A 120,862-nucleotide genomic window follows, 5' to 3' on the forward strand; every position below is an offset into this window, starting at 1 on the left:
CTGGCTCAGTGGGTAGAGCATGGGACACCTGATCTCAGGGTCGTGAGTTTGAGCCCCATGTTGGGGGTAGAGTTTACTTAAGAAATAATAATAATGATATAAAAAGTGTTCATCCTCAAGATCATCTGGACACACCCCCCCGCGCGTGTGTGCGCGCGCACACACACACACACACTTGATGTGGCCACACTTCAGAAAACACTGCAGGTTGGGTGTGGGAGTCAGAGAGCCCTGGGGTTCAAGCCCTGCCATTGGCTGGGTGACCTGAAACTCCCTCTGCTACTCTTCCTGGAACCTCCCAGCCTCTGGACTGAGAATTAAAAGCATGTACAGCTTGGCAAGTAACCCATTCTCAGGAAATGCAGTTCTTTCTCTTCATGAGACAGCAGCAATGTGGTCAGAGCATTTGTGATGTGTGTAGGGGTGAGAGAACCTCAGAGCTAGGAGAGGCAGGGTCTTGTGTACCCCATCCTGGAGACTCTGGGAAGGAGTTCAGCTCGGTAACCACGCAGACCGTTTCCAGTGGGAGAGAACAGAGTCCCATCCTCATCTGCCCATGTGTGGAGAGCTGCCCAGCCTCCCCACGTCACCTGATGCCCAGGGTTTCCACACTTTTGCCCATCACCACAGGGCAAAGGGCTGTCTTTGAAGAGGACAGAATAAGAGAGGAGGACCAAGGCGGTGGGGAGGCAGGCTTTCTATACTCAGGCCCACCCATGTGGGAGGCTGAAGCCCTGCTCCCAGTCCTGCTTTAAGTCCAGCTCACTGGAGCATATACCTACAGATAGGCATTTGTGAGCCACGCCACAGGTGCCCCAAGGAGTCACAGGGTTTATGAGAAAAGGACTGGACTGAAGAAGAGCTGGAGGATGGGGGTAAAGGACTCTTGTTTCATTAGGTAAATCACTTCCCCTCTCTGGGCCTCTTTCTCCATCTAGTAAATGGAACAATGAATCATTCGCTCAACAAATATTGAGTACAAACCATGTGCTGGACACAGCAGGGAATAAGACAGAAAAGGTCTCTGCTCTCAGGAATTTACATTCTAGATAGGAGACAAACAATAAACAAACAAGTGAAAAGAAAATTTCCTAAATGCTGTAATGAAAATAAAGCAAGGCAATAAGATAAAAAATTGGAGTAAATGAGAGCCAAGTATCTTTCCAGGCCACTGTTCTACTTCCAAGGGTAATTTGCTAGAGCTTTGTACCTAAGAGATCGCAGCCCCCTTATCTTGAGAAGGCCTTTGACTCTCACTCCAGGGCTGCTATTGATGATATTCTAAACTAGAAGAATGGTCCCCGAGTCCTTATCCTAGCCTCTAGTCACTGAAATTCTGAAGTATTTAGAGGGAAGTGTATTAAAGACTGCAACTTAGTTTGAAGTCATCAAAAATAAGGTGGATAAGTAAGATGAATAGAGGGATGGAGAGATGTGTGATAAAGTAATATAGTAAAATACTAATGGCAGAATCTAGGTGGTGGGTATACAGGTGTTCACTGTAAAATTCTTTCAACTTAGCTGTATGTCTGAAAGTTTTCGTGATAAAATGTTAGGGGGAAATCAGGGTTTAACTTTACAAAAAAGTACACTGCCTTTAATTTTCAGACAACTCTCTTGTTGGACCACTCTGCTGATTTCTGAGATAGAAGGCTGATGGGCTGTGCCTGTGATTCCAAAAACTGGCCACATTGCCAGTTCTATACACTCTTCCAGAGCCTCGCCTCTCCCCTACCAAGAGATGGAGTCGATCTCCACTTGAAATGGGGTGGGACTGCCCTAACCAACAGAATGTGGCAGGTATTGAGTGGCCCTGTGCGACTTCCAAAGCTAGATTGGGGAAGGCAGTACAGTTCTGCGCAGCTCTCTTGGGATGCTGCCCTTGGAACCTGGCCGCCATGTTGTGAGCTCTGCTGGGTTGTAGGTGCCCTGGCCAACAACCCCAGCTAAGGTTCCAGTCAACAACCAGCTTCAGCTGCCAGACTTGTGAGTTGCCAATCCTTCCGATGATTTCAGCCCCCAGCTATCAAGTCATCCCCCCACCTTTGAGTCTTCTAGCTGATGTCCCAATTATTGTGGAGCAGACACAAGCCACCATTTTATCCTGTCCAGATTCTTGACCCACGTAGTAAGAGGTGAGCATAATAAATGGCTGTTTTACAATGTGATGTATATCCCCTTGGAAGCTATTCAAAGTTACAAATCAGGTGGAGGAAGAAGAAAAAGAAACAGCTTACCAGGCCCTGAGTCTCCCACTCTTTTCAGGCACTCATTTCAAGTCAACTGTAAAGGCATTAAGAGGGGAAAACCAGAAGCTCCAGGAAGGCCTGCCCTCCCTCTGGGCTTTGGTTTCCTCCTTTGTCCTCCTTCTAGACGAAGGGCGCAAAAAGAGGAAAAGGAAATGCCCTCAGTGTTGGGTGGGGGCACGGGCCATGAAGTTCACGTAACCGGAGTGTACGCTGAAGGCCAGAGATGGACATCTGCAGGGCCAAGAAAGCACTGCTGCTGATGGGGATGGAGCCTCTGTTCGGGGTCAGGTAGAGCCAGGGGTGGCTCGTTTGTAGTTCTTCCTTGGCAGAATTGAGATGTTCCATCCTCCTTTTCTCTTCAGCCCCGAGACCACGTAGGAGTTGCTCACCACTGTTAGGTGGGCGTGGTTTGTGAAGGCTCTTTCTCTAACCCTCTAACACGCCGGCCACACTCTCATCGGCCCTCCAACCCTTACTGTAGTGCGAATGGGGGCCTTGCCTCAGGCTCCTCCACTCAGAGGGCCCGATTTCAGTCATCCCTCTTCTGTCACAATAGCTGAGGAGAAGCTCTGAGACCCCCACAAGCGCCATCGGGTTTCAAATCCCAGTTTTGCCATATACGCCCTGTTACCACACCTCCTCAGTCCTCAATCTCCTCTTCTGTAACATGGGGCGATGTTACCGATCTCACAGGGCTGTCTTGTGGAATAAACGAAATAGCAATGGTGAAGTGTTTAGCATGGTTCTTGTGTGTATGTGTATAACGCTTTTCAGATTGGCTCTTGATGGGCTGCTGCTGGAGTTCTGCACAGCTCCCCGTAATCTTCCTAGGGGCTGGGAGCTTAGTTACAGGACTTTCTGCGGTAACTGTGGAGAGGGGCAGGTCTCTTGTAAATATCGCTGAGGAGCTCCCCCTCCAGCCCCAACACAATCAAACACACAGAGTTTTGCTGAAGTGTCTGGATGGTTCTGCCTCCAGCATGCTTTCGCTTAGGCTAGACTGCATGAGACAAGTGCTCTAAAATGTCCCAACTTTATTTACAATCAGACCCCCGGCTCCCACCCCACCCCAGCTCCTAGGTTTAGCTCAGCTCTAAAGAAGCTGGATAAGCAGTGACGCTTCTGCCAAGCCTAGAGCGCAGGGTGACGTACAGGGTGAGCCCTTCACTTCTTCTGGGCTTGTGCCCTAGCCCGCTGAATCTTGTCGGCCGTGGCCGCGTCTGCCGTTCCAGTGCAGTGGGACAACACAAGAGTCAGCTCTGCTTCGTTCCGGTGCTCAATGGCCACATCTGCGGCCTGAGCCACATCCCTGTGGTTTGAGGAGGAGGGGAGAAGGTGTCAGGCTGCCCAAGGGCACAGACCGTGCCCCTCATCAGCACCCTGGCTCAGCCACCCAGCACCCACAGGGCTCTCAGCCGACGCACCCAACGAGAAGCAAGGCCTTGACCTTCTGCTCAGGACCCACGCGGGAGGCATACTTCTTGGCCTCATATTTGTTGTGTTGTTTCATGCAGATCTCGACAAAGGGCTTAGGAGAAGTTGGGGAGAAGGAGAAGATAAGGCAGCGCCTTCCTGTCCTCTCTCTTATGAGCAAAAGCCCCACGGACGCATGGTCCCTGTGTATTTCATACGCCCTTCAGTGTGCATAATCTCGCCCCACCCCCGCCCTGACACACATACAACAGTTGTGATCTCTGCAGCCTCAGGGCAGGAACCACCTATACCACAGATCTGTTAGAGCCTTGTCCATGCTGCCACTCCACCATCTGAGGCTACCCTCTCGCAACAGGAGTCCCTTGCCTTCTCAGGGCCTGCGTTTTCTCTCACGGCTGCCCTTATCCCACCTATCCGACACACCACTGAACCACCTGCCACAGAAAACAATCCCCCTTGGTCTCGTCCACTGCCTCCCGAACATGCCCCCCTCAGTGCCCTTCCACGCCCTACTTCCATGAGACTTTCCCTTCGGCACACGGTGCCCGCAGTGGGCCTCCTTGAGGAGAGCAGCTCATTCCTTCTCTGGCCAACATCTGTGGGCTAACTCGGGCCCACTTGCCCACAGACCTAGCCCACGAGTGTGTTAACTATGTGGGAGGGCTGAATAGATGCAGGAATGGGCCATCTGCCTGTCTCTGGGCCTGATCCCCTCCCCAGGACTACACCCCTGGGCGTGGGGTCCACGCAGGGCCCCTGCCTCACCAGGTAGCCAATGGGCGATTTCTTGCTCTTAGAAAACTTCTCTAGCTCCTCCCAGTCTTCCAGATCCGCCAGGGCGGTCAGCTTCAGCCACCAGAGCCTGCAGGGAAGCTGGGCTCGCAGGTGTTGCGGGGCCGGAGGGCGGTCCCAGGACCTACCCGCGGCCCAAGCCTCACCTACCTCTTGTCCGGAATGCGGAAGTCACGTGCCAGCTGCTCTGCGCGCTTGCTGTGGCCGCCGAGGACGAGGGTGGTGACCGTGTCGTGCAGAGACAGGTCCACGAAGTGGCCCCCCAGCTCATCTTCCAGGCGCCGCTGCAGCCGCAGGAGCCGCATTTGATCCTCCGTGGCCTGGGGCAGAGATGAGGCCAGATGGGGTCGGACGGGGCCAAGGGACAAGGAGGCAAGACCGGAGCAGAGGAGGTCCTCAGAAAAGAGTAAGGCAAACCTTGGCTGCGAACTCATTCTTGGCCTTGTAGAAGGCGTCAGCTGCCATCTGCAGAGCCGCGACTCGCCCCTCGATACGCTACAGGGGCAAGCAGGGAAGCCTGAGCTCACAGCACCAAGGACATCAGCCTTCCCTACTCGGGCTACACTTCTCTCCCCGGTCCCTGCGCCCAGGGTCGCCAGGGCCAGCTTTAGCCGCTGGGGGCACCACCCCAGTGTCCCTAGTGGGGAGGCGGGCTCCCCCGGGACCGACCACCATCCTGGCTTCATATCTTCTCAGACTCTCCCGAAACAGTGAGGACCAGTTGGGGTGTGTACCAGATAGGAGGCCCAGATGCCTGGAGAAGGAGCCCCACCAGCAGCCCAGCCCACAGGCCCCACCCACTCTGTGGACCTCAGACCTCCTCTGCAGCATAGCTGGCTCGGATGTGGAAGCTGCCCAGCTCCTGGTGGTTGTCATCCTGATTGTAAAGGTCCTTCAGTGTCTCTAGCTCCTGATGCTTACAGAACTGGGGCCATGGACAGGCAGTCAGTCAGCAAGGCCAGCTCAGGGGCTCAGGAGATTCCAGCCCCACCCCTGCCCAGGGCACACACCTGTCGGTACAAACTCAGGGCCATGGGCTGGTTCCGAAGAGTCATGAAAAAGTCTCCTCGGTTTAGCTCATTCTTCAGGTGCAGCAACACCGTGAACACTAAGGAACGATAAGGTGGTGTGGGGACTTTGGCCCGGCCCCGTGCTTAGCCCAGGGGTCCCAGCCTTGCCCTCTCTCAAACCCTGCTCACCCAGATCAGTGTCTCCACTCTCGATGGCCTTGCTCAGTGCCAGTTTGCTTCTCTTCATCTTTAGGAGAAGGGGTACCTGCTCCCCAGAGCGTGGCTCATACTCCAGCAGCTGTGGGGTGGGGAGAAAGGCACAGAGAGAAGGAGCTGGACTGGGGGCCTCAAATACCAGTGTCAGAGCATCTGGGGAGGGCTGGGCACCCACACCTTGATGGCCAGCTCCGTGCGGCCACAGCCATAGGCCCGTGCAGCAATGTCGGAGTAAGAGACGCCTGGTGTGTCTCCCAGCTTCTGGTTAATGGCCCGAGCAACATCCTCGTCGGACACATCCTTCTGTTGCACCTGCAGATAGAGGGTGGTTGTCACACACACCTGGATCTCACCCTTCACCCCCCTGCCCACACTGGCCCTGGATCAGGACTTCCCCCTTCAGCTCTACACTTCGTATTTCCCACAGCCCATGGGGGCCTGGAATCCTCTAAATGACTTTGAAGCTCACCCTACGTCCTCACCTTGTAGCAGGCCCAGTGGGCCAGGATCCTGCTGACGCCCTGCACTTCAGGAAGGCGCAGGTACTCACAGATCTGGATCGCCAGGGGGTAAAGCCTCCTCAACACCAGCCTGGCAGGCAAGGGGATAAAACATATGGGGGTGAGGTGGGACAGAAAGAGAGGGCAGAGTGGCCCCAGCCTGTAACTCGGGCCTCCCAGCTCCCAAAGAAATGGGTGAGCAGTGACCACAAGAAGCCAGCAGGGGCCGTACCACCTGCCCACAAAGAGCCCTCCTCCCACAACCCTGGGGCTTACTGTACCTGTCCAGCAGCACCTGGATGGTGAGCTGCTTGTATCTGCATTTTACCTGGTTAAGGATCCAGCTGGGGTATGAGCCCTATTTGCCAAGGACTTGCAGGCAGCGTCTTCAGCCCCATCCCCTTCCCCCACCGCCACTGACCGTAAACATCCTCGCAGCTCGTTTGAGGATACTGGCTATAAGTGAGGGGGATCCCAATGTGGTAGTCCCGAATGGCATTCAGCACACGCAGGTCCTGACACATGCGCACGAAGCTGTCAGGTGGAAATCTGTCGAGGAAACACTTTCCAAAGGAGGCCGCCTGAGAAGAGCCAGAGGGCAACAGAGGAGATCTTACCGGTCGCCCCACCCCTCCTTCTAGGGCACCCGCCCCGCCCAGCACCCACCACCCAGCCCCTCTGGCCAGACCAACCCTGAGCAGACTCTTCTGCATGTCTGGCCGATGCTCATGTCCCGCAGCCTCGATGCACTGCTGCACGGCCTGGGTCAGCTGCCCCAGCTCCTGGATCTCCCGTAGGTACTCATCTGCCTTCTGGCTCTCTTTCTAGGGGGTGGGGGAGGGTGCCAGGGATGGGGTGATATGATAGAGAACACCCCCATGTCTGGTCCCCCCACCCCTCTGGGTTGTGGTTCAAATGGGCTGGTATGGAGGGGCTGCAGAGGCCAAAGCCCAAAATCCCTTAGCCCACAGTCTACCCAAGGTACCCATACATCCCCTGCCATATCCGCCACAATTGCTGGCAAGGAGCTTTGATGGTAGCCCGGACTGGTGCCTGGGCTGGGCATAGTAGGGGTTCCCTGCACCTCCCCATCACCACAGGGAGGACACCATGTCACTTCAGTCTACCTGAGCTGGCTCTCCCCAGCCCAGTGTCCTGCCTGGATTCCTCTCTTGACAAGTGGCACCTGGCTGAGTCTACCTTGCCCAGCCAGGGGCATGGGGCTGAGCCAATTAGGAAGGGGAAGGAGAAGAACATCCTGGGATCCAGGAAGAAGCCTAGGGCTTTACCTCGTACTCTTTCTGGGCCTCCAACAACAGTGCTCCAGGGGCCATCGAGGCAATTTTGAAGATCTCCTCGCTGGCCACTAGGAGAAAGTGTTGGTGAGTGTTGGGAGGGCAGGGAATCCTCAGCACTGCCTCAATGCCCTGATCCTGCCCTGGGTCCCATGGTATCCTGTGAGGGCCTCACCTGGAACCTCATGCAGGAACTCGTGGGTGCTACAAGAGAAGATGCGGACCCCATCCAGCTCAGGCACCAGGTAGGAATCTTCATCCAGCACAAACCCGAGCTTGGTCAAGGTTCCCAAGAATACCCAGAAATGGGGCGGGGCAGGTGACCCTCCCTCTCCTCCTTTCCCCTCCCACTCCCCTGCAGGCAGCCCTCCAAGGATACTGGATGCTCTCAGGTGCGTCACCCACCACCATTAGCCGCCTCTCCCAGGCCACCACGACAGCCCTCTCTTTGCTCCGAGGACGGCTGCACCTGTGGGCAACATCACACAATCTGGGACACATACAGGACCCTGGGCCCACAGACACGTCTCCTACCTTCCCACATCACTGCTTACAGCCGGCGTTGGGACAGCCCTGAACATGTGTGCTACCCCTTATCCCGTTCCTCTGACCAACATCTGCTCCCCTCTCCCCCTGTGCTGTCAGCTCCCAGGGGCATCTGGGGCCCACAAGGGGACAGGGGTTTCCCTCAAGTATGCACTGGCAGAGATGATAAAATGCAAGCTCCACCTGGCTTGGCCATTAGACAAGATGAATGAAGGTGTCCCAGGAAACAAGGCTGTGCCCACCCCCAACATAAGACCCCCATCCTCACCAGACCATCTGCTTGGGGGGGGCCCGGATGTTGCAGTTGAACTCACACAGCTTCTCCTGAAAGGGTGCAGGGAACATCATGGCCCTGTCCCGGTAGTCACCAGTCTGGTTAAAAAGCCCTTCCCCTACTGCTAACAGATCTTTCCTGGACAAGGTAGGGTGCCCCCACGTTGTCCCAGGATCACACCTTGAGTGATGCCGTCCCCATCCAGATGTAGCCTGTGTCTGTGAAGAGTGCCAGATGGCGGTAGGTGAAGGAGACTGCCATCTGCAGGAAACTGCTCACTCCGGGGGCCAGGCCAGGGGGCGTCTGGGACAGGCCAGGGAGGACACCAGATGTTTTCTCGGAGCTTCCCCCACTGCCTCCCTCACTCCCTTCCTTCCATTTCACTCCCACTCAGGGCCCTCACCACTGCCGAGCAGGCTGCATGGTCAAGGAGGTAAAGATCAGGCCCCACGGCCAGAAGAATGTGTGCAACTCGGTCCTGGCACAGTGTGGTCCAACACGAGGGTGCACTCTGCAGACCTGCGGCCGGGGAAGGGGACAACTTCAGGACAACCAGAGCCCACAGCTTCTGCCTCTCTTGCCGGACCCCCCCACCCCCCGGGTCTGGAGGCACATCTGTTGGCGCTTGAATGTCTGTCTCAGGGATACCAGGGCTCACCCGGCACCTCCGGCATCCGGCGAAGTTTGAGATCACCCACATTGGCGCTGAGCGTAAAGCGGTGGGCCCCAGTGAGGATGGCCACCCCCGAACCAAACTCAGTATGGAAGATCCGGGCGTCTAGGACCCGGTTCTGGAGCACCTCCTGGGGAGAGGGGCCATGAGTTGAGGGAGCCAGAGTCCCAGACTCCATCCCTTTCCCCAGTCCCCTGCAGTCCCTACATTGCCCATGCTGAAGTGTCTCCGGAAGTCGCCATGAAGCCCATAGACCAGCACTACACCATCTTCCTGCACGCAGAGCAGCTCCTCCTCAGCTGACCAGCCTAGGGACACCACGGGCCCACTCTTCCACTGCAGAAGAGACGGAGGTTCCTGAGGCTGTCCTTGGGACACAGACCCAGCCTAGCCCCCAGGGGGGGATCAGGGTGCTCACCAGTAGACTGGCCAGAGGCAGGCCAGAGGCAGAGTAGATCTCAAGCACTGGCCGTATGCTGGCCGCCTTCTCCTTCCGCCACGGGTTCCTCAACAGTGCTGTAGTTGAAGAAGAGATTTTCTGTCCAGTTCCCCAGGCCCACCCCATATGAAGCAAGCTTCAGAACCAAAATTTAAAGCATCTTAGCAGGGGGTGAGAAATGGGGGGGGAAGAGGGGTGGCCACGTTAGCAAGAACCACCTGACAGCAAGGACTCCAGGCATCATGCACCTTGAGTTCACCCCATTGTCCCAGAATATGCAGTGGCAGAGGGGTGACATACCAATGGGGCCCCCATAGGGCGCAGCGGCTACCAGGCAGTCCCTGAGTTCCTCCTTCAGGTCCCAGTCCATGCTGTACAGCTCATACTTCCTGCCCACACAGAGGCAAGCAGAAATTAGCCTCCTCATGACCCTGCGTCCAGATGGATTGAGCCCAGAGGAACCCCTAAAGCCTCCATTTGTCCTTCACAGGGCAGGCAAGGCCCCCCACAGGTGGGGGAGGGCGATGACTAGAAACAGCTCGGGCAACTGACCACATGCATGCTTAGGGACAGCAGGTGATGGAGCAGAGGCTGTTGGCAGGGCAGGACGTGGTTCGTTGGGCAAGTGTCCGAGGATGGCAGGAGCTCCTGGCACAAGAGACAGGCTACTTGGTCAATATCCAGGGCATAAACTAAGGTAGGACTAGGGTGCGGTGGCTGGCTTGGGCCTCCATTAGCAGGAAATCAGACCCTCTAAGGGGGGTCTCTCAGGGCAGGCAACCTTTCTTCTATTTCTGGTTTTGTTTTTTTTTTTTAAAGATTTTATTTATTTATTTGAGAGAGAGAGAATGAGAGAGAGCACATGAGAGGGGGGAGGGTCAGAGGGAGAAGCAGACTCCCTGCCGAGCAGGGAGCCCGATGCGGGACTCGATCCAGGGACTCCAGGATCATGACCTGAGCCGAAGGCAGTCGCCCAACCAACTGAGCCACCCAGGCACCCCTATTTCTGGTTTTTAACACCAAAGCAGGTTGTCCAGCCAGGGGTCCCCCTCAACGCTTGCCGATAATGATCTCCATTTTAGAGGCACTTAGTTAGCAGTACTTGAAAGAAATCCCAGAGGAGTTCTTCAGTGACTCCAGAGCTGGGGGGACAGAGTCCTGGGATAGAGATGTCAATCTCTGAATGCTCAGCTTATGGGAGTAACAGAAATCACAAGCTGGCACGAGATGACTGCAATCTGAGATGGGCGTGGGTCGCCAAGAGTGTGTGTGGCATGAAGATGGAGTAGGAGGCCTGAGGCATGCCATCATTTGAAGGCTGGAGGTGGGGACAAGGGGACGGAAAAGGAGTGGGCCTTATCCCAGGAAGCCAAGAGAAAGCAGTGTTTAAGGGGAGTGTTTCCTCCAGTATCATTTCCGGAGCCTTCCTGATAAGAATCAGAAAGATGCCTACCATTATCTTCTATTTGACATTCTTCTTGGGGTTCTAGCAAAATAATTTAAGAAAAAAAATAAAAAGAGGTTTATATTTCGGAGAAGGAGTGAGTTTGCTGCTATTCACAAATAATGTGATTGTCTACTTAGAAAATCCAAAGCAGGCTATGGAATAATGAACAAAAGAGCTCAGGAGAGTGATCAACAAAAACCTACATATTTTCTATACTGATAAATTTTATATATCATAGCAAGAATCAATTAGAATATGACTTTAAAAGACCCTAATCATGATGGCAATAAAAGAAGAGATAATAAAATAAAATAATAGAAACAAGATAATAATAATAAATATATTATATATATATAAACAAATAATAAAAAATAAAAACAAGAATGAACCTAACAGAAGTTTTTACAAAATACAACCATGGGGTGGGCGGAAAGAGAAGTGACCCAGGAAACAGACTCTTAACTATAGAGAACAAACTGAGGGTGATGGGAGGGGAGAGGGTGAGGGGTGGGGCTGGGGTGGGGGGGTTGGTTAAATAGGTGATGGGAATTAAGAAGGGCACTGCTGAGATGGGCACCAGGTGTTTTCTGTAGTGACCAATCACTAAATTCTACACCTGAAACTAACATTACACTGTATGATAATGAACTGGAATTTAAATAAAAACTTGAAAGAGGGGGGCGCCTGGGTGGCTCAGTTGGTTAAGCGACTGTCTTCGGCTCAGGTCATGATCCTGGAGTCCCTGGATTGAGTCCCGCATCGGGCTCCCTGCTCGGCAGGGAGTCTGCTTCGTCCTCTGACCCTCCCCCCTCTCATGTGCTCTCTCTTTCTCTCATTCTCTCTATTTCAAATAAATAAATAAAATCTTTTTTTTTTAAAGATTTTATTTATTTGACAGAGAGAGATACAGCGAGAGAGGGAACATAAGCAGGGGGAGTGGGAGAGGGAAAAGCAGGCTTCCAGCAGAGCAGGGAGCCCAATGTGGGGCTCGATCCCAGGACCCTGGGATCATGACCTGAGCTGAAGGCAGATGCTTAACAACTGAGCCACCCAGGCGCCCCAATAAATAAAATCTTTAAAAAAAAAAAAAACTTGAAAGAGGGACATCTAGGTGGCTCAGGTCATGATCTTAGGGTCCTGGGATTGAGTCCCTCATCGGGCTCCCTGCTCAGCTGGGAGTCTGCTTCTCCTTCTATCCCTCCCCCTGCTTGTATTTGTGCTCGTTCTCTCTCTCTCTCAAAAATAAATAAAATCTTTAAAAAAAAAAAGAAAAAAAAAGTTAAAAAAAAATCAAATCAAATCAGTTTACTCAAAGATATAGAAAACCTGGAGGAACATGCCAAACTGATCTATGAATGCATGAGAACTCCAATAGAAACCACTCCCAGGGGCACCTGGGTGGCTCAGTTGTTAAGGGTCTGCCTTCGGCACAGGTCATGATCCCAGGGTCCTGGGATCGAGCCCCACATCAGGCTCCCTGCTCCGCGGGAAGCCTGCTTCTCCCTCTCCCACTCCCCCTGCTTGTGTTCCCTCTCTCACTGTCTTTCTCTCTCTGTCAAATAAATAAATAAATAAAATTAAAAAAAAAAAAACACAAAAAAACCCCACTCCCATCTTTGGGGGTGGGGGAAGCACAAACTGATTCTTTTTTTAAAAAAAAAATAGGCTCCACACCCGGCACGGGCCCAATGCAGGGCTTGAAATCATGACCCTGAGATGGAGAACTGAGCTGAGATCAAGAGTCAGATGCTTAACTGACTGAGCTATCCAGGCATCCCAGCACATACGGATTCTAAATCTCACTTGCAGAAAAAAAAAAAAATCATTTTAAACAGAAAATGCTGAAAAATATTTTAAAATATTTTGAAAATAAGAGAACAGATATATGTCAGATATCAAATACACAATATAAAACTAAAGTTAATTAAAACTGTTGTTCTGGCACAGGAATAAGCAAATAGATTGATGGAAGAAGAGGCCAGAAAAAGAACTGGGAATTGAGCATGTAATAAAGATGGCATTTCAGATTGCTGCAAATGGATACTTGAAATGAGACAATGGGCCATATGGGAAGAATTGCAATAAACACTATTTCATTACTTAATCTCTACAATAAAATATTTTCCAGATGGAATTCAAGATTTAAATGTTAAAAAAAAAAAAATCAAGCCAGGGCACATGGGTGGCTCGGTTGTTAAGCATCTGCCTTCGGCTGGGGTGCCTGGGTGGCTCAGTTGGTTAAGCGACTGCCTTCGGCTCAGGTCATGATCCTGGAGTCCTGGGATCGAGTCCCGCATCGGGCTCCCTGCTCGGCAGGGAGTCTGCTTCTCCCTCTGACCCTCCCCCCCTCTCATGTGCTCGCTCTCTCTAGCTCATTCTCTCTCTCAAATAAATAAATAAAATCTTTAAAAAAAAAAAAAAAGCATCTGCCTTCGGCTCAGGTCATGATCCCAGGGTCCTGGGATTGAGCCTCACATCGGGCTCCCTGCACAGTGGGAAGCCTGCTTCTCCCTCTCCTGCTCCCCCTGCTTGTGTTCCCTCTCTCGCTGTCTCTCTCTCTGTCAAATAAATAAATAAATAAAATCTTAAAAAAAAAAATCAAGCCATATAAGAACAAATCTTGGCTATTTTTACACTCTCAAAGAGAAACAATTTCTAAGCATGATATATAACCCAGAAGTCACAGAAAAAGAACGAGTCTAAATAAAAAGGGCTTCTAGGGGCGCCTGGGTGTGGGCTCAGTCGTTAAGCGTCTGCCTTCGGCTCAGGTCATGATCCCAGAATCCTGGGATCGAGCCCCACATCGGGCTGCCTGCTCAGTGGGAAGCCTGCTTCTCCTTCTCCCACTCCCCCTGCTTGTGTTCCCTCTCTCGCTGTGTCTGTCAAATAAATAAATAAAATCTTAAAAAAAAAAAAAAGGGCTTCTGTACACTTCTATATAAAAAGGAGTAAAAACAATATGTATGTTTTGTATTTGCTTCTATTTGAAAAACAAGAAATTCTGGAAAGATTTCTAAGAATCTAGTAACTGGTGACTGGTAGGTGAGGGGGTGGAATCAGTTGAATAAGGACAGGGACAGAATGAGACTTTGAGTTTTTAAATCACATTACGGGTTATTTATTAAAATGATTAACATTAAAAAACTTTTACACATTAAAAAAAATCCATGGAAAACAAACTAGGAAAACAAATAATGAAAAGGGAAAAATTATGACACATGTGAAAAGCAGGTACTTTTCTTAAAAATACAAAAGGCTCTAAGAAATTTTTTAAAGAAGATTTTATTTATTCATTTGAGAGAGAGAGCACACAAGCAGGGAGGAGGGGCTGAGGGAGAAGGAGAAGCAGACTCCCTGTTGAACAGGGAGCCCACCTCGGGGCTTGATCCCAGGACCCTGGCATCATGACTTGAGCTAAAGGCAGATGCTCAATGGACTGAGACACCCAGGTGCCCTGGCTCTAAGTAATTTTTAAAAATGAAAATAAAACCAAAAGAAAAATGGCCAAGGGCTATAATCATACTATCTTATGTGAAAATATTTAGAAACTAAACAAGAGTGACTGGGTGGCTCAGTTGGCGAAGGTGAAGCGCCTGCCTTCGGCTCAGGTCATGATCTCAGGGTCCTGGGATCAAGTCCCACATCAGGTTCCCTGCAGGCAGGGAGCCTGCTTCTTCCTCTGCCTGCTGCTCCCCCTGCTTGTGCGTGTGTGCTCTCTCTCTCTGACAGATAAATAAATAAAATCTTTAAAAAAATAAAAATATAAAAATGAATACGTGTCAAGTGACCTACATGAGAAGATATTTGTAACATTTCTAACAAAGGGTTAATATGGAGACCATGTAAAGAGCTCCTTTTTACACCAATGGAAACAACACAATGGAAAAATAGTCAAAGAATATGAAGACATACCTAATGACTATGTAAATATGAATTTAAATTATTTTTTATGTTTTGGCTATCTGACAAAAAAATAAGGGGATAAGAGCATCCAATATTGTTGAAGATGTGGAAAAATGAACACTTTCACACATATTAGGTGGGTGTATAAATTGGTTCAGCCCTTATGGAAGAAAATGAAGTGCTATCTATCCAACTTTTAAATGTGCAGACCCTCTGACTTAGCAACTTCCTTCTAAGAGTCTAACTTCTAAAACTACTTGCACGAGTACACAAAGGTATGAATTTATTGCAGCACTATTTAAAACAGTTCTCTCCCTTGGGCGCCTGGGTGGCTCAGTTGGTTAAGTGACTGCCTTCGGCTCAGGTCATGATCCTGGAGTCCCAGGATCGAGTCCCGCATCGGGCTCCCTGCTCGGCAGGGAGTCTGCTTCTCCCTCTGACCCTCCCCCCTCTCATGCTCTCTCTCTCTCATTCTCTCTCAAATAAATAAATAAAATCTTTAAAAAAAATTTTTTTAAATAAAAAAATAAAAATAAAATAATTCTCTCCCAAATCCTGGAAAAACCTCCTGGGGTTTTAACCATGGGGCTGGTTAAATAAACTATGGGATGCCCATTCTGGGGAATATTATGTGGCCACTGATAGGGTGAGTCCGTGTACTGACATGAAATGATCTCTAGATGTCCTGTTAAGTAAAAAAAAAAAAAAAAAAAAAAAAGCTGCAGCTCCATAGGAACTATATGAACCCATTTATTTTATACAAAAACTAAGCACATATTTTTGACAAGCATATTTACGTGTAACTACATGTGTGTGTGTAAAGACAGAAAAAAACCGCTCAGAGACATGAAGCTGCACTGAGCTAGAGACAGTGGTTACCTGTGCGGAGGGTGGTGAATGGAGGGATGATGGAGGACTGCTTATTTTTAGACTTTTGCATTATTTGAATTTTTGATAACACATACATATTTTTTGAGATTTTGTTACTAAAACTGTTGCATGAGAATCTGACGGGAAAATAGATGTTCACACGACCTAGTATGCCAGTTATCAATTTATTGCCACTCAGCTCCAAATTCACTCTCCAATACTGTGATAACAAACAGCATTTCTTTACGCCTTTCTCCTTCACCGTGAGTGTGATCTTAACCTTTCTCAGTAGAGGGCGCCTGGAGGGACCCTGCTGGAAGAAAGAGCTCTCTGAGTGCTCCCAGTCGGGGCAGAGCCGGCCAGCAGCCAGGGTATGAGGACATCTCTCAGTTATGCAGCAGCAACCTCAAAGGTTCGCCTGGAATGGTGATCACCTTCCCATGGCTCCCTGGAGAGACACCACACTCCTAGGCTCCTGCTCACACCAGGCTCTACCTCCTCGGCTGCCAAGATGCCCGTCCCCTCGCTCTCCTCCTTCCACGGACCACCCCCCTCTGCACACCTGTGCACCCAATTACTGCTTGTGGCTCAGCGTACAGACACCACGTGCTCCGGGCTGCACCAGCAGCCCCATTCCATCGCATGCCCACACACTTGGCCACCAACTGCAGCTCACCTGTGTCCCCCTACCTCTGAACCCCAGAGCATTGTTTCTTGCTTGCCCGGCAACTGGGGACCAGCTCTGGCCCAGGCAAACCAGCGAACTCTGCTTTCCAGTGACCTGCAATTTTATCTTCGCCATCAGGATCTGAACCCCAGCGTGGGGAGGGGCTTCCCTTCCAAGTGTGTCTTTCCTCGGGTGCTCTCCCTCAGCCCTAGGTTATCATACAAAATTTTCTTATATCTTACAGTTACTCTTTTATCACAGTTTCATAATTCTTTATGTTTATCAAACTTTCTCAGTTTAAGGCTCCTGATTGGGTCCAAACTGATATAAACTTGGGGCAGGGAGTGGTCCAGAAGACAGCCCCCTAAAGATGAGATTTGGGGATTGGTTTGGTTTTGTGCTTGGGCCTGAGTGCAGTACTGAGCTCCCGGTCATGGGAAACGAATGCTAGTCACCTACTTCAGGCAGCAGCATCACAATTAATCAAGCCTGCAGTTTGCTGTGATGAAATATCAAGTCAAACATGTACCTTAGGAGTGACTTCTGTGCCTGACCGTGGGCTAGATCATTTTGAGTGCACTTGAACATTTAAGAGAAAACGACAAGCTTGGATCCATTAACTTTCAGCTCAAGTCATGGCTCTGAGAAGCAGAAAGCTTCCATGATAGCCCTAAAAGAATCTCTTAGTTCTTACAGCCACAAAGCTGCTACTGCTAAAAACCGAACACAAAATTTAATTGCGTGGGCTGTTAAATTATAACAGTTGAATTCACCAACACACCATTTTTCAAGTGAAAGTTAACAGCATTGATCAGGACAAGAATTTGGATCCTGAAACTTAAAAACAGTCCAAGGAGACTAGCCTTCAGCTGCTTGAAAACCCTGTGATAACCTCACTTGGGGTAGATGTCTTGGGAGCCTCCCTCCCCAAGGCTGACCTGGTTAACACTACTGCTGAGTGGCTAATATGCCAACAGCAGAGACTAATATCTGGTCCCAATATGGCACCATTTCTGGAGGGACAAGCCTGCAAGTTGATTACATATGACTTTACAAGGGAGGATGTAGCCATCAGCATCCAAACCCACTGGTCAATCGCAACTTCGCTCATAGTGAGCAATCCGATGTAAGATCCTTCCAGATGTGATGCCGCATAAATACCACAGCATCACCTATGAAACGTTTCTGCCAAAAATGTTCACCCTGAAATCTATTCAAGCCTCTAGATCTAATATACAGTTTCAGGAAATACAGGCTATGATAGAGAATAAAGTTCAAAGGCACCACAGGGAAGCAATGGGACAAATCAAGAAAGTTATTCATCTCTTAAACAAGTCAATGTCATGAAAACAAAAGGTAAGGGCAGGAGTGGGGATAGTAATGTTCAAGTTTACAAAAGACTTAAGAGAGGTAAACAAACGAGGAATTCTAGTTTGGGTCTTGATTTGAACAAACTGGTTATAAAAAGACACTTTGAAGACAACTGGAGAAGTATTAAGGACTGGTTGTTAGACGATTTTAAATGTTAACTTTGTTAGGTGTAAAAGAGTATTGCAGATTTATAGGAAAGACTGCATTTTTATAGGAAAAAAATGTCATTTTTTAAAAGTAATACACATTGATGTTGTGTAATTTATTTTTTTTAAAGATTTTATTTTTAAATAATCTCCACACCCAACGTGGGGCTCTAACTTATAACCCTAAGATCAAGAGTTGCATGCTCTAGCAAATGAGCCAGTCAGGCACCCCTGCCATTTACTTTAAAATACAACAGAAAGGGGCGCCTGGGTGGCTCAGCTGAGCATCAGACTCTTGGTTTCAACTCAGGTCATGATCTCAGGGTCTTGGGATCAGCCCCGAGTCACGCTCAGTGCAGAGTCTGCTTGTCTCTCTCCCTCCCCTTCTGCCCCCTACCCCCCGCCAAGCAGCTCTCTCTCTCTCCCAAATAAAATCTTTTTTTTTTTTAAAGATTTTATTTATTTATTCATGAGAGATAGAGAGAGAGAGAGGCAGAGGCAGAGGGAGAAGCAGGCTCCCCGCGGAGCAGGGAGCCCGATGCGGGACTCGATCCCAGGACCCTGGGATCATGACCTGAGCTGAAGGCAGACGCTTAACCGACTGAGCCACCCAGGCGTCCCTAAAATCTTTTTTTTTTTAAGATTTTATTTATTTATTTGAGAGAGAAAGAATGAGAGATAGAGAGCATGAGAGGGAGGAGGATCAGAGGGAGAAGCAGACTCCCTGCTGAGCTGGGAGCCTGATGCGGGACTCGATCCTGGGACTCCAGGATCATGACCTGAGCTGAAGGCAGTCGCTTAACCAACTGGGCCACCCAGGCACCCCTCTTGTTTTTTTAAGATTTTATTTATTTATTTGACAGAGAGAGACACAGCGATGGAGGGAACACAAGCAGGGGGAGTGGGAGAGGGAGAAGCAGGTTCCCCGCTGAGCAGGGAGCCCGATGCGGGGTTCGATCCCAGGACCCTGGGGAACATGACCTGAGCTAAAGGCAGACGCTTAACAACTGAGCCACCCAGGCGCCCCCCCCAAATAAAATCTTTTAAAAAAATAAAATACACCAGGGGGCGCCTGGGTGGCTCAGTCGTTAAGCGTCTGCCTTCGGCTCAGGTCATGATCTCGGGGTCCTGGGATTGAGCCCCACATCGGGCTCCCTGCTCAGCAGGAAGCCTGCTTCTCCGTCTCCCACTCCCCCTGCTTGTGTTCCCTCTCTCGCTGTGTCTCTCTCTGTCAAATAGATAAGTAAAATCTTTAAAAAAAAAATAAATAAATAAAATAAAATACACCAGAAAAAGTATTTGATTGAAAAGATGTGTCTGGGAAAAAAAAAAAAAAAAAAAGATGTGTCTGGAGTTAGCTTTTAAATAGTCCCAAAAAAGTGTGTAAAAGAGGGAAAGGTAAAGATGAAAAGAAAATGACAGTGTTGATCTTTACTGCAGCTGGATGAGGAGTACATGGGTGTCCACTAAATTACTCTTACTATGTTTACATATATTTGAAATTTTTCTTTTTCTTTTTTTTTTTTTAAGATTTTGTTTATTTATTTGACAGAGAGAGCGCATAAGCAGGCAGAGCAGCAGGCTGAGGGAGGAGAAGCAGACTCTCGCTGAGCAGGGAGCCCAACACGGGGCTCGATCCCAGGACCCTAGGACCATGACCTGAGCTGAAGGCAGCCACTTAACAAACTGAGCCACCCAGGTGCCCCTGAACTTTTTCTTAATAAAATATTTTAACTTCCAAAGTGCTGAAGCAAAGATTGCAACACAACAATTTTTAAGCCCAAGTGATGATGATGTACTTTGTTGTACACCTGAAAATGTTCCTAGTAGAAGGCTGAATTCAATTCCCAAGAAAGAAGTGAGGACTCCTCTTTATCCAGTGTTCCAGGGAGTGAAGCTCAGATGAGGCCTGAGATCTGTCCACTGAAGTGACAGAATGTCACTAAGAACAAGGTGGTCAGACCAGAGTGACTGGTCAGTGGGAAGAGAGAAAACAGAAGCAAATGTAGATGGCGGTCTTTGGACCTTTGGCTGGAGTGGGTAGAGAAAAATGGGGTGAGAAGGAGGGACCTGCGGAATGGGGGAGTTTATTTTTTGTTAGGATGGGGAGATACAGATCAAATTTCTAGGACCCATCCCAGAGATAAGGGAGTATGTCTGGCTATGGAAGCTTCACCTAGCCACCATCTCAGGTGATCTTGATGCAAGGGGTCCTGGACAACAGGTGGAGAAACACTGTAGCTGAAGGAGGGTGTGGGTGGACGGCACATAGTTTCTGGGAGGACAGGGAGACAGGGGCACATCTCACCGGGTCAGGTTTGGTAGGGGAAAGTCTAGGCCTTCTATGCAGACTTCCAGTTCTCTCGATGACTTCCAGTTCTCTCAGAAATACAAGGTGAAGTCAACTGTTAGGGAGGAGAGGCCAGGGAGACTATGATTTTCAGTATTTCCGAATTATTTCAATTGTTTCTTTGTGTAATCTTTTCAGATTACACAATGCCTCGTGATGAGTGTAGGCTGACCCCCCATAAAAAGACTGAGGACCCAGTTGAGGCTGGTGGGCATCGATCTGCTGTAGTCCCAACCTGGCTGTGTGTGGCCTGCCTGGCAGCACTGAGCAGCAGCCTAGGCACAGGGAGAGACGGTGAGTGCTTGGTGCACTGGGAGGTGGCTCCGTGCCAGGCAGGTGCAACCAAAGGACAAAGGAACAAGGTTGTCAGGGGAAAGGCAAGAAACTGAAATGACTGACTGTGAGTGTACTCCAAACTGGACAGGGAGGGACACATTTATAGAAGTGGGCTCTGCATGCGGACAGAAAGAGAAGGTTTCTGTCCGCATGCAGACAGTGAGGTTGAAGGACAGGTGTATCAGGAGGTATCAGAGTATCAGTGAGGACAGGAGCTTATGGTCAGACAGGGGGCTGCCTGAATTGAGTGTTTCAGAGGTGAAGCAATTCTGGAAGAGCACAGGTGCAGGGTGGAGGGTGGCTGATGTAGAGAAAATCACTTGAGTAGAGCTCAGGGAACCGTGAAGACAGGTGGCCACGTAAGTCACTCTGGAAAGTGGCAAGAGCTGGGATACGCAGGACGCCGTCCAGTCAAACAGTCAGTGAGGGATGTGGTTCAGGAGGTTGGCAGCACAGACCTGGCTGGGAAGGAGGCAGAGCCCCTCCAAGGGGGATAGGAGTAAGGGTCAGGGAGTCAAGAGCAACAAAACACGGACTACCTCCCCAGGCCTTTGAGGTAAAGAAAGCTTCCCAGGGACAGCTGAGTGACTCAAGCTGTGCTCAAAGGGTGGCATGGGGTATGGAGACGCAGAGTGAAGGGCAGCAGGGAGGGCGGCCTCTCAGAAGAGCCTAGGGGTGTGGACTCTTGTAAGGACAGCCATACCTTCGATCAGGAAGGCCAGTCATATCTTTCTCTTCTACTTCCAGGTCCTGGAAGTGGAAATCTCAGCAGCAGTAAACAGACCCTGGATTCCAATACAAGGAAATCACTAAACCTAGCAGCTTCTCGTAGCCTCGATACCAGCCCCCTCCAGGAAACACTGAAGAAACCCCTGTGGCTGTGCAACTGGATTTCTGGAAAAGTACGCTCCACCACAGTGCGAGAAGAGCCCTTGTGTGAAAATAGGTGATCTCCAGCCTTTGCCTCCAGGACCCAGGCTGGACTACTGGGCCACTGGGGAGGGAGAGGCACATCAGGTCTAGCCTTGGGGAATAATCTATTCCAAAATCTTCAGGTCCAAGAAAGCCCATCATCACTCCTGAAATCCTATGACTCCAATTTGCCTCAAAAATAAATACTATTGGGGCACCTGGGTGGCTCAGTCATTAAACGTCTGCCTTCAGCTCAGGTTGTGGTCCCAGGATCCTGGAATCAAGCCCCACATCGGGCTCCCTGCTCAGCAGGAAGCCTCCTTCTCCCTCTCCCACTCCCCCTGCTTGTGTTCCTGCTCTCGCTGTCTCTTTCTCTCTGTGAAATAAATAAATAAAATCTTTTAAAAATAAATAAATAAATACTATCAGGGCGCCTGGCTGGCTCAGCTGGTGGAGCGTACAACTCTTGATCTTAGGGTTGTGAGTTTGAGCCCCACGTTGTAGACATTACTTAAAAATAAAGTCTTTAAAAAATAAAAATAAATACTACTAAAGAACTCCTGTACATTGTTGGTGGAATGTAAAATGGTGTAGCTGCCAAGGAAGAGTCTGATGGTTCTTCAAATAAATAAACACAGAATTACATGTTATCCAGCAATTCTATTCAGGGTATATATCCAAAAGAACTGAAAATAGTCTCAAAGGGACATTTGTACACCCAGGTTCATAGCAGCATTATTCATAATAGCCATGAGATAGAAGTAACCCAAGTATCCATTGATGGTATATTGCATAAATAAAATGTGTTATATACGTACAATATTATTCAGCCTTAAGAAGGAATGAAATTTTAACATAGGCTACAATATGGGTAAGTCTTGAGGACAGGACAGTATGCCAAGTGAAATAAACCAGTCGCAAAAAGGCAAATACTGTATGCTTCCACTCTCTACCATAGTCAAATTCATAGAAACAGAAAACAGAATGGTGGCTGGGGGAAGGGGAACATGGGGAGTTATTATTTAATGGTTATAGAATTTCAACTTTGCAAGATGAAAAAGTTCTGGAGATTTCACTGCACAACATGAATATACTTAACACTACTGGACTATCCTTTAGAAGGTTAAGGTAGTGAATTTTTTTTTTTTTTAAAGATTTTATTTATTTATTTGAGACAGAGAGAATGAGAGAGAGAGAGCACATGAGAGGGGGGAGGGTCAGAGGCAGAAGCAGGCTCCCTGCCGAGCAGGGAGCCCGATGCGGGACTCGATCCAGGGACTCCAGGATCATGACCTGAGCCGAAGGCAGTCGCTTAACCAACTGAGCCACCCAGGCGCCCCTAAGGTAGTGAATTTTATGTTATGTATATTTAACCACCATTTTTAAAGATTTATTTTTTATTTCTGGGGGGAGGGGCAGAGGGAGAGGGAGAGAGAGAATCTCAAGCAGACTCCCCGCTGAGCAGGGAGCCCGACACGGGGCTTGATCTCACAACCCTGAGATCATGACCTGAGGCGAAATCAAGAGTTGGATGCCCAACTGACTGAGCCACCCAGACGCCCCTAACCACAACTTTTTTAAAATGTTCAGATTTAGGGACACCTGGCTGGCTCAGTCAGTAGAACGTGTGACTCTTGCTTTTGGGGGTGTAAGTTTGAGCCCCATGTTGGGTGTAGAGATTATTTAAAAATAAAATCTTAAAAAAAATGTTTGTGTTTATATGTCCACCCCCAAAAAAAACCCCTACTAAAATAGTCAAATCTCTCTTCTAAGAACAGTTTCAGGAGTACATAATGTATCTTGTCTCCTTTCCCTTACCATAAGGGATGTTTCTACTAAAGTACCTGAAGCAATGTGTCCAAAACCAAGCTAACCCTTTCCCCACAAAACTCACTCTCCTTTCTCATCTTAAGCCAAAAATCCAGTCATTCTCAATTCCTTGCTCTACCTCTTTCCTACCCAGTGCAACCCATGACAATCTCCTTTGATTTTGTTCCCTAAAACTCTTCTGACGCATCCCCTTCTATTTCCAACATTATTGCCCCAGTGTTCCCCATCATCAACCTCTCCCTGGCCTATTGCTTGCTCCTTCCGAAAGGAACTTACTTATTTACACACACATACACACACACAAACACATACACTCCTGGCAATCCAGCCACACTGGCTCTCTTTGTTTAGATGATTGAGAGTGTCCTAGTCTTTCCAGCCTCAGGACCTTTGTATATGCTCTTTTTCATCACACTCCCTGCACCTACGTTTACTCATCTCCTGGATGAGACATTATTGTTTCCTTCATTAAGTCTTCTTTACTTCTAACCTCCCAGTCTATTATACTCTCTTAGGACCTTATAGCTCTCCTTTACAGTGATTATGATTAAACAAATACTGAGTCATTAATGGTTATCAACTGTCTCTCCTGCTGGCTATAAGCTCTATGAGAGCAGACAGGGTCCATGTCTCTTTATTGGTTGATACACATTCAGCCCTGCAAAGGGTTGGGCAAAATTAATAAACAGGATTAATCCAAGTTTGGTTTTCAAGATAAAAATGGCTTAAATTCTGGAGCCCTATAAGAACTAGTAACCATGCCCTCTCTTTCCCTTCCCAAATTCAGTGAGCTTTCCAGAACATTACTTCCAACACAAAAGAATCCTGTCCTGCAGACAGGACTCGAAATGCAATGCTTGTATCATTCATTTACTTATTGGAACATGTCCTGGCATAAAGCTATGCACAAATATGAGTAAAACCAAATAGCTGCATTTAAAATATTTCCACTCTGGCGAAGCTAGAATATGCTGTATTTTCCTGTTAAAACAACAACAACCAAAAACCCTATGCTTTAACACAGGTTCTAGAAGAACACTGGATTCAAAGCCTGGCTCCACCACTTACCAGCTGTGTAACCTGGCCACCTAACCTCTCTGTGCCTCAGTTTCCTTATTAGTAAGATGGGGCTAATAACGATACCTACCTCATGGGGTCATGAGACAAACAAGTTAATACATATAAAATACTTAACATAGTGTCTAGTACACAGAACGGCTCAACATCCATTATCGAAAATCATACATCCTCCACAGCAAGGCTTAGACCTCTATTCTTTCTGGCAGCACACCACAGGTAAGATGGCTAGCCAGATAGGTCATGTCTGTGGCATGCACTCAACACTTAGACTCATTTAAAACTTCCCTGGTGGGGGCGCCTGGGTGGCTCAGTCGGTTAAGCGACTGCCTTCGGCTCAGGTCATGATCCTGGAGTCCCGGATCGAGTCCCACATCGGGCTCCCTGCTCGGCGGGGAGTCTGCTTCTCCTCCCTCTGACCTCCTCCCTCTCCTGCTCTCTGTCTCTCGTTCTCTCTCTCTCAAATAAATAAAATCTTTAAAAAAAAAAAAACAACAAAACTTCCCTGGTGTATCAACAAAGCTAAGACTGCATGTGAGAAACAGGAGTTCTGTGGTAATGAGGTAATCGTCTTTAGCATTCTCTGGTTTAACAAACTTTTGTAGGCGACATGTATTTTCCAAAGTAATACAAGTTCATATTTTTAAAAGCGTACGATGTATGAAACACTAAGTTACATGGCTGCTTTGGTCAAATGGCATACCTTCTCCACAAAAACAGTTGAAATCGTTGTTACTTCCTACTGACCTTACTGCTTTTTAATTAAATTTCTGCATTTTTTTCATACTGCATATTTCATATGCATATTTATAAGAGGTAAGAATTATGAATAAACAACAAATGCAACAGATCTCTAAAAATCGCCACAAAAACATTTGTCCTTCTTGGAATGTTAAGAGCTGACATTCTGGGGCGCCTGGGTGGCTCAGATGGTTAAGCGCCTGCCTTCGGCTCAGGCCATGATCTCCAGGGTCCTGGGATCCAGCCCCAGGTCCAGGCTCCCTGCTCAGCGTGGAGTCTGCTTCTCACTATCCCTCTGCCTCTCCCTTTGCTTGTGCTCTCTCTCTCAAATGAATAAATTTAAAAAATCTTAAAAAAAAAAAGGAGCTGACATTCTGTGTATCAAAAATTACACTGAAAAGTTTTAACATGTGAATAACAATGGTATAGTTTCACTAACACAAAAGAGTACTTTGTACTGAAATACGACCCCAGTGCAGTATCTTCATAACCTTTAGTCGACACCAATAATGTATTTTTAAAATTGTATTGGGCAAGTACTACGTAACAGGCACTGTTCTAAAGATGTATTGGACATAGATAAACATAGTCTTGGCCCTCCAGGAACTTAGTTTAGCAGAAGAATCCTATGCAAATATTGCCCTACTGTGCTATTCATAACAGACCATAACACTGGGCCCATGAGGCCGAAAGGAAAGTCAGCTGATTCTACTGGAAATGGATCAGAGAAGATTTTAGAAAGAACCCTTGAACTAAGCCCTGAAAGATGAGCAAAAATTCTTCAGTGAGATAGAGGGCAATGGCAGTACCCACAGAAGGAACTGCAGGCTGGTTGCAAACATGGGAAGCCATGAAACATCGTGGTGTACTGGGGTCCCGTAATTCTGTGCAACTAGAATGCAAGACTTGGGTAGGAGGGGGGCAGACGGAGCTGGAGACTATAAATAGAGGCTGACTTACAGATGTTCCAATAGGAGTTTATATGTTACCCTACAAAGAAGCGACGCCACTGAAAAATCCTTATCAGGGTAATGATGTGATCGGTTTACACTTCACTTCAATCGTTTAGGACTCTACGACTCCCATGAGACGGTTATCCCTAGCTGAGGGTCCTCACTCGCGGGGCCCCTGGATTCGCCCCCTTCTCCCAGTTTGCTGTTACCCCACCCGCCGTGCGATCCCGCCTCCCGCGGAGCGCCCCTGTAGTCCGACTTTGGCAGCACTTCCCCGCAGGAGACTGGACACTCGCTGTCACCCGCAGGCCGTCCCCTCAACGTGGCATCTGAGCATCCTTTCGGAGGCTGACAGATCTGAGCTTCGGCTTTGGGCTCTGCCCCTACTCGTGTGACCGCGGTGTGATTGCCTCAGTTTCCTTCCTGGAGCTGGGGAAGGCCCGGCCCCCTGGCCATTAGGCGGCTGTGCGTTAAGTGGTAGACGCCGGGGGAGAGCCGGCGAGGGGCGGACCCCAGCGCCCACAGTGACGGGGGCGCGCGCCGCCGGCTCCGCCCGAAGACTCAAGGCGGCGGGCGAGCGGGGTAAGCCGGGCCGTGGGCGGGAGGGCGGGGCGGCTCACCGGTAAAAAGCAGAATCCCCGAGCGGGTTCCAATCCGCCGTGTAGCAGTCCATGGCTGGTGCAGGCGGCGGCTGGGCAGCGCCGAAGGGACACCCGCCTAGCACGGGCTCCGGGCCGGCACTTCCGCTTCCGCCCGTCCGGGTCACGTGGCGAGGATGCCGCCACGGCCATCACCACTGTGGGCAGCTGCCCTCGGCCGCCGCCGCGCCCCCGCCCACACCCGGGCCTCGTGCCCGCCCGGGTGGGCCCGGCCCGGGCCCCTGCCCCCCGCCGCGGCCGCCCCCGCCGCCTTCCTGTCTCCTCGGGCGCCGGGGGTCGCGCAGGGCGGGACATGGGTGACCGGAAGTGGAAGCTGTGAGCGTCGCCGCCCGGGGCTCCGAGGCCCGAGGCGCCGTCGGGGCCGCCGCGACGCACGCATGGAGAGCGCTGGGCTCCGGGCTGCGCACCGACGGCTAACCGGGACGCACGGGTTCCGCCGGGCGCGGGCTGTGCAGAACCGACTGGCCTCCCGGGGCGCGGGAACATGAGGCTAGGCCCGGAGCCCCCAGAGGGCGAGGCGCGCGGTGCGCGGGCCTGCCCCGGGCGTGGGTGAACGGTGCGGAGCCCCGGGACTCGGTAATTGGCGCTAGCGGGCGCGCGCATGCGCGGGGCGGCGGCGGGCACGTGGCGAGGCGCAGGGCGGCGCCGCGCGGGAAGCGCCTCGGTGACCTGGTGGCCCGCGGGCTGGCGACCCCCCGCCTCTGGTGCCAAGTGGGACCGAGGCAAGGCGCCACCATGGGTCCCACTGTGCCGCCGCCACCTCGCCTCCGTAGCCCTGAGCAGCCCGGGAGGGGCCGGCGCAGGTCTCATTTATCCCGGGGCGGGCCCTGGGGCCGACCTGTCCTGAGTCCCCGCCCGCGCACGGCTTAGTGGCCTCTCTCCGCAGCCCGTCATTGGCAGCGGCGGCATGGTCTTCTGTCTGGAGAACGAGGAGCCGCGCCTCCCCCTGCGAAGCGCCATGGTCCACTTCCAGGCCTCGGAAGTCCAGCAGCTGCTACACAACAAGTTCGTGGTCATCTTGGGGGACTCAAGTGAGTGCCCCTCTAGGTTCACACTACCCAGCCCCGCATCTTCAGTCTGTTTTCTATGACTGGACCCTTTGTCACCATCCCAAATCTCTTTTCTGACCCCTAGTCTCTTCCAGTCCAGTAGGTGTTCTGTTTTTTATTTCCCCATGCAATCTTCCACAGGTGTCTGACCGATGTAGTCTGTCACATTTTTTACCCCATCCTTGCTCAGCATTTTCCTCCCTGACAGTCTCCCATACTTTCCTTCATGGGAGCAGTGGATTGTGTTGTCTGTCTCCTGGGTGACTTGGCCGACTTACTTCTGCCAGGTGATTGGGCCACTGTGTACTAAGTTGGGGGTGGTGCACCGCCAGAGGCAGAGGTAGTACCAGGATTTTTTTAACCTCACCTTTTCTCCTGCCTCTGTAATGAGCTCCACAGAGGTGGTGTTGGGCAGCCCCAGCCTTGGGAAGATGGGAGGCCTGGACTTAGGAGGAGCTAGGGTGGGGTGAGGCTTGTTTAGCCTCAGGATCTCTGTCTCCCTGCAGTCCAGCGGGCTGTGTACAAGGACTTGGTGCTCTTGCTCCAGAGGGACTCACTGCTCACAGCCGCCCAGTTGAAAGCCAAGGTGAGGGAAGCTTGGTAGCCACGCCAGTGGTGGGTGGGCACAGACCCTGGCCTGGCAGGGTCTTCCTCCCTGGCATGGGTCTGACCAGCTGGGTGGGGGGGTGGGCAGGGGGAGCTGAGCTTTGAACAGGACCAGCTGGTGGCTGGGGGTCAGCTGGGCGAGCTACACAACGGGACGCAGTACCGGGAGGTCCGCCAGTTCTGCTCGGGTTCTGGCCACCACCTTGTGCGCTTCTACTTCCTCACCCGCGTTTACTCCGAGTACCTCGAGGGCGTCCTGGAGGAGCTGACATATGGGCCTGCCCCGGACCTGGTGATCATCAACTCCTGCCTCTGGGATCTCTCCAGGTTGGGGCGGGGGGAGAGGGAAATACTGGTTGGGGGTGGAGGTATGGCTCAGAGGCTATCCACCCTGTGCTCTTGCCCACCCTATGTGCTGTCCGACAGGTATGGCCGCTGCTCGATGGAGAGCTACCGGGAGAACCTGGAGCGGGTGTTTGTGCGCATGGACCAGGTGTTGCCAGATTCGTGCCTGCTGGTGTGGAACATGGCCATGCCCTTGGGGGAGCGTGTCACTGGGGGTTTCCTTCTGCCAGAGGCAAGTGACTGAGGCCCTTCAGGATGGGGGAGGAGGCAGCTGACTGGTAGACAGAGAGCCTTCCCTCCCGACCCTGCTTCATTGTGCGGCTCTTAGATGCTGCACTTTCTTACTCAGCTCCAGCCCCTGGCAGGGTCTCTGCGGCGGGATGTGGTTGAAGGGAACTTCTACAGTGCAACACTGGCCGGGGACCACTGCTTTGATGTCCTCGACCTCCACTTTCATTTTCGGCATGCGGTACAGCACCGTCACCGGGACGGTGTCCACTGGGACCAACACGCACACCGCCACCTCTCACACTTGCTTCTGACCCACGTGGCCGATGCCTGGGGCGTGGAGCTTCCCAAGCGTGACTATCCCTCTGGTGAGCCCTACCACTAGGGAGTAGGAGAGTGATGCAGAGGGGGTTCTTAGAGCATAGGGCTCAGAAACAGAATAGGACAGAGTACTCAGGGAGTAGAGGCCTCTTGAAGGATTGTTGTGGCTCCTGAGTGCACCTTTCTCATCCCCTGGGGAGGGTGAGATCACGGGAGCAACATTTTGACCCAAGTTCTGGTTCCATATGGTCTAGCATATAGTCATCTCTGTACGTGAGTTCATGTAAGCTTTGAGCACGTAAGGCAGCGTGTCAAAAGATCCCTATCCCACAGATGAATAGGGAAGAAATGGGGGGACTTCTAGCTAGGCATGGGGGTAGGAGGGTGGAAAGACGGAAATGGAGGAAGGGCAGTCATTCGATGTTGCAGAAGCAAAGAAACCCCTCAGCTGGTGCTGTCAGGCCTCTCAGTTCTTGCTTGCTCTCAAAAGGAGCATGGTGGCTGATTGTTTCCATGTCTGCTTCCCCCTGGATCATGTCCTCAAAGGGCGAGGTTCCTACCTTGTTGCCAGCTCATCCCTTTTGGCCTTGGTGTCTAGCACAATTGCTATGTACATGGTACCTACAGGGTAGTGTCTGTTGAGTTGGGGGCACAAGTCATGTTAGAAGGCTGTTTATAGCAGCACTAGAGGGTGTGAGGACACAGAGGCCAGGAATGTCACGGAGGTAAACTAGGACTTGGTAGCCAGGAGTCGGAGCCTTGAGGAGGTGGATTAGGACTTTGATTATATAATGGTTGGGTTTCCTTGTTTTTTAGATGAGAACTAATCCCCAGCGAAGAGAGGGGTGCTCTAATGGTTGTAAGGCTAGTTTGTGGTGGCTTAGGTCTTCTGAACTCAGTTTGGAGGTCCAGAAATAGGGATGTGAAAAGGAAGAGTGAGGTGGGAGGATGTGACTGGTGAGTTTGGTTCAGGCAGACCTCTGAGGTGCTGTGCGTTGTGAGACCCACAACATGACAGGGTCTCGTGGTGTCTAGAGAGAAGACTTCTTAGGCTCATTTGTTGGTCTGTGGGGAGGAACTAGGAGAGGAAAAAGCTACAGATACAGGAACCGGGCATACAAAGGGAGAAGGCTCTAGAGGGGAGCATGAGGTCAGAGCAAAGGCAGATCTGTGACTTTGAGAAAGGCAAGGAAGAAGAAACATACCCTGGGCTTGGCCTGAAATGAGAGAGAATGAGGAAGATGGGGTAGGAAGCAGAGGGTGCCCCCGCCTGGTGGCCTTTTTCTCCAGTAGGAGGGAAGAGAGGTTTAAGAGTGTGGACAACCAGAATTCTGGGTGGCCTGGCTCTCAGGCCTAAAACAAACAACCATCCCGTTCTTAGACCCGTGGATTGAGGACTGGCGAGAGCCGGATCATCTGTTCCAGGGGAGCCATGGGCAGCCCCCAGACTTCGGGGAGCAGCTGGCCTTGCCCCCACCCCAGCTCTCTCCCCTGCCCCCTCCCATGCCTTTCCCCTACCCCATTCCTCAGCCCTCGCCACCTCCCTTGTTTCCACCCCTGCCCCAGGACACCCCTTTTTTCCCAGGCCAGCCCTTCCCACCCCACGAATTCTTCAATTATAATTCAACAGAAGACTTCTCGATGTCATCCCACTTAGGTAGGTGCCTCCGCAGTCTCCCCTCCCACCTCTCCCAGCCTCCCTGTGCACCTTCCCCAGCCTAGCCTCCTGTGCCCAGGTGGACTGAAAGGAGTTGGGTAGCTCCTTGTGCCCCCAGGATTGGGTTCAGTCACTGCTGGATCTACAACAACATCTGTAGACTCGTTAATCAACTCTTTGATTGTCATAATTTGCTGATTTGGAGGTAGGGGAAGTGGTGTTGCCATTTTGTAGATGGGGAAACAGAAGCCCAGAGAAGCTCACCCTGGAGGATTAAAGCTGCCCGGAGGCAGAGCTGGGCTCACCTGGTCAGAAGCCCGCTCTCTGATAATGGCTGGTTCTTTTGTAGGATGTGGCCCTGGAGTGAACTTTGTGCCTGGCCCCCTGCCACCTCCAGTCCCTGGCCCTATCCCCCATGGTCAGCACCGGGGCCCAGTGGTCCACCGGGGGATGCCACGCTGTGCTCCCAACAGCCCCTACCACGTGCCGAGGATGGGGGGGCCCTGCAGGCAGCGGCTCAGACACTCAGACAGACTGATCCACACAAACAAACTGGACAGACAGCCGCCTGCCCATTCGGGGACATGGCCTGGGTAGACTGGATCTTGGACTGGGGCTGGATGTGCCAGTGGCCCTACAGGGCCTGCTTGCCACCCCCGGTGCTGGGTCAGGGTGTCTGTTATGCCTGGCATTGTTCTTGTCCATTGCTGTCACTAATAAAGGCATGGAAGAACAGAGTGGCATCTTCCTGTGTGAGGGGATGGGTTTCCCAAACCATGATCTGAAGAGTTGGGGAGCTGCCTCTGGGCCCTCTCCAGCCTTGGCCCTTTCACCTCATACTATTTAAAAATCATTGAATGTGTCCTTCCTGCTATCTCACACACTCATTTCCACCCTTACCAGAACACAGGTGTGCTTAAAGATCCCGGAGGGGTCCCCTGTTGTCGGCTGCTCTTTGGGATTGGAAAATAGCAAGGGCTGAGTTGAAACTGTCAATATTTTATTTGGAGTTTTGGATCTGGCGAGTTCTCACCTCTATTTTCCAGTGTTATGCATTCAGGTATACATTCAACATTCATCTATTTCTGGACATGTACACATACCTTAGTTATCTGCACAACTCTTGGCACTGGGTGGACACTCATTAAGTGGTTGGAACTAAACAAGCTGCCAAACTCAAGTGGAAGACTGATTAGAAATCTATTATTTAATAGATATAATGCGCAATGGGAGCAAACTAAGCACAGACCAACCTCTTTGTTGGGGGGGGTGGGACTTGGGGGGTCTGAGGGAGCATTCTAAGGTGGGGGGGTGGTAAGAGGCTGTGACAAACTCTGTAAGGAAGTTAAGAAAGAGTACAGAGTTTCAGCTTTGACAAGTGGTGTTGACTCTAGGTTTGTGATACTACTAAGCATCAGGGGTGGAGTGTGGGCCAGATGGTGGCGTTGGGCGGGGGGGCGGGGGAAGGAAGGAGCATGGTAGTAAGCTGATAGGTGCTGTGGGGCAGAAAAATAGGGTAACATGGAGACACTAAATCATCTTGAAGTAGAATTGGGGCGAAGAGAGGGATGCAGATTTCTTGTATTGAGTTTCCATACTTGTTACTAAAATTTTACCTTGGCAAACTCACACAAAAGGACATGAAATAGCAGATGAGAAAAGTGTTGACTGTTGCTGGCAATTAACCACTTGCAAATGAAAGTAAGCTGTTAAATTAAGCCGCTGGTGCTGGGGAAACTGGTACAGACAACGTGAATTAATAAAACCCTTTAGAGAGCAACATTGACAGGGTGGTTGAGAATCAAAAGAGACAAACAAGCTTGGTTTTCTTTGGTATAGACAAAAAGTGGAAGGCAACATAGAAAAAAAAGCCTTTTGTTAGGGAGTTAAGATTTTAGATTTGTTATTGTTGCAAAAACTGTTTCTTTTTGTTAACAAAAACTCATCCTTGGGGCAGCCCTCTTCAGCTGCCTCAGTTTGCCCAACCTCTTGTTCATTCTTTTCTGCCTTTCTTCAAAACCCTTTTCTGTCTGGACACTTTTATACCTCTGACTCTGGAGCTTCTCAATGTCACTGGAGAAAACTGGTCCAAAAATTTCAAATTTTTCTCCTGAAAATTGACAGGAGAAGAAAGTAATGAGTTACCCGGTCTCACCCGGCCCTCTCCGTTGCTTGCCATCGTGTTCTCTAAAAACTCCTTGTCCCCTCCCCTACCAATCCTTAGTCTTTTCCACTCCCTTCAAACCCCATCCCAATTCTGGAACTCTCACTCTGTAAGAAAGCTTGAGACTGTTCAGTGTGTTCCATATCCCCATCATTCTGCCTCTACATTTCCCATCTCCACCCCATTTCACTATGTAGCTCCCATTGCCCACAGGGGGTTTCATAACCTTTCCTTCAGCTTCCCAACATAGACTTGAAATCTATCATAAGAGCAGAATGGAGATAAATTATTTTCTTTTCACTTGGTCACATAAGCATATTATAGTACAAGACACTTGGCTTCTCTCAGATTTTATTCGGTTATGACTGGGAAACAAGAAACTTAAAAAATAGCCACATACATGTCATTACTTACAATGTTTCCTGGCCTTTGTTTTGAGATGTAAAAATGATGAGACTTTTATGTTTCCCCAGTAGGTAGGCACACTTTGCTAGTTAAGCATGACAGAACTCAAACTTCATTGTCTCAAAAACCATCCATATTTGACCATTGACAAATCATTTAATAAGACAATCTTACGTAGGGGCGCCTGGCTGGCTCAGTCCGTGGGGCATCTGCCTTTGGTTTGGGTCATGATCCCAGGGTCCTGGCGTGTCTGGCTCCTTGTTCAGTGGGGAGTCTGCTGCTCCCTCTCCCTCCCCCTGCTTGTGCTCTCTCTTGCTCTCTCTCAAATAAATAAAATCTTTAAAAAAAAAAAAAAGACAATCTTACATAGACTCCCTCTCATTCATGGAATCTTGGTGTGTGTTTTTTCATGGACTCTTGTTCTTTTTTTAAAGATTTTATTTTTTTAGAGAGAGCGAGCAGGGGGAGGGGCAGAAAGAGGATCTCAGACTCCGTGCTGAGTGCAGAGCCCAACATGGGGCTGGATCCCACAACCCTAAGATCATGACCCATGCCAAAATCAAGAGTCAGACGCTCAACTGGCTGAGCCACCCAGGAGCCCCTGGAATCTTAGTTCCAATATCCTTTCCTTTGCCATACCAAGATATTCCTGAAAGTAGTAAAAGATGTGTGAGCTCTTCAGTTGTAATACCAGCCTTTATTTTCCAAGAAAATAAGTCTTTCAAGGGGCGCCTGGGTGGCTCAGTCGTTAAGCGTCTGCCTTCGGCTCAGGTCATGATCCCCGGTTCCCGGGATCGAGCCCTGCGTCGGGCTCCCTGCTCCGCGGGAAGCCTGCTTCTCCGCCCCCCCCCCCCCCCCACGCTTGTGTTCCCTCTCTCTCTATGTCTCTCTGTCAAATAAATAAATAAATCTTAAAAAAAAAAAAAGTCTTTCAAGAAAACAAAATCAGTGGAGTTTTTTTTTTTCAAAACATTTTAACCAAACTGGAAGTTTCCCAACAAAAGCAGATAACTTGCCTTCTGTTACATTGTCCAGTTCCTTGCATGGATTGTGTGTTGAGTTCATTTTAGTGTTTACCTCCACCGGGTACATTGGTGAAAGATAAACTCTGACTACAAGAAAATGGACCTATGCTTAAAAAAAAAAAAAAAAAGCCTGCTTTATTGAGATGTAACTCAAACTGCATCTATTTCAAATGTACAATTTCATAAATGTTGACATGTATACATTCATGAAACCATCACAGTCAAGATAATGAAACTTATCTTTGCCTCCTTGTAAACCCTTCCCTTGTTCTCTCCCCACAACCTCCTCACATCTCCCAACTTCCAACACCAAGGAACCATTGATACTGATCTGCTTTCTGTTACTATAGATCTGTTTGCATTTCCCAGAATTTTACAAGGAACCATTCAATAGGTACTCTTTTTTTAACCTGGCTTCTTTCACTCAGCCTAATTAGTGAGATAGATGGAACAACATGGAAATTCATGTTGTTACGTGTATCAGTAGCTCGCTCTTTTTTACAGCTGAGTAGTATTCTATTGTGTGGCTGTACCAATGTTTATCTGTTCACCTGTTGATGGACATTTGAGTTATTTTTAGTTTTTGCCTGTTGCAAATAAAGTTGCTGTGAACATTTATGCACAAATCTTTGTGTGGACATATGTTTTCATTTCTTAGAATGAAATGGCTGGATCATACAGTGGATGTATGTTTAACTTTTAAAGAAACTGACAAACATTCTTCCACAGTGGTTGTCCCATTTTATAGTCAGGCTAGCAGTGTGTGAGGGATACAATTCCCTGACATCCTCATCAACACTTGGTATTAGTCTTTCTAATCTTAGCTATTACGATAGGTGGGTAGTGTGGTTTTACTTTGCATTTCCATAATTACTAATGAAGTTGAAAGTCTTTTCCTGTGCTTATTGGCAATCTGTTTATCTTCTTTGGTAAAGTTTCTTTTCAGACTGTCCCTTCTCTCCTCCCATCCCCTTTTTTTAAAAAAACTTATTATTGGGCATTGAGAACTTTTTATCCTGGATCCAAGTCCTTTATGAGATGTACGGTTTGCCAATACTTGTTCCTTCCATGGCTTGTCTTTTTCTTAGCAGTGTCTTTTGAAGGACAATTTTAGTTTTGATCAGGGGTAGTTTATTTTTCTTTAATGGATTATACTTTTGGTGTCATATCGAAGAATTCTTTGCCTAACCCAAGGTAACAACCATTTTTCTGTATGTTTTCTTCTAGAAGGTTTATGGTTTGGGGTTTTACATTTAGGTCTGTGATCTATTTTGAATTAATTTTTGTATATAGTTCAAGGTGATTGATATTTTTTTACATATGAATACCTAAAGATTCCAACACTACTTGTTGAAGACTATCATTTCCTCACTAAATTCTCTTTGCACCTTTGTTGAAAATCTGTTGTACATATATGTATAGATCTATTTCTGGACCCCATATTCTGTTCCATTGATCTATTTGTCTGTCTTTATGCCAATACCATACTGTCTTGATTATTATAGCTTTACGATAAGTCTGGAAATCAGGTAGTGTTTGTCCTCTTTGTTCTTCTTTATCAAAGTTATTTTGGCTATTCTAGATCCTTTACATTTCTGTATGAGTTTTTTTAAGGTTATTTAGAGAGAGAGCACGCGAGCAGGGAGAAGGGGCAGAGAGAGCCTTAATAAGCAGACTCCACCCTGAGCGTGGAGCCCTACACGGGGCTAGATCCCACGACCCTGTGATCACAACCTGAGCCAAAACCAAGAGTCGGACACTTAACTGACTGTGCCATCCAGGCACCCCTTCCGTATGAGTTTTTTTTTTTTTTTTTTTTTTTTTAAGATTTTTATTGACAGAGAGAGAGAGAGTAAGAGAAGGAACACAAGCAGGGTCAGAGGGAGAGGGAGAAGCAGGCTTCCTGCCGAGCAGGGAGCCTGATGTGGGGCTCGATCCCAGTTTTAAAATCAGCTTATTTCTACAGAAATGCTGGGATTTTTATTGTGATTGTATTGAATATATCGATTAAATTTGGGAACAATTGACGTCTTAGCATTGTTGGGTCATCCATTTCATCAACAAGACATATCTCTCCATTATTTAGGTCTTCTTTAATATCTCTCAGCAACATTTTGTAGTTATCAGTGTACAAATCTTTCACATCTTTTGCCAGATTTACCTCTAAGTGCTATTTTTTAATTTTAAATGATGCTGCTTTTTAAATTTCTTTTAAAAAAATATTTTATTTATATGTCAGAGAGAGAGAGCACAAGCAGGGGAAGTGGCAGGTAGAGGGAGAAGCAGACTCCCCGCTGAGCAAGGAGCCCGATGCAGGACTCAATCCCAGGATCCTGGGATCACAACCTGAGTTGAAGGCAAATGCCTAACCAACTGAGCCACGCAGGCGTTCCGCTTTTTAAATTTCTATTTCTGATCATTCATTGCTAGTACAGAGAAACACATTGATTTTTTAAAAAAATTTTTATTAACATATAATGTATTATTTCTTTCAGGGGTACAGGTCTGTGATTCATCAGTCTTACACAATTCACAGCGCTCACCATAGTACCTATCCTCCCCAGTGTCCATCACCCAGCCACCCCATCTCTCCCACCCCCCTCCACTCCAGCAACCCTGTTTGTTTCCTGAGATTAAGAGTCTCTTACGGTTTGTCTCCCTCTCTGGTTTCATCTTGTTTCATTTTTCCCTCCCTTCCCCTATGATCCTGTCTTATTTCTCAAATTCCTCATATCAGTGAGATCATATGATAATTGTCTTTCTCTGATTGACTTATTTCGCTTAGCATAATACCCTCTAGTTCCATCCACATCATTGCAAATGGCAAGATTTCAATTTTTTTATGGCTGCATAATATCCCATTGTATATATACACCACATCTTTATCCATTCATCTGTTGATGGACCTCTAGGCTCTTTCCATAGTTTGGCTATTGTGGACATTGCTGCTATAAGCATTGGGGTGCATGTGCCCCTTCGGATCACTACATTTGTATCTTTGGGGTAAATACCCAGTAGTGCACTTGCTGGGTCATAGGGTAACTCTATTTTCAACTTTTTGAGGAACCTCCATACTGTTTTCCAGAGTGGCTGCACCAGCTTGCATTCCCACCAACAGTGTAGGAGGGTTCCCCTTTCTCCGCATCCTCGCCAACATCTGTCATTTCCTGACTTGTTATTTTTAGCCATTCTGACTGGTGTGAGGTGGTATCTCATTGAGGTTTTGATTTGTATTTCCCTGATGCCAGGTGATGTTGAGCACTTTTTCCTGTGTCTGTTGGCCATTTGTATGTCTGCTTTGGAGAAATGTCTGTTGTTTATGTCTTCTGCCCATTTCTTGATTGGATTATTTGTTCTTTGGGTGTTGAGTTTAATAAGTTCTTTATAGATTTTGGATACTAGCCCTTTATCTGGTATGTCATTTGCAAATATCTTCTCCCATTCTGTTGGTTGTCTTTTGGTTTTGTTGACTGTTTCTTTTGCTGTGCAAAAGCTTTTCATCTTGATGAAGCCCCAATAGTTCATTTTTGCCCTTGCTTCCCTTGCCTTTGGCAATGTTTCTAGGAAGAAGTTGCTGTGGCTGAGGTCGAAGAGGTTGCTGCCTGTATTCTCCTCAAGGATTTTGATGGATTCCTGTCTCACAGTTAGGTCTTTCATCCATTTTGAGTCTATTTTTGTGGGTGGTGTGAAGGAAATGGTCCAGTTTCATTCTTCTGCATGTGGCTGTCCAATTTTCCCAACACCATTTGTTGAAGAGACTGTCTTTTTTCCATTGGACATTCTTTCCTGCTTTGTCGAAGATGAGTTGACCATAGAGTTGAGGGTCCATTTCTGGGCTCTCTATTCTGTTCCATTGATCTATGTGTCTGTTTTTATGCCAGTACCATACTGTCTTGATGATGACAGCTTTGTAATAGAGTTTCAAGTCCGGAATTGTGATGCCACCAGCTTTGCTTTTCTTTTTCAACATTCCTCTGGCTATCTGGGGTCTTTTCTGGTTCCATACACACAACTGATTTTTTTTGTATGGATCTTGTATCATAATGGTGACTAATATGTACATATTAGTTGCTTTGCTAAATTCCCTTATTAGTTATTAGTTATTAGTTCCAGTAGCTTTTTTATAGATTCCATTGGATTCTCTACATAGGCAGTCCTGTTGTCTGCAAATAAAGATAGCTTCACTTCTTGCTTTCCAATCTGTATGCTTTCTATTTATATTTCTTGCCTTATTGTGCTGGCTAGGACGTCTACAATGTTGAATAGAAATGGTAAAAACAGACATAACATTTTTCCTAATCTTAAGGGAAAAGTATTCAGTTTTTTCACCGACTGTGGGATTAGCCATTTTTTTTAATTTTCTTATTATTTATTTATTTTTATTTATTTATTTGAGACAGAGAGAATGAGAGACAGAGAGCATGAGAGGGAGGAGGGTCAGAGAGAGAAGCAGACTCCCTGCCGAGCAGGGAGCCCGATGCGGGACTTGATCCCAGGACTCCAGGATCATGACCTGAGCCGAAGGCAGTTGCTTAACCAACTGAGCCACCCAGGCGCCCAGCCATTTTTTTTTAAAGATTTTAATTTTAAGTAATCTCTACACCCAACGTGGGGCTCAAACTCACAACACTGAGATCAAGAGTCGCATGCTCACAGACTAAGCCAGCCAGGCACCCCTATTTTTCACAGATGCCTTCTATATGCTTGAGGAAATTTCCCTCTATTCCTAGGTTGTTGAGAGTTTTGTTCTATTTTTAATCAGGAATGAATGTTGGATTTATGAAATACCTTTTCTGCATCTATTGAAATGATCACATATAGTTTTTAGTTTGTAATATGGTGAATTACATTAATTGTTATGTGTGTGTGTGTGTGTGTTTTAATGTTAAACCACCCTTGCATTCTTGGCTTTAAAAAGGGAAGTGGGGAGTCGCCTAGGTGGCTCAGTTGGTTAAGCGACGGCCTTCGGCTCAGGTCATGATCCTGGAGTCCCTGATCGAGTCCTGCATTGGGCTCCCTGCTCGGCAGGGAGTCTGCTTCTCCCTCTGACCCTCCCCCCTCTCATGTGCTCTCTCTCATTCTCTCTCTCTCAAATAAATAAATAAAATCTTTAAAAAATAAAAAATAAAAATAAAAAGGGAAGTGGGGGTGCCTGGGTGGCTCAGTCGTTGGGCGTCTGTCTTCAGCTCAGGTCATGATCCCGGCGTCCTGGGATTGAGCCCCACATCAAGCTCTCTGCTCAGCTGGAGGCCTACTTCTCCCTCTCCTAACCTGCTTGTGTTCCTGCTCTCACTGTCTCTATCAAATAAATAAATAAAAACCTTAAAAAAAAAAGAATAATTAAAAAAAATTAAATTAAAAAAATAAAAAGGAAAGCAGTTCAGGGCGTTTGGGTAGCTAAGTCAGTTGAGCCACTGACTCTTGGCTTCAGGTCAGGTCATGATCTCAGGGTGGTGGGATAGAGCCCCGAGTTGGGATCCATGCTCAGCAGGGAGTCTGCTTGAGATTCTCTCCTCCTTCTGCCCCACCCACTCTCTAAAATAAATAAATGAATCTTTGAAAAAAATAAAAAGGAAAGAGGTTGTGCAGTTTGAAGGTGATAAAGTTGGTATTTTCTCCTCCTCTCAGAAATCACCCAAGCAAAAATGAAAATTTTTGAAATGAAATGAAATGAAAATTTACAGAAATGTAAATACCATATCTGATGACCAGGAGAGAGCAGAAAACCCAAACAATGAATTTGGTGGGTAGGCTGAAAAAAAGCAGTGGAATTGCTGCTTGGTACAAATCACTTTGAATATTATTGGGCAGCATTTGCTAAGGTTGAACATTTACATACTCTATGATCTAACAATTTCACTTTAAAATAAGTGAGCACATCTATCTACCAAAAGACTTGTCCAAGGATATTCATATAAGTTTAATTCATAGTAGCCAAAACTTAGAAACAAGCCAAATGTCCTTCAATAAGAGAGTAGATAAATTGTTGCCTCTGTACAGTGGGATAGTACACTAATAAAGGAGGGCAAACTACTGAGAGATGCAACAACATGGATGAATCTCACAGTTGTAACCTTGATAGAATCCAGACTCTAGAGTACATTTTGTATGACTTTCTTCTGTATGATTTCAAGAATAGGCTAATCTGTTGTGATAGAAGTCATAATACAGGTTACCTATGGGGGAAAGTATTGATTGGGAAAGGACATATGGAACTTTCTGGGATGATGGAAAAGTTCTATATCTTGATCTGCGTGGCAGTTACATGGACACACATACAAGTATATAAAAATTCATTGAGGGGCACCTGGGTGGCTCAGTTGGTTAAGCGACTGCCTTCGGCTTGGGTCATGATCCCGGAGTCCTGGGATCGAGTCCCACGTCGGGCTCCCTGCTTAGCAGGGAGTCTGCTTCTCTCTCTGACCCTCCCCTCTCTCATGCTCTCTCTCTCTCATTCTCTCTCTCAAATAAATGGGTAAAATCTTTAAAAAAACAAAGTTTAAAAAAAATTCATTGAGCTGTACCCCCAAGATTTGTACATTTTACTTGCACGTAAAATGTGTGTGTGTGTGAATTATATGTCAATTAAAAAGGAACCAGGATGGGTTTTTTTCTAGGAAGAGTTCAATATTAAGACACCTAAAAATGTAATTCACCATATAAACAGAATAAAGGAAAATAACCAAGTTGTCCTTGTAGTAGATGCAGAAAAAACAACAACAATTCTTTCATTCAATGTCCATTCACAATCAAAACTGTTAGCAAATCAGGAATGGAAAGGAGTTTCCTTAGCTGGATAAAAGTAAACTACCAAAATCCTACAGTGACCTACGTAATTCTTAATGGTGGCACCTTAGAAGAAGTTCCTTTTAAATCAAGATCAAGTCAAAGGTGCTTATGAATAGCAATTCCATATGCCATTGTCTGGGAACCCCAGCTTGCACAGTTAGATGATGAATGCACAAGGAGAGGACTGATAACATACTGATAACATCTGGCTATTAGATGGATGTGGTATCCTTCAGTTTAGAGGACTTTATGACTCATACATGTTACAAATATTTTGCAAGTATGCAGTATCACATCTCAATTTTAAATATTGTGGGTTTTTTGTTAGACATTTAAAGACATAGGCCAGAAAATATGGTAGAAGCAACAAGATCTTAAATCAAGTTCTTTTATTTTTAGGATGGAAAATATTTGAAAGGTAAGGAGGCAGTATAAAGGAAGCAAGACTCAGAATATAGATGTTTGCTCAGCAGAAAAAAAAAAAACTTGTTTAAAATTTGTTGCATCCAAAGCCTGACAAAACCTCACAAAAGACAGCTCTTTCCCCCAGGAGGAATGGGATCATAGACTAGGGGTGGGTCAGGAGTCCGTGACAGTGATGATGGCTAGATTGGACCCTTCCTTCTCTAGGATTCTCATGAGCTCTGCCCTTGATGCCTCTGGGTTTCTGGCTGGGGGACCCAGGCTGGAGATTTGGGGAAGGGGGTGAGGAGTCCAAGAAGCCCCTACCGATTCACCCTCGCCCCCAGTGCTAGTGTCCCGGCCTGTGAGAGGCCTCTCCCTTCCGTTCCTCCCCACACCCCAACCAAACCTGACTCTTCATTGCCAGAGAGGGAGATCTCCGCTAGGGGTCGCGCCTTGCATCGTCGGTCGCCGGCTCCGCCAGTTGCGATTCCGCGGGGTGCTGACTTTCCGGGGATGGTTAGCACCTTCCTTTTGTGGGTGCCCACAGCCCTCCGATCCCCGGCTTGGCTCAGCATTTCCTTCTCAGCCTCAGGCCCTTGACCTCCTCGTTCCGCCCGCACGGTCAGCGCGCCGGGTTCGACGCCCTCCAGCCCTCGCCCCGGCCCCTCTCCCCAACCTGAGCGAATTGCGCAGTGCCCCACACCTGGCTCTGCTCCCGGAGTCACCTCCCGGCGCGGCGCGGACCACCTCCCCCTCCCTGCAGGAGCGGGTCTCCACCCTATCCCCCTGTGGCCTCTCGGTGAGGACAGCCGCTCCCCACACCCCCGAGCCGGGACCCACTTTCCCCCGCACACGCGAGTCTGCGGAAGAGCGCCCCCTCTCGGCTACCCGCAGCTGGCTCTTAGAGGATCCTCCGGCGCCGCACAGCTCCTCCTTCCAGGGACCCCTCAACCTTCCCCAGGGTGGCCACTGACAACTGTCTCAAGAGGTGCCCCCCGCCCCCGGAGTTCCCTTGACGCCGCCCTCTCAGACCCTCCGTCCCGATCGCTCCTACTCGGTGCTTTCTGCACCTGGGGCGGAGGAGAGTCGTACCCGACGCTCCTGCTCCTAGGTGCCCCCCAGCATATGTGGATGCCCTGTGGCTCCCTCTCTGCTCTCTTAGATGCGACGGACCTGGCGGCTGATGCCTCCTCGGCTCCCGTCCCTCCTGCCCCGCCCGATCTGATTATCCTGGTCAGGCCACGCAGGTAACGGGGTGCCCACGCCACCCCCACCGCCACCCCATCAGAGCAGGCTGCGGGCTGCGGTGCGGGAGGCCAGGCAAAGACACCGACCTAACCGTCCAGGTCACTCAGGCCAACGGGGCGGCTCTCCTTTCTTGGCCCAAATCGGAAAGACCTAGAACTCCTTCATTCCAGCCTGTTCATTTGCCCCAGGCTTGCATTTTTAAGCTTTTTAACTCTAAACGAGTGACTTTATCTACATTCAAAGGAATTTCAGGAATGACGTTCATGATGGCAAGGTCCCTCACTTCCCTTTTATCTGTATACTCCACTCCCCCTTGCCTGCCCCTAGAGTTGGCCATTCCTTTCTGTTTATCTTTTGTTTTCACGTGTTCTAGGGGGGGGAAAAAGTTTTGCTGGCATACATTTTAAATTTGTGTAAAAGGAATTGTATTCTCATTCTTTTCACTCAGCACTAGGATTTCGAGATCAATGCGTATAGCGTCCTCTCCTAACTGTGCTTAAACCTAACTGTGTAAAATAAGCTGTGCTCATCCACCTGATTTGACCTTTCCCATCCCCTGCCACCACCAATAGTACAATCAGCCCTCTCAAATACATCCCCTTATGCAGTGCTTCTCAAACATTTGTGTGCATGTGTATCACCTGGGCTCTTGTTAAAATGCAGGCTCTGATTCCACAGGCCTGGGAGGGGGGCGCTCAGACTCTGCATTTCTCGCCAGCTCCCAGGGGATACCTATACTTCTGGTCCTGGTGGGACCACTCTGAGGAGCCAGGCCCTTACGGGCCTCTATGAGACTTCATTTTGGATTGCTGGGTCACAGGGTATTGGTTGATCAAATTTGATAAATATTGCCCATCAGCTCTGCAGTCTGGCTGTACCACCTTATCCTCTACCAGCAGACACAGGAGGGTAGAAGGTATATATTTATGTGGGGAAGGGAAGAAGGCCTTCTCCTTGCTTCTGTCCAAATCCTTCCTGCCCCCATCTCCGCAGTGTGCCTGGTCTGGGCCAAAACCTCCTCTCTCCCTTAATCATAATGGCCCCAAGGCTCTGAAATGATGTCCCTGGCCAGCAATGGCCAGCCAAGTCAGTGAGAGACCCAAGACTGGCATCCTGGCTTCATCCCTAACAGGAGCTCTTAAGAACAGGCATTGAGAGGCCCCAGGGTCTTCCATGCGGTTATATTTCCTCCATCGCATTTGCTTGAGTAGCCCACTAGGGTGAACCAGGATTCAAACACCCTGGCTTTGCCCCTGGCAAACGGCGATCCTGAGCCTGTCTCCTTATCTCTAAAAGGGGATAGCATAGCTACAGCTTGTGGCATGAGGAGTCAGTCCAGGAATTTTGCCCACATGCCACGAGCCCCACAGGGGCCCTAAAACAGGTGTTCTTGCCTTGGTTTTACCCTTGAGGAAAATGAAGTTCAAGAAGGTAAACTTTAACAATTTCCACCAAGGCCACGGAGCTAGAAAGTAACAGTGCTTGGGATTCAAACCCATTCTCAGCCAATACCCCAGAGCCCAGGCTAACCATGAGGCTTCACCATCTCCATGTCCTGTCTTGCCCTTCCTACCAGGCCACATTTGAGGGTGAACCACAAGGAAACTGGAAGGAAGGACTGTGCCTGGGGTTTGGGGCTTTGGATGTTGAAGGCCTCTGACCAGTGGCCTGCATGGTTATGAAACTCCACAGCAAATGGGTTTTCGCAAAAATAAACTTAGGTCCTAGGGTCTGGTTCCCATGGCCTGAATGTTTAGGTGGCAGGAAAGAGGAACTTTGGTTCTAGGGCTTCAGGAGCAGAAATTTTAGGGTTAGATATCCAGTGGGGTCACGACTGGGTGGAAGACAGGGAGGGTCAGGAACTGGGTGGGGGTCTGGTGGGTGGGTCTGAGCTGTGGGTGAAGGGCCAGGGTGCTGGGCATGAAGGGATGCCCTCTTCCAGACCTTCCTGGAGCTGTGAGCAGCAGTCGGGACAGCTTCAGAAACCCATGGGCTCTGCTTTCTTCACTCACACAGCTGTCCAGGCATCTCCGGGCGCCAGGCCCCAGCTGCAAGCATTTCACAATGAGGAGAGCTCAGCATGTGCATGTTTCGAGATTTCATGTCACACGACCTTTTACATCTCCACACCCATCCACAATTTCGGAGGGCCAAAATTGTATGCATGACAGAGCGTTTCTCTGAAGGCCCAGGGAAGCTTCCTGCTCTTTCAACCACCTTCAGGGTCAAAAGACCCGTTGAGCCTACAGATTATTCTCAGACTTCAATATAATATCTTACAGTTTTCTGGTCTTTACGAAGTACCTCACACATAGGCGGTATTTTCTTTGACTCACAACAACCCCATGACAGGGTTGGGACCCACTTAACACCGAAGTTCAAAAGAATTAACTGGCCATGGCCACACATTGTGTAAGTGGGGAAATGGGACTTCTTGTTCATTTTTTCCATCACAGACCTTAGGTATCTTAAAGTAGGTCTCCTCTGGGATCCTCACTACCCTAGCTGGCCCACTTCCCAGACTTGGGGGTGCTCACGGAGGCAGAAGGTAGGGAGTCTAGGGAGTGGGGGATGCCTGGGCAGAAAGGAGCGGGAGGTGAGTTAGTTGAGGTCTCATGGGGCTTCTGGCCAGCCCTCTCTCAGCTAGGTTTCTGTCAGTGGGCCCTTTCTAGAGCTCGGGGAAAGAGGGCTACTGAGCTAGAAGTTCTCAATGAGTCTACAGCTGAGACAGCTGGGCATCTGTGAGGAAAAGCAGCTGCCAGTTGCCAAGGGAGCCCTGGTGGTGTCACCAAACCCTTGTGGGAACTCTCGGCGGCTTGGCCAAGCTCTGCCCCTGGCTCACCCTTCTGCCCTGCCCCTTCTTCTCAAAGCCCCCAATGCCTCACACCGAGGACCTGTAGCTTCGGCAGATGGTGGCCAGAGGTTGGGCCGGTCTACGGGGCCAGCTCTAGGCCACATCACGCCTGGCCCGAGCAGTGCTAGGGACGGGGCGGGGGCAGGGCTGGGGGCTGGGGGGTGGGGTCTGGGGCCTGCTGAAGCCACTGCCCTCCCCTTCCCCAGGACCTCAGGCCCTAGGCCAGGGCTCAACAGACACAGGCAGCGGGATGGGGTTGCCCTTCTATTGGTCCAAGTCCTGAGTGTAGTCTGGGTGAGACATGGAGGTGAGGAGGCCCACGAGGCTCAGCAGCGTGGAGAAAAGCAGCAGGAAGGAGGCGGTGAAGAGCAGGGTGGGGAGGGCGCTGAGCACCAGCAGCAGGATGGCTGGCAGCAGATGGCGCCACGCGGCGGCCACGACGGGCCACAGGGAGCTCAGCAGGTAGGAGCCGGTGGTGAAGAGCGCGTGGCACAGCGTCAGCGCCAGCAGCAGGTAGAGGATCCCCTCCAGCCCCCACAGCGCACGCTGGAGTGGCTGCCGCCAGCCCGACGTGGCCCACCACTGGGCCCAGCTCCGAGGCACGTGGCACAGACACCAGCGCACCCAGGCCTGCCGCGTGGCCCAGGCTGACCAGGGCGCAGCCCGCTGCGGCCCCTCACCGGCCCCGATGGCATCTGTCTCCACCTGCGGCTGCGGCGTCATGGCTGGTGCACCTGGGGAGAGGGCCAGGCCAGCTGCAGGAGCAGCCCTGGAGACGCCTGGGGCCTCTGGGCAGGCGGGGGGTGGGGTGGGGGTGGGTGGGTGCAGGGGTCAGGAGGGGACCAGCGTGGGCGGGCCAGGGCTTTGAGCTGGGGCCTGGGTCTTACCTCCGGCAGAGCCACCTAAGTCATGTTGCTTCCTGCAGCGCCCAGGATGGCCTAGCAGCCAGAGTGGAGCCCCCCTCAACTCCCCCCCCATCCCTCACCCCCCTGCCCACCCCCAAGGATCCCTATTGTGACCCGGGTGGGGGTGGGGTCCCGCCAAGAGAGGAGCCACTGCAGGATGTGAGGCTCACCTGAATCCCCCTCCACGGACCGTCCAGGCTGGCAGGGGTGTCTGGTGAGCCCCCAGACGCAAATTCTCGTGCTTTCTTGTGAGAAGCCCTCTCGGGATCCCTGTTCCTACCGTGCTAACTGATATCCAGGCCCACTCTGCTCTCCTGTAAGTCTTTCTGGCCACCCATTCTCTAGAACCACAGAGGAAGCCAGAATGGCCACCCCCAACCCACAAGCTCAGAGGTGGCTGCCACATCCTGCCCTGGCTCCCTGTCCCTTGGCCCCGCCTTCTCTTGCTGTCTCAGACGCAGACCCAGGTATCCGCCGCCCATGCCGGGGGGCCAAAGGGCCCCTGCAGTTCAGGCTGGAGATAAAGGGGTACCCCCCTGCCTGCTCAACCCAGGACAGAGGAAAAGGCGATCTGGGGAAGCAGCAGGGCCAGTGTATTTCTGGATGGGGGCGGAAGGCCAGGCCAAGCAAGGCCAGGGGCACGCCTCGGGCTCCCAGGAGCAGCCCCAGGCCCAGGAGTGCCAGTAGCAGGGCCTCCTGGGGGCCGAGTCATCCTGTGACTGCAGCCGCAGGCAGGAGTGCGGCCCCCTGACTCCGGCCTCCCGGGAGGAGTGTCTGCGGGGGGCCTGCGGGCCTGTGGACAGAGAAGGTGGCGGTGGGGCCTCGGGAGGTTGGCCACTGGCCCACCTGCCGGGCTGCTGCACACTTAACCGGTGGAGCAGGTCAGGGGCCAGGAAGCTGACCAGCAGCAGCGAGGCTGGGCCAGCCAGCTGTCAGCCCCCGTGCTCCCAGCCCTAGGACACTGTCCCGGAGCTGGGTCACGCTAGGGCCCCAGGGGGACATGCACGGACCCACTGGACTATGCGACCCCTCCCCAGCCCCCAGGCCTCTGGGAGGGACTGGGATAGGATAAGCAAGGGCTTTGGGCCTGGGTAAGCAGAGCTGGGTCATGGAGGGAGGTGGAGGTGACAGGAAGGACTAGTGTTGGGGGGGGGGAGATGGGAGGGGGCGAGGCCCTGGCAGACACTCAAGAGTGAGCTCCGTGGGAATCCCCCCTCCCCACACACCCACCTGCCACACCCTCCTCACCTCCCACTCCAGTCAGCCATTCTGGGACTGGGCAGCTGGGGCATTGTGACCTATTGCCAGGTGGGGCCCTGGGGTACAGAGGGGGCTGTTGCTGGTTTTGGCCACCTAAGCAGCTGGTGGCTTAGGTGGGGCTAAGTCAGAAGGGAGTCCGTGATTTCTGAGAACTAAGACTCATCCTCTTGTCTTCGTGAATTCTCTGCCCCAGGGCCCCCGTGAGGATCTGAGTTACCAGGAAGGCATTCTAACTCCATCATCACATGGGCAGCTGAGCAAGAGAGGAAGGGCTGCTTTCTTTCTCCTGAGGGTTCCCAGAGCTCTGTATCCAGGGGCAATCATTCAATCTTCCTGTCAGCAGCTCTCTCTCCCCTGAGAGCTGTGGGATGCCTGTGGGCCCTTGTGGGGGAATTTTCAGGACTACAGCCCTGAAATGCAGAGGCAGGCTCTGCCAGGAAGCACCCTGAGACTTTCTGGGGCTGGGCTCCCACGGGACTGCTACAGGGTGGGGCAGGAGGGGGCTGTTTCGAAGCCCTGTGGTCTGTGGGAAGTGTTTCAGATACTGGGATTCCAGAGATGATATAGGTAATGTAAGAGGGCTTCAACATAGTAACCCCCAAACTGGAGGTTAAAGTTACCCTCTGAGAATGAAAGTAAGGCAAATGAACATATAAGGAAGGGATTGATCGTCTGAAAAGGAAACCTATCCCCATGATAATCTGTAAATGGGTGGTGGCTACAGAGGTTCCAGCACATCTCAGATTAGTGACGTAAGAGGCAAGAGTAGAAGTGGATCATAATTAAGAACAGAATCCTTTCCACATATCATACTTTGAGGGAAAAAATGATGGGGCTGGGGGAAGGGTCCAGTGGCCACACAGTCCCCAGGAGAGGAGAAAGCAAAAATCAGGTGGCATATCCGCCTCCAGCGGGCCCTGTCCAAAGACTCAAGCCTGGTGGACTTGACATCATTAGCATAGAGCCAATGGCCCTGTGGCCCTTGGGACCATTCATCGATTGTTTCTGCTCTGGCTCTTCCCAGAGTAATAAAGCGATACCCGCAGAATTCTGAGGGAAAATGATTTCCAACCTAAAAACGTAGATCTGTCCAAATGATTATCAAGTACAAGAGTAGAATAAAGACATTTTAAGCCATGCAAGTTCTCAAAAATTTGACCTCGTATACACTCTTTCCTAGAAAGCTACTGGAGGATGTGCTTCAGCAAAACAAGGCATTAAACTAAGAGGACAATATGGGAGTCAAGAGATGAGGCTAAACACAGGAAAGCAATGATGAGAAAGGCTCGGGATGTCAGCCGTGCTTCCAAGTAAAGAAAGCAAACAACCCAGGCTGGAATCAAAAGCAAGATGCTCCAGGAGGGATGTCTCCAGAAGAAAATGAAATTATCTGTGGTTTTTAGATATGTTCAAAATGTTCAGTTCTGTTGGTCGCTTTGGGATTAAATTAGTAATTGATGCCTAGAAAACCAAGCAAATGATAAAACAAAGTAGTGCTAACTCCAGGAAACACAAAAAGTCGGACGATAATATTTACACGGTCATATATAAGCACTGAATATTGACTCCAGTGACTTAGCTCTTTGGGAGGATGGAAGGAGTTTGTTTGTGTACTTGAAGATATATGTTCGGGAGGGTGGTAAGAAAGCAAAATCCTTAATTCCATAGCAGGAAACCTACAGATAACATTTAGACATAGAAAAATTAAGAAATAGCAATAGAAGTATAGAGGTAAATACAAGGAGAAATAACAGAATTAAAAGTGGTTGATCTGGGAATGGAGAAGCATAGAAAACAGTCTTCTATTGAGAGCTTAAATGTGATTTACCTTTAAAACTGTATTCTGTAGTATTTCGGCTAAATGATTTAGTTAAAGAAAAGAAAATTAATATAGGGTCATATTACAGAGATCAGGAATACACCCTCCCAGGATGAATGAAATGCCAATATCCCAATATTATGTGGATGTGCTCTTGTAGCTTGAGATAAAATTTCCAGTGACAGCTTCAAACACCATCAAATACCATCAAACTTGAAAGTTGTGAATCTCGGGCGCCTGGGTGGCTCAGATGGTTAAGCGTCTGCCTTCGGCTCAGGTCATGATCCCGGGGTCCTGGGATCGAGTCCCGCATCGGGCTCCCTGCTCCTTGGGAGCCTGCTTCTCCCTCTGCCTCTCTCTCTCTGTCTCTCATGAATAAATAAATAAACTCTTTAAAAAAAAAAAAAGAAAGAAAGAAAGTTGTGAATCTCATGCATTTTAGACGGAGGTGCTCTAAATCTCCCACCTAGCACTGCTCAGCCTTTAATGTGCACGTGTATCTCCGGGGGTTGAATCCTCCGGAGATCCTGTTAAAATGCAGATTCTGATTCAGTAGGTCTGGGGTGGGCTTCTGCATTTCTAACAAGCGCCCAGCCTCTAACGAGCTGGTGCTCTCGGTCCTTGGCCACACTTCGAGGAGCAGGGCTTGAAAAGACCTTGATGTACAGAAGAGAGACAGCTGGGGGAGGTGGTGAGCAGAGGATGGGCGTGTAGCTGTGCATGGAGGTGCCATGGAGCTGCCATTGCAATGCCATGCAATGCCCACCTGCATCACAGGGAGAACACCAAGTGCAGAGTGAGCTCTGCCCCAGCACCAGAGACAGAAGATTAGGAGACCCAGGCAGGCAGGAGATACTACCACTTCTCTCTTTGTGCAGCCAAACACATAGCCTCCTTTCTTTTCTTTTTTTTTTTTTAAAGATTTTATTTATTTATTTGAGAGAGAGAGAATGAGAGAGAACACATGAGAGAGGGGAGGGTCAGAGGGAGAAGCAGACTCCCTGCCAAGCAGGGAGCCCGATGCGGGACTCGATCCAGGGACTCCAGGATCATGACCTGAGCCGAAGGCAGTCGCTCAACCAGCTGAGCCACCCAGGCGCCCTCCTTTCTTTTCTTGACATCGTTTTAGTCCATCCATGTATGTGGGAATAAGAGGACTGTCTGAAGCTGTTTTCCCACCTTTAATTCATCTGGTTAGCTTCAGGGCCCCCAGGAAACCACATATTATCTCACTTCATTACCACCAAAACCCTGGGGCCAAGCTATCATTGTCCCCATTTTACAGATAAGGAAACAGAGGCTCAGAGAGCAAATTACTGTCCGAGGATACCCACACACAACAAACAGCAGAAGTGGGTGTGAAATTGAGCCTATGTGGTGCCGAAGTCAGCTCTCCCCTCCCCCTCCAGCCACCCGACCACCCTAGAGAGTTGGCAGGAGAGTCCCCGGCCATCCCTTAAACCCCAATCCCTTTTGGGCAGCTGTCTCCGCCCAGTCCAGCTCAGTCCTGCTCACTTGTGCTTTGCACCATATCCTCGCCCTCACGAGGCCACGACAAATTCTCCACCTGGCTTCAGGGGCTAGAGATCTGAGCCGCCACCTCCACAGCCTGCTTCCTGGCTTGGCACCTTTGCAGCCCAGGTAACCAAGTGGCAGGGGCCAAAGAGGGCAGCCCAGCTGGGAGCATACCTGAGGGGATAAGGCGGTAATGGAAGGGCATAAGGAAGTTCTGAGGGGTTCAGAGGGCATAGAGGGCCACGAAGGGACCCTGAAGGTTGTAATAGGGCAGTGAGGCAAGGGGTAAGAGAGGTAAGAAGAAGGGTAAGAGGGGGCACAGGGGACACAAGAGGTACCAGCATTCCACAGGTCCAAGCCCCTACTGGATTGGCCGGGAGTGGCCATCCACCAGTCCTTGGGCTGGGCTGGGGGGGGCAGGTCTCCCAGTTCATAGCCCTGCCATCTCCTCTCCCACAGAACCTTGTGTTATTGGGGAAGAGTCAGCTTCCCTCAGCCCTGCTTGGTCCTCTCTAACCTTGAATATATTACACAGATACTTTTTTTCCCCTCAAGATTTATTTATTTATTTGCGAGAGAGAGAGAGAGAGAGAGAGAGAGAGCTCAAGCAAGCGCAAGTGGTGGGGAGGGGCAGCAGAGGGAAAGAATCTCAAGCAGATGCCCTACTGAGTGCAGAGCCTGACCCCCCTGCCCCGGGCTCGATCTCATGACCCAGGAGATCATGACCTGAGCCAAAATCAAGAGTCAGATGCTTAGCCGACTGAGCCACCCAGTGCCCAGGCCTGATGCTCGCCAGTCCCGCCTTCTCCGCCGCGTCCCCCACCCCCGCCTCATTGTCCTCTGGCGCCAGCAGCTGGGGCTCTACGGGCAGGGCTGCCGCAGATCCCGGGATTCCAGAGCGCAGGCCCTTTCCCATCCCTGCTCGCTAGCCCCCCTTGATTCCCCCACTACCGATCACTCCGCAAAGGAAGGCAATGCGCATCCAGTGTGCGCCTCTGGCCGGTGCTTTGTCCTTGCAAGGAGCACTGACTAGGGACCAGGTGCTGTTCTAGGCCCTGAGCTGTGAACATCTGGGTACAAAAAGCTCTTCTGGAGTGTTGTTTACCTTTGCTGGGGGAGGAGACCCAGACAGTGAACACATAACAAACAAAACAAGATAATCTCAAACAATGTTGAAAGCCTTGAAGATAAATAAGATGATAAAACAGGGTGAGGGATAGAGTGTGTGTAGAGAGTGGGGCTTACTTGCATCAGAATGGTCAGCGAAGGCTTTTCGAAACAGGTGACACTGAAAAGCAATCTGTATGACAAAGATGCCAGCTTGGTGAACCAGTGCCAAGGCCCTGAGGCTGGATGGGGCTGGTGCATTGGAGGGACTGCTAAAATGCCAGTGTGGCTGGAGGCATATGAGCCAGGGGAAGAGCCCAGGGTGATGAGGTGGGAAAGGTGTGGGTGGGGAAGAACTGTCATGAAGGGCCTCACAGGTGAGCCCCCGGGGACTTAAGCCACGAAGAACCTGACGTGATTTAGCTGCTGTGGGTGGGAGCCTCAGGAGGCTGAGATGTCCTGGCCGGGTGCCTCCTCCACCCCCTCACACCCGCCTGTCAAACTTGGGTGAGGTTGGGGCCAGAGACAGAGTAGTGGCCAGATTGGGCTTTGGAGGAAGGGGAGCAGCCCTCAGGACCTGTCCAGACCCACTTCTAGCTCTAGGGGAGCCTGTCCTGACCTCCCACCCCCGCGAAGCCTCAGTGTAAAGTACTGTCTTTTTGCCCCCGACCCGGCCAGCCCCGCGCTGCCCGAACCCTCGGCTTTGGTGCTCCTTCCCTCAGTTTTTTCTAATGCCCGCTCTGGTGCCTGGGACCTAGCAGTGCCATCCAGGTAGAGCGCTCCAAGGCAGAAGCGGGACCCCGTGGGCCTTCTCCCGGTTACTCCTTTCGGGGGCTCTCTATCCAGAGTGCGTGGGTTGGGTCAGATGCCCTGAGGCGCTCCAGGACTGGCGTCTGTGAGGTCGCCCCTGCTGGTGGCGGGACCTAGTCCCAGGGGTACGGCGTGGGATTTCTTTCGAGAGATCATGTAAGATTGGGCAGTCAGAATGGTGATTTGGGGTGATTCAAATTATTAATACAGATAGAGGCCTGCAAAAAATCATTGCTCAGGGCGGCACACACTCCAAAGGCTTCCTGGCCACGTGTGGGCATCGCTTCTTAGGTGGGGATGGCAGTATCTCCCCGGTGGGCTCCTTGCAAGGACAAAGCACCGGCCAGAGGCGCACACTGGACGCATTGCCTTCCTTCGCGGAGGCGATCGGGCGTGGGGGAATCAAGGGGGGCTAGCTAGCGAGCGGGGATGGGAAAGGGCCTGCGCTCTGGAATCCCCGGATCTGGGGCAGCCCCGCCCATAGAGACCCCCGGCTGCCGGGCCCCGGAGGACAATGAGGCGGGGGTGGGGGACGCGGCGGGGAGGGCGGGACTGGCGAGCATCAGGCCTCGGTCCCTCCACCTCTGTCCGCAGCTGGGTATCTCCTCCGGCTTCTCTCCTCGAGTTATGTAACTCCGGAACGTGGCAGCCGGGCGAGCAAAGGAGGAGGGGAGGGGAGGGGAGGGGAGGGGAGGGGAGGGGAAGGAAGAGAGAGGAGAGGCGGGGCCGGGGGAGGGGGTTGGCGATGGGAAGCGCCGCCTCTGGCTGGGCCCCTAGGGTTCCCTTTTAGAAGGATTCCTGGAGGGTTTGTCCTCCCCTTGCTCCCCGTCCCATCCCACGCCTCAGTTTCCCCTCTACTTTCTGACCCATCCTCCCTGAGAGGCGGCCTCTGGCTCTGGATGGACTTCGCTGTCGGGTAGTAGTTTCCTCCCCAAAGTTCTCAGCTTTACTACCTTGGCCAAGTCAATTGGGCGCTCTGAGCCTCAGTTTACCAGTTTGTAAAATGAGGTTTGATTGAGAGGCCACGTGCAAAGCGCCTGGCGTGGTGCACGGTGCAAAGTAGGGGCCCACTGTGGGCCGGGCGCCTCCTAGGGTTTAGTGAAATCAGGGAGGGGTGCCGAAGGGCTGTGCGGACTCCAGAGGGCAGCGCACGAGTCGGGCGGGTGAGCTCGGGACGCCGGAGGGGGCGGGGCGGGGCGGGCCTTGGGGGGGGGGTGCGGAGACCTGGGCGGCCGCTCCGGGGGTCCGCCCCGCGCGCTCAGCCAGGACCCTCCCCTCCCCTCCCTTCCCCTCCCCTCCCCACCCCCGTCCGAGGCCCGCGAGAGGGCTGTGGGCGGGCGGAGCCGCAGGGGGCGTGTGGCGGCGGCAGGAAGGGGCGGGGGGCTCCAGAGCACCCGGCAGGAAGAGACGAACCCACCGACCATCGCGAGCCCCGCGCGTCCGCACCTTTGGATCCCGCCATGTGGGGTCTCCTGCTCGCCTTGGCCACCTTCGCGCCTGCCGTCGGTCTGGGTTTGGAGGCGCCCGGCGCCTCGGTGCTGGGACTCGCGCCGCCCGCTACCACCGAGGCTCGGGGCTCGGCCCGGGGCTCGACCCCGGCCCCGCAGAGCAGCCCGGTCCAGCCGCCCGCGGGGAAGGATAACGGTGAGCGCCCCGACCGAGGGCCCGCTTCTCGGGCTGGCCGGTTACCCTCCTCCGCCGACCCGCTGTGTGCCCACCCTTCCCCGACACGCACACACGCGCTCACACACTCCCTGCCTGGAGCCTGTGTGCAGACCCTTCCCGGACACACACACATCCAGTCCCTCCCTCTCCCTCCTCCTCCCCCCCTGCTACGGCTGCTGACTCAGCATCCCCAGTTCCCGGCCAGACCAAGTCAGCGGTCCTGGGATGGAGCCAGTAGGATGCTGCCTCTTCCAGCCCCAAACCTTCCCTTTTCACGGATGAGGAAACTGAGACCACAGCCAGGAGGAGGGGAGAAAGAGGGACAGACAAAAGCACTGAGACCCAAAGGTGCAGAGCTAGACTTAGGACAGAGCCTGAGGGCAGGGGCCGGAAGGAAAGAGGGAGAGCAAGGCGGGGAGAGTGCTCTTTGCTAGCTGCCTGGAGGAATGGGGCACCGGCAGGGGGCGGGAGAGGCGCGTTGCCTGACTTCCCGACTTCCGCTGTGAGTGCCTAGAGGAGGAAGGCAAAGGGATGGCAATCAAGGAGGGCTTCTCAGAGGAGGCAAGTGGAACTGGGTCCTGAAAGGTGGGTGTCTCTGAGTCAGGAAGAGCTAAAGAGAGCCCACCCCCCCCACCCCCCAAGGAAAATGTGTGTGGAAAGACCTGGGTCACCAGATACGAAAACGTACAGTCCGTTCTGGAGGTACCCATGGGGCTTGGTGGGGGTGGGGAACCAGTGGCATCCAACCTGTTCATAGCGCTGTACTGCAGGGCAAGCAGGACACAGGTCCAGCTGTGGAAAGCCTGAGCACCAGGGTGGACAATCTGAGGACAGGACATCTCAGCCCAGAGGGCAGATGCAGCGACAGAGGCAGACTTGGGCTTTGGAGCATGAGCTTGGGTCCAGGGCTAAGGAAGCCTCCTGGGCTGAAATTCAAAGAATGGGAATTAGGCAGTAAGATCAGGGGTGGTGGATGGTATGACGGAGAGGGTCAGCCAAGGCCAAATTCAGCTCCTTGGAGCAACCAAACAGTTCCTAGTGGCTGGATGTAGCTCTCCACTGGAGACGGTCGGAGGTGGGGATGGCCAACCGTAGTCACGTCAAGAAGGAGGAGGAGCCAAGGAAGTGGTGGGAGAGGCAGGTGGGAGTCAGACTTTAAGTCCATGGGAAGGTCTTTAGATACGGGGGGTGAGGGTTGCTGCCGTGGGCTTGCTTGCTTTCTTGGGCTGGCAGACTGACCACTCCATTGGCCATTCTTCCCTCCCCTGGTGCTGTGCCTCCGTGGTCCCCAGGGACCTCAGAACAGCATGTCCGGATTCGCATCGTTAAGAAGAAGAAGGTCATTATGAAGAAACGAAAGAAGCTAACTCACCCCAGACCCATGGTGACTGCCAGGCCTCCGGTGACCGCCACCCCTGCAGGAGCCGTTGACCTCCCAAAGGAGCAGGAGCCAGGTACTGCTACTCCTGTCCAGACTTGCAGCCCCTGGGCCAAATACTAACGTCACTTTTGGCCTCGTGGGCATAGGCATGCCCCCCGCTTGCCTGGCACACGGGCAGGCGTGGGCTCGGCTTCCTACCTGCCCTGGCCACTCTCTCTGGTCCCATCTCACTGCTCTGTCCCTGCTCCAGGCTGTCCCCCTTTGGGCCTGGAGTCCCTGCAAGTTTCAGATAGCCAGCTCGAGGCATCCAGCAGCCAGTCCTTTGGTCTTGGACCACACCGGGGACGGCTCAACATTCAGGTCAGCAGCCTGGCTCTGAGCAGGGCACCATCTAGGAACTTCTTCCCTACCCCTCCCCATCCGCCATCCCTCCCACTCCATACTGTTCACTGGGTCTGATCACCGTGTCCTGTGCCCACAGTCAGGCCTGGAGGATGGTGATCTCTATGATGGGGCCTGGTGCGCTGAGCAGCAGGATGCTGAGCCGTGGTTCCAGGTGGATGCTAGGCACCCCATCCGCTTCTCAGGCATCATCACACAGGGCAGGAACTCTATCTGGAGGTGAGGCAGGCTGGCCCAGTCCAGGAAGTCCTGGGCAGACTCAGGAGGGTGGCGGTAGGTGTCCTGGGGCCACCGATAATCTCTCCCCACGCTTCCTGCCAGGTACGACTGGGTCACATCATACAAGGTCCAGTTCAGCAATGACAGTCGGACATGGTGGGGGAGTAGGAACTGTAGCAGTGGGATGGATGCGGTGAGTGGTCCCATGGTGGTTGCGGCCCTCCTGTAGGGTACTGGGCTAGGCTGGGGCTCCTCTGAGGTCAAGGAATAGATGCCCACTTGGCATCCCAGGAGAAAGGGGGTTGTCGGAATGGGTTGCACCCAGCAAGGGCAGCTTTGGGGGCTAAGCTGCTTTGGAACATGCCCATATCCTCCCCAGATGCTTTCTCCATGGGGTGGGTCCCACTTCGTGCCACAGCTTCCTGCTGGAACACCGTTTCTGGTGGTGGGCCTCCGACCCTTGCATCACTTCTGACCTCCTCACGGCCCTGGCTTGTCCATCTCACAGACGCCTTTTTATACCAGGCTACAGTGTGGGGCCTGGCCAGCTCTACGACTGGCTGCTCCTGAGTGATGTGGCCATATTGGTTTGTCTCAAAAGCTATGAGCAAGCCAGAAAGCCTGGCTGCCTAGGGCTACCCATGGGCAGGGGGTCTGTGTTTGACCTAGAGTGCCGGCCTCCAGCTGAGCCCACCAGGGTGGGTGTGGTGGTGAACTTAGAGGCCTGAGTTCTTTCTCTGGCCCTGGGCCAGGCTGCTGGGTTTTAAGCAGTCCCACCAAAGGACTTGATGCCCCCAGGTATTTCCTGCCAACTCAGACCCAGAGACACCAGTGCTGAACCTCCTGCCTGAGCCCCAGGTGGCCCGCTTCATTCGCCTGCTGCCCCAGACCTGGCTCCAGGGAGGCGCATCCTGCCTCCGGGCAGAGATCCTGGCCTGCCCGGTCTCAGGTGGGCAGTCGGACAAGGGCTGGATGAGCAGGGTAAAACCTCCAGCACGGATCCCCCTTTACCATGAATTCATTCTCCACCAGATCCAAATGACCTCTTCCCTAAGACCCCTGCACTGGGATCCTCTGACCCTTTGGACTTCCAGCATCACAATTACAAGGCCATGAGGAAGGTCAGACATAACCCTTATGAGCCTGGAGGGAGGAGCTGCTTATCTTAGGTCCCCTTCCCACCGGGGCATAACCTGCTAGGACTGTCCTCATGTCCCCACTTCCCCCACTGTCTCACCCTTCTCTCCCGTTGGCCCCTAAACTCCGCCCCAATTGCCTTAGTTATGGTGCCTCCCTTGTTCTAACCCTTCCTTCTGGTCTGTGGCCACTCCTCTCCTATACGGTGCCATGGTGCCCCCATCTGTGTGGGCCACCACTGTGTTTCTGTGAGTCCTTCCACGGCCACACGTGGTCTGATCCTGGGGTTTAATCTTCCCACGCCCCATGCCGTGCTACACTCCGCCTCCCAGCTGATGAAGCAGGTGAACGAGAAATGCCCCAACATCACCCGCATCTACAGCATCGGGAAGAGCCACCAGGGCCTGAAGCTCTATGTGATGGAAATGTCAGACCAGCCTGGCGAACACGAGCTGGGTACTGGCAGGTTCTGGGTGGGGAGAGGTAGGTGCAGGGGAGGCTTGTGGGCCTGAGCCAGCTTCGAGCCCCTGTGTTCCCAGGAGAGCCCGAGGTGCGCTACGTGGCCGGCATGCATGGCAATGAGGCGCTGGGACGAGAGTTGCTTCTGCTCCTGATGCAGTTCCTGTGCCGTGAGTTCCTGCGAGGGGACCCACGAGTGACCCGGCTGCTCACCGAGACACGAGTGCACCTGCTGCCCTCCATGAACCCTGACGGTTATGAGACTGCCTTTCGCCGGGTAGGCCACCCGGCATGAGGGCCGCCCTGTGCCTTCTGTCCTGGTGCCTGCTTGGCTTGAATGGGCCCCTTCCCCGACAGGGCTCCGAGCTTGTAGGCTGGGCCGAGGGCCGCTGGAACCACCAGGGCATTGACCTTAACCATAATTTTGCTGACCTCAACACGCCACTCTGGGAAGCAGAGGATGATGGGCTGGTGCCCGACACTGTCCCCAACCATCACCTGCCCCTGCCCACTTACTACACCCTGCCCAATGCCACCGTGAGTATTCTGGGGGGCCGTGGTGGTGGTGGGCCACCCAGGGGCCCTTGTCTCTGTCTCCCACCCCACCTGACCCGCCCCTGTCTAGGTGGCTCCCGAAACGTGGGCCGTGATCGAGTGGATGCAGCGGATCCCCTTTGTGCTGAGTGCCAACCTCCACGGGGGTGAGCTCGTGGTGTCCTACCCATTCGACATGACTCGGACCCCGTGGGCTGCCCGCGAGCTCACGCCCACCCCGGATGATTCCGTGTTCCGCTGGCTCAGCACCGTCTATGCCGGCACTAACCGGGCCATGCAGGAGCCAGACCGCCGACCCTGCCACAGCCAGGACTTCTCCTTGCATGGAAACATCATCAACGGCGCCGACTGGCACACGGTCCCCGGGAGTACGTGTCTCAGGATAGTTAGCCCTGTCCCCACACCCTGCCCCCGGAAGGTGGTCTGCTCGGTCCTCGTAGGGTGGCAGTCTCGATGCCCGCCAGGAAGTGTGTCCCAGAGGAGGGCCCCAGGAGGGCCGGGCTCCCGTCCCCCCCGACCTCCCCCCTAGACTCCAGCCTCTGTGGTCACCCTAGGTATGAATGACTTCAGCTACCTACACACCAACTGCTTCGAGATCACCGTGGAGCTGTCCTGTGACAAGTTCCCTCACGAGAACGAGCTGCCCCAGGAGTGGGAGAACAACAAAGAAGCCCTCCTCACCTACCTGGAGCAGGTCGGATCCAAATCCCCCCAACCTGGGCCTGCCCCGCCTCAATGCTGTGGTCCGGTCCGCTGTCCCCGGGGGTTGCAGCTCCCATGAGGGGGGCCTCCCAAGGTCCCCACAGGAGGCACAGTCTGCCAGCTGGGTGGCCTCGGACATGAGCCGGGAGGAGTAGACCCCACAGCCGTCCAGCCCGGCGGGGGGCCATAGAGCTGTTCCAGAGCTGTCTCAGGAGGGCTGTTCCCAGAAGAGACCCCTTATGCAAGGGCCAGGGGGGACCCTGGTATAGACGCTTCCTGTTCCACGGGAACTGTATCCCTTGTAATGGCTCCGTAAGTAATAGTTTCCAAGGGTTCCAAAAGGACAAGCTGGATATCAGAGGTCGCTGAACTTGGGGAAACCCAAAGACAGGCCTTCCTACCGGGGGTTTGTAGCTCTCCCAGTCCAGATACAATTTATCAGTCAGGAGTTATTTTTACCAGAGTGTGCCCCCTAGGAACATAGACCTGCCGTCACTGAGTTTGCCCTGAACAGAGCCAGAAAATGAAGTGAAGGTCACATTCACACGCAGAAGGGGCAGGGGTTTGATAACCTTCCCCCCCCCCCCCCCGCCCCCGCCCCATGCAGGTGAGAATGGGCATTACGGGAGTCGTGCGGGACAAAGACACAGAGCTGGGGATTGCCGATGCTGTCATTGCTGTGGAAGGGATTAACCATGATGTAACGACAGGTGTGCGGGGGAGGGGAGGATGGGGGTGGTGGTGGAGGGGCGCGGCTTTAGGCTGGGTGGGAAGCAGAGGATCACAGGATCCTGATCTGGCCTTTCACTCCTGTCAGCATGGGGCGGGGATTACTGGCGCCTGCTGACCCCAGGGGACTATGTGGTGACCGCGAGTGCTGAGGGCTACCATCCAGCCACGCGGAACTGCCGGGTCCCCTTTGAAGAGGGCCCGGTGCCCTGCCATTTCCACCTCACCAAGACTCCCAAGCAAAGACTTCGAGAACTGCTGGCGGCCGGGGCCAAGGTGCCCCCAGACCTTCGGAGGCGGCTGGAGCGGCTGAGGGGACAGAAGAATTAACAGGTCCAGGTGAAGAGCCCTAGACCTTGGGCAGGCTGGACCTGTCCGGAACTGAAGGAGGGAGGGACAAAGTGGGGGAAGAGGGGCTCAGGCTCATTAAAGCTACTTGGCGCCTCAGCCAGTCTTCCTGTGGTCTCTGTGTCCCAGGTCTTGCCCCTGGGCCAGGCCTCAGTTTTCCCCTTCTCCCCCATCCTATTCCACACACGCTTGCTTTCATCGATTGACGTCTGGGGGAATGTGTGGAAAGAGGATCCCGCCCGGGTTCTTCTTGAACCTAGGGCTTACCAGAGCAACTCATCCACCAATCGCAGGCACCAGGACAGTGCTGCGGGCCGAGCATGCAAGGAGTCAAGGATAAACGGGGCCCTCCCAGCCCCCAGGGGCTCCCAGTCAAGAGAGGGGACAGTTCAGTGCGGTGTGGGACGTGCTAAGGTGCAGGCCAGGTGCTGTGGGAGCACAGACGGGATTACATACGTGCGTGTGAAATACTGCCGTTCAGCGGGGACTCAGACGTCAAGGATGCAACAGATATGAAGGTTCTCGGAGGTTCGATGGGAGGTGGACCAAGTGTGGGGTATGGACAGAGAGCTCCAAGCAGGAGAGACCAGACAAGGAAGACAGGACAGCTGAGGATGTTTGAATTTGCTTCATCAGCCATTTTTGGAGAGGATTGGTAAATGACAAGATTTGATTAGTTTCTTTTATTTATTTATTTATTTTAAAGATTTTATTTATTTATTTAAGAGAGAGAATGAGATAGAGCATAAGAGGGGGGAGGATCAGAGGGAGAAGCAGACTCCCTGCTGAGCAGGGAGCCCGATGTGGGACTTGATCCTGGGACTCTAGGATCATGACCTGAGCCGAAGGCGGTCGCTTAACCAACTGAGCCACCCAGGTGCCCTGATTAGTTTCTTTTAGAATGAAGGGCAAATGATATGTCAGTCTGTGTCTGGCCAGGGAAATACCTGACTCAGGTATTTCAAGCAGAGGAAAATGTAATGCTGCACATTGGATATAGAGGTTTTGGAAGAGCTAGGATGATAAAAAGCGAGAAGGGAGTTTTACCTAGAAAATCAGACTCCGGACCTCCTGCGGCCACCTGTGATCACTTGTGGTCACTTGCCATGGCCAGAGCCTGAAGCAGAATAATTTCTCCCTTCCTGCCACTTTGTAATCTCTAACCTATGAAATCCACTGGCAAAATCTAATGTAACTGGGGCACCTGGCTGGCTCGGTGGAGTGTGCCACTCTTGATCTTGGGGTCGTGAGTTCAAGCCCCACGCTGGGTGTAGAGATTACTTAAAGAAATTAAAAAAAAAAAATTTTTTTTTTAAAGATTTTCTTGATTTATTTGACAGAGAGATAGAGGGCACAAGTAGGCAGAGCGGCAGGCAGAGGGAGAGGGAGAAGCAGGCTCCCCGCTGAGCAGGGGAGTTCGACGCGGGGCTCGATCCCAGGACGCTGGGATCATGACCTAAACCCAAGGCAGCTGCTTAACCGCCTGAGCCATCCAGGCACCCCAAGAAATTAGTGTTTTTTAAAAAAATCCAACTGTACCCTAGCTTGCAAAGAAGCCTACAAAATGCAGTTATCAGGCACCCAGCCCCCTGCATTTCAGAGGAGAGTTTGAAAGGGCAGTGGTGGGACAATTACTAACATGTAAATTCAGCACAAAGAGGGCGCCTGGGTGGCTCAGTTGGTTAAGCGACCGCCTTCGGCTCAGGTCATGATCCTGGAGTCCCGGGATCAAGTCCCGCATCGGGCTCCCTGCTCGGCGGGGAGTCTGCTTCTCCCTCTCCCGTTCCCCCCTCTTGTGCTCTCTCTCTCTCACTCTCTCTCGCAAATAAATAAAATCTTAATAAATAAATAAATAAATAATAAATTAATTCAGCACAAACACCTCCAGGTAGCCTCTGTTCGGTAAGCCTGCCTAGTGCTGGGCTGTTCCATCGTCTCTGTTTCTTGAGCTGTCTCCGACTCTCCCTCTCATATTTTCAATTTCAGATCAATGGGAGGAATTCAGCGCCCCATTTCCCATCTCCCGGCTCCCCACCTCCAGCTCCCCTTGTACAGCATCACCTTTTTCCAAACAAAAAAAGATTGTCATCGGAGTTTAATAGACATAGTGAAAAGTGCACTTAGGTGCGCAGCTGATAGGCCAAGTGGATTACAAGATGGGTCTCAACTATAGATGATAATAAACTCACTTCCAATGTAAAGATACAGGCACCTTGAAAGTAAAAGGCTGGAAAAGATGTATTAAGGAAGTAGGAGAGGCTTTTTTTTCCCCTAAAAAATTTATTTTTTATTTTTTTTAAAGATTTTATTTATTCGACAGAGAGAGAGAGCGAGAGCAGGAACACAAGCAGGGGGAGTGGGAGAGGGAGAAGCAGGCTCCCCGCAGAGCAGGGAGCCCGATGTGGGGCTCGATCCCAGTACCCTGGGATCATGACCTGAGCCGAAGGCAGACGCTTAACAACTGAGCCACCCAGGTGCCCCTAAAAATTTTATTTTTAAGTAATCTCTATACCCCATGCGGTGCTCGAACTGACAACCCCGAGATGAGAGCTGCCTGTTCCACCCACAGAGCCAACCAGCTGCGGCAGGAGTGGCTATCTTAATATCAAAGTTGACTTCAGGGCAAAGAAAATTACCTTTCTATATACATTGCAGATTTAGCAGTTCAGAGGGAGAACAGAGCAGGCTCAGTGTTCTTTGTTGTGTTTTGGAAATTGGCTCTTGAGTATGAAAAGGGAAGGCCCAAGGAAAGCAGGTGTTGATGCCAAGATGGTGTCTTGGAAGGAGACTAGAGGGACAGCAAGACGGCCAACTCTCCCCCTCCCCCGGGGACCAGCTGTGGGGCCACCTGATCTGGGAGGTGGAGAAAGGAAACTGGGCCCAACCTGGGTGGGGAGGACAAGGACAGGCACAAGAGGGTTGGGACAACAACCTGGGGCCCTGGGTCAGTAGAGCCAGAGCAGACGACCACCCATCAACCTCCCAGCGAGGGACCGACCTCTCTGGAGTCAAGGGTTCCTCTGGGCACGTGTCCACCTCTGCTGCTGAGCACTGCGGGCCTCATCTGATCTCTCTGGGCAGATCCCCGCCCTCTGTCAACAGCCCAGGACATTCCGAAGCAGCCCCGTGGGGGCGCCTGGGTGGCTCAGTTGTTAAGCATCTGCCTTCGGCTCAGGTCATGATCCCAGGGTCCTGGGATCGAGCCTCACATCGGGCTCCCTGCTCAGCGGGAAGCCTCCTTCTCCCTCTCCCACTCCCCCTGCTTGTGTTGCTGCTCTCTCGCTCTCTGTCAAATAAATGGAATATATATATATATATATATATACATATATATATATATATTTTTTTTTAATATATTTTTTTTAAAATGGTTTAAAAAAAAACCCACTAGGGGCACGCTTGCCACCCAAGAAGTAGTGGTCCCACAAAGGCCTAGCCCCTGTTCTGGAGGTATAGAGATGGCTACGGTGGGGGCCCTTCCTGTCCCTTCCAGAACCTTCTCAGCAGCCGGTGCCCCCATCCCCTGACTTGAGGGGAGTGTTGGCTGCTAATAGCTGGCTGCTTCCCCCAAGCACTGCTCTTGGCCCGATGGGAGCCCCTGACACAGGGGTTCCATGCTCCGTCCCGCTTGGGCAGCCTGTGACCGAGGACTGACTGGCCCGGAGGTGTTCTAGCTTTCTCCTGGCCACCGAGGGGGCCCAACTGTGGTGGCCTTCAAGCTCCAGGGCTCCCCGCTGGGACCGTTCTCCGCTCTTTCCCCTGCCCTGTCCTGCCTCCCTCACTGCTTCTCTTCCAGGGAAGACTTTCACATGCACCCAAATCCCCATTTCAGCTCCGTTCCAAGGAATCCCACCTAAGAGAACGGGCTCGTGGCAAGTGCTGAATAAACGCGGGGTCTAAAGGCAGCGTAGCCCCCTCATACGGCGGCAGAGGCCTCGCGGGGCCTCTTTCTCTGCTCTGGCAGCCCCCACTCCGCACACACACACCCCCAGGCACGCACACAGGCACCTAGAGCTCCCTGCCACCCCTCCTCCGCCATCTTCTGCTTTGGAGGTGCTCCCCCAAGGAAGGAGGTTTGAAGGAATTCTGTCAACCTTGAGGCTTCATTGTGAGCTTTTGGTGTTTGGGTGAGACCAAGAGAGCGGATGTCCCTGCCTCAGTCAACAAAGAGGGCAGAGAGGGCGCCTGGGTGGCTCAGTCATTAAGCGTCTGCCTTCGGCTCAGGGCATGGTCCCAGGGTCCTGGGATCGAGTCCCACATCGGGCTCCCTGCTCTGTGGGAGGCCTGCTTCTCCCTCTCCCACTCCCCCTGCTTGTGTTCCCTCTCCCGCTGTGTCTCTCTCTGTCAAATAAATAAATAAAATCTTTAAAAATAAAAAAAAAAAAGACTGTCCGAATAGGGTGCCTCGGTGGCTCAGTCGTAAAGCATCTGCCTTCAGCTCAGGTCATGATCCCAGGGTCCTGGGATCGAGCCCCGCATCGGGCTCCCTGCTCCGCGGGAAGCCTGCTTCTCCCTCTCCCACTCCCCCTGCTTGTGCTCCCTCTCTCACTGTCTCTCTCTCTGTCAAATAAATAAATAAATAAAATCTTTAAAAAAAAAAAAAAAAAGAGGGCAGAGAGATGCCCAGCAAGCCGTCTCTCGGTACCTGCTCCTGGCCTGGCCTGACCCCGGGGCCTTATGGGACTTCGTGCTGCGGCCCGGGCCAGGGCACCATTGAGGGGCCTGCCAAGTTTGGGCCCGCTCAGCAGCCACTCCACCACACGCCACCCGGCAGCCACGGTTTATCTTGGCGACGTGGCTTTCTGGGCCTAGCTCCAAGAACGGTCTAGGGAGCAGCCCCAGACAAACCAGCTTTTACCACAGAAGCCAAAGCTGGCTGGGCTTGAGTCCCTGCCAGCCCCAAAGTGGCCAGACCCTCCTCCACCCACCTGAAGGTCAACTCAGTCGCTGGGTGAGCGCGTGGATGTGTGGAGGGGAGCCAGGCTTCCAGGTGAGTGGAACCCCAAGAGAGGCAACAGGGACAGGGACCCAGGCCAGAGGGCTTTCCTGGCCTCCCAGGATGGCTGCCTGACTGTGGAGTGTCCCTTAGTCACAGTGCCAGACAGCCCTTTACAATATTGCCATGGGGACGCATCCACACTTCGCCTCTCCCAGGGACTCGGGACCTTCCCTCAGCTCCCCCAGGAGGCCTGGCAGCCCAGCCTGAGGGGCCCACCGCACAGCCAGGGAGGCATCGGGAGCTGCTTTCATTCCCAGGCTGGCAGGGGATGGGGAAGGAAATGCTTTGAAGAAACAGGATGTCAGGATGCTGGGCCCTAAGGAACAACAGACCTGCTAAGGCATTTTTCCTTCCCCTTTTAAATACTTGACCCTTCCTCCCTCAAGGAATAAAATTACCTAAAGAATGTGCCAAAAAAGAAAAAATGGTCTTGTTTCTGTTATCGTCCTGCTGAGAAGCCTCTTCTACATCTTTGGAGTCAGGAAATCTCTTCCATTCTGTCTCCAGTGGGGGTCCATGCACTCAGAACCCTCCCACCATTCCCCTTGGCAGAAGGGCAGCTCTAAACCCAGAATGCCCCCCATGTCCCCAGGGCTCTGCCACTCTGGTCTCCTGCAAGGCTTCTGGAAAGGCCCGGAGGTTTGGCCACCTTTCCCTTAGGGGGGTGGGTGGAGGCAGGGTCTTCTGGACAGATCACCCACGAGTGCCCTTCTGAACTCCAATACAGGGGACCCAGAGCCAGAATCCAGCTGGGGAGAGATTGGTTAGAGTGAAGGTAGAATGACTTAGTGAGAAATTAATTTACATTTGTTCTTGTGTTTGCAGCCCTGCTCCCAGAAGGTAGCATGGCAGGGTGAAGTACCAGGGTGGTCGGCTGGTCTCTGCATTTTGTTTCCCAGAAGCCTAACTTCCTGAGAAGTGGGGAAGGTGAGGGCCAGTGAGTGCCTTCTGGGAGAGTAGTAGAGAGAGAGAGAGACAGAGACAGAGATAGAGACACAGAGAGGGGTTGAGGGGGGAGAGAGAGAGAGACGGAATGGACTCCCTGCTAACAAATGGTATCTCTTGGGTAAAGGATGGGAGTTTACCATTAAACACGTAATTAGACAGTTAATGCAATGGTTTAACATTAGACATATAATGAATGTAATTCAGCACGTTAACAAAATAATGGAGAAAGTCATGTGATTATCTAAATATATGCAGAAAAGCACTTTATAAAATCTGAACATCTATTCAGAGTTTAAAATTTTTTAAGGAAAATTAGGAATAAAAGGGTATCTATAAAACCAAATATGATACTTAATGGTGAAAAGCCAAAGTTTGCCTTTTGGGATCAGGAACAAAACAAAGATGTCCGCTATTACTCCTTTTATTCAACAATGAATTAAGGGTCCAACCAGTGTCTTTAGGCAAGAAAAAGAAACAAGGACTGTAAATGAAGAGATAAAACTGTCCTTTGTAGATAAGAAAATCCGAGATAACCTATGGATAAAGTATTACTATAAGTGAGTCAAGCAAGGTCGCTGGATATAAGGTTATTGTTCAAAAATCAATTGTATACGCATGACAAACAGTGAAATTAAGAAACTGTTATTTTGGGGCGCCTGGGTGGCTCAGTCATTAAGTGTCTGCCTTCGGCTCAGGTCATGATCCCAGGGTCCTGGGTTTGAGCCCCACATCGGGCTCCCTGCTCAGCGGGAAGCCTGCTTCCCCTTTCACACTCCCCTTGCTTGTGTTCACTCTCTTGCTGTGTCTCTCTCTGTCAAATAAATAAATAAAATCTTTAAAAAAAAAAAAAGAAACTTATTTATAATAGCATAAAGTAACCTAATACTGAGGAATAAATGAAAGATGTGTAAGACAGAGGCCTACAAAATACTATTAAGAGAGGGGCGCCCGGGTGGCTCAGTTGGTTAAGCAACTGCCTTTGGCTCAGGTCATGATCCCGGGTTCCTGGGATTGAGCCCCGCATTGGGCTCCTTGCTCAGTGAGGAGCCTGCTTCTCCCTCTCCTTCTGCCTGCCACTCTGCCTGCGTGTGTTCTCTCTCTGTCAAATAAATAAATAAATAAATATCTTAAAAAAATACTATTAAGAGAAGTTTTAAAAGATAGAAATAAATGAAGGAATATACAATATCCATAGATTGAGATACTCAATATATCAAAGGCATCAATTCTCCATTAACTGATCTATACATTTACAGATGCAATGTCAAGGAAAATTCAGCAGGTTTTTTAAAAATAGAAGTTGATAAACTGATTATCACATTTATTTGGAAATGCAAAGGACCAAGTGTCGCCAAGATCATTATGAAGAACTAAGTTGGACAGCTTGCTGTACTAGATATAAAAACTTACTACAGGACAGGGAAAGAAACAACAAATGTTGGAGAGGTTGTGGAGACAGGGGAACCCTCTTACACTGTTGGTGGGAATGCAAGTTGGTACAGCCACTCTGGAAAACAGTGTGGAGGTGCCTCAAAAATTTAAAAATAGAGCTACCCTATGACCCAGGAATTGCACTCCTGGGTATTTACCCCAAAGACACAGATGTAGTGAAAAGAAGGGCCATATGCACCCCAATGTTCATAGCAGCAATGTCCGCAATAGCCAAACTGTGGAAAGAGCCAAGATGCCCTTCAGCAGATGAATGGATAAAGAAGATGTGGTCCATATATACAATGGAATATTACTCAGCCATCAGAAAAGATGAATACCCAACTTTTACATCAACATGGATGGGACTGGAGGAGATTATGCTAAGTGAAATAAGTCAAGCAGAGCAAGTCAATTATCATATGGTTTCACTTATTTGTGGAACATAAGGAATAGCATGGAGGACATTAGGAGAAGGAAGGGAAAAATGAAGGGGGGGATGAACCATGAGAGACGATGGACTCTGAGAAACAAACAGGGTTTTAGAGGGGAGGGGGGAGGGGGGATCGGTTAGCCCAGTGATGGGTATTAAGGAGGGCACGTACTGCATGGAGCACTGGGTGTTATACAAAAACAGTGGATTGTGGATCACTACATCAGAAACTAATGATGTATTGTATGGTGACTAACATAACATAAAAAAAAAAAAAAGTTCAAAAAAACCCACAAAACTTACTACAAATCTAAAGTAACTAAGGCAGGGCAGTATTGGTGTAAAGATAAAAAGACCAGGGCGCCTGGGTGGCTCAGTTGGTTGAGCAACTGCCTTCAGCTCAGGTCATGATCCTGGAGTCCCAGGATCGAGTCCCGCATCGGGCTCCCTGCTCAGCAGGGGGTCTGCTTCTCCCTCTGACCCTCTTCCCTCTCGTGCTCTCTGTCTCTCATTCTCTCTCTCTCTCAAATAAATAAATAAAATCTTTAAAAAAAAAAAAAGATAAAAAGACCAGTGGATCAGAATAGAGAATCCAGAACAGACCCATATATGTATATATACAGACGCTTGATTCATGAGAAAGGTGTCAACTGCAGTGCAGGGCTGGAAGTTGGTCATTTCGATAAATGGACCTGAGCCAATTGACTATCCATACAAAAATAATTAAACTTGACTTCTAGCTCATACCATACTCAAAAATATCTTCTTGATCTGTAGGTAGGTAAAGATTTCTTAAAAGGATACAAGGGCGCCTGGGTGGCTCAGTTGGTTAAGCGACTGCCTTCGGCTCAGGTCATGATCCCAGAGTCCCGGGATCGAGTCCCGCATTGGGCTCCCTGCTCGGCAGGGAGTCTGCTTCTCTCTCTGACCCTCCTCCCTCTCATGCTCTGTGTCTCTCATTCTCTCTCTCTCAGATAAATAAATAAAATCTTTAAAAAAAAAAAAAGGTTACGAGAAGCATTAACCATAAAGAAAAGATTGATAACTTAGACTACACTCAGTTAAGAAGTTCTGGTAAAAATCTCATAATGAGGGGCGCCTGGCTGACTCAGCCAGAAGGGCATGCGACTCTTGATCTTGGGGTCATGAGTTCGAGCCCCACATTGGGTGTAGAGATTAGTTAAATAAAAACAATTTTTTTTTTTTTTTTTTAAATCTCACAATGAGAGTGAAGAGAAGGAGCATGTTCAGGAAGTAATAGGAGGATGAGTCCACAGGGATGGTCATTGCTGCACACCCATTAGGACCCTCATGTTGGGGGTCTTCTTGTGAACAGCAGTCTTCAAGCCTTGCAGCCTCAAGGAGGTGGCTCATTTCCTTCTATCCTCCGATGTGTCCTGTTACCACCACTGGGTGGGGGCAGGGGAAGGAAGCTCAAGGGTATAGCTGTGGGTAGGAAGGCAGGACGGGGCCACCCCAGGCTCAAGAGCTAGGAGCTTTGGAGAATCACTGTGAAGAGCCTGTCTTTTCTAGGGGAGAAAGACCCCATGATGTATGAACTTTTTCCTATTTAGAGAAGTCATCCTAGGAAAGAGAAAAGATATTTGGGGGTCTATGCGAACCACCTCAAACATGTTGAATGTTTGCCTCATTCTTTTGTTGTTTTTTTTTTTTAAAGATTTTATTTATTTATTTATTTGACAGGGAGAGAGAGAGAGAGAGCAGGAACACAAGCAGAGGGAGTGGGAGAGGGAGAAGCAGACTCCCTGCCGAGCAGGGAGCCCGATGCGGGGCTCAATCCCAGGACCCTGGGATCGTGACCTGAGCCAAAGGCAGACGCTTAACCGACTGAGCCACCCAGGCGCCCCTGTTTGCCTCATTTTAAAATTGATCATGCAGTGGGAAAACAGACCTTGGAGGTTACTCTGGCCAAGGGCTTTTAGTCTGTCTTCAAAGGCATGAAGTTTATTGTTTTAGCTTTCACATTTGGATCCACAATCCACCTAGAATTAATTTTTGTGTATGGTGTGAGGCAGAGGTCCAGTTTAATTTTTCATATAAATATCCAGTGGACTCTGTCATTTACTGAAAAGACCATCTTTCCCCCCGATGCATGGCACTTCAAATTTTTCTGGGAGATTTTTCTTTTGGGAAAAAGAAGGACCCCACCCATATGGGTGGGGGTCGGGGAGAAGGGCATTTTGCAGAATAGTCAGCCGGAGGGCTTGTCAAAGCGGTGGCTTACCTTTGCTTGAGTCAGTGGAGCCTGTCCACAGTGGGTCCTGTCTGAGCTAAATGCAGCCCCAAAGGCTGCCGGTCCCCAGGATAGGGTGCAGACACAGCAGCCTGCTTCTGCTGGAAAACATATGTGGGAGGAAGGCAGAGGACTTTCTGGAGATGCTCTCTCTCTAAAGGGCTAGCAGGAGAAGCTCTTGGTGCCTTGGCCATATCCCTTTGGACTTACAGTGCGGTTCTGGTACTTGCTTGCAACATTCTATAACAAAACCCTAACTGGTGGCTCCTCTTCTGCATGTGGGAGGGCAGGCCAGATGTGCTAGAAGGCTAATCTCCCGGGAGCAGTCCTCAGGCAATTGCAGATGAGGGCTGGAGGATCAATATCCCAGATTCTCCACCCCTCGGGTGGGAGAGCTCTGAGGTGTGTTCTATACGGTCTCCCAGAGCTCTCCAGCAGGGACCTTGTCTCAGGTTCTGCTTCCAGGGGAACCCAAACTAAGACACGTAGGAAAGAACACTGTATTAGTCAGTCTCGGCCGCCATAACAAAATACCAGAGACGGAGTGGCTTGAACAACAGAAATAGATTTTCTCATAGTTTTGGAAGTTAGAAGTCCCAGATCAAGGTGTCAGCTGATTCAGTTCCTAGTCAGGACTCTTCTCTGGCTTGTAGAGGGACACCTCACTGTATCCTCACATAGTGAAGAGAGAACTCTGGAGTCTCTTCCTCTTCATACAAGGACACAAGTTCTATCAGATTACAGCCCCACTCTTCTAACCCTATTTAACCTTAATCACCTCCTTAAAGGCCCTATATACAAATAACACCACATGGAGGGAAGGGTTAGGGCTTCAGTGTATGAGTTTTCGGAGGACACAATTCGGTCCGAAGCAGACATTTAGTCACTGATTTGGTCCTGCCTTCTGTGGATGAGGGGGTGGGCACTGTTGACTCGGATGGTGGCCTGAGCACAGCTTTGAAATCTTTGAGGACAGATCTCACATCTTGTTTATAGCAACCACGCACTTGACCCACCCCAGGAACCGGAGTGTGACCACTACCCAGCTACCACCTGCATCCAGTGCAGATTCCGGTTCTGCAGGTGTTCAGCCTTGCGGGGGGAACTGGGCCGTGGGAATTGCTCAGAGCCTGTTTAGAGCAGGGCGTAGGCTGGCAGGCTTTGGGGCTCTGCAACATGGACTGGAAGCAAGAGCTGAGGGGGAGGCCAGGGGAGCACGGAGATGAACAGAAGGCTATCCCTGTCATGGGCCCCAAGTGAGCTGAATCCCAGGTATTGGCCAAGAACACAAGAGAAAGAAGTGAAGGCCTCTGAAGGACATGGAGGGCCCATCTGCTTTGGCAAGTGCATTTTGTCCAGAGGACTGCAGGGCATGGGGCCATGGGTTGCAGAGTTTCCAGAGGCCAGAGCCAAGGAGGACCACCAGGAAGAGAGTAAAGCCTGAGGCCTGGAGCTGGATGCTGGGCTCGCCGGACAGTGGGTCAAAAAAGTGGCTTCCAGAGTCAGCTAGCCAGACCTTTGGGATCTAGGGGATGTATCTCAGGGGATGGCAGGGATTCATTCCAGAAGGGGGAGGGACAGTAAATGAGCCTGAAAATCTTGCCTCTTTACTACCCCTCCTCCCAAACTTTAAGACAGGAGAGCCAAAGGTGCCTAGACCTGGGGAGGGGGGTGGTTGGGATTTATTTGAATAGGCAACCTCAGGACCAAAAGCTGCCCTACCCTGCCCTGCCTTGGCCAGGTGAGGCCTTGTAACCTCCGTTCAGAACGGATCTCACTTCTGAGCCTCTGGGCAACTGAACAGCATTTTGTTTGCGCTCTTCTCATTCCCGGGAAGTCCTCTGACAACCCCTGCCTTGGTCCTGGCCAGACAGCCGGGGGACTGAGTCCTCAGTGGCCAGGTTGTGCTCCCAGTCTAAGCTTCTGGGGTGGAGCCCACGTCCTAAGTCCTCAGGCCGACTAGCCTGCCCACCACCCCCAACAGTACCTGAGAGCAGACATGGGGCAGGTAATACTTGCTCAACTCTGGGGCTGTTGAAAAAGCCCAAGGTGCAAGAAGGCTGCACAGGGGCACAGCTGGGAGGGGCCCCAGGAGAGCCGCAGAAGTGCTGAGAAAAGCAGACCCATGCCAAGGAAGCAGGCAAGAGAGTCCAGCTGGTCACCTGCAGCTGTGTTTATTGTTCTGTTTTCTCCAACCTCAGCTGATCGGAATATGAGGCCAGGGGCAGCTAGGCCCATTCCATGGTACCACGGGGCCAGCCGGAGTCATGTGTGTGTGGGGCCGGAGTCCATGAGATAGCCATTGGGAGGAAGACCCAAAATTCAGGGGGCTTGGCATTCCCTCTTCTGCACCCTCCATGCCAAAAGCCCCCGGTGGGATTCATAATGTGGCAAGCATGAGTGTGCAGGCCTCGACGGGGGTGGCCACGGGGGTTGAGCAGCCGTTGGAAGCTCCATGGGAGCCTGGGCAGGCCTCCTGAGGCTGATGGGCACCACCCCTTGCCCTGGAGAGTGGTCGGGATGCTGGGCCAGCTGAGATGGGTCAGACACAAACAGGACCTCCCCAGGCCACTTCTCCCTGAGCTGTCCTCTTTCCCACGGTCCCCATCCCCTGCTCCTGTCGCCTGATGGTCTGGTCTGCACAAGGTCCATCTCTTCCAGAGGAACTGACCCAGTGAGGAAAGCCCAGCATCCCGGTACCTCCCCGGGAGGCTCTTCTGCCAAGAGCATAAGCACAGTGCTAGGGCTTCCGACCAGCCCCGAGAGAGGGAGGTGAGAGAAGCCTGTGGGGCTGGAGGCCTCAAGCACAAGGAGGCCTATTCAGGCCTTTGGGTGGATGTCTGCCCGAAGCCCTGGGTCCGCATCTCTCTGTGCTGCCATCCAGGACATGAGTGTATAGCCCAGAGGAACCTCCAGTCCGGGCTCAGTGGGGGCAACACCTGCAGACCTGGGGGGGAGAGGGAGAGAAGAAGGTCCTGGAAAAAGGCTGGCTGCAAGGGGACAGGAAGCCCCTTCTCTCCACCTTTTCAGCTTGGGCCATTGTGGGTCGGGGGCAGGAGGGGGCTGGCTGTGTGGTCCTGACGGCTGTCTAGATGGGCCCTGGAGAGGGAGACTCGGACCCCAGGGCCCCATTCTTGCTCAAGTGTTTTGTAGAGTCTATGCAGGGCCAGGGAAGGAAGCAAGGCCCAGCCGGAGACCTACCGTGATTAGGAGTACGCCAGGCCCTGAAGCCCCCGGGCTGAAGAGTGGAACTTGTCGGAATCCTCAAAAGGCTGGTCTGTGGTAGGCAAAGAGAAGAACCATAAGCTGCGTGTGGCCTGGGGACCTTATCTGCCTGTGTGCCTCTGGGCTGGGGACAGCACGCAGGGCATACGGCCCTTCCTGAGGGCAGAGCTACGGAGAGCCTGGCAGGTGCTCAGTTGCTCCTGGTCCTGGCCTGGTGGGCACCGCCGACAGTTAGGTGAGGCGTGCCCCTCAGGCCTCTTAGGAGGTGCGGCCCCAGGTCCTCGCCTGTCTCACTGCCTCAATCGAAAAAGATGACTCTGGGCTCCTCTTCCCAGCCCTGCTTCCACCACAGGGCCTGTGCCAAGGTGAGGAAACAGAGTGCCAGCTCAGAAAGGAGGTCAGCCTCTTGGAGTACGGACCCCTCCCGTGGCAGTGGCCTGTCTCCCTCCCAGACGTCCACGACACTCATCACTTCCATCATCTTCTCCCCCGCCGAAACCCCCACCTCCACGGCTTCTCTCTGCTGGTGGGAGAAATCGGTGGCCCTCTGCTCCCCAAAACTCACATTTTAAGCTCCAGACACACTTGGGTTAAGAAAAATTATCCCAAACTTGGAAACAAGGCAAAAAAGAAAAAAAAAAAAAAAAAAAGCCCGTGTGCCCTTTGAAATCATCCTAGAGCATTATCTAATGAGCCTGCCCTGAGTCATCTTATTCTGGGGGGATGTGATCCCTGACTCACTCTATACTACTGGCTAGGACCCAGGCTTTGTTAAGTTGAATGTTGACTTGAAGGAGATTGATAACTGAGAAATGACAACCATTTCACTAATGGCACATGGTAAGGGTGACATCGTCTCGATTCCACATCTGTAAATACGGGGGAGGGAGGCTGGGCTAAACCTCATCTAAAGTCAGTCCCCTTCCATCCGCTGAGTGACCCAGTCCCTCACAGTGTTGCGTGCTACCCTTCGGTGGATGCTGGGAGGCCCAGGTCAAAGGCCTGCAGCCTGTGTGCGGTTTCTCCAGCTCTGAGTGTGGGGTCTTTGCTCTGGGCTCAAGCAGGTGGGGATGGGGCCTTGGAGGGGTTTCCAGACCTTCTCCAACTGGGATTCGAGTCTTCTCTGTGGTCAAGTGGCCAACTGACAGTACTCAGAGTGGTGACCACCCCAAGCGATGGGGCCCAGGGAAATGGGATCCAGATGGACCTCCTGGGACCCCGGCAGAGCTCCCTGCTCTATACCCTCCAGGGATACCTGGCCAACCAGCACGAGGCTCTGGTGAGATGTGGACGGGGTGAGTGCCGGAAGCCTAGCTGCCCCACCAGGCCATAGCGGGGCAGCACGGGTCACCCACCTGCAAGTCCCTCTCCATGGGCTCTCGGGCAGGCCTGGGGTGGGGAGCTGGGTGGGCGCAGCACGGGGGCGAAGGCGCTCCTCTGTTTGACAGCGGAGATCATGTTGACAGGCGAGAAGGAGAAGACGCTGGTGGTGGGGGCAGCGGCCGGGAGGGACATGGAGGAGGCAGCGGCCAGCGGGGGGCTAGAGGGCATGACTCCGGGGCGGGGCGGGGAGGGGCAGGCGTAGCAGGGAAGGCGGTGGGAGACACAACAGGGAGACAGCACCAGAGTGAGCAGCTCGGTTGGGGCCCTGGCACGGGCAGTGGGCCCCAGGTGGGCTGCTGACTCAGGCACCAGGCCCAGACCTCACTAGGGGGCTGCTGTGACGGTCCTGGGGAGACCAATACCGGGCAGGGGCTGGAGGCAGGCTGGGAGTCCCTGGGGTCCTGGGCCAGCACTTGTCTTTTGGGGAGGTTCTAAAGACCCTTTCTTGGGGCTGGAAATGAGAGGCCAGACTAGGTCAAAATCAAAGCAAAACCAGAACACTGAACAAAACCAAATATTGGGAGGTGTCCCCAAAGATGAAAGATGTGGAAGAGACGGAATAGAATAGGAATAGATCAGGATTCCTGCTGAAAGCCAGTGGGATTCTGAGATGCTAAGGAACATTCGTGGGCCTTGGGGTACCAAGGTTAGAGTCAAAGATCAGGGTTCATAGCAGAGCTGGGGCAAGAGGTCAGGGATGTTTTGGGGGGTGCACACAGATTCCTGTTATAGGGCCTCTCTGCCCAGGATCTCAACTCACACAAGTACCCTAACTTCCTCCACACATATGTTTCCCTTACCGACCCCACCCCCACCTGCCCCCACTGGGCACTTTGTTCTTTGCCAGCTTAATACAGGTCCTGTCACCCCTAGCCAGGGCCTGGAGGCCTCCTATATCTCCCTCCTCCGGCCGGTCAATTTTAAACAAAAACACAGAGATCCACATCCCTGCATCTTCCTGTTCGAGACCTCCGGGCCATCCAGGGCTGTGCATTGCTCTCCTGGGAATGGCCAGGGAGCCTCTAGCACACAGGCTCTGGCTGCCCCTCCTTCCTGCAGCCTCCTCTCTTGGGGGCTTCGGGCACCTCTGGATCCTCCTTTCTACATTTTCATCTAACCCCGACTCCCTGCCTCTCTCTTCTGAATATCAGTAAAGTTGTGATTTGAGTGTTGTCCAAGCAGCCTGCATGGGGTGGGGGTGGGGGTGGGGGCTTCCTGAAAGAAACCAATAGCTTGAGAAGGCTGCCTTTGGCATCAGAGCACCCCCCCTCCCCCTTTGATAAAGTGATGCCTTCAACAGCTACCCCTGTTCCAAATGTCCTCAGCCTCATGGAGCACCATCTCCTTAAGACAGTGCTCACGGCTAGTTGATGAGGTCCATGGAGCTCCGTGGAGGGCTTGAGACGAATGCCAGAAAATGTACTGTATCTCCCAAGGCTGGAAGCTCACAGCCACATATTGTAGCTTGGGTAGTACTGGGATTTGTGGGTCAAACTGGGAGTTGCTGGTGGCCAAAGCAGAAGACCAAGGGGAGGCCCAAGCAGACAGCCCCAGACCCTCTGGCTGGGGCAGTTCTGGATGTCATTTCAGGCATGTCCTGGCAAACTCAATGAGAATGACCCAGGGAATAGGGTGGGGACCTGGGTAAGACCTGGTCATGAGATGGGACTGACCCTTAGGCAAGTCCAGGATGTTCCCAGCTGATGCTGGAAGCAGGGCTCAAGCTGCTCTAGAATTCTTGATCCTCTGGCTGAATGGGGAGATCCCAGATGGGGTGGCTTCTGCCCCCTGGGGCAGTATGTTCCCCACTTCTGACTGCACTGTGTGTGTGTGTGGTGGAGGAGAGGGACTGGTAGTCCAGACCCTACCAGTTTAAAATTCAAGGGGGCACCCAGAGAGTCTTTAAGAATACTGTCCCAGATCTGAAGGAAGTGGGAGAAGTGGAGCCTGGCCTGAGCAGAGGGCCAGGAGACACAGGGCTTTAGGTACCGACAGCAGAGGTTCATGGCTTATGTAAACATGGGCATATGGGGCTTTGGGTCCCAGAAGCTGAGCCCAGGCCACCAGCAGAGAGTCAGGCTCAATCCCACAGCCAGAGAGAGTAGTACCTAGGATGTGAAATCACATGCTCTTTCTAAGTCTGGGCACTTCATGCACAGTGGCGGCTTCAGATCAGGGAACAACCCCAGGCAGGGTGATACTGACCCCATTTTACAGAGAGGAAACTGAAGTTGAAAGAAATACAGTAACTTGCTGAATGTCAGCCAGCTCCTGATTTGGACTTTCACACCCTGAATCCAGCTGCCTGACCACACAGACTTCGCCGGCTCTTCCCGAGCTGATTGCAGGGAGCCACATCTCTCCTCCGGCCCGTTTTTCAGACCCGTAGAAGCCCATTTGGCCTGAGCCATTAGTTCCCTAGGGCTTCCGGCAGGGGGCGCCAGCCTCCCCCCAAAGTCCTGGCGTAAGATGGAAAGGTGGCGGTCCGCCGGGTTTCAGCCGGCTGTCCCCCCGTTAACGCCCCTTTCAGGAGGAGGGGAGGGCTACAAACGAGGTGTGCCGCTGAAATCCGCCAAGAGCCCAAAGGCGCGAGAACTGCCCCGGCCCCAGGGCCCGGGGCGCCGCCGAGGGGTGGGGTCGAGGGGCGGGCGTCCAACGGCAGAGACCGGTCACACGCGGAGAGGGCTGGCCGGGCTGCGGAGGGCCAGGCCAGGGTCGACCGTGGTGCGCCCCCACCCGCCCTGGGCTGGGAGGGGGCAGGGCTGCGCCCCATGCAGCTCCCCGGGCCGGGGACACTCACTGGCGAAGGGCGAGGTGGCCGTGGAGCCATTGAGGAAGCTAGGGGACCCGGGCACGCCGAGGCCGGTCACGCCCGGCGCCCCGTAGCCGCCGAGGCCGGCGCCGAGGCCGCTGCCGTAGCTGCTCTGCTGCGAGCCGGGGCTGGGCGCGAACCCGCGCGGGGACGCGCTGCCGCAGCTGCGCGCGTAGCCTGCGAGAGAGGGCGGTCAGGCGCGCAGCGCGGGCGGGCGCCGGCGGGGGGCGCTGCGCGCAGGGGGCGGCGGGACGCACCCGGCTCCGGGCCCGGCGTGGCGTCCCCGACGGCGATGGCCAGCGGGCTGCTGAAGGCGTTGATGCCCACGACGGCGGGGTGCGGGTGGCTCGGGGCCAGGGGTCCGAGCGGCGCGGGCGCGCGGGGGGCGCTGTACAGAGCCTCGGCCACGTCCGCCGCGCGCTTCAGGAGGAGCTCCTGCGAAGACAAGAGCGGGGCACGGCCGGGGCAGCCGCAGGCGCCGGGAGGGGGACAGCCCCCGGCCCGGCGGCGCGAGGAGGCGGGCGGAGGCGCCATACCTGGTTACTGCTGGGCACTCCGTACAGGGCCTCCGCCAAGTCGGCCGCCCGCTTCAACAGCACTTCCTGGGGGCGGGGGAGGACACAGCGGGACGGAGGGCCAGCCCCTGGGGGCGGCCGAGCGGCCGGACGTCTCCCCCGCCCGCCCCCGGTCCACGGGTCACCCTCATCCCCGGTCCCTGCGCCCCTCCGGGTACCTTGGGCAGCCTCTCGGGATCTCCGGGGTGTCTGGGGATGGCTTTCTGTAGCCTCTGGAATCCGTAGTCGATGGTGGGCTCATTCAGGGCTGGGGAGAAGGGCGGCGTTTGGAGGACCCCCTCCCAGCGCCCGCCGCAGGGCCAAGCCCGCCAGCAACCAGTCGGGGAGCCTCGCTGCAGACCCCCTCCACCCAGCCCAGCCCAAAACTCCGGGCACACGGGTCAGCGAGGTTCGGTTCGCGGAGTGTCCTCAGTTCCTTTCTTTGCTCATTCATTCAACAAATATTTACTGAGCCGGGCCCTGTGCCAGGTGCTTGGCATTAACACACAAGCACTCTACCATCCCATCTGTGATTCGAAAAAAGGCAACTGTATAGACTTATTAGCTTCTATATTCCTAGGGGCAGGACTGGAGGGAGAGTTTTCTGTCTGCATTATCAGGAGTAACATGTCCATTACAAAAGTTAAAAACTCCAACAGTCTCCATTTATCAGAGCTCAGGTGGACTCTCAGCAGCATCTGATCGTTAGAAGTTTGCGTGTGCCCCCGGGAAGGGACTGGCCCACATCCAGGGCTCTGCAGGCTAGGCGGCAGACTCCTGACTAGGCACCCCATGACCTCCTCCTCCGGCCTGGCCTGGACCAACTCACAAAGCCTCAAGGCCCTACCCACTTTCTTCAGGTCCAACTCCAGGTTTAGTGAATTTCCTTCCGTTTCCCCCGACATGTAAAGCACTCATTCCCAGGTTTTTGCATTTGCCATTCCTTCTCCAGGACTGCCTTTCCTTCCTCAGCTCTACCTCCCTAATCATCCAAGCAGTCTTAGCTTAGTCCAGTTAAGCCCACACTGCCTCCTAGAGGTCGCTCCCTCCCCTCCACCTGTAACTTCACCCACCTCACACTTTGGTCCCAGCTAAGGCCACCCCCACCCCCTTTCCCCTTAGACTGTAACTCCCTAGCAGTAAGTTAGGATCGCTACCGAGTGTCCGGAGCGGTGCAGGGAAGGGCTAGGAGATTATCTTCGGAGAGGAGAACGGGGAGAAGTGGGGAGAAGTGGGTGGCTGCCGCAGGGCAGGAGGAGGAAGGTGGAGAAGGTCCTGGCCAGTGGTCAAATTAGAGCCGGGATGGGGGATTCTACACTCCTGTCTTGTGTTAACTTCTTGCCCTGGCTTCCTGCAAGGGCTGTGTGTGTGTGTGTGTGCAAGGGGTGTGTGTGCGTGTGTGTGTGTTTATGCCCACACAGAGGGAAGACTGGGGTGGCTTGGGGAACAAAGAGACCGAGGGTAGATTCGGGAGCATCGAGTCTATTTTGGGGAACCTTTGAAATAGAGGTACCAGCTGGAGATATTCTAGACCCCGGGGAGTGTGTGTGTGTCGGGGAGGGGGGGGTGTTCAGTGCCCAGGACAGGAGGGCCTAGGCAGGGAGAAAGTTCCAGCAGGGCTGAGACTCCGAGCCTGGGAGGGGATTGAGCAGTCAGGCCAAAGAGGGAAACTGAGAAGCTCTGCGAAGGAAGGTCCCGCGCGAGAAGGGGTCAAGGGGTTCCGGTGGGGAGGAGGCGGAGCAGCCGCTTAGCGGGCGTGGCCGCAGCTTAGATTTTGGCTAACTCAGAGACCAGGGCTCTGGTGCACGCGGGGGGTGGGGGGGGCGGGGGTGTCGGGGACGGGCCTCCCTCCAGCAACCCTAGGCCTCTCTGCCCCCACCCTCTGTCCCCCGCCTGACTCCTTACCTGTGTAGACAAAACGGCCGGGGGCTCCCTTGCAAAATTGCTTGGACTTGTAGGACAGGGTCACCTCCACCACCCCGGGAATGTGCCGCGGGGGCGTCTGAACCCGTATGGCGTGGGGCGTGATGAGCTGCGAGGGGAGAGGGGAGGCCTGCGGGTTCCAGCCCGGGGCGAGGGGAGGGCCCAGCCGCGAGGCCCCGAGGGAGACTGGCGGGGGTGGCCCACCTCGCTCCACACGAGCACGTTCCCGAACACGACCTGCAACCCGTCGAAGAAATTGTCGCCGATGACAATGACGGTGGCGCCTCCTGTGGTCCAGCCCTCCCCGGGGCTGATGGCCTTGATACAGGGGGTGGCAGCTGGGAGGCAGGAGAGGAGACAGGTCAGGGGCCTGCGCCAAGGTGGGGCTGGGGGCTGGCTGGGCCCGGCCCGGGGTCCTGACCTTCAGAGGGGTCCAGGCGGCGCGCCCTGCGACCATGCTTGGAGTTGTTGTGCACAAACATGTTGTCAGACACGGCCAGCACGTGTCCGTCCACGCTCACCGTGGTGGACACCACCACCTGCAAGGAGAGCAGAGGCCCGCCTGGCTGAAGCCCTCAGGGGCTCCCTGCAGGGGACTGTGGCGGGCAATTTGCAACTTGGCCAGGGTGGCTGGAGGCTGGAGCTCAGAGTCATGGGCATGGGAAAGAGCATCCCCCAGGGGCTGAGCTGGTGGAAGGGGGGGGGGGCGGGCAGCTAGGTCAAGTGACAGCCGAGATGGGCTATCTCTGGCTGCCCAGGGGAAGTGACCCCCAGGAACTAGAAAAATCAAGAGCCCTGAAAAAATCTCTGTCTCCTTGGGCAGAATGGCTACTGTTTGGGGGCAAACACGCACCCCGGGCTGAATCCCTGGGGCTCCAAGGCAGGAATGTGTTTTAGGCAAGTGGGAGTGAGAGTTTTGACTAAGGGGGGAGGCAGCATCAGCCTGAGGAACCATGAGCAGGAGCCCCTGCCCTTGGGAGGAACTGGGGCTACCTCCTTCTCTCCCTCCCACCCTTCACTGAGAGGGGTGTGCAGGTTGGGGATGTACTAAGGGCAGCTGCTCTCTGCTTCAGGCTATGCAAATTAGCTGGGTCGTTAATCATGTAAAAATGTCACAATTAGCATCTCCTTAAGTGGGACTCTAATGAAGCCTCCCTTGGCAGCCAGCATAAGTTGAGACAGAGCTGCCCCACCCCCAGCAGGCACCGGGCCCTAAATTAGCACAGGGCTGGGCAGAGATCTGCCTAGGGGCTTTCCCCGGGGTGGCAGGACCACAGCCTTCCCCACCCAGCCCATCAGGAAGGGGTGCGTTTGCAAGGGGACCCCTCTCCCAGACCCACCTGGAAGCGGCGCATGTCTCGGGGATTCCCGGCATTCTTTAGGCAGTTCTGGTTGCACTTGAGGAAGAATTTGAGGAAGAACCTGAAAGGGTGTGGTAGGTGGGCTCAAGGGCTGGGGTAGGGGGTCTGGAAATGGATGAAGAGCCAACTGGTCCCTTCCATGTCCCTTCCCAGGGGGGTTACTCCCCCCACCTGCTCAACAAGGCACATAACCCCTATTCCCACCACCAGCTGCGTACATACATAATGCCTGATAGACACCAAGTAGACCCTTCCCAACTAATTCACAACACAGAATATCCACCCCCGCCCCCAATGTAGGATCTCACAGTGCTTATTTATCCCACAAAGCATATACCCATCACACCCACCCAAAGGACAGTCCCCATAGATACTATGTCCGTTATATATACACGATATATACCAATTACTCATGAGTTATACCCAGCACAAAATGTATATGCCATATGCAGTATGTACTCACACTTACTCGTAAACCTATCCCACACCACGTATATATGTTATACTGTATGTGCATCCACATCACACAGCAGATCCCTCCTCCCGAGTATACTATCCCACACACCATGCACACTCATTATAATACATCCATTATACATACCGTATATGCCTATGTACTATCACTCACAAAATGCAGCCCTCACACACAGCGTATACCCACTACGCTCAGGGTACACCCTTCACAGAGCATATATCATACATATTCCACATACAGCCTGTAGTCCTCATACACATACGGTATACTACTCCCACACAAAGTCTGTACCCATCATGTGCAGTGCATGTCCATCCTATACCGTATATGCACGGAAAGAGTGTATCTATTAACGTATCCTGAATGTCGTATACGATTACCCGAAATGCAGTCATTGCAAATGCCACAGAGTCATCACAAACTGCAAGCAGATCGCCCTTCCTCCTTTGCAGCAGATCCCCCCGCCCCCTGACCAACAAATCCCTTTTGCACACAGATCTCGCGCACACAGAGCAGACTCCCTGCCACGGCACACCCCACCCAAACAGATCTCCCGTGCACGTATTCTACATGCGTTACACACAGAGCGACAACCTCATCAGACAGAGCCTATACCCATCACACACACGTGGTGTACCTGTCAGACACGCCGGACAGATGCACGTTGAATACCTTCTTTTTCTCATACAGGAGTTGGAAAAAAGCACAGTATATGCAGTGATGAGACTGGTTTTTAGACAAACACATGAGACCTTGGTCCCCCAGTCCTTCTAGGCAGTTGGCTAGGATGCTGGGGCCTTAGCCTTGCCAGCCACCAGGGAGGTAACCAAGGATAATGCTCTGGATTTGTGCTCTTAGTGAACTCAAAATACTATCGACATCTGCCCTAGCCCCGACAGGACCCTGAGAGCATCCGGGGAGATGCCCTTTACAAACTACGGCATGCAGGGCTAACGTCTGCAGGGGTTGGGGTCCTGGCACGTGGCCCGCCTCCTGGGCCATCCCATGAGCTCTGCCAGTGTGCGTCCTCATTTTACCACCACCCCCTGGTTTTGAACCCCAAATCTGAATATCCAACTTAACTCCCTAGAGTTGCCTCCAAAGCCTGCAAGCATGAACTTCACATTCAGATGAAGATTTGTCACAGGTTCTAAAAGCGAGTTCCCAAAGAGGAGGTCCCCACGTGTTGGTAGGGGTGGGCACCACCCCTGGAATGAGGCGTCCCAAGGGGCAGCCCCTCATTAGGAGCTGGAACCAGTCATTTTCCTAGAGATGTGGCCTCTTGTCCACACTGCTGACACATGACCACCTGTCATATCCCCCCACGCAGTGAATACCCTTCTGGGAACTCCCTTCATTTTCCTTTCTATAGGGACATTACATCCACACACATTTCCCTCCACAGTGAACACCCGCCCCCGATGCATGTAGTGTAGTGTAGACCTCCTAAACAGCCCTACAGAGGAGCATTCTGGGATGCAGGGGTCTCACATGACCCCAAACAGGGCACACCCACCATGTAGACCCTCCGCATTCACCCCTACTGGATACACTGCAGTGCAGACAGCTTATATGCCCCCAAACAGTAGTCACCCCAGTGTAGATGCGCTATATACCCATAAGGTCACCCCAAAGTGCAGTCACCTTAAGTGCCCCCAAACAGCAGGCCTGCTCAGTACAGACACTCCATTTATCTCACGTAATCTGCCATAGTACGATCTCCTATATTCCTGTGAGACGCCTCATGGTGTCACCCGTGTCCGCAGCAACCACCTTATGCGTGCCCCACATTTACATGACATAAAGCGTAGACACCCTCATCACGCGTGGTGCAGACCACTTCACTTAAATTCCACATTCATGGGCTCAGTCCTTTCCAAGGCGTTAGAAGGAGGAGGGCAGAGGTCAGGATAGGAACAGTCCCTGTCCTGATGGGGATTAAGGCTAGCCCTTGGATATCACTGGTGATGCAAGCATGAGTGTCCCCACGGTGACATGCGCTTCCCTTACATCCACACACATGCCCACTGCACCGAACCCCACTCCCAAACCTACAGAGTCCAGAAGAAGGGTTCCTGAGATAGGGCCCGAGATGTGGGCTCCAGCCCACGTGCTGACTCACTTTGTGGCATCTCTAACCTCCATCTCCATCCACCAGGAGAACCGGGAGAGCAGCTGCTGATGGTTACTGAGGCGCGTTCCAGGGACAGCTTCTGGGACACCCTCTATTTCCGACCTCCCATGACCTCACTGCTGTTTCCTGAGCGGCCTGGCCCCTCTGCCCCCGGGGAGCCCCCTCAGCCTTTCCTCAGCACGTCTTCCCACCCTTTCTCTTTCCAGTATCACTCACTTCCAGAAATAAGTCATGGGTGGTATTTGTCCTGGGTCTACACCGGTTCCCACTACTTGTCTGACCAGCCTTTTCTGGCCATTCTAGACTTCAGGGACAGCCCCTCCCTGGGAGCCCCAGGGCCCGGCCTACACCTCCATCTCGGTGGACCTGCTCCAGAACATCCCTGTTTTTAAGCCTGGTGCAGAGTGGTGTTGAGGAAGAAGCAGCCACACAAGGCCTGGGCCGTCCCTGGGGGTGTCAAAGGTTAGTCCCCGATCTCCTCCCCCCGAACTTCTAGCTCAGAGCCGCACCCAGTCAACGCCAGCGATCGTGGAGCTGCTGATTCTCACCCCCTGCCAACTGGTGGTCCACGAGGCTGCTCCCAGCCAGCCAGGGCTGAGCCAAAGCAAACAGTCCACAGAGGGCCTGCTGCTACCGCGGTGTAGCCCTGAGCCCGCACCAGCCTCAGGGGCGTTAAGAAAAATTACCCGCAAGGTGAAAATAAGGCAAAATGCTGACTAGGCGTCCTTTCAAAGTCACCCTGGAACAGTGCTTTTCGAAGTGTGCCACCTGGCCCAGCAGCAGCAGCATCACCTGGGAACTTGCTAGAAGTGCAGAATTTCAGGCCCCACCCTGACCCACTGAGATGCTTCAGGTGCGGCCCAGCCATCTGTGTTTGCATAAGGCTTCCAGGTGATTCTGATGCCTCCTAAAATTTGAGAGGCACTGATCGAGAGCTACACTATCCGATCCGGCAGCCACTAGCCCCGCGAGACATTGAGCCTTTGCGATGTGGTTTGAATGGAGACGTAAGTATAAAATACACACCGAATTTCAATGACTTACTTAGAAAAAAAACCACTGAATGTAAAATAGCTGACTAGTAACACTGTTGTATTGGTTACACATTGAAATAATATTTTAGATACATTGGATTAAATAAAATATATTGTCACAATTAATGCTACCGGTTCCTTTTCTTGTTTTAAAAATGTGGCTACTAGGGGCACCTGGGTGGTTCAGTCTTTAAGCGTCTGCCTTCGGCTCAGGTCATGATCCCAGGGTCCTGGGATCGAGCCCCGCATCGGGCTCCCTGCTCAGTGGGGAGCCTGCTTCTCCCTCTCCCACTCCCCCTGCTTGTGTTCCCTCTCTCGCTGTGTCTCTCTCTGTCAAATAAATAAATTCTTTAAAAAAAATGTGGCTATTAGTGAAAATTTAAAATGACATTTGTGGCTTGCATTACATTTATATTGGACAGTGCTGGGCTCTCGAGTGTTAACAAAGCCACCTAAGTGTTACCTAATTCTCCTAAGGGAACGTAACTTTGACTTGTATTTGCTATTGATTGGGACCTAGACTCTATAAAGGTGGTGCTAATTTGCAGGCAAATGATAAGATGTAAATGATTTTTATTGGGAGAACTAAATAATTTGTTTGGTAGAGAAATTTGCCCTAAAGTTTGTATTTGTATCGTTCTATGGACATTAACAAGCTTTGTCGCTAACTCGGCAATTGTTTGGCTTTTTTTAGGATTTCATTTATTTATCTGAGAGAGACAGAGAGATGGCAAGAGAGAGCACAGGCAGGGAGGAGAGGGAGAAGCAGTTTCCCTGTGAGCAGGAAGCCCGACATGGGGCTCGATCCCAGGACCCTGAGATCATGACCTGAGCCGAAGGCAGACGCTTAACCACTTAACCAACTGAGCCACCCAGGTGGCCCCTAACTTGGCAATTGTATTCCAGTGGTTTTTTGTTTGTTTGTTTTACATACCCCCATTTCTTCTCCCTTCCTCCTTCCCTAGAAAGAACCTAGCAGGGTCTGGGTAAGTGAGGACCAAGTCTGGGACCCGAGATATCCCACAGGTACCTGAGGCAGGAGACTGCATGTGCACTTGGTTGAGAGGCTGTGAAGCCTTGCTTGTCACCAGGGAAGCACCCACCAGCCAAGCCTGGATAAGCCTCGGGGAGGGGCATTTTCTGAGCAGCTCCCCACCATGAGGCCGGAAGTGAGCCTGGGGGAACCCCTTTTCCCTGGCTGGTCTGTGGCGGGGGTGGGGGGGAGGGGGGAGGAAGGGGAAGCAAGACCAGGCCAAGTGCACAGCCCTGGCTGACCTGAGTATCCCCAAGGAGAGTGAGCATTTTAGGATGCTCTCTGGGTCAGTACAGGACTTGTGCCCAGAGCCAGCCCCACTGTGGCCATGAGGCTCTAAGAGGGCACGTCTCCTCATCTGGGCCTCACAGGAAGAGGAGCAAGAGAGAGGTGAAGTCCCAGGACCTGCCATTAGGCCATTAGAATTACTATAAGAAAAATACCAAAAATACAAGAATGAGTTACAAATAAAATACAAAACTACACACACACACACACACACACACACGGAAGTAAAAAGTGATCCAGGTCTAATCTCTCAAGCACTTAGCAAGAGCCTGGAACTCTGTTGAGCTCATCGTTGGCATTACCTTGTTTAATCCTTTCATACCCCTGAGGTGGTGTAGGTCTGTGATCATTCCCACTTTACAGATGAGGAAACCAAGGATAAGCAAGAATAAACTACAAAGTCACAGTAAACGCCAAAGTCTGGATACGAGCTTGGGACTCTATGAACCACCGATATTGACAAGAGTCATGGAAAATTCCCTCTAAATGGGGCTCTCAGAGTCCAACCCTTCCCCAGCCATGAGGCTGGCAAGCAAGCCTCCTTCAAAAGGAGCTCTGGGAGGCAGGCTGCACAGGGACATGTTTAGCCATTTCGTGGCGATATCCTCAAGGTCACAAATTCAGCAAGGTTGCAAAGGAGCCTCATGTCCCCTTGCTCCTAATTGGAGGTCTTTGGCTGTTTTGACCACGCTCTCAGTCCGAGAAGGTGTTTAGGATTAAAGACTAGAGCACAAGATGAGCCAAGAATTGATCATTGTTGAAATTCAGTGAAGGGTACCGGTGGGTTCATTATTCTCTTCTGGCCTAGATGTTCAACATTCTCCATTATAAAAAGTTTAATAAAAGACCAGAGGAAGCGCTGTGGACAGTGGTCATCCAGCTTATAGGGCAATTCAAGGGTGGTAGTTAGGCATCGTGACCCGGGTCCTTATGATTTAAGTGAAAGGTAAGAGCAGTTCCCTTGCACACCTGCCTCACCACATCCTGAACGTAGCTTAGCCTTCCTCGTCGTTCCTATAAATGCTTTCTTTTCCTCCCTGTAAAAACAACTCTAGATGAAATTAAAATGAACCTTCCTTGTCAATGGAATAATCCCTACCAAGGAAGCAAATGTTGGATTGAATGTGACTCTGGTGCAAACATCTGATGTATATATAACTTCTCAGGGGTGACACCACTGCATAAGGAGAGCTCCCCAGCCCAGCGCTTTCCTCAGAAGCGACTCGTAGATAAAGGAACATGTGGAAGTGAGTGATGTGAGTCCACTCGCAAACTCTGGGTTCTCAGGGGTGGAAAGCAGTGTCCAGGTACCAGAGGGTGGGTGGGTGCCTGCTGGATTCCCCGACCCCCCGCTGCTGTGAGCATTGGCTACTCTTTGGCTCACAGCTGCCCCCACTACCCTCAAGTTATCCTCAGGCAGAAGCATATGCTCCTCACCAGCAGCCCTCAGCCAAAGACAGATGACATTACTTGAAGGACCAACTCCCTGTGCTTTTCATATTCCAGAACTCCCCAAGGGCTCAGGCTGGTGCCAGACTCCAGACTCCAGTCTCCTTGCTAAGCTTCTCCTGTGGATGCTGTTCCCTTCTTTTTCTCCCCAGAGCTCTCCTCCAATAAACCCCTTTCACAAGCACCCCCATCTCCAGCTCTGCTTCTAGGAATCTCATCCTAAGATACCAGGTCACACAGCTTTGCACCACCTTTGCCCTCCCCACATCCCATGAGAGACTCCCTTCGAGTGGGAATCATGTTCCCCCTTCCAGAGAGAAAGCTGTTAGTAATGTCTAGATTACAAGCGCTGTCCGAGAGAGCTTTTCCCAAAATGATATCCACTAGCCACATGTAGCTACTGAGCACCTGACATGTGGTCAGTGTGGCTGAGAAACTGTTTTCAATTTTGTTTCATCTTTTTTTTTAGGATTTTATTTATTTATTTGACAGAGAGAGAGCGCGAGCGCACAAGCAGGGGGAGTGGCAGGCAGAGGGTGAGGGAGAAGCAGACCCCCCGCTGAGCAGGGAGCCCGATGTGGCGCTCGATCCCGGGACTCCGGGATCATGACCTGAGCCGAAGGCAGTCGCTTAACTAACTGAGCCACCCAGGCGCCCTCAATTTTGTTTCATCTTAATGTATTTACTTTTATTGTTTTTTTTTTTAAGATTTTATTTTTGAGTAATCTCTACACCTGACGTGGGACTTGAACTCATAATCCTGAGATCAAGAGTTCCACGCTCCACTGAGAGCCAGCCAGGCTCTCATTTTATTGAGAGCCACTGTTTCATTTTAATTTAAACTGAGATAGTCACATGTGGCTCATGGCTACCGACCATATTGGACTGTACAGATCAAGAAAGAGGAAGTGATGGGAATGGATACATGGGTTGGGGCAGGGTGTTCCAAACAAGTGTCCCGTGACTACCTTGGGAGAGAAAGCAGATTGGGAGCAAAGTGTAGAATAAAACTGGATATTTATTTCTAAGTCCACAGCTCACATTACAGCCTGGGATGGGGAACTGGGGCCGGGAGAATCCTCTGCTAATTTTGACTCCAAAGGCCTTGCCTTTGAGCTCATGAGCCTCTGAAGAAACAGAACATCTTCCGGGGCAGGGTCTGTGCCCTGTTGTCACTGTCTGCAGCTCCCTGCCCCCAGCTCAAGGGCAGAGGAGGATCCAAATGGCTGGACCATTCGTTCCCTCATTCATTCAACATATCCATTGAAAAAGATGTATTTAACACCTTACGCATTTCAGGCAGTACAATCTAGAGGTGAACAAGGTCTTAAGGAAATTACAATCCAGCAGGAAAGAGAGAAACCTAAAGTCCAGTCAGCACGATAGAGTGGTGGACCCAGCTGTGTAAGCTGCCCAGCGTAAGTGCGCCAGCCACAGGAGACAGGAGACAGGAGACATGAGGGTTCCTACAGGTGTTTGGGGCCTTGAAAGACCAGGGGCATTTTCCCTGAAAGAGGAGTAAGAGGAGAGGCCCTTCACGCAAAGGGAATAAATAGTCCTGTCAAAGAGCCTGGGGGCATGCATGGCACACTTTCCCGGTGGCACCTGACAAGATGGAGCAGGAGAGCTGTGGACCAGGGTCTGGGGGTTTGGCACCAAATCCTGCGGGATTTGGAATCCGTGGGTGATGGGGAGTCAGCAGAGGGCGCCTTATTGGCTGTGTCATCTGGAAGCATTCTGCCTCCAGGGAAGTGGGCACCTAGGGATGGTAAGCGAGGGGGTTGGGGTGATGATCCAGGCCCAGGTTGGGGTGGCCCAGATGGGGGTGGTGCCCCCTACTTCCTGATCTCGGCCTGGGGCAGCAGCCAAAGCCAAGTGTCCCCGGGGCCACAGCCACCTGCCAGGCCTGGACCTGGCCTCCCCGCCATGATCCCTACTTGGGGCAGAGGTGGCTGCAGTGCAGATGGGCTGGGGGACTATAAATAGCTGGGGCGCATACATTAGCATGCCAATGCACCCGCACCCCATCCTCTATGCTAATGGCCCACCATGCGCCTGAACACCTTCTGTTCCCCTGCATGCATTTGCATGCACAATTAGCATAATCTTGTATAATTAATGAACAGCGTCAATTTTAGCTCCTAAGTAATTTGATTAACATGTTGATAGGGCACTTACTAGGCTCTCCAAACCTCAGGGCTGGGCATGGGGCCTGAGGAGAGGGGGAGAGGTGGTAAAGAGACTGCTACGGGGCCCCTAGCTGCCCATGAAGAGTGGTGGTGACTCCACTTCTCTGAGGGAGGGATGGAGGGATAGAGGGGCTGCTAATGGGAGGCCTCTGGGTGCCCCACGTGGAGTGGCAGGGCCAGGTGGGAGCACAGTTACAGTGGGTCACCGGAGCATGAAGCCCATTTTGTGCCCATGTGGACAGAGACACACACACACATACATCCCCTGCATGCCACCTCCTCCCCAGCCCCAGCCTTGGGAGTCCTCTGTGAATGCAGGATGCTGGACTCCAAGGGAAGAACAAGAAGAGGGGCTGGGATGGAGAAAAGGTAGGAGGGATGGGAGACGGAGGGGATGGACAGGCAGATGGAATCCACAGAGGAGGGAGATGTGCTTGTAAGTAATTTGGGGATCTGAAGGGGAACGGAGAGGTCCCAAGACTGAAGAGAGGAAGTTGTGTGTTCTTCTGGCTTTGGGTGGGTGAGCCAGGCTCCCAAGCCACAAACCTTGACACCTCCTATTTATGAATCATGTGAGAGGCAGAGGCTGGGGGTCGGTAAGGCCCGGCACTTTCCTTAACGTGCCAAGCGACCCAGGGCAGAGAGGACAGAAGGCCGAGCGTTGCCCCCTTCCCATTCAGAAATCATTCCATTCCCAGCCGCAGACATCCCAGGACCCCTGACAGAGGCTCAGACTCCTCTCCTGCTCATCTCTGACCATGGTCAGAGTCAGGAAGATTTCCCTTAGCTCTGACTTTCTTGGTGCTGTTGAGGCTAGTTCTCTGAGATGGGCAATCAGGGTGAAGACGGGCTGGGGTAAGAAATGATATCGTGGCAGGCCCTGCATCAGTACATCTTACTTAACTGAGGGAGGTGGGAGCCTTGCTCCAAGTCATCTGGCCAGACATTCCACATTGGCTTGCCTCTCCCAACTCTGAATAACCCTTAACTTTATGGAGAGAATTTATCATTCAAATTGCAGACAGGTGATCTGCAGGCCATCTCCCACTCAACCTATTATGGTCCCCCCAGACTTTCTCATGCCTGTGCTTCTTCTCTCCTCCAATATCCTCTAGGGACATTGTCCATAGCTCCACTCCTGCCTCAGTGTGGGGGCCACTTTGACCCTGAGCTCAGCTTCAGCTGCCCAGGAGTTTTCCCTTAAATCTCTGTTCTGAATTAGGGGTGGCTTGGGGACCCTTGTCCTTGGGTGACCCCCCTAGGGGTGGTTTGGTGAGCCCTGGGGGGTCATGGGAGAATCTCACATGAACCCCCTCGGCTTCTCTCTCTCTCTCTCAAGTGCTCCCAGCTCTGCAAGGAGAGGAGTGGGAAGGAAGTGCAGTTCATTCTGCAGGCAAGAGGGAAACCTCAGTCCCACCTCAGCACTGACCCAGCAGTGAGGTTCTAGGACCCAGGAGAATTGCCAGAATGGGCCCCAGACAGAAGGCTGTGCTTGCGGCATCAGTGTGGGAGCAAAGAGACCCTACTGGAAAGAGTGGAAGGAGGTGGACACCATTGTGAGCTTGTTTTGTGGCTGTGGAATATTGCGTTGACCATTGGGTTAAGAAGGAAAGTTGATTCTTTTGCAGTTCCTGCAACCCCTTCTTATCATTGCCTTTGTCAGGTTGTGCCTGACCTAGAGACTGGGGTTTAAGTTTGCACAACAGGGGAGACTAAAGCTTACCTCTGCCAGGGGGCTCAGACACAACCAGTTTCAACAGCATCACTACAAAATCCACTCTGCCCCAGGCATAACGACATGCCAGAGTGCATTCATAGCCCACAGCTCCAGTCCACCCTGGGAGCCAAAGGAGGAGAACTGTAGGCTTCCCACAGCAGGGAATCTTCCCCACCCACTCCCATACCAGGCCAACCAAGAAAATATTTAGTCTTAGAGCTGTGATGTCCAATATGGTAGCTGCATGTGGCTAAATCTGAATTATTTAAAATTTAATAAAATTAAAAATCCAGTTCCTCAGTCATAATAGCTACATTTCAAGTGCCCAAAAGGTACATGAGGCTCTTGGCTACCACATTGGTTGGTGCAGAACATTTCTATCCTTGCAGAGAGTTCTGTTGGCAGTGTTGTCTTAAAGCTTTACGTTGATCTCTATTTCCTTGTAGCATATGTAAAGGCTTGAACAATTAAGTTTTATCTCTTCAACTGCTCTGTAAGCTCTCAGAGGGCAGGAATCATTGTTTAAACTTTCCCGTTTTTCCCCAGTGATCCATCATCCATCCTCACAGCAGGTGCTCACTGATTCATGATGGAATTCAAGAGTCAAAATTACTATGACCGGATGAATACTGGACCAACGCCCCCAAATCACTTTTAATAGGAAACAGTGTAAAATCCTGGACTTAGATTAAGAGTGTCAGTTGCAGAGATAGAACTTTGAGAAATGCAGGGAAGGGACCTGTGAAAATCCATTCCTTGATAACACCAAGAGGAACACAGGCATAAACTGTTGAAATAAACTTTTTCAGAACTTGGAAATTAACAGAAGTTTTGCACAATCCATGGAGTATTTATTCAAGAAAAATTAATGAATCTTAATAACAGAGAGCTTTGCAGTATTTTAATTTGCCCTATTCCCATCCCCTTCTTTCTAGTTCTGCAGTAGATTTGAAAACCAGCAGCATTGCAACCATGGTAGCTGGGAACACTAGCTGCCTAGTAGCCATTGTAAGGATAAGACTGTTTGGAGCTTCTCAATATGTATTCCCAGACAACTGTCACTATTTGATCTGTCTGGCAGCTCCCTGACAACCCCATTCACAGGAGTAGTCATTTGACCTGACCCAGAGCTTGCTTATTGGGAAAATCCCTATCCTCACGGTGTTTGTTGAAAACAACCATTGTCAATTGTTTAACATTGCTGTGGTTGGAGGCAGTGACACTAGTTGGGGAAAACAAGAGTCTGGCCGAAAACTTTAAGGGAAAAAGTGGGAATGACACGTTCATGGGGGGACTCTGAGAAGTTTCATATATTCCTGGAGATCTAGGAGGCCATGTGCATGTGCAGGGAAGAGCACATATCCAGGAAAGATCTTAGAAGGCCCTAGTCTCTTATCTCTGGCTGATCCTAAAACCTGCACAAGCAGGAAGTTAAGTCAGGGTTGTAAATTGCTGGAACGTTGAAGGCATGCCCCAACACATATGCAGCAAATGATGTGGCAAATGATTGAAGACAAATTGGTTTAAGGCGTTTAGGAATGCCTGTCCAATCATAAGCTGACCACTAAGCTAACTGAACAAAAACTTTAGTGGCCACACATGACAAGACTTTATAGAATTAGTCCACAAAAGTCACTAAGTAAACAAAGATTAACAGCAACAAACATTGGGAAGGGGGAGCTGATTTCCAGTTACTACATTGTATTATTAAAATGCCCAGTTTTCAATGAATAATTATGAGATGTGCAAAGTAACAGGAAAGTATGGCCCATACATGAGAAATAAAGCATTAATAGGAATGGTCCCTGAAGAAGTCCACATATTAGATTTACTAGATAAAGACTTTAAATCAGCCAATATAGATATGTCTAAAGAATTAAAGAAAAGTACGAGAATACCTCACCATATAGAGAACATCAATAAAGAGATACAAATTAAAAAAAAAAAAAAGAACCACATTTAAATTCAGGAACTGTGGGACACCTGGGTGGCTCAGTCAGTTAAGTGTCTGACTCTGGCTCAGGTCATGATCTCAGGGCCCTGGGATTGAGCCCCTCACTGGGCTCCCCACTAAGTGGGGACTCTGCATGTCCCTATCCCTCTGCCCCTCTCCCCACTTGTGCTCCCTCTGTCTCTCTCTCAAATAAATAAGTAAAACTTGAAAAAAAATTCAGGAGCTGAAAAGGACAACCAAAACGAAAAATTTCTAGACAAACTTAACAGCACATCTGAGTTGACAGAAACAAAAAATCAGTGAATTTGTAGATAGGTCAGTTGAGATTAGTTCTGGAGCAGAAAGGAAAAAGAACAAAGAAGAGTGAACAGAGTCTAAGATGTTGTGGGAAACCATCAAGCATACTAACATATTCATAATGGAAGCCCCAATAGGAAAGAAGAAAGGGAAATGGACAGAAAGAATGTTTGAAGAAATAATTGCCAAAAACTTCCTAAATTTGGTGAAAAACCTTATTCTGCACATCCAAGAAGCTTAATGGACTCCAAGTAGTAGGAACTCAAAGAGATCCACAATGTAGACACATCATACTCAAACTCAAAAGCTGAAGACAGAATCTGGGAAGCAATAAGGAAGCAACTCATTACCTACAAGAGAGCCTCAATGAGATTAACAGCTGACTTCTCATCCAAAACTATGGAGGTCAGACAATAGGGGGATGACATTTGAAGTAGTGAAAGAAAACGACTGTCAACGAAAAATTCTTTATCCAGCAAAACTATCCTTCAAACATGAAGCATAAATTTTTGAAAAATTAAATATGAAAGATGAATTATGACATTTTCAGATAAACAAAAATTGAGAGAATTCCTCATTTGTTAGTAATCTTTAAGTTAGATATTTTTTATGAGAAATATTAATGGGAATGGGGCACCTGGGTGGCTCAGTTGGTTAAGCATCTGCCTTTGGCTCAGGTCATGATCCCATGGTCCTGGGATTGAGCCCTGCATTGGGCTCCCTGCTTAGTGGGGGGTCTGCTTCTGCCTCTGCCCCTCCCCTCTGCTCATGTTCTCTCCCTGGCTCTCTCTCTCTCTCTCAGATAAATAAAATCTTTAAAAAAAGAAATATTAATGGACACAGTCATTATAAAACTGTGTTGATGGGCTTATAATGTGTAAAAATACAATGTGATTGACAAAGATATAGCAAAGGAGAACTGAGGCAATGGAGCTGTATTAGAGCATTGTTTTGTATATATTGAAATTAAATTGATATTCATCTAAATTAGATTGGTTTTCAAAAGATTTTATTTATTTATTTGAGAGAGAGAGAGAGAGTGCACAAGTGGGGGGAGGGGCAGAGGGAGACTCCCTGCTGAGTGTGGAGCCTGATGCAGAGCTTGATCCCAGGACCTTGAGATCATGACCTGAGCCGAAATGAGATGTTTAACCAACTGAGCCACCCAGGCATCCCTAAATTAGATTGTTTTATTTATTTATTTATTTATTTGACACAGAGAGAGACACAGCAAGAGAGGGAACACAAGCAGGGGAAGTGGGAGAGGGAGAAGCAAGCTTCCTGCTGAGCATGGAGCCCAATGTGGGGCTCGATCCCAGGACCCTGGGATCATGACCTGAGCCAAAGGCAGACGCTTAACAACTGAGCACCCTGGCGCCCCAGATTGTTTTAAATTAAGATATTAATTGTAATTCCCAGAACAACCACTAAGAATATTACTTAAACATACAGTAACAACAATAACAGAATTAAAACAGTACACTGGAAAATATCAATTTAACACACACAAAAAGGCAATAATAGAGGAATAGAGGAAATATGACAGAAAACACATTGCAAAACGGCAGACATAATCCTACTTTATCAGTAAGTACATTAGATGTAAATGGATTAAGTGCTCAAATTAAAAGGCAGAGATTGGCAGAATGGATTAAAGAACATAATCTAACTATATGATGTCTATGCAAGGCATGGTTTAGATTCAAAGACAGAAATAGGTTGAAAACAGGGGCGCCTGGGTGGCTCAGTCGTTAAGCATCTGCCTTCAGCTCCTGTCATGATCCCGGGGTCCTGGGGTTGAGCCCTGCATTGGGCTCCCTGCTCAGTGGGAGGCCTGCTTCTCCCTCTCCCACTTCCCCCCTTGTGTTCCCTCTCTTGCTGTGTCTCTCTCTGTCAAATAAATAAATAAAATCTTTAAAAAAATAAAATAAAGTAAGCTCATAATAATAAATATTTTTTTTAAAAAGAAATAAGTTGAAAATAAAAGGGTTGGAAAAGATGTATCAAGAAAACTAACCAGAAGAGAGCTGGAGCAACTTTATTAATACCATTCTAAATAGACTTTAACACAAAATTGTTACAAGAGATAAAGACATTTTATGTTAAAATGTCAATCTGTCAGAAAGAAATAATAATTATAAACTTATACACACCTGATAATAGAGCTCCAAAATACAAGAAACAAAAAATGACAGAACTGGAGGAAGACATAGATAATTCAACAACAATAATTGGAGACTCTAACGTGCTACTTTCAATAATAGAACTACTAGGCAGAAGATCAACAAGGGAAGAGGAGACTTGAACAACCCTCCTTATTGCCTCTCATACAATAAATGAGCTACATTTCACATGAACACTTTCAAGACTTAGCATCGTAAAAATTTCATTTTCACCCAGGTTAATCTGAATTAAACATGATCTCAATAAATATGACACACAATCAATAGAGTGGAAGGCAACTTAAAGAATGGGAGAAAATATCTGCAAATCATATATCTGAAGAAGAGTTAATATCCAGAATATATAAAGAACTCCTAAAACTCAATAATAACAAAAACCAAATAACCGAATGACAAAAATGCAAAAATGACTTTATAGAGATTTCTTCAGAGATGATGTAGAAATGGCCAACAAGCATCTGAAAAGATGCTTAACATCACTTATCATTAGAGAAATGCAAATAAAAACAATGAGATATTGAGGGACCTGGCTGGCTCTGTTGGTAGAGCATGTGATTCTTGATCTTGGAGTTGTGAGTTTGAGCCCCACACTGGGTGTAGAGATTATTTAAAATAAAAAATCTTAAAAAAAAAAAGACAATGAGATATCATCTCACACTCATTAGGATGGCTACTATAAAAAAAAGTGTTGGTAAAGAAGTGGAGAAATTAGAACCCTTGTCCACGCTTGATGAAATTGTAGAATGGTGCAACTGTTATGGAAAACAGTATGGAGGTTCCTCAAAAGATTTAATAAAGAACTGTCATATGATCCAGCAATCCCATTTATGGTTATATATCCAAAGAGTAGGGTCTCAAAGAGATATTTTCACACTCATATTTATAGCAGCATTATTTACTATAGACAAAAAATGGAAGCACCCAAATGTTCATTGATAGATGAATGTGGTATATATGTAAAATAGAATACTATTCAGCCTTAAAAAGGTAGGAAATCCTGTTATATGCTACGACATGGATGAACCTTGGGGAGAGTATGTGAAGTGAAATAAGCCAGCTGCAAAAAGACAAATACTGTATGATTCCATTTATATGAGGTATCCACAGTAGCCAGATTTAGAGAAACAGAAAGTAGAATGGTGGTACCAGGACTGGGGAGAGGGGGAAATGGGGAGTTCCTGTTTAACGGGTACAGAGTTTCAGTTTTGCAGAAAGAAAAGTTCTGGAAATTTGTTGCCCAACAATGTGAACATATTTAACACTACTGAACTGTATGTTTTAAAATGATAAAGATAGTAAATTTTATGTTATGTCGTTTTTTACCACAATTAGAAAAATGACATCAGTAAGTAATTTTTTGATGACCTAGACAATGTAACTGTAAAGTTAATATAAAAAAATAATTAAGAATAGTTGGGGGGAGCACCTGAGCGTCCAGCTCAGGTCATGATCTGAGGGTTGTGAGATCAAGTCCCATGTCAAGTCCATGCTTGGCACGGAGTCTGCTTGATTCTCTACCTCTCCCTCTGCTCCTCCCCCCCACTTGCGCCTTCTCTCTCTCTCTCAAAAAAAAAACAAACAAAAAAAAAACAACAGAATAAAAGAATAGTTGGGAAAATTCTACAATATAAGAGTAATGCAGAGGAGTACTAGATCTACCTGTTACTAAAAAATGTTATAAATATTCAAAATTAAAATAGCATCATATTCCCACATGAATAAATAGATGGGATAATGATATAGGATGGAAAGTCCAGAAATACAAATAATTACATTTAGAATATAGCATGGGTGATATTTACAATTGGTAGGGAAAGATGGATTATTCAATAATTGCTATTGGGACAATTAGAGCTATCAGAAAAAAACATAGGTGGACCCATATTTCTTTCTCTTTTTTTTAAAGATTTTATTTATTTATTTGAGAGAGAGTGAGCGAGCAAGAGAGAGAGCACAAGCTGGTGGGAGAGGCAGAGGGAGAGGGAGAAGCAGGCTTCCCACTGAGCAGGGAGCCACATGCAAGGCTCAATCCCAGGGCCCTGGGATCATGACCCAAGCCGAAGGCAGATGCTTAATAGACTGAGCCACTCAGGGGCCCCTAGGTGAACCCATATTTCCTAACTTTAACCAGGGTAAATTCCAAATGGATGATTTCCTCTTCCAGTATTATGTTAGATTACATATCTTTAAAGTGCCTTCCTGGGGCACCTGGGTGTCTCAGTCAGTTAAGTGTCTGACTCTTTTTTTTTTTTTTTTAAAGATTTTATTTATTTGAGAGAGAGAGAGAGAATGAGAGAGAGAGAGAGCATGAGTGGGGGGAGGGTCAGAGGGAGAAGCAGACTCCCCGCCGAGCAGGGAGCCTGATGTGGGACTCGATCCTGGGACTCCAGGATCATGACCTGAGCTGAAGGCAGTCGCTTAACCAACTGAGCCACCCAGGCGCCCTAAGTGTCTGACTCTAGATCTCAGCTTAGGTCTTGATCTCAGGGTCATGAGGTCAAGCCCTGAGTTGGGCTCCACACTGGACATGAAGCCTACTTAAAATAAACAAATAAATAAATAAATGAATGAATAAATAAATAAATAAGTGCCTTCCCAATACGACCATATCCTGAAGTTTATCTAAAAGGTAAGGAAAATCTCCAAGGATTTTAAAAAAAAACAAACCCAAAACAAGAAGTTGAAATCTAAGTGGGAGCTATGAGCTATGAGCTAGCACAAATATTAGGGTTGTACTGGTGTCAAATGGCAATACAAACACACTGGGATGGAGAATAGGGGACCACTTCAGATGAGGGCCCTGAATCCTCTGAGGAACCTAGAAAGGTCCCAGTTTGGCAGCACTGCCTATTCCTGGTGGAATCAAACATATCCTTCCAGAGGAAAGTGTAGCCTATTCTGGCCCTGATGTGATTCAACCAAATACGAGTTAAAATAATCACTACCACAATAATAACAACAAAAACACCAAAGAAACAAGTCATCATGAATAAGAGTCAGCAGAAGTAATGAACAACAGATATAGAACCCAAGGTCTTCTGATATTGGAATTATCAAGTACTGAATGTAAAATAACCACAAATATTTTATTTTTTTTTTAAGATTTTATTTATTTTTTTGACAGAGAGAGACATAGCGAGAGCAGGAACACAAGCAGGGGGAGTGGGAGAGGGAGACACAGGCTTCCCGCAGAGCAAGGAGCCCGATGTGGGACTCGATCCCAGGACCCTGGGATCATGACCTGAGCTGAAGGCAGACACTTAACGACTGAGCCACCCAGGCACCCAACCACAAATATTTTAAAGAAATAAAAAGTTAATTAAAAAAATGAGTAAGCACCAAGAGACCTTCCCAAGTAACCAGACATAGTTGAAAAAGAACTAAATAAAACTTTTAGAAATGGAAAATAAAATCACTGCAATCAGTAGCTCCCTGGATAAATTAAACAATAGTTTAGATACAACTAAAGGGAATTAGTAAACGAGGAGATGAATAAAAAAGAATTACCCAGAATGCAGTACAAAGAGAAAAATAGGTCAGACATATAAAATTGTTTAGGCTATATGGAGGACAGAATTAAAGGTCTAAATTGGAGTGTCATTTGAAGTGCTGTAAGGAGAAATGAGAGAATATAACTGAGATGTAACATTAGGCAAAGGCTGAGAAATTTCTAGAAGTGATGAAAGATACACATCCACAGATACAAGAAGATCAACAAATTCTAAGCAGGATTTAAAAAAAAAATTCACAACCAGACAAATTAGAGTAAACTGAAGAACTCCAAAGACAAAGAGAAGCTCTTATATACAGACAGAGAGGAAAGAGAGTTTACTGACAGAAGAATGACAGTTATGCTGCACTTTTCAACAGCAGCAATGGAAGCATTTTCAAAGTGCTAAGTAAAAAAATAACTATCAATCTAGAATTATGTTCCCAGGAGAGCCACCTTTCAAGAAACACAGTGATATAAAGACACTGATAGTAAAACAAAAGTGAGCATGCTGTTTACCACCACAGACCTTCACTAAATTAGGAACTTCTAAAAGATGTACTTCAGAAGAAGAGAAAGGGACCCCAGAGGAAGTTGTAAGATGCAAGAAAAAAAAAAAAAAAAAGATAAGCCAAAAAAACCCCTGATAAATCTAAAGAAAAAAATTTCATACATAATTAAAAATATTAACAATCTGTGGAATTTTGAAAGAATTAAAATTCTGGACCACATATCTTATAAATAGGGCAGGGGTAATAAAATGGTCTGAGATCAGTGGTGAGCTGGTAAATATTTAACAATCATTTTTGGTGGGGGGGAACCCATGATTTATAATGTTTTTGATTTCCATGATTATATATGTTCCCTCTGTGGCTGATTTCAAGCTACCCATGTGATGTCACTGAATATGGAGTTGAAAAGAGATACTAATAATTAGCTCTTGTGAACTGGTATGAGCCAGCTCCAGCACACCACCATCCAAGATTCTGGTATTAGGAAAGAAATTATGACTTTGTTAAGAATACATAGTAAATTTTGAGGGTAGTAACTAAAAGAATAGAAATTAAGTGAATAAACTTCTAAACCAGTAGAAGGGAAAATGCAATAAGAAACACATACACTAAAAAAAAAAAAAAGAAAAGACAAAAAAAAGAAACACATACACTACATCACAAAATTCTCAATTTTTTATATAGCAAGAGAGGAAAACAAAGAAACACAGAAGAGGTGGAACAAATAAAAAGCACAAAGTAAGATGGTAGAATATAGTTGAAATAAATAAATAATCTCAATAAAGAAAATGGACTTAATTTGCCAGTTAAAAAACAGACTGGAGGGGCACCTGGGTGGCTCAGTCGTTAAGTGTCTGCCTTCAGCTCAGGTCATGATCCCAGGGTCCTGGGATCGAGCCCCGCATCGGGCTCCCTGCTCAGCGGGAAGCCTGCTTCTCCCTCTCCCACTCCCCCTGCTTGTGTTCCCTCTCTCACTTGTCTCTCTCTGTCAAATAAATAAATAAAATCTTTAAAAAAACAAAAAAACAAAAAAAAAACCAGACTGGATTAAAAAAAAAAATCCAGCAATATGCTGTTAAAAGAGAAATACTTGAAATATAAGGACACATAATGGTTGAAAATAAAGGATGAATAAAAGCGTATGATGCAAGCCATTTGCAACGACGTGGATGGAACTGGAGAGTGTTATGCTGAGCGAAATAAGTCAATCAGAGAAAGACATGTATCATATGACCTCACTGAAATGAGGAATTCTTAATCTCAGGATACAAACTGAGGGTTGCTGGAGTGGTGGGGGGTGGGAGGGATGGGGTGGCTGGGTGGTAGACATTGGGGAGGGTATGTGCTATGGTGAGCGCTGTGAATTGTTCAAGACTGTTGAATCACAGATCTGTACCTCTGAAACAAATAACACATTATACGTTAAAAAAAAAAAAGAAGATAGCAGGAGGGGAAGAATGAAGGGGGAGGAAATCTTAGGGGGAGATGAACCATGAGAGACGATGGACTCTGAAAAACAAACTGAGGGTTCTAGAGGGGAGGGGGGTGGGAGGGTGGGTTAGCCTGGTGATGGGTATTAAAGAGGGCACGTTCTGCATGGAGCACTGGGTGTTATACACAAATAATGAATCATGGAACACTACATCAAAAACTAATAATGTAATGTATGGTGATTAACATAACATAATAAAAAAAAGTGTATGATGCAAATATAACCAAAAATAAGTTGAGAGCCTGTAAATAATATCAGATAAGACAGACTTTAAAGCAAAATATATATTAGAAATAAAGGACCAATAAATGCCAATAAAAAGTTGAACCCAGAAAAAAGTTAAAAGATTTTAAAACTTGTCCACACTCAATAAAATAGTCAATAATATACATATATATTATTAATTACATATTGTATATATTAATCTCCACATGAACTTTTGGCCTATCTTTGTGGGTTCCATCAATTTTTGATATTAATATATATAAATTTTGATATGTATATATAAAAAAAATTGGTGAAGCCCACAAAGATAAGCTGAAAGTTCATGTGAAGACTATAACCCCATCTCTCAATTTTTAATAGGTCAAGCAGACATAGATAAAGACAGATCTGGACAACACAGTTAACAATCTTGATTTAGGGGTGCCTGGGTGGCTCAGTTAAGCTTCTGCCTTCAGCTCAGGTCATGATCCCAGGGTCCTGGGACTGAGCCCTGCACTGGGGGTCCCTGGTCAGAGGGGAGTGTGCTTCTCCCTCTTGCTCCCCCAAGTCATGCTCACTTTCTCTCTCACTTATTCTCTCTCTCTCAAATGAATAAAATCTTTAAAAAAAATCTTGACTTAATGGACATATATATAAAGTGGTGGACCTATTAGACACACAATTAGGTTAGAAATTAGTAACAAAAATAAATAGAAAACACCACATGTTTGGGAATTAAAAAACACACTTCTACTTCTGCTTCTAACCAAGAGAGTAACAGAGACCACATTTACCTGTGTCCTGAAAACAAAACAAAAGAAAACAAAACAAACCAGACAAAATGCACAAAACATTTTTCAAGGTAATAGACATCAGACAACAAAAGACAGTGATGTCTAAAAGATGGGAAATAGGGGCGCCTGGGTGGCTCAGTCGTTAAGCATCTGCCTTCGGCTCAGGTCATGATCTCAGGGTCCTGGGATTGAGTCCCACATCGGGCTCCCTGCTCAGCGGGAAGCCTGCTTCTCCCTCTCCCACTCCCCCCGCTTGTGTTCCCTCTCTCGCTGTGTCTCTGTCAAATAAATAAATAAAATCTTAAAAAAAAATAAATAAAAGATGGGAAATAAATGAGGTGAACATGACAAATGTCTCACTATATTGCTTTAAGAGTTTCCAGACCACAGCACAGGAGGGGGAACTGAGGCAGAGCCTAGTAGACCCCAGAATTGAGGAGATGTACTGAAAGTCCAGAGACCAAGGTAGCTAGACTTCATAGGATAGAGCCTCATAGAGGAGAGAGGTACATAGAAAGAGAAACCAGAAACTTGTGAAGGGTCCCCCTTGAGTATTTAGTAGAGTACTGATCAGTGTGTTCATATGAAGAAATTACCCAAGGCCAAGGAAAGAACTCCCAAAAGAAATATAGAGAACAGTCCTGGTGCTTGAATAGAGATGGGAATAGTGCCTGTTTCTACTACCTAGACTTGAAAAACTCATAATTCATGGGATAATGGGTAGAGTACTCAAGAAGGTCTTACTTTAGTAGTGGGGAATAATTAGTCCTAGACTGAGTATTGCTGTGGAACCATCTAATAAATCATGGAATCAAGACTCAAAAAGTTCAAACTATTTCCAAGTAACTTAACTGCATCCCAGAACAAAGCTCAAGATTTATAGGAATACAAAAATATTCAACACCCAACAAGGAAAAATTCATAATGTTTGGCATCTAATTACAGAATGCCAGGCATGCCAAGATGCAAAAAAATAAGACACATAATGAGAATAATCAATCAACTGAAACAGAATAGACACAGATGTTAGAAGCTGCAGAAAAAGTCATTAAAAGAGAAATTATAACAGTATTTGTTAAATTCAAAAATTTAAGTAGAGACATGGAAGATATATAAAAAGATACAAATCAAACTTGTAGAGATGAAAACTGCAACGTTTAAGATAAAAAAATATATTGTTTGGATTAACAACAGATGAAACAGTGCCGAAGAAAGGATTAGTGAACTTGAGGCATGGCAGTAGAAACTATCCAAAATGAAAAACAAAACAAACAAAACAAAATCCCCTAAAATGAAATGTGAGTGAGCTGCAGGACAACCTCAGCAGTTTAGTATTTGTAATTGGAGTAATTGGTGTTCCCAAAGGAGTGGGGCCATGGGGATGATGCACAGAAAAATACTTGAGAAAATAATGGTAAAAAACTTTCCAAAAAGGGGTGCCTGGGTGGTTCAGTTGGTTAAACATTTGCTTTTGGCTCAGGTCATGATCCCAGGGTCCGGGGATCAAGCCTCACATCGGGCTCCCTGCTCAGCGGGGAGTCTGCTTCTCCCTCTCCCTTTGCCCCTTCCCCCGCTCACACTGTCTCTCAAATAAATAAATAAAAATCTTAAAAAAAAAAACCTTTCCAAATGTAATGAAAACTGTAACCTCATAGATCCAAAAAGATCAATGAGCTCCAAGCACATGAAATATGAAGAAAAACTACACCAAGACATATCATAATCAAGTTGTTAAAAATGAATAATAAAGGGGCACCTGGGTGGCTCAGTCGATTGGGCATCCAACTCTTGATTTTGTCTGGGGCCATGATCTCAGGACCGTGGGATTGGGCCCTGTGTCGGGCTCTGTGCTCAGCACAGAGTCTGCTTGTCCATCTCCCTCTGCTCCTCCCCCCACTCTATCTCTAAAGTAAATAAATAAAATCTTGAAAAAAATGAATAATAAAGAGAAAAATCTTAAAAGCAGCCAGAGATAAAAGACATGTCTATGTACAGAAGAACAAAAATAATGATGGTATCAGATTTCTCATCAGAAATGCTAGAGAGAAGACAGTGGAACACCTTAACAACAAAAGTCAATCTAGAATTCCATACCCAGTTAAAATACAAACAAATATTAAAGGATGCCCTTCAGACATAAGAAAAATGGAAATCTAGGGGCGCCTGGGTGGCTCAGTCGTTAAGCGTCTGCCTTTGGCTCAGGTCATGATCCCGGGGTCCTGGGATCGAGCCCCGCATCGGGCTCCCTGCTCCGTGGGGAGGCCTGCTTCTCCCTCTCCCACTCCTCCTGCTTGTGTTCCCTCTCTCGCTGTCTCTCTGTCAAATAAATAAATAAAATCTTAAAAAAAAAAAAGAAAAAAAAAGAAAAATGGAAATCTGGGTCTACAGAAAAGAATGAAGAGCAATGGTAGAGACAGAAATGGTGACTACATGGGCAAATGTATATTTTTCATATTTTGAAAATCTCTTTAAAAATAATTGCTTAAACAAAAATATCCATGTATTGTGGATTTTATAACATATAAAAATAGAATTCATAACAATAGCATAATATGCATGAAGTGGTATAACTGGAAGTAGGCTACAATAACCTAAAGGTGTGTACTTTAAGTCCTAAAGCAATCACTAAAATAACAAAATAGTTTTGCTAATAAGCCAACAAAGGAAATAAATGAAATAATAATAAAAAATACTTGAATAATCTAAGAGAATGGAAAAAAAAAAGAAAAGAACAAAGAAGAGAACAGAAAACAAACAGAAAGAAAATATCAAGATAGACTCAAACATAACCGTATCAATAATTACTTTAAATATATAAGTGGTCTAAACTGTTGAATTTGTCAGCATAAAATTGTTCATAATATTCCCAATCTATTTAATATCTCTAGAATCTATAGTGATGTCACCACTCTCATTTCTTTCTTTTTTTTTTTTTTAAAGATTTTATTTATTTATTTGAGAGAGAGAGAATGAGAGACAGAGAGCATGAGAGGGAGGAGGGTCAGAGGGAGAAGCAGACTCTCCGCCGAGCAGGGAGCCCGATGTGGGACTCGATCCCGGGACTCCAGGATCATGACCTGAGCCGAAGGCAGTCGCTTAACCAACTGAGCCACCCAGGCGCCCTATGTTCACTATTTTAATTGTGGTGATGGTTTCATCAGTATATACATATGTCAAAACTTTTCAATTGTATACTTTATGTGCATACCGATTATACCTCATAAAGTTAATTGAAAAATAAAGAATAAGGAAACACACCTCTAACTATCCCATGAATTGAAAAAGAAGTCGTAGCAGAAATTTAACAATCCTTGAAACTGAGTGGTAATAAAAATATGAGATGTGCAAATGTGAGATACAGGAAAAGTAGTATTTTAAGGAAATATGATAGCCTTGGGGCACCTGGGTGGCTCAGTCATTAAGTGTCTGCCTTCGGCTTGGGTCATGATCCCAGGGTCCAGGGATCGAGCCCCATGTTGGGCTCCCTGCTCCGCAGGAAGCCTGCTTCTCCCTCTCCCTCTGCCCCTGCTTGTGTTCCCTCTCTCGCTGTCTCTCTCTCTCTGTCAAATAAATAAATAAAATCTTTGAAAAAAAAAAGAAAGAAATATGATAGCCTTAAATGATCGTATTAGTAAGGAAGAAGGTCAGTGATTAATGAGCTAAGTATCCAACTCAAGAAATTAGGAAAAAACAAAATAAACCCAATGAAAGAAGAAGGGAGAAAACAAAGATAAATGCAGAATTAATGTAATGCATAGCAAACACACATTAGTAAAAGATCAGTAAAGCTAAAAGTTAGTTTATATATATATATTTTTAAAGATTTATTTATTTAAAGATTTATTTATTTAGAGAGACAGAGAGAGCATGAGCAGGAAAGGCAGAGGGAGAGGGAGGGAGAATCTCAAGCAGACTCCACGCTGAGTGTGGAGCCCGATGTGGGGCTCCATCTCACAACCCTGAGATCATGACCTGAGCCAAAACCAAGAGTTGGACACTTAACCTACTGTGCCACTCAGGTGCCCCTAGAAATCAGTTTTTAGAAAAGACTAATAAAAGTGACAAATTGCTGGCAAAACTTATCAAGGAGAAAGATATGCGTCAAACAATATCAAGAATGGAAAAAGTTCATAGCTAAAAATACAACAGAGATCAAAAAGATAAGCGAACATCATGAACAACTTCATGGAAACAAATTTGGAAACTTAGGTACAATGTACAAATTCCTTAAAAAATATAACTCACCAAAACAGAGTAAAAAAGAAATAGAAGGCCTGAATTATCTATGACCATTTAAAAAAAAAACGAGTCTCCTCATCCCCACAAACTCAAGGCAAATTATAATGAATTTTCAAGTAACAAATCGTTCCAAACTTACACAAACTCATCCAGCAAATAGTAAAAGAAAGAACTATGCCTCTTTTAATTATTTGAGGCTGGTATATCACTAACTGTCAAAATCATACCTGGACATTATAAGATAATTACAAGCCAATCACTGTTGAACATAAATGCAAAAACTCTAAAAATGTTATTAACAATGCAAATCCTGCAGCATATAGAGAAGATAGTAAACCATTATCTAGTTAGGTTTATATCAGGAGTAATTCAGGATTAGGAAAACCATTAATGAAATTCAGTGCATTAATAATTTGAAGGAGAAAGGCTATCTCATCAATTCAATACATGCAGAGAAAAGCAATATGTGAAATGCAACATCCATTCATGATTTAAGAAATCCCCCAAAACAAAAAATCACTTATCAAGCGTTTTTAACCTGATAGAGTATAGCTACCGAATGGCTACAGTTAACCATGTTTTTAATGTGAAACACTGGAAACATTTTCTTTAAAATAAAAAACAAGACAAGAATGCTATGGCCACTGCTTATATTCAATGCTGTACTTGAGGTTCTAGTCAGTGCAATAAAATAAGAAAAAAAGGGGGCGCCTGGGTGGCTCAGTCCATTAAGCGTCTGCCTTCAGCTCAGGTCATGATCTCAGGGTCCTGGGATTGAGCCCCACATCAGGCTCCCTGCTCTGTGGGAAGTCCCTCTCCCACTCCCCCTGCTTATATTCCCTCTCTCGCTGTGTCTCTCTCTGTCAAATAAATAAATAAAATCTTAAAAATAAATAAACAAACAAACAAACAAATAAATAAATAAGTAAATAAAATCTTAAAAAAAATAAGGATTGGATAGGAAAAAAACCAGTTATGGTTTGCATAAGATGGCTGTCTATACAGAAAAAGCAAAACAAATATAAAGACAAAGATCCACATGCAAATATCAATTGCATTTCTCTATACTATCAACAAAGAGTTAGAAAATATAACAAGATATAATTTGCAATAGCAACAAAAGATAAATTGTATTAGAAATAAGCTGCCCATACACCTGAAAGCCTCATTCTCTCTTCAAATCTTTCCTCAAACTCCACCTTCAATTTGGCCTACTGTGATCACTCCATTTAAAAATCACATTTCCCTGATCCCTAAATTCCTGATCAGTTTTATTTTTCTCTAGTTTTTCCACATATCACATTCTAACATACTTAGAATTACTGTTTTTGCCTATCTTCCCTGTGTCTTCGCCCTCCATGAGAACAGATATTTTTGTCTCCTTTGTTTACTCTGGTATTCTTAGAGCCTAGAACAGTGCCTTGTACATAGTAGATGCTCAATAAATGTTTATTGAATGAGTGAACTGAATGAAAAAAAGTAAGTGTGTGTGGCCTTTATTGAGAAAATTACAAAACTTTATTGAAAGGCATTAGGGAAAAATATACATAAATAGAGAGATAAACCATATTCATGGATAAGAAGACTCAGTAGCATAAAGATGTGGATTCTCTTCCAAATTAATGTACAAGTTAATTGTAATATTAATCAAAGCCCTCAAAGATGTGTGTGTGTGTGTGTGCACGTGTAATTTTATAAGTGGATTCTAAAACTTATTGGGAAACACAAAAGACCAAGAAATGCAATACTCTTCTCAAGAACAAGGGAGGGCAGGAGGCTTGCCCTGCACACTTGTTTATATCATAATTATAAAGCTATAGTGATTAAAACAATGTGATGTTAGCACAGGGATTATCAAATAAATCAAAGGAACATAATAAATAGTCTAGAACCAGACCCACAAATAGAAGGAAACCTGATTTAGGACACAGATGGTACCGCAGTTCAGTAGGAAAGGATGAGTTACTTAATAAATGATACTAGAATAATTAGTGATTCATAAGTAAAAACAATTACATTGATTCCTTAATTCATACCATGCCCCCAAATTAGTTCCACATGGGTTATAAACCTAAATGTAAAATGAAAAACTATAAAACCTTTAGAAGAAAATATAGAAGAATATGTTTATGAATCAGCATAGGGAAAAATTTCTTAAATAAAACACGGAGTGAAAACCATGAGGAAAATATTGGCAAGTTCAACTACATTGTGATACCTGAAATATACTTTCCTGACAAAGGATCAGTATCTAGGACTTATGAAGATCCATTTAAATCAGTATTAAAAACTCCAAACAATTCAAAAAGAAAAATGGGCAAAAGACTAGCATATACTTAATAGGAGAAGTAATGCAAATAATAATAAACAAATAAAAAGATGCTCAACTTCATTCGTAATCAGGAAAATGCAAATTAAGGCCTCCACAAAATTCCCTGTGTGGCCACTAAACTGGCCAACATTAAGAAGTTCGACCTTAGTAAGGGTTGGTGAGGAGGTGGCGGGGAGCGTGGCTCAGGACAACCCAACCATCTTGGAAAATGGTTTGACATTGACTCCTAACGTTAATCATGTGCACACCCTATCACCTGGCCGTTCCAGTGTTAGGCTTACATCCTAAACACACTCTTGCACCTGTTCAAATTAGAAGAGACAGACAAGAATGTTCAGGGCAGTTTTGCTTATAATAGCAAAAACAAAGTATGACCAACTATAAATACAGCAACATAGAAAAATCTTAAAAATATAATGCTGAATTTAAAAAGAACACTTTAGAAGACTACTACAACACGATATCCTTTTTATAAAGTTAAAAACAAGCACAACTAGACATAGTGTTTACTGTATGTGGTAAATTATTTTTCAGAGAGTTGTGTGTGAACACACAACTCAGTTTACTTATTACTTTTAGGAGAGGGGTAGGCAGTGGGATGAGATGGTGAAGGAACATAGAGGTGGCTTCAGTAATATTTTTAATGGTCTAATTTTAAGTTTGTTGGTCAGGTCACAGGTGTACATTAATTATTATGCTTCATAACTTCTATTTTGTTATATTTTTCTTTTGTATGTATGATATGAGATACAATAACTTATATATTTTTTCAAATGGACCAAATATTTAAATGTAAACAATGAAACCATAAAAGGACCAGAAGAAACCACAGGATAAATTTTTAAAAATAATTTTGGTGTGAGAAGGGCCTTTCCAAATATGACAAAAATCCAGTGTACTTAAAAGACTGAGGGGTTGGGCAAGTTTCACCCTAAGAAAAGTTACAAGATAACAACCAACTAAATCTGTGCGACTCATGCAAAGGGCTAATTTCCTTAATATATACTCCTACAAATCAATAACAAAAGTCAATCCTTCATAGGAAAAGAAGCAAAGGAAATGAAGAGATAGTTCCCAGAAAAGGAAATACAGAGAGTTTAGATACCTGAAAGCGTGCTCAACCTCAGAGTAAGAGAGATGAAATTCACCAGGATACCACAGTTCACTTTGATGATGGAGAAAGACAAAAAATGGTATGGTGGCCACTGCCTGTTGCAATCATTTCTCAATCCCAAGATCGCTTGCCTTCACGCCTTGAAGATTTTCCTGCAGGATCACTATATGTACTTTTGAACAATGATCCTGTCATAATTCTTTGTGATATCAGTATCAACATAGATAGAGAATTCTTCCAAAACATTCTCCTCTGCATTCCTCAAGCATCTCTCCTTCAATGACCTTGTCTCTACCTTTCCTTGGCCACATCTTACTGATAAATGCAATCTCCCTGAATAATCCTGCCTACAGACCAACCATGGTCTAACCATCTTCTAAACTCCAGCTCAACCCCTTTCTGGTACCTCAACTCCAGTAATTGTTTGGCCCCATTAGAACCTACATTCCATTCATCCTGCCTTCTCTTCACCTTCCCATATTCCTCTCCGTAGCCCTTAAATTTCTTGTTGCATTTTCGTGAACACCCTTTGCATATGCTTTTCACTCTCCTGCCCTCTTGTGTTTCCTGTACTCACCTGGCAAACCCTTCCTCTGCATATACGCGGCCACTCACCTGTCCTGCACCTGCACTCTCCTGCAGCTCAGCATGGCTGGAGAAATTTCTCACTTTAAATTTATGACCCCAAACCTCAGGCAGGCCCTTAGTGCTGCTTGGCAATCACACGACATTTCCATGGTCCACTTACTCTCCTGGACGCCTGTTTTAAGCCCTAGTGTCTCCTTCCCTAGCCTCATGCTCAACTGTTGACCTGGCTTCCCATTTCACCGAGAAAACAAAGCAATCGAGAAAGAACATCTGCGGGCTCCCACATTGTATGTCCCTTTTGCCCCCTTCCGGGCCTAGGCTCTCTGACTTCCTTGCTCTGGCCATGGCTAGCTGTCTATGCTCTATGCTCCCAGCTAAACCATGCCCTTCACTGGCTACAGGACATGGCTCCAGCAATTTTCCCCTCTATCTCCTGCATCATCATTTCCCCTTTTCCTACTGGGTTTTCTCATCAGCATCTGAAGAAGCTGTATTTTTTTCTCTGGGCCTTACACTGTGCTCCTGCCACCACCTCACTTCTCTGATCCCTTTAGAGCAAAACTCCCAGAGTTCCTCTGTTCATTGCCTCCGGTTCTCTTCTGTTCTCAGACACCTCTCCCACCAGACTTCTGTCCCTCCACTCTACTGAAATAGCTGTTGCTGAGGTCACCGATGTCCCCCTCATTGCTAAATGTAAGGGTCAATTCTTGGTCTTTTTATCATCTCCACAAGCGCCATTTGATGCAGTTGACTGTTGCCTCCTTTTTGGAATAGTTTTTTTTTTTTTAAGATTTTATTTATTTATTTAACACACAGAGAGAGGGAGAGAGCAAGCACAAGCAGGGGTAGCAGCAGGCAGGGGAGAAGCAGGCTTCCCGCTGAGCAAGGAGCCTGACGCGGGACTCGATCCCAGGACCCTGGGATCATGACATGAGTCGAAGGCAGATGCTTAACCGACTGAGCCACCCAGGTGCCCCAACCTTTTTGGAATAGTTTCTTATCTGGACTTCTAGAACACTCCAATCCTCTGATTTCCCTTTTACCTCCTTGGCTGTTCCTTGTCATTCTCTTTCACTGGCTCCACATCTCCATGGCCTCTAAACACTGGACACCCCAAGATTCAATTCCTGGACCTCTTCTGTTTTCTTTCAGCCTTCATTCCCTCGATGATTTCATTCATTCAGATTTAGATCCACAGCCTGGACCTTTCCCTCGAGATCTGTATTCATGTTTTCAGCTGCTTTTCATCACCCCCATGGATGTTTGGTAAGCATCTTAACACCAAACTCCTGATCGTCCTCCTCCCAAACCTGCTTGTCCTGAAATCTCTTCCTCCTCAGTAAACAGGAACTCTGTCTTTCTAGGTTGATCAGGTTAGACATCTGGGATATGTCTTTGACTCCCCCCACTCTCTGTCACTTGGTCTCTCTTTCCATAACAAATCTTGTTAGTTCTGTCCATGAAATATGTCCAACCACTTCCTGCCACCACCTCCTAACACCCCCTCTATAACAGCCTCCACCTTCTCTCACCTGGATAACTGTACTGGCTTCCTAACTCATCTCCATGCTTCCACCCTAACCTCCTACAGGTCATCGGCAACACATGAGCTAGAGTGATCTTGCTAAAATATAAATCAGGTCATCTCATTCTTCTCAAACACCTCCCTGCTGCCCCTCGCTTCCATGCCATTCAGAATAAAAGCCAAAGTCCTTATAATGGTCTATATGCAACTTACAAGGCCCTGTCTGCATGGGCTTGCCTTCCACTTACCCCACCGTTGGTTCCCTGACACCATCTCCTCCCACTGTCCCCCTTGCTCCAGTCCCCTGTGCTTTCTTTTTTTTTTTTTTTTAGATTTTTATTTTTATTTATTTATTTGAGACAGAGAGAATGAGAGACAGAGAGCATGAGAGGGAGGAGGGTCAGAGGGAGAAGCAGACTCCCTGCCGAGCAGGGAGCCCGATGCGGGACTTGATCCCGGGACTCCAGGATCATGACCTGAGCCGAAGGCAGTCGCTTAACCAACTGAGCCACCCAGGCGCGCCCTCCCCTGTGCTTTCTTGCTGTTCCTTAAACACATCAGGTCTGCTCCTGCCAAGAATATTCTTCCCCTGGGTTCAAACATGGCTCACTCCCTTCCTTCTTCAGGTCTTGGCTCAAGTGTCATCTTTTTAGGGAGGCTTTCCTTAAACACTCTAAAATTGCAATCCCCCCTTCCTCAACACTCTCTACTCTTTCCTGATGCTTGCTTTTTCTCCTTAGCTGTTACCACCATCTAACACAATCTACGTTTCATTCATTCCATTCACGTCCATCTCCCCTACTAGATCGTAAGCCCATAAACACAAGCCTTTTGTCTGTTTTGGTCACTGCTTAATCCACAGAATATAGAAGAGACCCTGGCACAGAGTGAATATTAAAAAAAATTTTTTTTGTTGAATGAATAAACAACGTATTTAATTGGCCAGAGTGTGGGCAACAGGCATTCTCAAAACTGCTGGTACGAATACCAATTGGTGTAATCTCCACAGAGGGCAAACTGACAATAACTATTAAAATTATAAACGCACAGGGCGCCTGGGTGGCTCAGTTGGTTAAGCGACTGCCTTCGGCTCAGGTCATGATCCCAGGGTCCTGGGATCGAGTCCCACATTGGGCTCCCGGCTCAGCGGGAAGCCTGCTTCTCCCTCTCCCACTCCCCCTGCTTGTGTTCCTGCTCTTGCTGTCTCTGTCTCTGTCAAATAAATAAAAAAAATAAAAATAAAAATAAATAAAATTATAAACGCACATCTCCTCTGACCCAGCAATTCTGCTTCTATAATACCCTTCCTATGTGTGCACCTATGTGCAAAGTGACACAGGGACAAAGTAAGTCACTGCAGTGTATTTTATCTCCGAAAAGGAACAAAAACGGCCAAAATGTCCAGCAATGGCAGACTGTTGAATGAAATTAGAGTTTATCCATACCATGGAATATTTTTCTGTAGCAAAAAAGAAGAAAGAGACTTCTTGTGTCCTGCTATAACCTCCCAGATATACACGTTTCTTAGGAAAAAGGAAAGGTGCTTGCAAAGTACATTTCGTATGCCATCATTTTTAGAAACACAAAAGGAAACGTACAAAAAGAATATGTATCTATATTTTCTTGTCTATGGGCAGACAATGTCAAGAAAGATGCCCAAGAAACTGCTAACAAAGGTTGCTTATCTGGAGGGCAATGGATGGGTGAGATGCCGAGGTGGCAGCCTTCTTGCTATAAACTCTTCTAAACTTGAATTTTTGCTCCTGTGAATGTGTTTTCTATTAAAAGGAGAATAAAGCAGGGTTTATGTTCCAATATGGAGCGATCTCTAAGATATATTGTTAGAAATTTTTAAAAAGCTACGGTATAAAAGTCTGCTGTACGTAGGGGTGGGGGTGCTCTATTGTACCTTTTGAATTTTGTACCTTACATATGCATTTGCTCTTCAAAAAGAAATAAAATAACTTTAAAAAATCATGGTGGGAGAATGCATTTTTACATGCATCACCTTGACAGTCCTGCGACTGAAACCTGCCAAGTATGTCCCCACTTTTCAAATGAAGGAAACGAAAGTTCCGAGAAGTCAAGTCAAGCAGCGCAGAGGTGGAAGTGGAGCGGGGACTAGAACGCGGCCTTCCTTCCCTGCGTTTCCCATGCCAGCCCCCCCCCGCCCCCCGGCCTCCCAGCGGCTCTCTGGGCTGGGGTTCACTTCCTCCCCACCCCGCCCCCACGCCCTGCCCCGGGGAGCAGAACTCGGAAGCCCAGCCCCCAGAAGTCTGCCACCAGGGGCTTCACGCAGAGGCAAGGGGGGGGCAGCTCCCTGGTGTCTGGCAGTTTTCTCTGCTTCCAGCCACCAATGGGGGGTGGGTGTGCCCACCCTCCCTGCCCCTCCACTCTGCGGTCAGCCCGCTGTGGCCTCCCAGGGCCTCCTCCCCAGCCCGTACCTGTCAATAATGACCGGGTCAGAGGGCGTCTCATTCCGGTTGCCACAGCTCTTCCGGTCACAGCACCGGCTGGGGGAAGAGGAGAGAGGGAAGGAGGAAGGGAAAGAAGGAGAAGGGGTGTGTGTGTGTGTGTGTGTGTGTGCGTGCACGCAAGCGTGCACACATGCATCCGGTTGAGGATGCTGTGTCCTGTCTCTGAGTATGGAATCCCTGACGGGAGGACTCACTCCCAGGAGCCTGGGGGAGAAGGGTCCTTCGCAGGGACCTGGAGAGCCCAGTCCTGAATGTAAGGTGGGCCAGGAAACCCTTGTCCCAAAGGCATGCTGCTCCTGGAGGATTCAGGAAAGGCAGGCTGCAGGCCACCTCTGGGGTCTCTCTCTCATACAGCAAAGAGCTCGGAGTATAAGCATGCAGCTCAGGAATTATCAGAAAGTGAAGCCCTGTGTAACCGGCACCCAGACCAAGAAAGACCACATGATCAGCGCCCCAGAAGCCTCCTCACGCCCCTGCCTTGTCACTACTCTTTCCAAAGGCAGCCAGTGTCCCGACCCAATTTTTGAACAGCCTTTTCTTTTCCATGCAGGAGGAACTGCTTCTCAGGACCCTGTAGGATGGGCATCTCCTGCGGAGACCGTCCCTAGAAAAGCCAAGCTCTGGGGTAACAGGGACCAGGAGCCAAGAGCTGAGTCTGCCCCACACCCCCTCCCCTAGAGAGCACCCTGAGGCTCACCCAGGAGGCAGCAGAGTTTCCTCTCTCTAGCTTCTGAGCTAATCCGAGAGGCCCAGCCCTGCCCCCACTCCTCAGCAAGCCTCCCCTGAGCTTTATTAGTTAAGCTTTCCAGTGGTGGCAGGAGGCCTCTCTTACAAAAACACTTGGAGAAGCCACATAAACAGGCCAGGCTAATGGGGCCTCAAGGACCCTGTCTTCAGCCAGCACTGTGCTCAAGGGCCTCCTTAACCCCTCCTCGCCTCCCCCAACCAGGCTTCCCCACGGAGCTGCGAGGAGGGGGGTGGCAGAAGTGGTCAGGGGTAGGGCCCAGTGGGGACCAAGGGGCAAAGGTGCAAGTGTCCCAAACCTCACCTGCACATGATTTCATGGGTGAGTAGCACTCGGCACATTTCGGGGTTCTTGTCCTGCCCCTCATAGATGATGGCCTGGGGGGAGAGGAGGAATGCACAGGCTCAAGGGGAAGGAGACTGCTCTCAAGGCCAAGTGTAGGGGAGAGATGGGCCCTGCCCCAGGAAAGATCATGCCCTCCAGCTTGCTCTGGGACATTAAGGCAAAACAGGAGCTGGGACCTGGGCTCCCCACACCAGGACCCCCACCGGGGGCTGTGGTCAGCAAGAGTGGCATGAGGTAGGTCTAGAGATTCTGTTTGTCCACAAGCAGCTTTTTCCAGAGACAGCTCTGGGGCCGGGGAGGTCCCCAGGCCCCAAGGTCAGGCTGTTGGTGGGGTAGACACACTCCTATCTCCACTGTTCCCATGTCCCTAGGGGACCTCGCCTCCTGCTCACAAGCACTGTCCCTCTGGGCTCTCCCCCAGTCTCTCTCCCCATCTCAGGCCAGCGTGGCCCCCTTGTGCTGCTGGATCAGCCTCCCCACCAGTCCCCCTGCCTCCACTCTGCCCTGCAGTGGGGAGTGAGCTTCCTAAACTGCAGCTCACTTTATGATCCTCTGTGCCTCCAGGCCATCCCTTATTGGTGGGGTCCCCCCCCTCTCTGGACCTCCTCCAAACCCTTCCACACTTGTCCCCACACAGTCCCACTGGCCACTCCCTGGTCTGCCTCCCACACCACAGTGACCACAGGCTTTCTAGAAACAAACCATTTCTCCCTCTGCCCTGGGATTGGGTGGAGGCTGCTGGAAGACTGTGGGAAAGCCGTCTCCACCTTGCATTCCAGGCCACTGATGGGTCTGTTTGTGACTCAGCCCGGCTCCTTACCAGCACGCACAACTTCTCTGAAAAGCCCTGAGATTTGCGGCCCTGCCTTGGGCAGGATCCATCAGGATTTACTCAGGTTTCGATTTCCCCAAGCTCCTGATGCTGGCCTCTGAGCCTCCTGTGACCTTCCAGATCAGCAAGGCGCTAAGGATCTGCAGTAGAAGCTCTGGGACCCCACCCAGTCCCCTTTACTGGACCAAGGCACCCATCCCCCAGCTGTGGTTAGTGGAGGCTGCTACGGCTTTCTCTTGAGAATTGCTCTCAGCAGATAGGAGCTGCCTAGCTTGGAAATGTCTGAAAGGGAGTGGCCCCCAGCTAACGACTGACTGATACAGCGTACAGAATCCTGGCCTCCTTGCCTCAACGGGGCACGACTCTGGTGCCATTCCTTCTCTAGAGCTCCCTGGGGATCAGGGTGAGGCTAGACTCCCGCTGGGACCACATCCTTGCTGAGCCCTGCTCAGCCTTCTCTGTCCTGCTTGCCTCCCTCCCCTTCTCCTGAGAGCTTCACCCCTGCTTCCCAATAAAGCACATGCACCTGAATGCCCATCTAGGCTGGACTTCTAGGGGATGCAGCCTAAGACAGGGCATTCGCACAAATATTGTCTTTTTCTAGATTGGAGGGCAAGGCCACACATCCTCCTGCCATAGGAGCTGGACCAGTGGGGATGGGGGGATGAGGATGCTCACTCAGATGGGGTCCAAGAGGAGGGCAAGATGGGCCTGAGCATCCCCTGGGTGGGCTCACCTGCTTGGACATGGAGTCAATGAGGCGCACATAGAGGTCCTGCTCCGTCCGAAGTCCTAAAGGTGGGGAGGTGGAGAGGGCTTGCTGTGGCCTCTAATGACTGAACCACACTCCTCACCCTTCCCACCTGAAGCCGGGCCCTCCTCAGCCCCGAGGAATGGGCCACTATGTGTCACACAAGGTACAGGGAACCTAGACTTCCTCTGGGCCCTGGCGGGAAGGGGCGGCAGGCCTCACTCACCATTGTTATACACCAGCCGGAGGCGGTAGTGGACCCCGTTGTTGGTCTTTTCAGCTCCAGGTTCCTGCATGGGGAGGACGCTCAGTGTCCCCACGGCTCCACCGACCTCCCCTCAGCCTCCCTGCCTAATCCCAGGCTTCCTCCCTCCCTTCGATCCCTCCCACCCGCTTCTCCCCCCCTCCACCGGCTGTCCATCCGTCCGCCCCGTGGGAGGGGGTTCCCGGAAGCCCCCCTCCTCCCCCCACCCATGCTCTGGCCCCGTGAGCCCACGAGCCTCTCACTCGGTCCTTTTCCACGAAATCGATGAAGGCCGTGCGCTCCACCTCCACGGGCTGCCCCTGCCGGTCATACATGGCCAGCACGAAGTGGAAGAAGTTGGATTTCCTGAGGTTGGAGGGGGGCTGCTTCTCAAAATGTGCGCGCGCCAGGCCCACGCCGCTGCGAGGAGGAAAGGGGCTGGCAAACCACCGGACGGCGCCCTCCCTCTCCGGGGAGAAAGGCCCCGGGGCCTCCGACCAGGTGGGGGGGGGGGAGCTGGTCAGGGCGCAGTGGTGATGCGGCAAGAGTCTGGGCCACAAATCAGATGGGATGGGCCCCTTCCACCCTTGCCAGCGATCTCGGTTCCAGACGCGGCTCCCCGGACTGACGTCACCCCAGCCTGCTCCCCTGGGAACAAGGGGCACAGCAGGCAGCAACCGGGGCACCCCTAACAGGCCCCCTCCCAGGCTTTTCCCTGGGCCCCACATTTTGAAAGGCTGATCTCTAAAACCAAAGGTACGAACAGCCCATCTAACTGACCAGAGGCTCCTGTGACTGCCCTTTAGAGCATCAGGGGGCAGCTAGGAGGTTGTGGAACAAATAACCCAGGGTACCCCAGCCCACGACTGCGTTCGTGAACCTGTGGCATCGTCTGGGAGATGGTGGTGATGTCCCTCAGGCTCTCAGAGACATTAAACTGGCTCAGGGCCACTAGTCTGCCCAGCCCAGACCCTGGGCCTGAGGCAGGGGGTGCACCCCCAGGTGTTCAGGGACCGGCCCACACAGTGGGAAAGATATACACTGGCTCCCTTGGGCAGAATGACCTTCTGGTTTAGCCTCACCAAGGGCTGTCTCCTAGCTCATCAGAAATGACTCGTAGGGCGCCTGGGTGGCTCAGTAGGTTAAGTGTCTGCCTTCGGCTCAGGTCATGATCCTGTGATCCTGGGATCGAGCCCCGCATCGGGCTCCCTGTTCAGCAGAGAATCTGTTTCTCCCTCTACCCTTTCCCCCTCTTTGTGATTTCTCTCTCTCATGTTCTGTCTCAAATAAATAAATAAAATCTTAACCAAAAAAAAAAAAAAAAGAAGAAGAAGAAGAAGAAAAGAAATGACTCCTAGAAGGGGCGCCCCGCTGGCTCAGTCGGTGAAGCATGCGAATCTTGATCTCAGGGTTGTGGCTTCGAGCCCCACCATGGGTATAGAGATTACTTAAAAATAAAATCTTTTTTTTTTAAAGATTTTATTTATTTATTTGAGACAGAGAGAATGAGAGACAGAGAGCATGAGAGGGAGGAGGGTCAGAGGGAGAAGCAGACTCCCCACCGAGCAGGGAGCCCGATGTGGGACTCGATCCCGGGACTCCAGGATCATGACCTGAGCCGAAGGCAGTCGCTTAACCAACTGAGCCACCCAGGCGCCCTTAAAAATAAAATCTTAAAAAAAAAGAAAAGAAAAAGAAATGATTCCTAGAAGCAAGGCCCCGGCAAGAGCAATACAAGTATTTCCTCAGCCCCAGCGATATACCAAGCCCCAGACACACGGCACTGAGTGGGGCCAGAATTAAATGCCTGGAAAGGAAGAACTAGATATAGAGAGCTATAACCAAGACAAAGTGGTGGTTGCCCCCCAAAAGATGTTACATACCAAAACAAAACAAAACAAAACAAAAACACAACCAAACCAAACCAAAACAAAAAAAAAACCAATGTATAGAAGCAAAGGAAGAAAAAAATGAATTCTTTCTGTGAGAGATGAGGGGAAGCCTTCATGGAGATGGTGGCTTTTCCCCTGGTTCTTGAGGAATGAGTAGGAGCTCAACAGTTGCAGCAGGCAAAGGGGCAGAACAAACAGCATAAGAAATGGCTGTGGGTGTGAAGGTTGGTGTCGCTGCGCCACAGATGTTAGAAAGTTAAGTGAAGAGAAGAAAAAGTTGCATTAGAAGTGCCAAGTCTGGAGAGACACAAAAACCAGGCCACGAGTTCAGACTGTCTCCTCTGGGCCAAGGTCTTTTTTTTTTTTTTTTTTTTAAAGATTTTATTTATTTATTTGAGAGAGAGAATGAGATAG

At 49.7% G+C, this 120,862-nt stretch overlaps 6 protein-coding genes across 13 annotated transcripts; 2 read left to right on the plus strand and 4 right to left on the minus strand.

The window, feature by feature from the left end:
- Positions 1-1,082: 1,082 nt before the first annotated feature.
- VPS16 (VPS16 core subunit of CORVET and HOPS complexes) lies at positions 1,083-26,785 on the minus strand. Of its 3 annotated transcripts, none has more exons than XM_035006006.1 (25): positions 26,652-26,737; positions 9,981-10,076; positions 9,729-9,817; positions 9,408-9,505; positions 9,197-9,325; positions 8,975-9,119; positions 8,720-8,835; positions 8,497-8,619; positions 8,311-8,366; positions 7,876-7,965; positions 7,672-7,766; positions 7,491-7,567; positions 6,894-7,025; positions 6,655-6,782; positions 6,483-6,518; positions 6,184-6,292; positions 5,879-6,013; positions 5,675-5,783; positions 5,486-5,583; positions 5,293-5,400; positions 4,893-4,970; positions 4,626-4,795; positions 4,449-4,545; positions 3,674-3,777; positions 1,083-3,558 (listed from the first exon to the last, which is right to left on the minus strand). In XM_035006006.1, the coding sequence occupies exons 2-25, from the start codon at positions 9,983-9,985 to the stop codon at positions 3,414-3,416; spliced, it is 2,472 nt and encodes an 823-aa protein (XP_034861897.1). In that variant the 5' UTR covers positions 9,986-10,076; positions 26,652-26,737; the 3' UTR covers positions 1,083-3,413. The 3 variants fall into 3 exon arrangements, with proteins under 3 accessions (XP_034861897.1, XP_034861896.1, XP_034861895.1); XM_035006005.1 differs by lacking the exon at positions 9,981-10,076 and adding an exon at positions 21,222-21,303 and having other exon boundaries at positions 26,652-26,728; XM_035006004.1 differs by lacking the exon at positions 9,981-10,076 and having other exon boundaries at positions 26,652-26,785.
- Positions 26,786-26,862: 77 nt separating this feature from the next.
- Positions 26,863-31,653, plus strand: PCED1A (PC-esterase domain containing 1A). 6 transcript variants are annotated; one of them, XM_035006007.1, is made up of 8 exons: positions 26,863-27,266; positions 27,577-27,721; positions 28,246-28,325; positions 28,434-28,672; positions 28,772-28,922; positions 29,019-29,286; positions 30,621-30,896; positions 31,246-31,653. In XM_035006007.1, the coding sequence occupies exons 2-8, from the start codon at positions 27,598-27,600 to the stop codon at positions 31,491-31,493; spliced, it is 1,386 nt and encodes a 461-aa protein (XP_034861898.1). In that variant the 5' UTR covers positions 26,863-27,266; positions 27,577-27,597; the 3' UTR covers positions 31,494-31,653. The 6 variants fall into 6 exon arrangements, with proteins under 6 accessions (XP_034861898.1, XP_034861901.1, XP_034861899.1 ...); XM_035006010.1 differs by having other exon boundaries at positions 30,825-30,896; XM_035006008.1 differs by having other exon boundaries at positions 29,040-29,286.
- Positions 31,654-46,050: 14,397 nt separating this feature from the next.
- TMEM239 (transmembrane protein 239) lies at positions 46,051-46,524 on the minus strand. Its single transcript, XM_035005662.1, has one exon. It carries the CDS (start codon positions 46,507-46,509, stop codon positions 46,051-46,053), a length of 459 nt encoding a protein of 152 aa, XP_034861553.1. The 5' UTR covers positions 46,510-46,524.
- A 386-nt stretch (positions 46,525-46,910) lies between these two features.
- Positions 46,911-47,832, minus strand: CUNH20orf141 (chromosome unknown C20orf141 homolog). Its single transcript, XM_035005663.1, is given in 3 exon segments — positions 46,911-47,484; positions 47,562-47,621; positions 47,623-47,832. Coding segments are annotated over 3 exon segments (645 nt in total). The 5' UTR covers positions 47,802-47,832; the 3' UTR covers positions 46,911-47,078.
- Positions 47,833-54,535: 6,703 nt separating this feature from the next.
- CPXM1 (carboxypeptidase X, M14 family member 1) lies at positions 54,536-60,898 on the plus strand. The gene is made up of 14 exons (XM_035006013.1): positions 54,536-54,846; positions 56,160-56,321; positions 56,499-56,608; positions 56,730-56,869; positions 56,972-57,062; positions 57,668-57,818; positions 57,902-57,990; positions 58,339-58,462; positions 58,546-58,742; positions 58,823-59,002; positions 59,091-59,388; positions 59,575-59,714; positions 60,330-60,432; positions 60,540-60,898. The coding sequence occupies exons 1-14, from the start codon at positions 54,663-54,665 to the stop codon at positions 60,779-60,781; spliced, it is 2,211 nt and encodes a 736-aa protein (XP_034861904.1). The 5' UTR covers positions 54,536-54,662; the 3' UTR covers positions 60,782-60,898.
- An 11,861-nt stretch (positions 60,899-72,759) lies between these two features.
- On the minus strand, positions 72,760-119,445 carry EBF4 (EBF family member 4). Its single transcript, XM_035006525.1, has 17 exons — positions 119,411-119,445; positions 118,820-118,976; positions 118,539-118,602; positions 118,298-118,353; positions 116,688-116,761; positions 115,607-115,675; positions 82,099-82,180; positions 81,180-81,297; positions 80,963-81,096; positions 80,741-80,867; positions 79,015-79,103; positions 78,818-78,883; positions 78,539-78,716; positions 78,270-78,458; positions 75,442-75,639; positions 74,063-74,138; positions 72,760-73,808 (listed from the first exon to the last, which is right to left on the minus strand). Exons 1-16 carry the CDS (start codon positions 119,443-119,445, stop codon positions 74,068-74,070), a joined length of 1,707 nt encoding a protein of 568 aa, XP_034862416.1. The 3' UTR covers positions 72,760-73,808; positions 74,063-74,067.
- Positions 119,446-120,862: the final 1,417 nt, after the last annotated feature.

This window comes from Mirounga leonina, unplaced genomic scaffold (genome assembly GCF_011800145.1).
Source record: "Mirounga leonina isolate KUSES-001 unplaced genomic scaffold, KU_Mleo_1.0 Mir_150, whole genome shotgun sequence".
Classification (NCBI taxonomy): Eukaryota; Metazoa; Chordata; class Mammalia; order Carnivora; family Phocidae; genus Mirounga; species Mirounga leonina.

Excerpts from the sequence above, each read along its gene's own strand:
- PCED1A (XM_035006007.1), top strand. The coding sequence starts at position 27,598 with ATGGTCTTCTGTCTGGAGAACGAGGAGCCGCGCCTCCCCCTGCGAAGC. Across the intron at positions 29,287-30,620 it reads CAAGCGTGACTATCCCTCTG|ACCCGTGGATTGAGGACTGG; the intron begins GTGAGCCCTACC and ends TCCCGTTCTTAG. Across the intron at positions 30,897-31,245 it reads CTCGATGTCATCCCACTTAG|GATGTGGCCCTGGAGTGAAC; the intron begins GTAGGTGCCTCC and ends GTTCTTTTGTAG.
- VPS16 (XM_035006004.1), bottom strand. The coding sequence starts at position 26,704 with ATGGACTGCTACACGGCGGATTGGAACCCGCTCGGGGATTCTGCTTTT. Across the intron at positions 9,326-9,407 it reads TGCCTCTGGCCAGTCTACTG|TGGAAGAGTGGGCCCGTGGT; the intron begins GTGAGCACCCTG and ends TCTCTTCTGCAG. Across the intron at positions 6,783-6,893 it reads TGCAGAAGAGTCTGCTCAGG|GCGGCCTCCTTTGGAAAGTG; the intron begins GTTGGTCTGGCC and ends GGCTCTTCTCAG.
- TMEM239 (XM_035005662.1), bottom strand. The coding sequence starts at position 46,509 with ATGACGCCGCAGCCGCAGGTGGAGACAGATGCCATCGGGGCCGGTGAG.
- EBF4 (XM_035006525.1), bottom strand. The coding sequence starts at position 119,445 with ATGCCACAGGTTCACGAACGCAGTCGTGGGCTGGG. Across the intron at positions 82,181-115,606 it reads GACCCGGTCATTATTGACAG|GTTCTTCCTCAAATTCTTCC; the intron begins GTACGGGCTGGG and ends ACACCCTTTCAG. Across the intron at positions 81,097-81,179 it reads CCGCCTGGACCCCTCTGAAG|CTGCCACCCCCTGTATCAAG; the intron begins GTCAGGACCCCG and ends CCTGCCTCCCAG.
- CPXM1 (XM_035006013.1), top strand. The coding sequence starts at position 54,663 with ATGTGGGGTCTCCTGCTCGCCTTGGCCACCTTCGCGCCTGCCGTCGGT. Across the intron at positions 56,322-56,498 it reads CCCAAAGGAGCAGGAGCCAG|GCTGTCCCCCTTTGGGCCTG; the intron begins GTACTGCTACTC and ends TCCCTGCTCCAG. Across the intron at positions 59,389-59,574 it reads CTGGCACACGGTCCCCGGGA|GTATGAATGACTTCAGCTAC; the intron begins GTACGTGTCTCA and ends TGGTCACCCTAG.